Raw genomic sequence first — 144,179 nt, forward strand, 5'->3', positions numbered from 1 at the left:
ACTAACAGAACTGGCCTCTTTGGAATGTCATGGTATAAGCATCTGGTAAGTTTTTTCTTTTCTTTATTGGTACAGAGCATTTGGTGATATCAATTATCTAGCAGAAACTTTTTGTTTAACTAGCTAAAACATACAATTTTGTTCTAGTCTTCCTTTTTAATTTAAACATCTTTGTTTTAATGTTTCCCCACTTTTTGTTTACCTCTTTTATGTTGAACACTTCACGTCCATTTCTTAATTAAGTGCCCATTAGTGACGAGTGTGTTCTCTCCAAGAGGCTATTGCAACTTCATTCTGTCAGAAATAGTTATAAATAAATTGGTTTCGAATATAATTTAGCTCTATGATTACACATAATCTTTTACAGATACCGGAGAGCTGACCTTTAATATGTTTTGACAACTTAAGTGTGGGGAGCTTCTTTGTAGCTTGCCATGCCTACATCAGATTTATCAGGTATATATACTTTTAAACTAAATTCTTGATTTTCTTAAGCTTTTGGGCTGTTCTAATACTTTTGTCATATATCCAATTTTGAACTATTAAAATCTAAATGTTTGTCAATGTTGAACATTTTTTCTGTCCATTTTTCACATGGCAGACTATACTGGCTTGTTGCAATTGAAGCTGGAATGACTCCAAATATTTTCTATTGTCTCAAGATTTTGAAGCCTCCGCATATCCACTTTTCCTAGCTTAGGATTTGGACATAAAGAAGGGCATATACTTATCCATTTGTTTTTGCAATTTTAACCTATGTTCAGAATTTTATCCTATTTTCTATGTTATTTTATAGAGTAACCCCCCCCCCCCTACTTGTTGGTATGACTTGTTATAGAATGATATGTGATTTAAGTAAGCTAAATAATTATTTGGCCTTCTTCCTGAACATTTTAAGTTCTTCAGAATGTCCTTTATTTGAGTTCATGATTTACTTTTGATTGTTGGTTGATACCTTTGTATCTGTTTCCTTTCATTCAATGTTTTGGGTCGCCAATAATACTTTAAGAAAGTGATTCGATCTAGATGGTAGGTACTATGCAATGAAGTTAATTGATAGAGAATTCGTATCATATTAGCACACCTATCTATCATTGTATTTAGCTTAAAAATTTGAATGTTAGATTGCAAGCTCAAGGGGAAAAAATAGCATAAAAGGTTCTAAAAAGCAACTGTGGTATAAAATTTTCTTAAAAACCACTGATAACCGCGGTTAAGAAACCGTAGCATAAAAGGCATATATAAACCGTGGCATAAAAGGGCACAAAGAAACCGTGGCATAAACATCTTAGTAAACCGTGGTTAAAATTTCGAAAGCCACGGTTTCCCACGTGTGGTATTATAGAAACCGTGGCATTAAATTTTTGAGAGAACCGTGGCTTTAACTTGTCAAAACCGTGGCACTTGGACTTGGCCACGGCTACATAACCCGCGACACGGAAACCGTGGCAAAACCGTGGCGTAAGCTTTCAACCACGGTTTTTTAACATGCTCCCGCGGTTTTCCGTCCGCGGCGTAAGGCTAAAAATGTTGTAGTGGTACTTCAATTTCAATTCACTTTGTAATTGGGCGGCCGATTTGCTTTTAAATTAATTGATTTTTAATTTTTTTGATGTTATTTGGTTGAGGATTCTTTCAAGTTTAGTAATTTTTTTTAGGATGTACTTATTTTTTCACTTAGTGTACTATTTTTTCATTATAAAAATTAAAATTAGAACTTCATTAAAGTAAATGTAATTGAAATATTGAAATGCTGGAATAAAGAGTTAAGTGTAGGAGAAAATTCACAGAATAATATAATGTATACTCGTTCATCCATACTAACCAAAAGTTATATTTGGCAAGTCTCCTTTTCTGATTTAGAGATTTTTCACTGTGTAGTTGATCGTACGAACCGCACACCAAATCCTCAAGAGCATCTCCAAGAAACACACTACTTCCTTGTTACATAGCATTCACAAACCCTATGGTAGAATCTGAATCACCTAACTAATTGATCCAAATGACGTTTTTCACAATCACCAAACTTTACGAAACACTATGGTGGAAACAATAATCACTTTCAAGAAGAAGACATTTTATATACAATGGTTGAGGATTTCAATTTCCAATCTAGACACACTAGAATCCTTTTCGAGAATACCTTTTAGAACGGCAACACTCATAACTTTTCTGGTTTTTCAAAAACTTGACAGCATTATTAAACACTTTGAAAATTGTATAATCACTCAAAAGTGGTGTAATTTCATGATTTGAAAGTTATGATTCGTACCCAGGCCTTAGACAAGTATATAGTATATATATGGACTTAGGAGGGTTACCATGGTCCATTACAAGGCTTAAAGTCTTAAACAACGTAAAATATGCTTAGGTTAATTGGTGAAAAAAACGTGACCAGTTGCGTATGTAATTAATCACATATATGTCATACTGATAGAGGTGCATGCATATATCATTCTGCAAAGTGATGGATCAGGATAAAACAAAAAGTATCATAAAAAAAAGTAGCCGATAAAAATAAAATATAATCAACACAACTAATTTTGTACTTTTGTGCATGTAGTCTTTCGTAATATTTGATATGAGAGGTGTACACGCGTATTTGTCATGCAAAAACGTAGTACTTAAAGCTGCCAAGTGTAAAACCTGAAAAAGAAAACATATAAGGCTAAAGTTTTCACTTTAAATAGTGTTATTACTTTGTCAGAATGGAAGCTATAAAAGCTACGTTGAGGATCATTATTTCACAAGATCGAGTTGCAAGCAATAATGGAAGCAAGTGGAGGCGGTGATATGCCGGTGAGTGTCGGTGCAGGGGAGCGGAGGATGAAGATGAAGGTGATGGTGGCGGTTGATGAAAGTGATTGCAGCTTCCATGCTCTTAAGTGGGCCCTTGACAACGTCTTAAACAACATGACCACTACTGCAACACCAGATGAAAATATTGAAGATGGCGGCGGCATGGTGTTCTTGGTTCATGTTGAGCCCGCTTTCCACCCTGCTGTGTATCCGATTGGAACCTCGGGTAAGGGTTTGTATATATATATTCTTCTTTAATTTGTTCTTGTGATATGGTGCAAACTAATGATATCTATTTCAGCTTTATCATCTTAATATATTGCATATTTCAAAAAAAGAAAAAAAATCTTAATATATTGCAAGCTTTCCTTCAAAAAAAAAAAAACTAATGATATCTATATGCATGTAGACTAAAATAATGACACATTTCAGTGACGAATTTTATTTTATTAATAGATTTTTAACCATGAAAATTTTCCACCAAAATTCATAATTAATACATGCAAAATTGAACAAGTATTTGAAATATCAACGGATTTTAGAGACGAAAATATAATCATTCACTAAAACAGACAAAAAGAAATTAATTAAAATTTTTGTGATGGAATCTGTTGATAATTTATCTCTATTACTTAATTTTATGACGGGTTTTAATATTACGTTTCAAAAAAAAAAATTGAAAGTTATTACGTTTCAAAAATTGAAAGAGGTAAAGTGGAGTGTGCATTTTGGATAGGAATGTGGTAAAATTTCATTTTAATAAATCTTGAGTGAAGTGTATTTTACTTTTTTTTCATAAATATTTTCTTTTCTTTTTCGATTATTATATTTTACTTTTTTTAAATACTTTCTTTTCTTTTTCAATAACTATATCATTACCAATAAAGTGTCCGAATATCCGAGTGGAAACGGCTCACATATTTTAAACATATTTTAAAATCCACTATTATTAGAACTGAGTCCCCACTTCATGGGGAGCTCATGTCTAATAAAAAAACAATGTTATGAGTCTCACTTTGGTGGGGATTACTGTCTCTCACACATATTTAGTGGGAGGTCTATGAGAAATAAGAAAATCACTGTATTTTTAAGTGAAACTAAATAACTATATCTTAGTATAATCACAAAAGTTGGAATCTTAACCATACTTAAGAGATATTGAACTTTAACACTAACAACATATATTTACTAGATAATAATAATTAATAAATATAAAAAAATTAAAAAGCATTATTAGCATTTTCGTTATGTTCTCCCTTTTGAGCTGGAGAAGAACCAAAACCACAATAATTCCTTTTGTAAGTTCGAATTAATTAATTACATGTGAAGCTAACTCATGTAATTGACCTATGTAGTTATTTAATTTACTTAACTATATTATTATTTCCCAACATTTTAGCGCTCTTTTTTGAAACATAAGAATGATTAGGGGACAACTCTACAGTATAATCCATGACAGCTATATATACCACAAGAAAACATCTTTAATCAAGCTTTGTTTGCCAATAATTTACACTGTAGCGTGATTTGTGCATCATTATTACAAAACTAATGTGACCTCTATATGCCCCATTATTCAACAGCTTTGTATCCTGCGTCTGCATCGTTGGAGGATTTGATGAGGAAGGCCCAAAGAGAAAAATCAACATCCACTCTTTCACGGGCACTGCAAATGTGCAGGGATAACCAGGTAATGTCTTATGCATAGTTTTAAAACTCGGCTCGGACCGACCGGTTGGATCGGGACTCGATTACCTGATCGGTTCGAGCCTCACATCAGAACACCCGACCGGTTGGATCGGGACTCGATTACCTGATCGGTTCGAGCCTCACATCAGAACAAGCTTGCAAGCGGCTTGGTGAGAACCAATTTGACTTGTCTAATTCAATGATTAGATCGGTGACTTAGTGTGTTTTTAGTTAAAACCGACAAGTCACCCGCTTCATTTTTTATTTTATTTTTTATTGACAATGGGTCAGCCTAGTTTTTTTTTTTTTTACAATCTAAGCGAAATTTGACAAGAGTTTCAGGCTTTGAGCTATTATTTAATCTATTGGGCCTGTTTTTTTATTTACTTTATTGGGCCTGCTTATCAGGCTTAGGTGAAGCTAAAACCAAAATCATGTAGTAATTATTTTTAAAAAAGTGGTGCTTGATAGATGCTTTTACCGCTGAAGAACCAAATAGTTTAGTTACTAGTGGCGTTTTTATTACTTTTACCTTAACTTCATATTGCATTTGATTTTTATTATAATTTTTTAATATATACCGAGTCAAGCATTCGAATTAATGACTCACTTGTTCGATGAGTGACTCATTTACTCAGTACCCCCACAAAGTCGATGATCGAGCCGGGTTTTAAGACACTGGTCTTATTAACTTCTTCTACCATATTATTCAATTATCCATGTTGTCCCAAAAAAAAAAAAGAGTAATGATCATAAATATTAACAATCATAAATATGCACCATATCCACCAAATTCATGCAATGGAATCATGTAAAAATGCAGATAAAAGCAGAAAGTATCATTCTTACTGGAGATGCAAGGGAAATGATTTGTCAGGCTGCAGATCAGATGCACGTTGATCTTTTAATCATGGGTAGCCGTGGCCTTGGCATGCTCAAAAGGTTAAGATCATTCTAGCCCAATAATTCTACTCTTCATTTATATATTTAGTGTTTTGCAATTTTTACACTTTTATTGTGATCTTTCTAATGCAATAATGATATCATTTTGATTTCAATTTAACGGTGGATTATTCTAAATCTAATTATACATTTGGTGTGTGTGGCAGGACATTTCTTGGAAGTGTGAGTGACTATTGTGCACATCATGCAAAAACGCCGATACTCATTGTGAAACCACCAGAGGATAAGGAGCACAAAAAGAAGAAGTAACAAAATTAGCAACAAAATCAGCGTATAATATATATGTTTAAGCTAGCACGCCTTTGTAATGGATGAGTGTGGCCGGAAATAAATATTTTCATGTTGCTTTCTATAGGATGATGGTTTTATAATTTGTAACTAATAATGAATGCATTGAGTGAAAGAAACTTCTGTCTTTCTCTTTATTCTAATAAAAAATAAATTCTAACGACTGAGCCTTCCTCAGAGCTTCAAACTTAATAGAGTGTATGTCTCATTCCGTCCCATTTGCACCTATTATCAAACACTACCTAAAAACTACATGTAGCTAATTTTGTTAGAACATGCAATGTAATACATTTAAACTTTTTTCATAACATGGTTAGAAAGATGGTTGCCTTGCAGCTGGAAGTTTTAAGGGGGATTGGAGAATTGAACTTTTGGAATTGAAAGTCGAAAACCCATACATGCACATTTTGTAAGGTGGGGACAACTGAGCCTTCCTCAGAGAGGATGTAAAGTTTTTTATCACAATATTTATAATTTATTTTTAAAGATTTGGGCTGTCAATTTTTTAAAAATAAATTTACTATATTATCAGTGAATATTCATATAAAATACATACATATATAGTGATTTTCTATATTAAGTTTGTATGCATTAAAATTGCTAATGAATGAGATAAAGTGTGTTTTTAAACATCAGTCATAAACTGAATTTTATCTCAATCTATATAAAAGTTTCGCTCACTTATTATCACGTGGTCAGTAGTGTTAGTGTTTATATTTACACCGGTGCAAACATATACTCAATGAGTAAATTATTTTACAGTGTACCGTGAATGAAAAATCAAAAGCTAACTATGATCATATATTTGCACATGTATAATATATTATGATTAAACTCGACAAAATAGTTAATAGTTGTGATAATTTACTTTACCCTCTAAAATGACTTCCTCAATTTAGAGAAAATATTATAATGTAAAATAAATTTGGCCATTGTTCTTTTTTATTTTGATTGAAGAATTTGAGTGAAGCTGAATTAGAAATTATTTCGATATAAAACTATAAAGGGTCTCATATCAATGTCAGTTAAACACGATTTCATTCACAGACCTTTATATCAGGAAGGACTCGCTAATAAGGAAATTTAGATTAAATAATTATTCTTGCGTTTATTTATTTAAAGTCAACTGTCTGTATCTGGACCAAAAAAATCAACTGTATATATAATTGGATGGAGGATGGGATGATAAGCATTCCTGATTCCATCTTGCTGAGCAAGCACTACATTGCAAGCACGGGCGATATTGTCTTGTGAAAGAGTTAATTAAGAACACTGACAAATAGATCATGTTTTGTATATAAAGATGATCCTGTTAAAGAAAAATACATGGGTAGACTAGACCACACGGATAGATCCCATATTGGAATTTCCCTTAGCACTGGAGTCTGTCATATTGAACTTACATGGATCAGAGGAACAAGATTTTACCACGTCGAGTTCAACATAGATCCAAACACACTACAACTCTTTAAAATCTAAATAGGCCTCTTAATGGGAATTGGAACAAAAGTAAAAAATCATGCTCATGGTCCCCGAAGCTAATAGTCATACCACAAAAATGTTCGTATTTGATCAATAATTCAAGTTGAATAGCTTCAATGGTGGTATCCAAGATCGTCGAATCACCCTGCCACCAAATCTGCAACTGCAGCTTCAGACAACTAGGTGATAAACCAGCTTCCGTCTATATACCTAGTTATGCACATTCCATACATATAAGATGCCTAAAGATGGAATCTGGTGTGATAGCAGTTGTTGGGCGAAATAAATTCAACTCTTCACTGATATCAAATTACAACAAAGGCAACCAAACGAAAATACCTATTTTTCCCACCCTCCTAGTCTCGTTCCGGGGTCATAGTTTGTGAACAAACGAAATTCATTTCCAAGTTTGCTGGAATGATGAGGCCTAAAACCACACGGATGCAAACCCAAGATCTCAGCGGCCCTTTCTTTCTGCACTTCACCTGCAATTAATAGTAATACAACAATTAGGGAATTTAACCTTGGCAAATGGCTTTAAACTGATGACCTCATCATGAACATTCTATTAAGAGGAAATTATCATTTTCAGGGTAGTAATACAACACAAAACAGGATAAAATTCATCCTTACCGGTGAGTAGAAGCAAAAATGACTCTCCAGGTTGTGTGAGAAAACAAATAGTTTCAGCAACTTTCTCCAAGCACTCTTTGCTCTGTTTCCAAAGAAATTTGCTTAATTAGATCATCATTTTCTAAACTGAAAATAATCAATATTATCACTCATAGAAATGTCACCCACCCGGTGTATTATGTCTTCTCTTAAAATGGACAAAATTATCATTGCAAATTAAATTACAAAGGCTTGCCATCTACACTCACTAGTCACTACTAACTTATTGGAACTTTTCTTTTAACGTTAAATTTGTAATATATTAAAGTTCAAAACTACTTGACCGTCAAAAAAAAAAGTTCAAGACTAATTTTCCTTTTATTGAAGAGGGAAAGAAAAGGTTTGTCACGTCATGCCTTAAATAAAACTGGGTTTTTCTTTTGCACTCGCATCCTGAGCACCTTTTGTGGTAACAAATAACTGCAATATTCTTACAATGGCGTCACTAAGATAGAACTCAGTCTCACTACAAGAGCAAGCAGGTGCCTATGCTAGAAGCTGACACAAAAAAAAACTTTAAAATAGCACAAATTGACATAAAGGAAGCCTAAGGAGTAAGGGTCCATGGCAAATCCAGTTCAACTCCAAAAAAAAGAGATGTAAAGGAGGATATAAACTATAAAGCCTTTGCACCTTTGCTTTGTCTAACACGAGGTCATTATGTATGAAGCAAAACAAAAAATCAGCTTCACATTGATTAGTGATTACAATCATACCTAAAAGCCTTACAATATGAGCTTCATATCAAAGAATTGCCGTTACTTTTAATTAGAAAAAGTGAAAATTTACCCGAGGGAGGGAAGAATTAAACTTGAGAGAAGTTCAATTCAACACAATAGATTTGTCATGCACAAATCTTAGAAGACTTAGAATCTACAACACTCTTGAGATTAGAAGAGGAAAAGAGTGATCCTATCTGACACACCTAATAATAAAAATATTCCCTTTATACCTGTGCTGACTTGACAAATGATGGCATCTGAGTTTTAAATAGTGAATGGAGTTATAAGATTCAAACTACTACGACTTGCACACTAGGAGCGCAAAAACAATTATCAAAAGAAAACACGTGAAAATCAACTAATCCCCCATCGCTAAAATCATTCATAGTTCTCTGAAGTATATAAACAATTGACAGAAGTGGAAGTAAAAGACAAAGATGGTCATGGTACCAATTTAATGCAGCTAAAGTTATTCTCACCAAATAAGGAGGATCTGCAACTACAACTCTGAAAGAGTGCTTCAATTCTGATGGTAACTCCTCAGGATGATTGTAGTCATAAAATGTGTAATCACTTCCATATTGCTCAAAACGTTTGTCATACTCAAGAAGTTGCATAGAAACACTAGGATCCATTTTCTGAAAATTGAAGAATTGAAAAACAGAATGTAACTAAGAAAGCCAAAAAAAAATGGACACTCAAAGGAATCAAAATATTGAGCAGTAAGTGTCAATACACCACTTCATGATACAATTAGTTACAGCTACAAATGTGGCCTTATTAACTTTTTCAATTTTCAGTCATTAGGCTTTGACATTGTAAACATGTTCTAGATCAAGTAAATGTTCTAAACTCTAGTCTTATATTACAAATAAATTATAAAATATCAAACTGGAAGTTTAATCCAAGCTCTAAGGATCACCAAGCAAGTAGATCAACCGGTGTCTACTGTCTAGCTTGTCGTTCAAGTCTATGTGAGTGCAGCTGCGTTAAATATTTAATAAGGCGAGCTTTACAACCCATAGTGCTCCTACCCGGCTCAAGCAGGTTGTGGTTTAAACAAACAAACAAAATCCAAGCTCTAAATTCTAAAGACACTATCTCTCCTATTAAGCAGCTTAGATAAATGAAATGACTCTCTCCAATGGTGAATTTCAAATCACAATTTTGAATGGTACCAAACTCCAAACACATCAAAGCACTAACAATTTGAACCATTTTTTTGAACTCAACAATTTGAACCATTGATCAAACACATTAACTATGCACATTACTATTCAAAATCCTGACACCAATCATTCTCACTTGAACCATAAAGTGTGAATATAAACAAACTTCAATTCAACCAGAAACAGTTGCAGAATAGAAATCAGAAATCAGAAACTACCTTGAGATAGGCATAGAGTGTAGGGCAAGCGATGCAGGCGACGCGAGAATCGACACCGCCGCCGCAGAGCCCGAGCACCTCTTCAGCGACGGTCTTTGCGGTTTCAGCGTCGTACCAGAACTGGCTCAACCTCCAATCCTCGGACACCAGAGCAACTTCGGAGTCTCCGGCGTCAGAGTGGCTCGGCTGCTGCTCGGCGAGGAACTCTTTGAGGGCGGCGAGAGCATGGGAGCTCAGAACTGGAGCGTCCTCGTCAATGTCTTCTTCGTAGGACGGCGCGGAGGACTCAGTGAGTCCGGTGACCGAGTTAGGGTTCAGTTCGAGTTGCTCCTCCATGTTGTTGTGTGGAGACTGGAGAGTGTGAGATGCAACCAGCACAGAGTGATAGGAGGAAGGAACGTTGAGTGGACCGGGTGCTCCAACCGGATCTTAGATTCTAAGGCTGGGCCGTTCAACTCATTGAACATGAACCAAACCGATATAAGCCGGAAAAAATTCAATCAAAGAACTGAAAATTAAACAAAGTTATTAATGTCTTTCAATTAATTAATTTTGCTTGCTGTGCTATATTTTTTTTTGAAAACTGGTTATATATTAAAAGTGACAAAATGAAGTCAATAAATATAAGCACAATGATCAAAGCTCCTTACATAAGTTGAAATTCGTCTCCGAAGAATAGCTCAAGTGGTAAGAGCTAAGGACATAAGGGTTAGGTGGGATGAGGGTGAAGGGTCCATACTTCAAAACCTAAGAAGAGACTAATTTACTAACAATTAACATTTGCCTATAAAATAAAACAACATAAGTTGAAATTCAGGTGCTTGCATGATGAAGGATATCAGTGCAATCAAAAAAACTTTAAGTCAAGTATGTAATGTCGAGCTTAACTAATCTATTCTCATTCCATGACTAAGCCCAAACCTTCCAACTTGTTTCACATGAATTCCACATAACTTAATATATTTCTCAATTGTATATCAACGGGGCTCAGACCTGAATTATTGAATCAATGCTTTCCCAAAAGTTGTTTCACTCTTTTGACCTAAAAAGTTAGAGACAGAGGTCTTACCTGAGAAGGTATGAATGTATGATGATTCAAATATTAAAGACTATGTTTGGCATGACATTTCAGCTAGTTTATAGCTTATTTGACTAGCTTAAAACTTATTTGACTAGCTTAAAAGTTCTATAAAAGTGTTTGGTGAAAGAGCTTATTTCAATAGCTTACAGTTTTAAGCTATAAGCTATCTCAGGTAGCTTAAAGCTTATAGCTTATTAAATATATTCTCATTTTTATCCTTATTATTTTATTAAAATTCCACCTTTAGCCTTATATGTTTTTTCTACTAAACCTATTTACTTATCAGTTATCACACTTGTCTCATATGCACATCATTCCCGCACACAAATAATTACTACTTTAGAATAAAACAAATAATTTTATATTACAAATTACAAATTATTTGTTTTATTCTATTTAATTTAATAAAAATATAGAAAACTAAATAAGTATAAATTAATATTATATTTTTAAGATGATATATAATTTGAGTGAAATTAAATTTTTTATAATAATTTTAATATTAAAATCATATAGGTATTAATGTGAAAATAAAGTAATGTTAAACATAAAAAGAATCATACAAGTATGTCCTTTTATGTCATTTTACAATTTCAGTTTGTTCAACAGCTAGTTTTACTAAACACTTTTGTTCTAATTACATAGTTTTTCAGCTTTTAGCTAGCTTATCAGTTAGGCGTGCCAAACATAGCCAAAAGCTCCTGGATTGAACCTAAAAATATAACCCATGAAATGAAAATCGAAAAGGGAGACTTTGGTGAACTTATTAGCTAAATCATTGTCAAAAGGGACAAAGGCTGCTAATGGGTTATGGGGGAACACATATTTGGATATGGATCCTCTGCAGCAGTAAATCCCTCAATTTATCTCTTACAGCGTTTCTTGTCATACGATTCATCGAACAGTCCACATATTGCAAGGATTAAAAATGATTTAATCCAGTGAAAACAGCTGGCACGTGACCTTCTCCCTCCTCAATTCTCACATCCTCAACACCTCCCGTGTTCACTTTCCTCTTTCCAATTGACGCTTCCCCCAACTGTCAAAATCCTTCAAATTCATTACTTTCTTAACTGGGTTTTGTCTCCATCTAGTTTATTTTCACCAATTTAGGCGGAGTGCTTTGAATCTTGTGGATTTTTACGTAGGGTTAGAAAAGGAATTGAAGGGGCTCAGAAAGTAGTGGAGTTTCTTTCAGAGAAATTGGTTTCGCCAGAGACTGTGGTGACGAGCAGCGGCGGACCTTGACCTGCAGTACGACAGTAAAGAGGAGAAAAATAATGGTTACTGGGCTTCCTGCAATGCTTCACTTGTGTCACGTGCGTGTTTTAATTATTTTTTAATGCTTGCAAAATGTGGACCATTTGATGAATCACAAGGCTAGAAATTCTGCAGCAGAGAGATTGAGAGAGTTTACTGCTGCAGAGCATCCATACACCACATATTTATAGGCAACTGAATTCTATTTTAGGCAATTTCTATGCTTTGAAACAACAATTATAAAAACAAAACCAAAGAGCTTCAAAAGTATGGTAGTGTATCACCCAGAATTGGCAAGAGCTGATTGCAATATATCTTCAAGATACTTCTCAGCGGTAACATACTGCCTTTTCTTATCCTTAACTAGTGCAGTAGCCCGTGCAATGCACGGGCACAATTTTAACGGACAAAAATTTGATAGTTATTTGTTTTTAAGAATTAATTATTTAAAAAAAAACTTTATTTAATGTAAGGAAAGATTATGACAAAGAGACTTTATAATGATTAAAAATAATATAAAAAATTATGTTTAAATAATATTTTTTAATTATTAACGTATTTCTTTAAAAAACATTGATATTATTAAAAAATAGTTGAAGTGTTTGTTGAATTATGGAATGATTAAAAAAATAATGAAATTATTTTAAAAGGTCATTTTTCTTTTAGTAATTTAAATTTGAATGTTGATTTGTAGTTATGTAGAATCAACAACGTTATATTAGTAATTGACAATATCTAAATATTAATGAATTTGTTAGTCCACACTCCAACCAACATATTTTTACTACTTTTTAGTCCTGATGGTCCAAGAGACATACCATCCCCATTTTTCGACATTTTCATAACAATACTTTATAATATTTTTTTATGGTCCCCCTTCCAATTTTCATGTACTATTCGGTGTCTACCACTAACACCTCACCCCACTCATGACTCATCTCTCTTTTTAGCTTTTATTTTTTTCATTCCAATTAAAAGCCCACGCCCTCACACGATGGTCGACTGAGATTCACCATCCAAAATTGTTTCTGAAACTTGAAGGAGTCCTTCAAGATGAAGATGTCCACGGAAACCAGCCTCCGAGAGGCCAACGATGAAGACCGATCTAAGGACTCTTCCACTTGACACGTAGATTGGAGGATGTAATCGTGAACGTCGCTTTGGGGGATGGAGAAAAGAGACGGTGACAACGACCTATGACACGGTTTTGCTTTCACGATAATTTCCTTACGTGTATCCAAACATGTACATAGTCTTTTAGATTTTGGTCACCCATCTTGAAATCCTGCCTCAACCCCACCCCTAGTCATAACAAATTTTAGTTGAGAAAGCAAGGTGAATAACATTAGCATCTTCCATTATACAGACAACCATTGATAAATTAACTCATGATTTTTTCATTCCATCACCTTCAGGCAATAGAAAAAAAGAAATATATGAAGAGGGTAAGGAGTAGAAATCTCCATCAAAAACCAAAAAATCACGCAAAAAAATAAAAGAAGCGAGGGATTGCAGGAAGGATTATCTTCAACACTAAGTTACTAAGATTGACTTAAGCTGTAAATTAAAAAATGAGGACAATTGCAATTTACTCATGATTATCTAAAGACTCTTCCACTTGGCACATAGATTGGAGGATGTAATCACGAACATCGCTACCGGTGATGGAGAAAAGAGACGGTGGCAACGACTTATGACGCAGTTTTGCCTTCACTACAATTTCCTAGCGTGTATCCAAACACGTATATAGTCTTTTAGATTTTGGTCACCCTTCTTAAAATTCTGCCTCCACCCCGCCCCTAGTTATAACAATTTTTATTTGAGAAAGCAAGGTGAATAACATTAGCATTCTTCCATTTTGCAGACAACATAGATAAAATAAGTCATGATTTTCTTCATTCCATCACCTTCAGGAAGTAGAAAAAAAAAGAAATATAAGAAGAGGGTAAGGAGTAAAAATCTCCATAAAAAACAAAGTATATCACGCCAAAAAAAAGAGGGATCAGAGGAAGGATTATCATCAACATTAAGTTACTAAGAGCGACTTTACCCGTAAAGCAATGGGGAACGTTTCAATTTAAGTCATTAAAATGTATTTACATAGCAATATCAAGTTTCAACATAAACAAAGTGAGAGGAATAACCTGATAACTGGAGTAAAAACAATTGTATCCCCAACCTTCAAGATGATACACATGATAAAAATTAAACAACCTCTTCAAACCTGGTATCAATAAAGCACATTTTTTGGGAAAACCAAACAATTAAGAGAAGCATAATGCACCAACTCCATTAGAGAATATGATGAGGATGATTAGTCAAAGACACATAAGCATTTTAGGAAAGGGGTCAAATTTTTTAGAATCAATTTTCATGAAAATTTAAAACTGGAGGTGAAATTGAGAGATTTTAGAGAACATGAAGAAGTTTTAGAGAACATGAAGAAGTTTGGGGTCAAATTCAATTTTTTCAGTTTTGTAGATTTTTTTCTAAACATTATTTTCTTCAAAAGCACACACAAACATATAAACATTTTTTGGTAGATACAAACATATAAACAATGTATTTTTTTTAATATGTAATATTTTTTTATTAGTTGTTAAAATTAAAGTAAAATACTAATTTCTTGAACAATATATGCAGATCAATATATATTAGAAAAGAAGAACTTCTATCAGACTGATTTAGTGACGTGTCATTCTCACGTTAATTCTTAGTGACGTGTCATTCTCACGTTAATTCTCATAAAAAAAATTCACGTGTCATTCTCATATTAATTCTCATAAAAAAATACATTTTTAAATTTTAGATTTTATTAGGATTTAGGTTGTTTATTTCATGATTTTATCTTAATTTATCTTATTATTTATTTTTAGAGTATTAATTAATTTTTACGGTATTTTTGTTGAATTTTTGGATTTTTAATTAATTCAGGATTTTATGAGTTTTTATTGTGATTTGCTAGATTTTTGTAGTTTTTATCTATCTTTATTTATTATCTTTTTAAATTTTAGATTTGATTAGGATTTAGGTTGTTTGTTTCTTGATTTTATCTTAATTTATCTAAAAATCCTTAATTTAATAAAAATCCGAAAATTCAATAAAAATAACATAAAATTTAATTAATACTCTAAAAATAAACTTTTTCTTCACGTAAAAATTTATTTCCATAACAAATCTTGAAACCGAGTTTTTAAAGGTAATTTTAAATCTGATAAACTTTTTAATAAAATTTTAAAATATTTGCCTTAATTATTTAAGATTTATCCAGATTACTCATTACTAATACTGCATCTGTCATCTCCTCCCCTATATGCCTCTACTGTGAACCGGTTGACATGGAGGAAAAATTAATGTGATAATTGTGTAAGTGTTTGACATAAATGTTGTTGAGTAATTAGATTATTTTCCTCATCCTCTTTTGATATATTTGTTTCAATGTCCCTTATATGAATTTTGCAGTTGAAACTAATTCATCTTCTGCCCTTGGTTTTTTTTTTTCGAAAAGAAGGAGCTTGCGGTGTCTTCTTGTATGAGTCAAATCCCCATCTCGCGTTTCAAGGTATTCAGTTCTCTACTCTTTCTCTTCTTGCTTTGGATTATCAATATTTATTTGGGTTCTTATTTTCTGTTTTCATTTTATTTCTTTGTTCTTTTCTGAGTAGGAGGAAGAGAATCCTAACGAGAAGAAACTATAGGAACCCAATAATTGACAAGAGAAGAAAGAAGAATCTAAGTTCGCGTGAGTGGTGAGTTTTTTATTCAGGTTCGATGTGAGAACTTTTTATAAGCTTTTCCCCCTCTAGATTGTGATTACTTCATTGGTGAGATTCATGCTAGATTGTGGAGACCCCAAGTTACAAGTACTCAGAGCTGCTTGTTGATTTTCCCTATGACTTCAACTCAGATATTTGGTATCAAATATCTCTTTTATGTTTAATCATTCATAATATTTCTTTTCAAGTTGGTTATGATGCATGAAGGCTAATTAATTGATGTTCCTTCTCTTTTGAGTTAATTTGCTAGCCGAGATAAGATGAGAACGTTTTCTTTAGATTTCAGCTTCATTGATAGGTTGAACTTAGCTGTCATTGTTTATGCTTATTTTCTTATAAGTTTTTCTTTTCATTTGTGTATCAAGTTTTTCTTCACTGTTATGAGAAAATTATGCTACATTCTATGAGCATGTCTCCTCAATTGCGGTTGCTTTGCATTAAGGAAGTTGAGTCTGGTCAAGTATTGTGATAATTTTTAAATGCTATCATCATCATTGTCCTTGGGTTGGATCTTTGGTCTGCAAACTTTATTTTCGTGGTGAAAGAAAGTTTTGGGAGAATGGGAGATTGATCCCATCTCAAAGTCCAAAGAAAAGTTGTTATGGTATTTGTAGTGATTAGTTTCTTTTAGTTATAGAATATAGAAGGTTTTGTATCATATTTTATATTGAATCCAGACTTTTTGATTAAAAGACAAATTTTCAATGAACTGTGTTTTAGTGTCAGAATAACTTTGCTCTTTTCTTCCAAGTTTATTAGTCGGTGTTGCATCATAATATTAGGACAATCTAACTATTAAATGGTAGCTTAATGGTGTATATTATTTGACTTGAAAGTAGGGGCAGATGCATGAATTTCAGAAAGGGGGGACTAAGATATAAAGGAACATAATTTGTAAGAAAATTTCAATTTTTATCAACTAAAGAATGTGCAAAAAAAAAATATAAACAAAACAAGAATGAAGTAGCAGCCCAACCTAAGAAAAAACTCATTTGTTGAAGGCCAAAACTTAAAGGGGACATTTTACAAATAGTTGGTGTGCATAATTTTTATAACTTTTTTTTACAAGCAAAACACAAGAACCAATAATTTAATCTCATATAATCATACCGATTAACAAGGTTATTAAAACTGGACCGTTGATCAAATCGGTGAGGGAATTGGTTCACCGTTCATTAGATCAATTGTTCCATGCTAGAACATAGAGAGGGAAGGTAGTACCCAAAGTGTGAGGAAAGTGATGTGAATGCTTAGAGAGAGAAACTCTAACCGCTTAGAGAGAGAAAATATAACTGAATTTCAATGCTATTATTTCTCAAATGAGCTAAGAGTCCCTTACAATTGGTATTCCCCTCCTATTTATAGAGGTGGAGTTGGGCTTTGGCGCCTCTATCCTATCCACATGGGCCAGTTAGGCCTCGGAAAGGGAGGCCCAGGGTCATGGCGCGTTCCCCGCCCAAGGTCAGGTCTCCTGGGCGAAGGCCCCTGGGGTCTCGCCCAGTCCACAAGTCCACAAGACACCGAGCTCGAAGCATGAGAGCTAAGTGTGTCTTTAAGTAAGAAATAAGGCGAGATCCCTAAGGATATTGACTGAAACTTAAAAACTTAAAATCTAGAAGTGAAAAAAACAATGGCCAACATGGCCTAATAAATAAAGTCTTTTGCAATCAACACTTTGGACCTCTAACCGCGTCCTCTTCTTCCGGGCGACCCCAGTCCACAAGCAGGCTTGCGGTGGCGGCTGTTAGTCCGCCCGCCTCAGCATAGTTATGCACGTGCCTTGAATCGTGACACTCTGTCGCGTGTTGTGTCCATCCCATGCGCCGAGCCTTGAAGTGACGCTAAGGTAAGTGAATCCACAGAATCTCAACCGCTACCTTTGACATGTCCCTTCCAGTCACGTCACAACTTTGACAATTTGAATTTTAACCAATCAGCAGCAACCGTTGCAGCTTTCCCTCAATGCGGCACCCCCGTTTTTTCAAAATCTATGCCACGTCTCCTGAGGCAATCATTCCACCTTTGTCATGATGGGGCACGATTTCCCAACCGTTTCTTATCCTAACTTTTAAATTCAACATCTTTCTCTTACTTGCCACCTTTGAAACCCTTCACAGCCTTGCAAAGTTACCCAAGTTATTACCCCAGCATCTTCTCCTCTTCCGTCTCAGTTCCTTTCTGCAAAAGATGACTCCTCAACGCCGCACCAAAGGATCCTCTTGACTCCAAAGCCCCGCACAAACATCCCGCGCCCCGGCCACTCCTCCCCCGGCCGGGGGACTTCCCCTTAAAGAAAATGAGAAAAATGCCTTCTGGCACCAAGTCCTTTCCACCCTCCCTCCATCTGCCACCCGGGAACCCACTCTAAAAGCTATCTGCCAACCCTCTGAGTTGTCCACCGACAAATCCATCGCCGAGTTGGCCCACCGGGTCGGAGGGTTATGCCACGAAAAGTCCCTCGAAGATGTCCTTATCACCAGCCGGGGCTTGAGCATCTGTCGCCCTTGGAAGTGCCGCACACTCGAGCAAGGCGCGGAAGAGCCTCACTTCTTTTATGTTTATGAGTACTTCTTTCTTGATCTGGGGATCAAACTACCCTTCTCCCCTTTTCTTTGCCAGGTTTTGAGGGAGATCAACGTAGGCCCAAGCCAACTTCATCTGAACGCCTGGGCTTTCATTCGATGCTATGAGATTCTGTGTAACGCCGTCAACCTCGAAGCCAAAACCTCCCATTTCTTCTATTTCTACGGCGTGGAGCCAAGATCCTTGAAGGCCGAGACTCCCGGTTGGGTCTCTCTGAAGTCCCGAACGGGTCGGCAGCGTCTTCAACCTTATAAGAGCAATATCAAGATGGGGCCCGGGCGCCGATATTTTCTCATAATCGTGCACCCCTCCTACCCTTAAGCTTTCACACGCCGGGATGGGACTGCTTCATTCCCTTTTTATTGGACCGAGGATCCCCACGATGTTCCTCTGCCATCCGACGCATCACTGAATAATGAAGATAAAGCCATCCTCGGCTTCCTCGCCAGGTTCCCCATCCTTGAATGCTCCCAGTTGCTCGAAGCCGCTCGTGAAAACACACTCCACACCCTCCTAGAAGGGATTGACTTTACTGTGGCCGCACAGCGCGCCTTTACTGCCGATTCGCTCGAGTTTCCTCCTGTTTTCAATACCCAGGTGAGCAAGAGGAAACACGTCATCGTCGAGTCTGTCGCCGAGGTTGTCGTTCTCCCGCCGAAGAAGGTCAAAAGATCTTCTTCAATTAACCCTGCTCCAGGTGCCATTGGGTCTGATGAGGCTACACCGGGTTTCGCCCCATTGCCCACAACTGGCGATCTGGTTCCTGGATCCAATGATGATGTTGTTCCGCCTTCCCCCTCGAAGAGGTCCCAGAAATCCAAAAAAGTTATCCCCAATCCAGAGGGAAAATATGGGGTCGAGACTTCCTCACCTCAGAAGTTGAAAAAGAAGAAAAAGAAAGGTAAGAAACCTCCAGCTGGCGAAGCGTCTGCCCCACATCTGGCGGGCGAAGAGATTTCGAAGCCCTTGGGCGGGGCTGGGTCCTCGCCTTGCCCAGAGGGAGTTTCCGCTGGTCAACAACCTCTTGAAGATTCTCCTCAAATAGTTCCTTCCTCTGGTCAAGTCGGGGCGGACCCAGCTGGGATATCTCTCGCCCGACCGGTGAGCCCTCAGGACGGAGGTGCAAACCCCCAAGCGTCACCAGTCCTTTGCCCCCCAGTCCTGAAATCAACCATGCTACTACTGGCGATCAAACGGGATCTTCACAAAGCCAACAACCTTCCACCATCGACTTCATGTTGTCCAACGTCTTTCTCGGCAATATGAGAGCAACTGAGATTCCTGACCTTGACATCGCAGCGCAGGAAGCCCTCAACCATCTCTTGCGGGCGGGGTGTCTCTTCGCCCAACTATCCCAGGACTCAACTTCTTCCGCAGAAGTGGAGAAACTTCAACAAGAGGCTGAAGGTTACCGCGCGGCCACGCAGGAGGCTCATGATGAATAGGACAAGTTACTGACCCAGGTGGTAGCTCAAACGAGGAAACTGACTGACGTAGGCGTTGATATGAACTACCACGAGGAGGACCTGGCTGCTTGCAAAGAAAGGACAGATGATTTGGAGTTGGATTGGTATGAACTTCAGCAAGAGGTGAAGGCAAAAACAGAGACAATCAACGCTGGCAGGGCCGCTTGCATCGTCCAAGGCAAGGAGATCGTGTTCCTTCAAAGCGAGTTGGGTGCGACGAACGAGGCCCTGGCTGATGTGAGGTCACAACTTGAGTTAGAAAACCAGACCCTCGTGGATATGGACTCCAAAATCAAAACCTCTCAAGCCCAGTTGGTGGCTGATGTTGCTGCTGAGGTCGTGGAAGAACGTGGCCGCGGCTTCTTTCTCGCTAAGGCTCAGGTTCAACATATCTACCCAGGAATTAACCTTGATGGAATGGGAGCTTTCAAGAAGATTACCTAGCACGGGCTCATTGGCCTTGACGATCCTCCGGGCTTCACCGCCGAGCGTTTCGCCGCTGCTGAAATTGAGAGAGAGAAAATGTAAAAATAGCTATGTTAATTTTTTTTTTGACTCTCTTTATCATCTTTTGTAATTGATTAATGTTCTTATATTTTTCCTTAGTTTGAATTCATCTCGCGCTCGCTCGTTGCCATTTAGGCAACTTTTTAGGAATTTTCGCCTTACGCTCGCCCGTCGCCATTTAGGCACCTTTTTAGGAATTTTCGCCTTGCGTTTGTGTAGCGATTTTGAAGGTGTGCCGAAGAAACTAGTACTTTTGCTCATTTTGAGGCTTTTATTCACACCAATATTTCTCGTAAGAGCAGGTGTGGCCTTGGCGGTTTCATCCCGCCAAGGGCTTACACTGCTGGGGGCCCAATGGTCATATGGGTTTACCCAGACTTATGCCTAGTTTATTTTCTCGCCCATATTTCGGGGAGGCCTCGTATTCCCAAATTTCGGGGAGACTAAGGGGATAAGGGACCCACCCCATTTTGGGGATAAGTCGCTTTCCCGCACACATCGCCAACGAGAGGTCAACGCTTCGCGCCAGACTTTCCCGGAGCAATCCCCAGACATCAAGGTCGTGTTGGGATTACCACCTTCGGGGAATTTTTCCCACCGAGCGAACGTGACATGTTAGTTGAGCTGCTATTTGGATAGCACCGGTTCGCGCCGAACTTTCCCGTAGCAATCCCCAGACATCAAGGTCGTGTTGGGATTGCCACCTTCAGGGAATTTTTCCCACCATGCGACCGCATCTTTTGAATTAAGAGTATTGCTGGTGAATATCCTTTTTGCATTTCATCTGTAAAAGATTTTTGTACATTGAGGGATGCCTCATTAAAAAACTCCCGAGATGGAGAAAAAGAGTGCATCTTTATTTTTGTCCTATTCCTCCCAACGTTGTTCCTTAGCTGTATCCTCGCCCCGGTTGCCAGGCTGCGTTCTCGCCTCGGTTGCCAAACTCCCAAATCAAAGTATTATGCCCAACACCTCGCCTTTAGTGCCTGACGTACTCGCCACCCACTCCCTGTTGTCACGGAATTGCCTTTCCTGCCAGCTTGCCTCTAATTCACTTTCTCGTTCATTCCACTTGGCTTTTTTGTTCCCGAAGGTCATTGTTCTGTCCGATTTCCCTTGCTTTGCCTTAGCCTTTCCCTTGTTCTTTTTTGCGGTACATCAAGCATCTCTTCCCCGCCTTTTTCTTTTTCTGGGTCCGCCCGAGCACTTCCTTTCCCATTTGCTCGTAACCTTGGCGCTGAAAAACCTCTGAGTCCATTTCCTGGCTTATCGTCGCTTTCCCTTCCTGCTCGTTCGGTCCCTTGCTCGAAAGAGCTTGTGTCCTGAACCTCGGAAGTTCCCATAGTGTCGCATCTTTCGGACTCTAGCTGAAGAGGTCAAAATTATCCTCTACCAACTTCTCCAATCGCCGCTCCTGACCTGGCGTGAGCCTAGGCTTGATTGCCAGCACCCCCTGCTAAACTTATACCTTTCCAAGTCATCAATAATCCCAGCCCAGCGTTCCTCTGCCTGGATATCTATGAATTGCTCATTTCGCCCTGCCTTACCTTCTTGCTTAACCCGGCACTGACAGTCCCGTTGCCTCTTTACCTTCCTGTCGAGAATCTGTTTTGCCTCCTGCTTCCGCCTGCTCAACCTGTCTTGTTTGCCTTCCAGAATCTCAATCTCGTGGCACCGGTGTCCCTCGCCAGCTCCTTTTTTGCCGTACATGCTGAGGCAGTTGTTGTAACATTCTTTGGCTCGCCTTTGGTCTACTGCAATCTTTCCCACTCGTTCGCACATCACCGGATACTTGACCGCCAGATGGGCCGTGGAAATTATCGCACAAAGACGGTTAAGTGTATTCCTTCCTATAATGACATTGTATGAAGCTACGACCTGTATTACGAGGTATCTCACACGAAGGAGCTTGACATTCTCATCGATCCCAAAGATTGTATCCAAATCTATATATCCCCGCACCCAAACTTGCTCGTCTGAAAACCCCACCAGAGTTCCTGTATAAGGCATTAAATCTTTATTCGTTAATCCAAGCTGATCGAATGCATCTCCATAGATGATATCAGCAAAGCTGCCTTGGTCCAAAAGGACTCGGCGGACATTGAAACTGTTGATCCTGATCATGACGACTATAGGATCATCCTTGTGCGTTTTAACCCCCTCAAAGTCTGCCGTTGAAATTACTATGTCGGGATGCTGGAATCCAAAAGGAGTCTCGTATTGTTGCACCGATGTCACCGCCCTAGCGTGTCTTCTCCTTGCTGAGGCTGTTACACCACCCTCGCCGAAACCTCTTGCAATTGTATTTATCGTGCCAACCGGTGGCTCAAGATCCTTATTAAAGGTTTCCTCTGCTCCTTTCTTTCGTGTGGCCAGCGTCTCCTTTTTGTCAGTATTCGGCGTGTGGCGACGATCCTCCCGCCGACGGTCGTCTTGCTGGTGAGACCCCCTGTACCTGCTCCCCTGTTGTCGCTCTCCGTTCCAGCGATCACCGCGTTCATTCAGCTGCGACCGCCCTGCTCGGATGAGTCTCTCGATCTCATTCTTCAGAGTAAAGCAATCCCTCGTGTCATGTCATGCTGAGCGGTGATATTCACACCACTTGGTCTTGTCTGTCGTTGTCCGCGGCGGGTCAGCCCCTCTTTCGCCCTCTTCAACTGCGTGCGCTGCCTTAACTTCACGCAGCAGCTCTGTCAGGTGGGCGTTCAAGATTTTCCCCGCCTCCTCTCAGCGACGGGGGTCAAAGATTTTCCTTTTTGGGATACAAAGATTCCTTCGGCGCCCTTTCCCCTGTTCGAACCTTCCTATCCCGCCTTCTGCTTCCCTCTACCTTCTCCTTGCTCGGCTTATCTTCTGGTGACACATCCCTCTGGTTGCCATCCTTCTCTACCTTTGCGCGTCTCCGCTTAAAAGCGTCATCCTCCTCGTCAAGTATGTACGTGTTCGCCCGGGCTCGCACCTCCGCCATTGACTTGGCTGGCTTCTGACTCAATTTACTATTTAGCTTCCCTGGCTGCAATCCGTTTTTAAAGGCGCGGGCACAGGCATTTGGCTCGGATTCCTCTATCTTTACTGATGCAGTGCTGAACCGCTTCACGTACTGTTTCAAAGTCTCGCCCTCAAATTGACGCACGTTGTACAAATCTTCAATCGTCATCTGCTTAGTTTTACTCGCGAGAATTGGACAAGGAATTTGGATGAGAAGTCTCGAAAGTTCGTGATGGATCCTCGTGGTAGAGTCGTGAACCACGCCATTGTTGTGCCTTTGAACGTGGCTGGAAACATCCTACACTTGATCGCATCAGAAGCGGCGCTAATCACCATCTTTGTGTTAAAATACAGCAGGTGTTCCTTGGGATCAGCTTTTCCACTGTAGGTTTCCAGCACTATATTCTTCATATTGTCTGGAATGGCAACTTCTCTCACCGCCGCTGAAAACGGTTCGAACTCAGCCACAACCTCTGCCTCGCGCTCTCCCTCGTCTTGCTGCTCAAAACGATAATACTCTAGCTGCTCTTGGAGATACTCATTCCGTTGTCGTATATCGTCAATACTACTAATCAGACGTCTCCAATCTTGGCTGGAGATCGGTGCCTGAGTCTCTCCTCCTGACACTGTGCGTGACCTCTGCCAATCGGGCGAGGACGGCGGTGAAGGCAACGGAGGCGTCAGAGAAGGAGGAGGTGGAGGCGGAGCAGGAGGAGTCACCTGATCCGTCTCGTCACGTTTCACCTACGCACATCGCGGCCTGCCTCTGACGCGGCGCGTCGGAAAAACATGCCGATGTCCAGGATCTTCATCGCGTCGTCTGCGACGTGTTTCCATCGGAATTGGAGAATTTCTTAGGAAAAACTCGGAAACGGAAGAAACTGTACAGAAAATCAAGGAATCCTCTTCTGGATCACAATCTACGAAAAAATCGAGAGCAATTTCTTAGAAGAAAAAGCTTCACTCCACTGAATCGTGATCCACGTAGTCCGGGAAAAGAAATCTACCGTTCCCCACAGACGGCGCCAAATGTTCCGTGCTAGAACATAGAGAGGGAAGGTAGTACCCAAAGTGTGAGTAAAGTGATGTGAATGCTTAGAGAGAGAAACTCTAACCGCTTAGAGAGAGAAAATATAACTGAATTTCAATGCTATTATTTCTCAAATGAGCTAAGAGTCCCTTACAATTGGTATTCCCCTCCTATTTATAGAGGTGGAGTTGGGCTTTGGCGCCTCTATCCTATCTAAATGGGCCAGTTGGGCCTCGGGAAGGGAGGCCCAGGGTCATGGCGCGTTCCCCGCCAAGGTCAGGTCTCCTGGGCGAGGGCCCCTAGGGTCTCGCCCAGTCCATCAATCATAGTTGAATTGTGGTCTGACCGGTATAGCCGTTATAAATTAAATATATCATTTAAAAAAATTATATAGTAGATTACAAAAATTGATATTAAAGTATTACAAAATTTTAACTGAGAAGTTAAATTTATATTTACCTTAAATATCACAGATTCAAAATGATTTCAGATAGTTTTAGAGGATTGTTTAAAAATTAACACAAAAAAATGCTATCAAATGCTTCGTATAAGTTAAAACTATTCTTTTATATTTTTTATTACTATGTTGGAAAGAGGTGCAACTCTAATGTCAAAAAAAGTGCAACCCAGTAGCTTTCACGTCTAATAAAAAAGGCTCATATGTAACAAAACCCTAATATCTATTTCTAATTTCAATTGTTAGTGGATATCACAGAGGTTCAAAAGAATGTCTACTTAATCGGAAAGAGAAACACAAACAACATAGAGATCACTCCTTCCTCTATGCTCAACCTTCCCCTCCCTCCTCTCCTTCTCAAGTCTTACACCACTTCAAATTTTTTTCTTGAGACATTCCTATAATTCACGGGTGACTAAGCATGGACAAGTCACCCATGTGCCTCCGCCACTGCTTGAAAGTGAATTATGTCATGGAAAATCTATTTTCGCTTCCATGTAGGTAATTTATGACTTGTGCTGCATAAACTAATCTCAGTGTAACATTTAAAATTATGTATCGTACGACGACTAGAGAACTATTAATATATTCGCACACAAATAATTTCATGTGAAAACTAACATAAAAATTAATTTTAATATCATTTCAGTACTTTTTTTAGTTTTTAAAACCAACTTTAAATGTAAATATAATTAACTGTTTGATAATTTGATGATAAAAATATTTGTGCCGAGATTAGAAAATATTAGTACAGATATAATTTATATTTATTTATGTTTAAAGAATTAAAAGTTCATACAACGGGAACAAGCATGAAAAATTTAATAGAGAAATAAGTTTTGATATAATTTCTATACTATACAACACAATATCATGTTTTTATTTTTGGGCAACTTTCAATTTGATGATAAATTTTTTTGTGCGAAGATTAGAAAACATTAGTCCATATATAATTTATATTTATTTATGTTTAAAGAATTAAAAGTTCATACGAGGGGAACGAGCATAGAGAAATAAGTTTTGATATAATTTCTATGCAACATCTGAAAGCCAAAATAAGTCTTAATGATAATTTATCTTTTTTGCCACTTTATATTAGTTAATTCAGTATATGCTTACAAAGCACTAGAATTGAGTGTCTGAATTTATGCTCTTTAAATATCTACATCTTTATTATGATTGTTCTTACATTCTTAGTATCTTAAATTGTTTATAATTTAAAATATTGATTGATGTTTCAAATACAATAGACACATTTCCCGTGCAACGTGCGGGTAATAAACACTAGTTATATATATAATTATTTGGTATTGATTGTTTTTTATATTCCTTGATTAACTAATTTGAATTCAAATTTGATACTTATATAAATTATTTAATATTTATAAAGTAATTAAAATAAATTATAGAATATTTATATGTTGATATTTTCGTATTTCTAATTTTTTGTTATAATATTTGATATATTTAAAAAAGAGTTTCAAGTAATTAAATATTACATAAAAAATATATGCTTATAAAAAAACATTAAAAATATGAAATTTTATAATAATTAATTGAGGATATTAAACAGGGTGAGAGATTATCATATGCTTTTTTTTTTAATTTGCCGAGATGATCATATGTTGAAATAAAAAACGTGGGAGTGCTAAAATTAAAACTTTAATTAAAGGCTTAATCGTTGTTCCGTGCTAAAACATAGACAGGGAAGGTAGTACTCAAAGTGTGAGGAAAGTGATGTGAATGCTTAGAGAGAGAAACTCTAATCGCTTAGCGAGAGAAAATATAACTAAATTTCAATGCTATTATTTCTCAAATGAGCTAAGAGTCCTTTACAATTGGTATTCCCCTCCTATTTATAGAGGTGGAGTTGGGCTTTAGCGCCTCTAACCTATTCAAATGGGCCAGTTGGGCCTCGGGAAGGGAGGCCCAAGGTCATGGTGCATCCCCCGCCCAATGTCAGGTCTCCTGGGCGAGGGACCCTGGGGTCTCGCCCAATCCACAAATCCACAAGTCACCGAGCTCGAAGCATGAGAGCTAAGTGTGTCTTTAAGCAAGAAACAAGGCGAAAGCCCCAAGGATGACGACTAAAACTTAAAAACTTAAAATCTAGAAGTGAAAAACGATGGCCAACATGACCTGGTAAATAAAGCCCTTCGCAATTGACACTTTGGACCTTCAGCTGCGCCCTCTTCTTCCTGGTGAACACAGTCCACAGGCAAGCTTTTGGCGACGGCTACTAGTCCGCCCGACTCGGCATAGTTATGCACGCGCCCTAAATCGCGACGTTTTGTCATGTGTTGCATCCTTTCCACACGTCGCGCCTTGAAGCGACGCCAAGGTCAGTGAATCCATAGAATCTCAATTGCTACCTTTGACATGTCCCTTCCAATCACGTCACAACTTTGACAATTTGAATTTTAACCAATCGGCAGCACTGGCTGCAGCTTTTCATTTAATGCGTCTTTCTCACTCCCCAGAATTTTGCAACTGCAATCATGTCATTTCCTAACGTCATGAGGCACAACCTCTCTTTTTTCTCCACATCTCTCGGTAACCGTCCACAACTTCTTCCTACACGTTCCCTTCTGCACGTCACTCCCCGCTTATAACAACATTATCTCTCTAACCCCTTTCGTTCTTTTACGATTACGAACCTTTGCTTCTTCACCCTTACGCGAATTTGTCCAGTGTCAAAACTACCTTTATTCCTTGCAATCCCTCTGCAATGACTCCAAAGCGCCAGACCAAAAGTTCCAAACGTAATGTCGTCGCTGCAACCCTTCTCCGGTGCGTTTCTCCTGTTCTCCCGCCCCCTCCAGGAGGCGTTCCTCTTGAAGGAAAATACGTCATTGCCTTCCGAACGAGGACTTGGAAATCTTTAAGTGCTCCCGCAGCGAGGGCTTTGCCCGCCGGGACAATGCCTAACCAACGGTCAAGTTTGGAAAAAGAATCGTCCATTTGGGAGATTTCCACAGAATCCGGCGTATTTTGTCATGAGAAACCTCTTGACAAGCTTCTGTATGTCAGTGCTTGCTCACCCCTTGAACGCCCTTGGCTTCGTCCCAAAGACGACTTCGTGGGTGCTCCTCACTTCTTTCATGTGTATAGGTATATGTTCACAAATTTGAAGATTAAATTTCATTTTTCCCCTTTTATCTGCTCCGTTCTTCACAATATCAATGTGGCTCCTAGTCAACTTCATCCCAACAGTTGGGCATTCCTCCGGTGTTTCGAAATTCTCTGCGACGCGATTCACCAGGAACCTGAACCTTCGACCTTCTTTTATTTCTATCGCGTATCTGTCCAGCCCTCCCCGCAGCGCAGCTGGGTTTCCCTGGAAGCTAGGCCTGGTCGTCAACGCTTCAACCCTATCTGGCCTAGCATCACCGTCGATTTGGCCCGGAAATTCTTCAGGGTTGTGGTGTCCCACGAGTATCCTGAGGTTTTCACACACAGGGATGGCACCGCTCGATTTCCTTTCTACAGGACTCAGGGCGCGCGCCAAATAATCGACTCGTCTGAGGACTCCCTCACTTCTGAACACAAGGCTGTCATCGACTTTCTGGCCCGTCTCGCCGTTTCAGACTGCTCTCGCGTGATTGGTATATCTTCCTCTTCCACCCCTCTCTTTCTTTCTATTTTCTACCAGCTTACCCTTCCCTCTTTTTTTTTTAGGACAAACTCACCGCGCAGATGAGGAGCTTCTGGCGGCCTTTGAGAAGAAAAATAACGTCTCCTTTCCCCCTCGAATAAATTTGAAAGGCGACAAGGCGTCTCTGTTGAGAATCCAGGCCCCTTGGCGAGGAGGATCCTCGCCCTTCCCCGAAAAGGTTAAATTCCAGCGAGCCTTCAGGGACGATTCCAGCCCAACACGATCTTGTCAACGACTCATTTTCCTGTCCAACAGTTATCTCGTCGCCGCTTGGTCCAAACCTGACGTCTTCCGCCAACGCCCCTGCTCCACCTGCTCATACTTCCACCCTCTCCTCAGGGTCCGTGAGTCGGGGACTCCCGTATTCTTTAACTCTGATATCAGCTCAAATGGCGCGAATGGATGAAGTTGTTAAGCAGCGTTGTTTGGATAATGTCTCTGAAGGGGCTAAGGCGGGAGTGCTCCATGCGTTCCACTACTATAGGCGCTCCGCCTAGGATGCTGACGAGTTACGATCCGAAGTGGCGCGCCTCCGCGCACTCAATTCTTAACTTGCTGAGGATCGCGAAGTGTTCGCCGCTCAACTAATCGCCAAGGAAAACTCCTTTTCCAAAGAGCTAGCCGAGCAGTCTGCTCGTGCTGAAGTTAGCTTGGAGTTTCGAGATAGGACGATTTCTGAATTGGAGAAAACCCTTGCAGAGCTGCGGCAGGAGGCGCAGCTAGAATCGAGCGCGAAAGCATACCAAATAGCTTTGACAGAGGCCGACCTTGAAAACCTTCGATCTAACCTGGCGAAGAAATATGATCTTCTATCCTCAGCGAAGACTCAAGCCCATCTTGACGTAAGGCCTTAGAAGAAAGATTGAGGTCAGAGGCTGCTATCGCTGCCGTTTCTGAACGCGGCCGAGGCTTCTTCCTCGCCAAAGCCCAAGTCGAACATCTCCATCCTGTGATTGATCTCAGCTAGATGGGGGCATTTAAGAGGGTTACACCCACAGGATTAGTTGGGCCTGACGATCCTCCAGGCTTCGTCGCCGAGCGTTTCTTGACGGAAGAACACGTAGAGCCAACTCAAAATGTTAGGAGTCCTTAGATTATCCTTGTTATCTTTGTACCAAGGGCCTCCCTTTTTTTTTCTTTCTACTGAGAACCCCAAGTTTTTACTGCTTTTGCTAGGAGTCTTAATTGTACGCCTCCCGCCGGGAGATAAACTTTGCGGGACGTTCCTCTTAGGGAATTTCAAACGTCTGCCCAAGTGCTTCTTTTCCACGTTCCAACGGTTTACTGTTGACCACTGGCCACGAACGCTCAAGCCTTTATTGCAAGTCGCTCCTTTTCTAAGAAAAACTCCTCGAGAAACTGCTCCAGCAATAACTTCAGGAGACTGAACCGGGCTTATAAATAAGAACCGAAACGCAACAATCTTCACATCTCATCTGCTTTCTAAAACTTCAAGGAAGTGGCATCCTACATTGCCTGTTTGGAAGAGCTCAGAAAGAAAGCTTTTGATGAAGATCTTTTCATCAACGTTAGGCATCCGGAGGATCCCAACGTTTACGACCTGACCAACAAGCTGCTGGGAATGGATTTGAGTCCAGAGATGGACGCTATCCTCATAAATTTCCTCTGCTTCATGGAAAAGATTCAAGAGCTCTACCGGCGGGAGCTGGATCTGCTGGAGGAGATATGAGCAGTGAAAACAGCTCTGGAGACGGCGGAAGAAGGTCCTGAGAAGCTGGAGCTGAGCCGAAGACTGTGCAACCTAAAGTACAGGCAATGTCGTTTGGAGCATGAGAGGACAGAGCAACGCAAAGAATGTAGGAAAATGAGAAGAGATCCTCCCTTTTGAATGTATAAAGTCAAATATTTGAATAAAAGTTTTGTTTCCTGAATTGTTTTGACGTGCATCATTATGAATCATACGAGCAAACAAATTACCGAGTTTGTAAATCGTCACGACACAAGCAGATAAATGAAGGAATAAATGAGCGAAGGATAGTTAAGCGGACGAAGCGGGCGGCCCATTACTTATCTTCGCCTTTCGTTGATCGCCGCTTAGCACGTGTTTTCAGTGCTAGTCTCCCAGTTTTGCGTGAATAATTTTCAAGAGTGTGCTATGTATAACTAAGACTTTCGCTCGGTATTTTACCAATATTTCCCGTAAGAGCAGGTGCGGCCCCTCCAGCCTTATTAGGTGGGGACTTACAGTTGCTCGAGGCCCAATGGCCATATGAGTTTACTCGAGACTTTTGGCCTAGTTAAAAAATGCTTCCCGCGTTTCAGGAAGACTCGACTCGCCCAAATTTCGGGGAGGTTCTTTGGATAAGGAGCTTTATTCGCGCACGCCGCCAACGAGTGGCGACGGGAAGCTCATCCACACACGCCGCCTGCATGGGCTACGGTCAGCGCCGGACTTTCCGGAGCGATCCCCAGACATCAAGGTCGTGTTGGGATCGCTACCTTCAGGGAATTTTTCCCACCAGGCTGCCGTCTCAGTTCGATAGTTAGGAGTATTGCTAAGAATATCCTTTTGTGTTTGATTTGTTTAAATTTTTACATCGAGGGATGCCTCGTTAAAATCTCTCGTGTCGGAGAAAAAGAGTGCATCTTTATTTTGGTCCTTGCTTTTTGGTCTCCTTTTCAATCAGAGTATTACTCCCAGCATCCTGTCTTCCTCGCCTTCTTTGCCTTCTCTATCGTGGCGAGGGATCTATCCCTGCCCTTCCTCGCGATTGGCGGGCCGAGCTGACTTCGTTGGTCTTCTGTCCCCATCCCTCTGTTGCTCGGCCTCCCTCTTGTTACCCCTTCCTTGTGCTATTTTCTTTCCTTCCTTCCCGGTCTGACGATGAGTTTCTCCCTTTCCTACCTTCCGAGGGGGCCAAGCAAATGCAGGCGGCTCCCCACAAACAGTTCCTCTTTTCCCCCAATTGAAGAGGTCATCGTTATCTTCTACTAGTTCACTCAAGCGTTGTTCTTGGTCCTTGGTGAGTCTGGGCTCGATTACAAGTATTTCTCCTGGTAGCGTTCATGTCCCAGTCCTCGTCATACCACTCATTATCCTTTTGAGCGTAGAGCTTGCCTTCTCTTATCCTACGAGATTCTTCGTCCTGATTCCTCCCCTTCCTTTCGTCGCCGTCGCTCTGGCTCTTGTTCGCCTTCACCGCCTTCAGACGTCCCAATCTCGTGGCACTTGTGCCCGTCGCCAGCTTCTTTTCTGCCATACAGGTTGAGGCAATGGCTACGACACTTCCTCGCCCCCTTTTGGTCTACTGCCAGTTTCCCTATCCTTCCGCAAAGTAGGGAATACTTTACCGCAAGGTGGGCCGTAGATATCACTGCATGGAGGCGAATTAAGGTACCTCGCCCTATGATGACGTTATAAGTTGCCGCGACTTGCAGGACCAGATATTTTATCCTCAAGAGCTCGACGTCCTCGCCCACTCCGAAAACTGTATCCAGCTCTACGTAGCCACGTACCTGAACTTGCTTCCCGGAGAAACCTACCAAACTTCCCGCGTATGGCTTTAAATCCTTGTCCGTCAGCCCCATCTGTCTGAATGCGTCCTCAAAGATTATATCCGCCGAGCTGCCCTGGTCTAAAAGGACCCTCTGTACATTGAAACCTTTTATTCTTACCATTACTACTACCGGATCGTCCGTATGGGCCTTGATTCCCTCGAAATCCGCGGTCGATATCACTATGTCTGGATGTGGGCACCCAAATGGTCTTGGATACACCTGTACCGATGCTTTCGCCCCCACTGTCTCCCGACCCGCCGCCGATACGTCGTTGCAAACTTGGAAACCTCCAGCGATTGTGTTCGTTGCTTCAACTGTTCCTCCGCCCTCGCCGCTATCAACATCTTCAAATTCCTTCCCCTTCGCCTCTTGCGGCCGTTTCACCCTGATCAGCTGCCTAATCCGACCCTTCAGAAGGAAACAGTCTATGGTGTTATGGCCCTCTCGGTTGTGGTACTAACACCACCTCGACGGATTCCTCGCCTCGGTTCTAGGGTCCTTTCTGCACTCGCCGAATTTGTTCATGTTCTCAATTTCTGCCTCGAGAAGTAACTTTGCTAACTCCTTGTTTGAGCATCCCTGCGACCTCATTCGCTGGCTTACCTTCGCTTCTCGGCGAGGGCACCAGTGCTTTCTATACCTCGTTTTCGGGCGGAGTAGCTATCCTTTATTCTTCTTTATGAACCGGCCAGCTTCCCCAAACCTCTGCTCGCGACTTGCTTCCTTGTCTTGTATCCTTTTCCTTGCCAGCGACACCTTTGCCGCTCGCTCGCCCTTCCTCTTGTACGCTTCAATTTCCTCTTTTAAGATGTAGTCCTGTGCTCGGGCGCAGACTTCCACCATTGAGCATGCGAGCTCCCTACTCAGCTCGCAATAAAACTCTCCCCGGGACATACCGCCTTTGAAAGCGCACACACACACGCGTAGCTGCAATTCCTCGAACCTCGCGGATATGGCACTGTATCGTTTCACATATTATTCCAAGGTTTCACGTTCCTCCTGCCGAATATCAAACAGATCCTCGATCGTCCTCGCAGAGAAATGTTCAAGGAATTTTGATGAGAAATCACGGAACTTAGCTATGGATCCTGGAGGCAGATTCGTGAACCATTCCTTTGTCGCGCCTCGAAACGTTGATGGAAGCATCCTACATTTCACAGCTTCAGAAACCGCGTACTTCGCCATCTTCGCATCAAAACGAGACATATGATCCTTTGGACTGGTTTGTCCGTCGTACGCCTCCAACACGAGGTTCGTCATGTCGTCCGGTACAGTCACCTCTCGTACTGCTGCCGAGAAAGGCTTGGTTCCGGCCGTAGCTGCAGCTTCCTCCTCCTCTTGATTCCACTGCCGGAGGTGATAGTACCTCAACTGCTCCTGTAAACATTCATTTTGCATCTTCAAGTCGCCACTTAGCGCTCGACGTGCTTCTGCACAGCGATTTCTATCGCGCCTTGCGGTGCGGGGGGAAGAGACGTCGTTGCCACGTCGTTGGCGAGGCGTCTCCATCAAACTTCTCTAATGAAAACGAAAATTCCGCCAAAAACCTTCGAATTACGGAGAATCTCTTGGAGGATCGAACTTTTCGGAATCAAATCGCAATAACTCGAGAACCAACTCCGGATGAGGAGAATCGTACAGAAAATCAAGCTTCATTCCACTGAATCACAATCCACATAGTCTGGGAATAGAAATCTACTGATTCCCACAGACGGCGCCAAATGTTCCGTGCTAGAACATAGAGAGGGAAGGTAGTACCCAAAGTGTGAGGAAAGTGATGTGAATGCTTAGAGAGAGAAACTCTAACAGCTTAGAGAGAGAAAATATGACTGAATTTCAATGCTATTATTTCTAAAATGAGCTAAGAGTCCTTTACAATTGGTATTCTCCTCCTATTTATAGAGGTGGAGTTGAGCTTTGGCGCCTCTAACCTATCCAAATGGGCTAGTTGGGCCTCGGGAAGGGAGGCCCAAGGTTATGGCGCGTCTCCCGCCCAAGGTCAGGTCTCCTGGGCGAGGGACCCTGGGGTCTCGCCCAGTCCAATCGCACTTTTGGTCCCCCAAGAATGCTATATGTGCAATCGGGGTCCCTAAACTTCAAAAATCCCATAATGCATCCCCAACGTTAATCTTCGTTACAACTTTGGTCCCTCTTAACTTTTCCATCCAAAAACTAACGATTTCTGGAAAATCCAGAAACATTCATTCACTTCTTCATCTTCTTCATTTATCATTCCATTATCATCATCATGTTCTTCAATTTTTTTCCAGAAAGAAAGGGAAGAAAAAATAACCAAATTCAAAAATCCCTAACTCACCCAAAATCCCAAGCAACATTATCAACCAAAACCCTCAAACATTAGATAAAATTACCAAATCCAAAAACCTTAATTTAGATCCCTCCCCAAACGGTGGGTTCGGAAGACAATAGAATCACCCAATCCATCATCACACTCACATTAAAATTCACCCATATTTTACTCATTAATTTCTAAAAAGCAAATCTTTAACATAACGAAACCCATTTCAAAAGAAAATAGAAAGGTAACCAGAAAAACCCCATTCAGATCATTTATTGTTCTTCTTCCAACCTCGTTCAGCAAAAAGCAGAAATGTATAATCCTCTCTATTTGTTTTTTACTTCTCCGTTTCTGTTTTTTCTTCTCTGTAGCTTCTCGTGTTTTTCTGTTTTTCAATGTTTCCTTGTTCCTTTGTTTGTACTGAATTGATAGTAACGGGTCTTTCCCTTTACTACATTGATTATACATTATCTTTTGATTTTCAAAAAAAAATCTGGGTTTAAATTGCTTTATCAAGATTTAATTGGGTTTATGATTTGGGGATTTTTCGATGGTGGTTGTTTGTACTTTTTATGATGATGAGAAGATGATAGAAGAATGATGAAGATTTTGAAGATTGAGCAAGAAGATGAATAAATCTGGAGAAAATTTGAGGTTTGACTTTTTTGGATTTGAATCACTTTGATTTTCTGGATTTTTTTATAAAGAGATGAAAATGATGGAAGGATGTATGAAGAAGTGAATGCATATTTCTGGATTTTCCAGAAATCGTTAGTTTTTGGATGGAAAAGTTAAGAGGACCAAAGTTGTTAAAGAAGATTTAACGTTGGGGATGTATTATGGGATTTTTGAAGTTTAGGGACCCCAATTGCACATATAGCATTCGTGGAGGACCAAAAGTGTGATTAAGCTTTAATTAAATAAGACAATAATAAATAGGGTGAGTTATGATTGTATGTTGTGACAAAAAAGTAGAATGATTTTTCTTTTCTTGGAGGAAAAATGGATGAATTTGGGGTGCCATGTTGAAAACCATTATGATCAATCAATATATATTAGAAAAGAAGAACTTCTATCTGGCTGATTTAGTGACGTGTCATTCTCACGTTAATTCTCATATAAAAAATTCCACGTGTCATTTTCACGTTAATTCTCATAAAAAAATATATTTTTAAATTTTAGATTTGATTAGGAGTATTAATTAATTTTTATGGTATTTTTATTGAATTTTAGGATTTTTAATTAATTCAAGATTTTATGAGTTTTTATTGTCATTTGCTAGATTTTGATAGTTTTTATCTATATTTATTTAGTACATTTTTAAATTTTAGATTTGATTAGGATTTAGGTTGTTTATTTCATGATTTTTTTTTTTTGGTACATATCATGAAAAGAAAAGAAAACTAAGGCCTCACTGAGGCAACTCCCATGGCATCAGCCAACAATAGAAAACTCATCCCCTCAAGAGGTTGATCAATAGTCACCAAGTTGGTATTCTGACTTGCTCCAAATTTAGCCAAGAAATCCGCGCACGCATTACCCTCCCTTAGGGTGTGGTAGAGCTCCACTCGCCAATCTCGCCCCAATAAATCCTTGATATCCCACACAAGAGACGCATACACATGAGTTGAACCCGGATCTGATGCAACAAGAGTAACAGCATCCAACGAATCAGACTGGCACTCCACCCTTCGAGCACCCCTATCCCAAGCCAAACGCAACCCATGGTAGATAGCCAGAAGCTCAAGGTGTAGGATGTTAGTATCATCCAAGTAGCCATAGAAGCCACCCTGCCACTGTCCCAAGCTGCTGCGGAAACAACCCCCAAACCCACCACGTCTTGGATCATCTCTCACACTTCCATCAACATTAATCATGAAGCTAGTTGCATCACGCGGAAGCCAACGGACAAGCCTTGGAACCGTCGGAGACCCACTGACCTCGCCATAACACCGCCCCAAATCATTAGCCATGGCAGAAATATTTGCAGCAATGCAGTGTAGGTTTGGCTGGGTAGTCTCGAAGCAAAACGCATCCTAGATTTGATTAGGATTTAGGTTGTTTATTTCATGATTTTATCTTAATTTATCTTATTATTTATTTTTTAAGTATTAATTAATTTTTATGGTGTTTTTATTGAATTTTCGGATTTTTAATTAATTCAGGATTTTATGAGTTTTTATTGTGATTTGCTAGATTTTTGTAGTTTTTATCTATCATATTTATTACCTTTTTAAAATTTTAGATTTGATTAGGATTTAGGTTGTTTATTTCTTGATTTTTTCTTAATTTATCTTATTATTTATTTAATGTTAATTTCAAGAAATATTTTATTTTATTTTAGAGTTATTTTTAGAGTATAAATTAATTAAGATTTAGGTTGTTTATTTTTATCTTAAAATTAATTAATTCTCTAAAAAAATCTCACGTGTCATTCTCAGGTTAATTCTCATAAAAAAAAAAAAAATTCACGTGTCATTCCATTTGATAGATTCTCTTATGTTGTGTCTTGAAACCGAATTTTAAAAGATTTGCCCTAATTATCTAAGATTTACCTAGATTAGTCATTACTAAATTTATTTCCAAAACAAATCTTGAAACCATTTTTATTATCTCTTTAAATTAGGAAAAGTCTCAAGCCTAATTTACTACATATTTACAGGAATATCTTGATTTCTCCTTTTATTCTTTCTCATGATTCACAATGAAAAAAAATGTAATGCTGAGATTATAATCCATTAAAATTTAAAAGATTTTTCCTAATTATCTAAGATACTGCATCAGTCATCTCCTCCTCTATATATTAATATATATTAGAAAAGAATTAGATAACTTATCTTTTGTCCAAATTATCTAAGATTTAAACAGACACGCATAATCACATTCATGATTAATTAATATATAAAAAACAATAGCATAATTCATTGATAGCGTATCTGCAAGTGTACAGATTGCTCGAAGTAATAAAAAGATCGAACCACAAGGATTGCGTAGTTTATACTCTAAATTAACTAAACTTAGAATGATAGGACGTAAAAATAAAAATACAAATAAAGAGATGATTGATTTTTCGTAAGTAACTTAACTGCAATAAAATTAAAGAAAGCAAATAACACTGTTGAAATGAATTCAATTTAAAAGCGCGCTAGGGATCCTGATTTCATTAACCTTTTCCCAATGTATCTCCCCAATCAGTTATAATTATGTATCAAATTAAGTTTCAAGGTGCTAAGCCTAATTGTCCACTTATCAATTCCTTGCATAAGTGTCCCTTCCAATTAGTTAGTGATAGCTAATTCCTTAGTACCTAATTCTAATTAATCAGAGATAAAAGTTCAATTTAGATCAGGAAAACACAAGCAATTTGTTACCCTTATCCCTAAGGTGTAAAGACCCTTGCTCAATTCCTCCCCAAATCCTTAAATTCTACCAATTTTCCAGTTGCATAGAAAATAGTGTGACAAACTATTGCAATAGAAAGTATCAATTAAAATAGATGAAAAATTCATAAACTAAAATAGAAATCATAATCATAACTGGAACTTGGTTCAAAACATAGTTTAAAGGAAAACTAGATCAATCACCCTAACACAAAGGGAGTTTAGCCTGACATAGTCATGGAAACAAATCAAAATTCAAGCCAAACCTCAAAATCTTGACAAAGAACCAAGTAAGCTCTAAGCAAAAACCAAAAAACGCAGCTCTCCAAGTTCTAACGTGAAAAAGTCTCTAAATTAGGTTTAAAACGCACTTAAATAGAGTTTGACAGATATTTCGCGCAAATGCGCGAACTTCGTGAAGGAACTCGCGCAAAACTGGCGCAAAATTTTCCAGCAGCTACTTCCTTGGCGCGTCTGCGCGAAATGCAACAGGAAATTGGTGCAGAACTGGCGCAAAGAAATCCAGATTGCTCCAGGCTTCGAGATTCTTGGCTCTCTCCCTTGATTTGCTCATTGATTCCACATCTTCTCCTAAAATAACAATAATAATAAAGGAAAACAATTAAAAACCAATAATAGAGATTAAGTAGAAGATATAGTAAGATACCGAATTCAAATAACTTGATTAAATCCTAATGAAATCTATAAAAATAACATAAAAAATATAGAAAAATACTAAAACTAAATGAAAACATTAAAATGCATGAACTAAGCCTAAAGTGTCCTAAAATGACCGAAATATCCTAAAAACTATATTAAACTACATGCAAATAAACCAGGAAAATAGCCTTAAATCCCGGGTCATCACACCCCTATACTCAACGACAGCTTGTCCTCAAGGTCAATAAAACATTTCAAAGTAAGATGCTATTATACATATTTTCACAAAAGATGCATGAGATGAGTTCCTCAAAATAGTTCATGCAGAGAATCAAGCTTAAAAAAACTAAGTAACCTTCAGTAAGTGCAAACAAGAATTATAGAAAATACCAAGATGTGGGGTTTCACATTTTATTCCTATTTCCCCAACCCCATATTGAGAATGCACTAATGATGACCAACAGTTTTATTTTATTCTGAGCACACACAAGTTTCCTTTCTTTTTCAATTTAGCTTTTTCCCAACCCTTCACAGTTATTACCAACTCAGGGCGAAACTTTTCTTTTATTTAACAAGGTCAGAATATGATTGGGGGTATGCTCAGTGGTGCAAATACTTCCCATTCCCTTACTCACATTCTTTCCCTATTTTTTTTCATTTTTAGAACTTTAGCTTTACTTTCACATGTGTGCCTCTTTTGTAACCTCAGAGCCAAAAAGAGTGTAGACTCAATATAAAGATTAAAAGGAAAACTACATATTTTATGCATTATCCCCACTAACCTGGAATCTTAATAACCTTACTGCACTTTTCCAAAACTCACTCAAGTCTTTATCACCCAACTCTCCACATGTTCCACAAGTTTCACTCACACTCATGCAACAAACACTTTTTATTATATGAACTAGCATCAAACTCAGAATAAATATTAAAAACAACAAGCATTATTCAAGCACAAAAGTGTGAATACCATGAATCTAAGGCATGTGCAAACTAGTGTGTGCAATCTAAATAACTAAATGCTAAATGCATGATCATGAAATTAAATGAAAGATGAGTGGTTCAGTAAAACCCCCTGTACTCAGATTGGGTGCAATCAGTGATAGCACAAGGACTCTGTCAGCTGGACCCTCCAGCTCAATTCTGATCATGTAAATCACTTAGTCCTTGTAAAAATGAACACACAATTAAACTACCACAATTATAACTCAAATAACTCATGAGAATACTAAGACTCAACAGAAAATAAAGACTCAAACTAAAAAGCATATATTTTTTTTGTTTTTTTTTTAAAAAAAACTTTTGGCGTAATTGCGCCATATTTCACACAGTAGCCCAGGCAAAACTCGCGCAAAATTTTCCAGAACCACGTATGGCCGCGCATTTGCGCGACAAGGGAGGAGATTCTCGCGCAAAAAATTCCAGAATGGTTTCCAGTTGCGCATTTGCGCGAACTTATAACTGGGAACCGCGCAGAATCCGCGCAGGAAATTCCAGAAACGTTTTCTATCATTTTTTTTTCAAAACTAACACTACGAAACCGGAAATAAAAAAAAGAAAAATTATTAAAATTAAGAAAGCAAAACGATAATGAAATTAAAACTAAAACTACCGCTTGGGTTGTCTCCCAAGAAGCACAATTTATAGTCTTTTTTAGACTTCACCGGACTAAGAATTCTATCCGGGGTTTACCCCATAGTGCATTGCACTTCCAGGTTCTTTAAACTCAGCACACATTTTCACCATGTTCTTGCAAGCAATCTCAAAAGCGTGAACACAGTTATTCAATTTGGAGTTAAAAGGGATAGGAGGTTTCTCATCTTTCTTATGTTTTGGCTTCCATATGAAGGACTCTCCTTTCGCTTTCTCCTCTTTCAGCTCCATGTTGGCCACAACGCTTTCAAGATGAACTGGTTCAGCTTGATTTCCCAGGTTCTCCTCTTTCTGCTCTGAGTTGACAACCATGCTCATGGAGTAGAGTTTCTCAGTTTGGTCGCTCTGCGTGTTTTTCTTTTTCTTCTTATTTGATGCTCCAGCTTTTTCTTTAAGGAAGAACTGCTTCAACTTCTCATCACTCCACTCGTCCATCATCTCTACCAAGAATGCATCATTCTTCTCAATTTGCTTTGGCTTCAGGTCAAATATGGTGAAAGTGATTTTCTCATCAGCTACCCTTAAAGATATTGTTCCTTTTCCCACATTTATTTTCGCTTGTGAAGTGGCTAGGATCGGTCTTCCCAGAATCAATGGTATTTTAGAGTCCTCGTCCATATCAATTATCACAAAATCCACCGGGAACTCAAACTCTCCTACTCTCACTAGCACATCTTCAACAACTCCCCAAGGAGTCACCATGGAGCGGTCTGCTAGTTGAAGCATCATCATTGTTGGCTTCAGCTCTCCAACATTAAGTCGCTCGAACATTGATAGGGGCATCAAGTTGACGCTTGCCCCCAAATCACATAAAGCTCTCACTTCCTTTGAAGCCCCAAAATTAACAGGTAGAGTGAAACTGCCTGGGTCCCTTCGTTTAGGTGGAAGCTTCTTTTGCAGAATAGCGCTACACTCCTCAGTAAGCTCAACGATGTCATTCTCTTCACTCAACTTCCTTTTCTTAGAAAGTATCTCCTTCATGAACTTGGCATATTGAGGCATCTTTTCTAAAACTTCAGAGAATGGGAGGTCTACACGCAACTTTTTAAACATAGAAACGAACTTGGAGAATTGCTTCTCCAACCTCCTCTTTGCTATCTTAGTGGGGAAAGGGGGAAAAGGAACTTTTGTAAACTTATTACTTTCTAAATCTACTTTTCTCTCTTTCACTATCCTATCTTCACTCTGTTCTTTTTCCTTACTTATCACTTCAGATTCACTTTTATTCCCAGTCTCACTCTTATTCTTTTCATTATTTTTTTTCTTTTCAATTTCATGCATAACTTTTCCACTTCTTAGAGTAACAACAGAAATATTCTCCCTAGGATTAGGCACAGTGTTACTAGGAAACATACCTGGAGGTCCCTCAGATAATTGTTTGGAAATTTGACCGACCTGATTCTCCAAATTTTTGATCGAAGCCTCCTGATTCTTAAAGTTATTTCTGGATTCATTGATGAAGCTATCTGTCGACACTTGAAGCTTGCTAGTAGCTTGTGCCAGTTCTCCCACAATCTCTTCCAGGCTCTTCTTTCCACTTCCTTGCTCTTGAGAGGACGGAGGTTTTTGATCTTGACTATAACCCCTTTCATTAGAGTACTGCCTCGAATTTCCAGACTTGTCTTGATCTCTCCATGAGAAGTTAGGGTGATTCCTCCAACCCGGATTGTAGGTATTTGAGTAAGGGTTGTTTTGAGGATTACCCATTGCCTTCACTTCCTCGTCAACATCAGAATCTTCAACACTTGGTTTCCGACCGTCCAAACGTTGTACTATGACATCCATCTTTTGTGACAACTTCCTGTTGGAGGCGAGAACATCATCATTTGTTCCAACTTCATGCACACTTTCCCGGTTCTCTCTATCATAGTTTGACTGTGAAGATCTAGTGGCCAAATTGTCGATGATCTCAAGAGCTCTGTGTGCAGGCAATGAATCAAATGCACTATTAGCTGCTGCGTCCAACATACCTCTCGCGTACTCACGCAGTGATGAGTAGAATTTGTCAACTTGTTCACCAGCAGAAATATTATGACCTGGACACTTTCTCAGAAGTTCTTGGAAACGCTCCCAAGCCTCATACAAATTTTCAGATTTACTTTGTCTAAATGCATAAATTTCCTGCTTCGCCTTTCTGATGCGTGTGGATGGAAAGAATTTGGCGATAAATTTTTCCGCCAAGTCCTCCCATGTTTGAATGCTATTAGGGGGTTGTGACCTCAACCAATCTTCTGCAGCATCCTTCAAAGTATAGTGAAAAAGAATCATCCGCACTGTATTCAAGCTGACTTCACGCCTTTTCAGGGACTCACAATGTCTGGTGAATCTGTCCATGTGAGCATGCGGATCCTCAGTAGCTTTACCTCCAAACTGATGCTGGCTCACCAACTGAATGTAATGATGTGGAATCTGAAAGTTGTCTGGTATGTCTGCTGGAAGGACAACGCTGCCCTCATATGTGTAGTTCATACGAGGGGCAGTGATTTCCCTCAATGTTCTCTGAGCCTCACGTTCAGCTTCTTCTTCTTTCTGGTGAAGGATCCGAGCTTCAACTTTAGCTTCCACTCTCGCTTCATACTCAGCTCGATTTCTTGCTTCATCTTGTGCTTCTGCCATTGCAGCGGTTGCTTTGGCTTAGCTCTTCTTCTTCCTCTGTTGTGCACGATTAGATCGACAAGTTCTTTCGATTTCTGGATCTAACAACAAAGATTCAGGACTGACTGTACCTCGCATGCACTAACAAACAGAAGTTAGTAATACCCGCACAAGAGAATTAAAGTAAAAATCCTAACAAATAGATTCAGAAAAATTAGAGGATAAACTAAACACAATCCCAGGCAACGGCGCCAAAAACTTGATAGCGAATCTGCAAGTGTACAGATTGCTGGAAGTAATAAAAAGATCGAACCACAAGGATTGCGTAGTTTATACTCTAAATTAACTAAACTTAGAATGATAGGACGTAAAAATAAAAATACAAATAAAGAGATGATTGATTTTTCGTAAGTAACTTAACTGCAATAAAATTAAAGAAAGCAAATAACACTGTTGAAATGAATTCAATTTAAAAGCGCGCTAGGGATCCTGATTTCATTAACCTTTTCCCAATGTATCTCCCCAATCAGTTATAATTATGTATCAAATTAAGTTTCAAGGTGCTAAGCCTAATTGTCCACTTATCAATTCCTTGCATAAGTGTTCCTTCCAATTAATTAGTGATAGCTAATTCCTTAGTACCTAATCCTAATTAATCAGAGATAAAAGTTCAATTTAGATCAGGCAAACACAAGCAATTTGTTACCCTTATCCCTAAGGTGTAAAGACCCTTGCTCAATTCCTCCCCAAATCCCTAAATTCTACCAATTTTCCAATTGCATAGAAAATAGTGTGACAAACTATTGCAATAGAAAGTATCAATTAAAATAGATGAGAAATTCATAAACTAAAATAGAAATCATAATCATAACTGAAACTTGGTTCAAAACATAGTTTAAAGGAAAACTAGATCAATCACCCTAACACAAAGGGAGTTTAGCCTGACATAGTCATGGAAACAAATCAAAATTCAAGCCAAACCTCAAAATCTTGACAAAGAACCAAGTAAGCTCTAAGCAAAAACCAAAAAACGCAGCTCTCCAAGTTCTAACGTGAAAAAGTCTCTAAATTAGGTTTAAAACGCACTTAAATAGAGTTTGACAGATATTTCGCGCAAATGCGCGAACTTCGTGAAGGAACTCGCGCAAAACTGGCGCAAAATTTTCCAGCAGCTACTTCCTTGGCGCGTCTGCGCGAAATGCAACAGGAAATTGGTGCAGAACTGGCGCAAAGAAATCCAGATTGCTCCAGGCTTCGAGATTCTTGGCTCTCTCCCTTGATTTGCTCATTGATTCCACATCTTCTCCTAAAATAACAATAATAATAAAGGAAAACAATTAAAAACCAATAATAGAGATTAAGTAGAAGATAGAGTAAGATACCGAATTCAAATAACTTGATTAAATCCTAATGAAATCTATAAAAATAACATAAAAAAATATAGAAAAATACTAAAACTAAATGAAAACATTAAAATGCATGAACTAAGCCTAAAGTGTCCTAAAATGACCGAAATATCCTTAAAACTATATTAAACTACATGCAAATAAACCAGGAAAATAGCCTTAAATCCCGGGTCATCATTGATATATCAGAAAAACACTAGATAAAATCCGCGTGTAAATGTGTTAGATAGCAAATTCCACGTGTCAATTTGTTAAATAACTTTCAATTTGTTAGATAGGTTTTTATGTTTAAATCTAAGAAACCTTTTCATAAAATATTAAAATTTTAAAAGATTTGCCCAAATTATCTAAGATTTACATAGATTAAATAAAAAAATCAGAAAATTTAATAAAATTACCATAAAAAACTATCAAAATCTACCAAATAACAATAAAAACTCATAAAATTCTGAATTAAATAAAAATAAAAAAAATCAATAAAAATACCATAAAATTTAATTAATAATCTAAAAATAAACATTTTATTCACCTAAAATTTATTTCCATAACGAATCTTGAAACTGATTTTTTAAAGGTAATTTTAAATCTGATGAACTTTTTCATAAAATATTAAAATTTTAAAAGGTTTTACCAAATTATCTAAGATTTACCTAGATTAAATAAAAAACTAAAAATTCAATAAAAATTAATTGATAAAAATTACCAAATCACAATAAAAACTCATAAAATTCTGAATTAAATAAAAATCCAAAAATTCAATAAAAATAACATAAAATTTAATTAATACTCTAAAAATAAAATTTTTTTTATCTAAAATTTATTTACATAACAAATCTTGAAATCGATTTTTTAAAGGTAAATCTGAGAAACTTTTTCATAAAATATTAAAATTTTAAAATATTTATCTTAAAGGTAACCGATTTCTATAAAATTTTTACAATCTATTTAATATTTGATTGGTTTTAAAAGGTGTATGATGAGCAAATAAATATTGATTTTTTTTAGTTAACAACATCATTATTTGTTTTATTTTAAATTTGAATTTTTTTATTTTCTAAATCAAATAGATATTGATTTTTTAAAAAATTCACAACATCAATATTTTTTATTTTGATTTTCTCAAAAAAATATTTGTTATATCGCTCTTGGCCATGGCTTAAAGCGAAGAGAGGTGGTTCGATGAACCCGTTGGCGTGCTTATCGCCGGTGCGTGGCGGAGCGGTGGGATAAAATTTGGCTTGGCTGTTTGAGAATGGATGGAGCAGGTTGCTTATTTATCTATGGCTTATTAATTTTGTTATTTTGTTTCTTTTGTTTCTTATCTTTTCTACAAGGTGGTTATGCTCAATTATAATTGATAATTGGTTGCGACTACATTGTAACAAACTTTATTCATGGGTTGGAGCAACTTGCCTTGAATTTGCTTTTCAGTTTAAATTTCTCTTTTGATTGGGATGTATCTTTGTTTTGTTACATGATGCACGCAAGTGATTTTTTACTTGGAAAAGAGAAGGAGGTGGATTGTTAGAGATTAATTGTTAAATATTTGAGTAATGGTTGTGATAATAAGTTGATGATCTAATAGGAAAAGTCTTTATCTGCACTACCGAACGATAAACAAGGTATTTTCAAGCCGTTGTTGTGCCATTAAGTTCTGTCACATGGACACTTGACACAAGCAATCCAAGTAAGCCTAACCACCTGCAAAATTAAACTAACTAAATAAATTCCAAGTTAGCTTTTTTAGTAATACAAGAATGTAACAAGTTGTTAATTTTATTTGTGCAGATTCTATATAAGAAAGGGCTAGAAATTTAGGTTTTTCGTCTCCTTTGGGATGCTTGGCAGCACTTAGAGCACTAAACCAGGAAGCTGGCAATGGTTGTTGTTTTGAAGCAGCTTCTGGACTTGCTCTAGCACACAATAATGCTTTGAGCAGTATTCTCACAAGCCTTGACCACATACTTAAAGGGTTTAAGTACTGTCATTCTAATTTCTATGATTGGCTTCAAGATAGAATAAACAACCCTGCAAATTATGGGATGTATTGCAATTTGCTGACCACTCATTTCCCAACCATACCTAGACAACCAAATAGTTTAGACACGCAACTGACATCTCATTTTTCACTCGGGGTGTCTAGTATGTGTAAGACCCTAAATTAAATAACCATTTTAATAATTTATTTTCGATGTATTTATTATTTCTGTGCGTATTATTCTATTTTAAATTTAGGAAATTATATTCCCAAGTTAGCTTTTTCCCTTATTAAGAGATGACATGCGCTAACAGGTCACCTTTCTTATTTACTTGTGATAGCCTATCACAAAATAATATCTTTTATTCCTTTTTCCCCACAACCACTCATTCAAAATTCAAATTTCACATCACTTCCTCTCATCCTCACCACACATTCAAATTTTCTAATCACTTTCTCTCTCATGTGGGCTGTAAGGCCCAAGTTTTAACGCTTTGGATAAGTGAATAAAATAAAAGAGTTATTTGATTAAGATAAATTTGGGAAGGAAAGAGGTTCAGGAAAAGTCCAAGAATGTATCGAAAAACCGAAAGAGTTATAGCACAACTAACATACGCTTAATCCTAGGTCGAAGGTATTAGTGAATAGTTAATTTACGCTTTAGGACACGATGGAAACTAATTCCAAAAATCCTCAGAGAAATGTTAGAACTTCTCTTTTCCGTCCTTAAACAACCATTTCGATGCGAAATCCTGGAAAGTACGAACGTCAAATTCCAATTCTCGGAAGTTTGCCGAAACGGAATCCCTGATAGTTCGAAAAAACCTAAGATCGACAGACGATGAAGACTTTTTCTATCCGGAAACTCAAATGAAGATTCCACCCGCGCTCTCCTACTTCTCTCATCATTCCTAATCTTTCTTCAGAAGGAAGTTTTCTCATCCGACGATCACTGCAAAAAGTAGTTTTTCGGGATAAACCGACTTACACCGACCTATGCCGATTTTGGATCTTTTGGTTTAATTCCAAGAATTCTATTTTGAGTTCTGGAATTCTGTCGCCAGAACCTATCTTAGAATGCGCAGAGGAACGCGCAGGAAAAATCGGAATCGCAAAAAAATCATTTTTCCGTTTTTTCCAAAACCTATAAATAGTTGAAAAATTAGATTTTTTTCACAAAACCCATTTTCCCCACCCCTCCAAGCCGCGAGTTTCTAGAGAGAGAGAGAGATCCGGATCTTCGTCGTTTCTTGCCCGTTTGCTTCACCGTTCGTCACTAATCGAAGACCTCGAGGTAGGTAATCTATACTCTCCTTCGAATCGTCGTTTCTGTCCATTTCTCCTGCGACTTTCTGAGTTCAAAATTTTGAGGTTTTTGAAAAACTGTTCAAATCAGTTGATTTCAGCGTCTAAACTTCTTCCCTGCATGCTCCTGAGCGTGTTCTGCGGATTAGATTTTGTCAAATGTCGACGAAATGCCGCCGGGATCAATTTCTACCCTAAATACCCATTTTTCGCCAAAGTCGCAACCTTTACGCTCTAATCTATCGACTTGGCTTAGTGCTAGTAGGATTTGTCGTCATAAACGTCGTTGTGGACGTCCCCATCCAATTTGTTTTTCAAAAATCCAATTTTGAAATTCTGAGCTAAAAATAATGACCAAACTACCCCTATATCAGTTTTCGATCCGAAAATTTTTCCGAGCCTAGAACCGTCATAGTTACGGCTTATGTTAACCTAGGAACCAAGTTTGATCGAAGAAAAATCGACCCTCCCAATTAAGGAAAGTGGCCGAGAGCTATATCAAGGGGGGAGGAGAATCCGATTTTTCGAAAACTTGTCTTAACGCGTTAGATTGTCGTACCACGGAGGTAGTAGTGTACTGTGTAACCCTAGGACTCTTTGATTGCTGAGTTTCTGACTCTTGGTGTTGATTTCTGTGATTTTTGCTTAAGGTTCGTTTGAGGAGATTCCAAGAAACCAAGGAGAAGAGCTTGAAGAACATTTGGAGGAGGAAGCTGGAAGACCCACCGGTGAGGGCTACTCTCTGAATTACTAGATAATGCTTTAGGTGTCGATGAAATTCGACTTGATTTATGTGTTATGCACCTAATTGCTAAATGTCTGAAATGATTTCTGAGGCTTCGGCCGAACTTGTTGAGTACTTGATGCCATGATATTGTGTGCTAAATGATTCACATGCTATGTGCTACATGGTTAACTTAGGATGTGTTGGAATATGCTGTTTATGTCTTTTGGTTGAGCTGTTTCAATGATGCTATTACACTTGTACCTGAGATTCTGAAAAGTGAGGATTGCGGGCAGGTCATGCCGAATTTTTATGAGATTTTGAGAGAGTTTTAAAAAGGACGAACGGAGTTCGGACCTTGTCATGCTCCAATGGATCGAGACCTTCTCAGGGAATTACTTGGGTTTATGGGAACTTTGAACTCATAGGGAATACGATAAGACAAAAAAGAGCTATTTTTATAAAGAAATTCATAAGATATTAAACAACCTCTAAACCTTTAAATAAAGATAACAATCTCGGATGCAAGATTTGGATTGAAGTTTAGTTTTGGAAAATGAGAAGTGTCGTCGGATCCAAGTGTTGGGAAGATTTCGAGTTTTGGGTATGTTGATACTCATTCGCTCTGGGAGCAGTTTGTTTAGCCATCCAAGGGATGAGCCGAGAAGCTTCACGGAGGTGTGAGACCTTGTGAATGCGTGATACTCCACTGAGGCGTGAGACCTTGTGGAAAGCATGGATCTTCACTGAGGCGTGAGACCTCGTGAACAGCATGAAACTTCATTGAAGCGTGAGACTTCGTGCAAGTGTGTAAATTCACTGAGGCGTGAGACCTTGTGAAAGCATAAAACTTCACTGAAGCGTGAGACTTTGTGAATGTGTGAGACTCCACAGAAGCGTGAGACTTCGTGAGAGCATTGATGACTCGAAGAGTTGTCGTGAGTGGCTGCACTCTTTTGTTTATGATTAATTGTATTTTGTCGCAGAATCGACATTTACCTTAGGGTATTCTTTTAGAGACTTTAAGTTAATCTAGAACACGTGGCGACGTGTCGGGTGAGGTCGGAGACGTTGTTTGGCTAATCACTTGCATTCATGCACTCATTTTGAGGTTAATACACGGCGTGATACCGGACCTCGGTGGATTCCAAAATGGTCATAAGACCCGGATTTCCATATTTAGGACACTACGGTGGTCCTCAGTAGCAGACGGAATGGCAGACCTACGGGTTCACTGCTGATCTGACTACTTTTGTGTGGTGTAAGAGACACGCGAGCAGGAAGGTACCCACCGTGGCTGGTGTTAGGGCCGTCTCGTTGATGTCCATCCTTCTTCCGGAATGCATTTTGTTACCCAGCATTGCATTTCATGCAACATACATGCTAACTTAGTTGCTGAGTGTGATTGGTAACTGTTTATCCTATTTTTGAGGCATGCTACTTGTTTTTATGGCTCTTTATATTTATTGTGATACATGCAACCCTAGGAAGCTATCCCAAAACTTATAAGCCTGAGAGGCGAGTATTTATTATCCTATAATTATATCTGGTTTTATTAATTATATAATTCTTTGGAGTTGACCCTCGCGTCTGCTGTGTGTGTTTGGGCGGACTACGCCATTTGTCAGATGAGTATGGGGGATTGGTTTACCATGGTCAGCCCGTCAGGGGGGACCAGGTACGAGATGCTTGACCAAGACGACCCAGGTGCATGGGTGGTCGATCCCGAGGGCCACCGTGCGACCTACACCGGTCGGATCATGGAGGACCGTGTCGATCGATTCGGACGCTTGACGGAGGGAGTGATGAGGAGGCACATAGTGAGCTTCAACCTGCCTCCAGGAGTACACTGTGGACCCGGCTTGGGAGTACCTCCACCGCCACCATCTCCTTCAGATGATGAGGACCCTTCTGAGGAGTTGCCAGTAGGTGGGGCTTCGACGGAGTCTAGTCCGTCTACTGCTGCTGCTGTCGTTGCGGATCTCGTTCCGGGCCCCGAGCCCGAGAGTCCAGTGCAGGAGCGCATTAGGGTGGACAGAGAGGGCAGTGTTGAGTACGTCGACCTAGTCGTCCTGGATGCAGATTCGGATGACGACCGCGCTAGCGTGTAGGATCGAGTGCTAGTGTGGGCTCCTCGGGTAGGGATAGTGTAGGAGTAGTGTCGATGCTCTGACCGTCATGCTTCCGTTTTTGGGGACAGGGTAGTTTTCCTACCGGTAGCTTTTGTGTGGTTTCCTATGGAGATCACAGAGAGCTGGTTGGATTTAGGGGGTCTTTTCTTTGGCCGCTGGGCCAACTTGCTCTCAGATTTTGTAGGTTAGTGTTGCGGACACAGTATCTTTATCCTGGACTGTACATATTGCCTTCGGGCGTTACTCTTTTCTGTCACCCGTCACTGGAGGTTACTCGTGACGTGGTAGTATTTAGCGAGGCATGTATATATAGTTGTATAGTAGTTCCTTTTATCTTTTGTTGGGGAGTTTTATTGCTTTCTGTCTTTAGTTATATTGTCGAAAAAAAATAATTCACGTTTTTCCGCTTAAAGTATTTTCTTTTGGTTACTAAAGTGACGCCACCGAAATCGGGGTGTTACATGGGCCCCACTTCCCCAATCAGATTTCACTTTTCCCTCACCCTTTTCTCTCTCTCCCTCATGCGTTCACTCACTCACTCACGCTCTCCCTCAACCTCTCGACTCTTTCTCTCTTCCTCTCCAAAAATATCCATCTTCTCCATTCCTCTGGTATAGCAACAAATGCAATAACCACAAACATGTCTCCTCCTCCCCCTCACACTAGCCACCACCACGTGCCAGCCGCCACCACCGCGCCTCCTCACGCGAGCCGCAGCCGGTCACACCACCATCACCACGCCCTCTTCTTCTCTCCTTGGCTGCTACCACTGCAAACTCTGGCGAGCCACCATCAGAACTCGTTTCCCCTCCATTCCTTGATTGATGGACGAATTGGTCTGTTGGGCAAGGAATCAGAAGAAAAAGGCTGAGAAAACAAAACCCTAAAACGGCCACCTTTCTTTCCCAATCTCCGGCGAACCATTACGTTTTTGGAAAAACCAACCTCGCCATTGGACTCCCCTCGCCGTGCGCTGCAAAACCCCTAAAGAAATTTCCAATTCCGACAACCTCCGCCGGAGAATCTGCAGAACCTGGGTTGGATAGCTCTTTCTCTCCTCTATTCGAATTGATGATCAATTCATGGTAAGGAACCAACCTTTCTTCCAATTTCTGATTTCCCCCTTTCAAACCCTAATTTTAGTCTTGTTCATCTCCTAAGTTTCATTTTAAAATGAAAACCTTTTATTTTAAAATGATATTACAATGCTTTGAAGTAGGAAAAGATTCATTTGGACCTTACTTACGTGTGTTGTTTATTCGCTTATAAAAATGGAGAACATTTGAGTTTTACGCACGGTTATTCGTTAAAAAGCAATTGCGAAAGGTTTTGAAAGTCGAATAAGTTTTTGGAGTGTTAGGGAATAAGAGTTTGGATATTATCTCTTTTGTTAGTGAATGTTTTAGGGATAACATATTGGGTTAGAGATAGAGCAGTGAGGTTTGGATTCCCGAGTGACGAATTAGACTTAGAAAGCAGGTAGCTCAATTAGTAATTACGTTATGCGTACTTATGAAGGGTACGAATAACAGGAGCGCTTGACGACGAAACCAAAGAACAAAAAGGAAGCGAGCCGACACGGGAAAGAAAGGATGTGATTGGATTGAAGTTGCAGTTTAGGAAGGAAATTGGCTAAGGTAAGGGTAACTCAGTTTTAGAGCGTCTTTGAGTCTTGCATGACTTATTCGCACTGCATGCGTTTGAGATGAAGGTGTTTAATTTGATTGACTATTGATTGAAATATTGACATGTTTTGCAATGTTGTATGCTTGCTTATGTTGAATGTTTTCTGAGGCTTGTGCCAAATGTTTTCTTGAGGCTTCAGCCGAATGAACTTATTGAGACGTGTGTCTCCATTTTCTGAGAGGCTTCGGCCGTTTACTGGTGTTCTAGGAATGAACATTTGGTAGGTCGCCCCAGCATTCTTTAATCCAAACGGCATGGTGCGATAGCAATAGTTGACTCTGGCGGTCATGAAAGCCGTTTTGTCCTCGTCTGCCGGGTGCATGCGGATTTGATGATAACCAGAGTAAGCATCCATCAAGCTAAGCAGTTCGTTGCCCGAGGCACCATCAACGAGACCATCAATGCTGGGAAGGGGATAAGAATCCTTTGGGCATGCCTTGTTTAAGTCTGTGTAATCCACGCACATTCGCCATTTCCCCTTCGCCTTCTTCACCATCACGACGTTCGCCAACCACGTCGGATATTTCACCTCCCTGATGAATTCTGCCGCCAGCAACTTGTCTACTTCCTGTTGAACCGCTTTTCCCTTGTCTCCGCCCAAGCGCCGCCTGAGTTGTGAAACTTGCTTGACACTTGGATTCAATGCTAATCGATGGCAGATGAAGTTTGGATCAATTCCGGGCATGTCCTTGCAGCTCCAAGCAAACAAATCTAAGTTCTCGCCTAGCAACTTTGTCAGGCGCGTCTCCTGCTCGTCCGTCAATGTGGTCCCAATCTTCAAAGTGCGATCGCCAAACTTTAGCGCCTTTGTTTCCTCAATTGGCGTGGGCCTGTTCACTCGCCCCTCGCCACGAGGGTCAAGATTTTCATCCGAAGTTTCAATTTCATAACATCTGTGTCCAACCAACGCACTCTTCTTGCCATACAGGTTGAGGCAATTATTATAACATTCCCTCGCCAATTTCTGGTCAACCCTCAACTTACCAACCTTGCCATTGCTTAGTGGATACTTGACCGCCAAGTGGGCTGTTGAAATTACAGCACAGAGGCGATTCAATGTATTTCGCCCAATGATGACATTATAAGATGCCACCACCTGGAGGACCAGATACCTTACCTTCAAAACCTTTGCACACTCATCTTCCCCAAATATTGTGTCCAGATCAATGAATCCTCGCACCATTACTTGCTCTCCTACAAAACCCACCAAGGTTCCCGCATATGGAGTCAGATCATTGTCAGTCAGTCCCAACTTGTCAAATGCGTCGCCATAGATAATATCAGCTGAACTTCCCTGATCCAGCAGTACCCTTCTAACGTTGAAACTATTCAACCTTAATTGCACCACTATTGGGTCATCCTTGTGAGGTTTTATCCCCTCAAAGTCTACCATCGAGATTGTTATGTCAGGGTGCACGAATCCGAAAGCAACTTCATGAACTGAATTAACTGCACGAATATGACGTTTCCGCGCTGCGTGGGTGTCGCCTCCACCGCCAAATCCTCCAGCGATGGTGTTTATGGTCCCTACGGGCGGTCCTGAGTGTTGGGCGAACGTGTCATCAGCCCCTTTTGTGGCGATAGCCGCTGATTCTTGCTTCTTCTCGTCCTTATCGTATGTTCGCTCCTCCACTCGCTTGTCCGTTTTGTTGCGATCGCCATTGTTGCGCCACTGGCTTTGGCGATTTCCTCGATATTGCCCAGTACCGGAACGATTGTCCTGACGTCCATCGCCTTGACGCTCGTCTCCTCGCCCATCGCGCCTGAAGTGTCCCGTCCGAATCAACTTATCAATCTCTCGCTGCAAAGTCCAGCAGTCGTCCGTGTCATGCCCGATGGACCGATGGTATTCACACCACTTCTTGGGATTAGCGTCCCGTGGTTGATACTTTGGGGCCTCTGGCTCATCCACTAGATGGAGCATATCCGTTAAATCTGTGTTCATCACCATGTCAGCCTCCTCCCGCTGGCGATGAGACTTAGATTGCCAAGGCCGGTGTTGTTCATAATCATCGCGCCGTGGATACAACTGTTCCTTGGTCGGTTTCAATACCGCCTTTCCTTTATCTTGTCTTTGCCACTTGCCATCCCCCTTATCTTCACCACACTTATCTTTTTTCACACGCTTGGGTGACGTGTCGCCTTTTTCCAGTTTCGCGCGCTTTCTTTTGAAAGCATCGTCTTCCTCGTCAGGAATATAAGTGCTAGCGCGAGCACGCATCTCTTCCATCGAACGCGCGGGCTTGCGTGTCAACTTGCTGTTCAACCTTCCCGGTAACAAACCATTCTTGAATGCTAGAGCACAGGCTCGAGGCTCCTCATCCTCTACCTTGACCGATGCAGCGCTGTACCTTGCCATGTACTCCTTCAGTGACTCTCCTTCTTGTTGGCGAATGTTGTATAGATCATTGATCGTCACCGGCTGATTCTTATTCGCCGAGAATTGCACTAGAAACTTGGATGAGAAGTCCCTGAAATTCGAAATCGATCCGCGCGGCAAAGTTGTGAACCATGCCATCGCCGTCGATTTGAAAGTCGATGGAAACATCCTGCATTTCACCGCATCTGATGCCGCGATTATCACCATCTTCGTGTTGAAATACAGAAGATGATCCTTCGGATCAGAATCCCCGCTGTAAGAATCCAGAACCAACGTTTTCATATTATCTGGAATCGCCACATTCTCAACGTTTTCCGAGAACGGACGGAACTCAGCTACGGAATCTGCTTCTCTGCCTCCATCGTCTTGTTGCTCGCGACGGTAGAAATCCAACTGAGCTTGTAAATGCTCATTCCGCTGCTGGATGTCGCCAATGCTGCGCATCATATGGCGCCATTCCTCCTGCGTCACTGCCGGTTGTCGCTCCGGAGTGGGTGAATTCTCCGGTGAGCGCTCCGGAGATCCGATCTGCGAAGGCGATGGAGGAGGTGGTGGTGATGGAGGAGGAGAAGGCGGCAAAGAAGTGCGTGTAGCCTGTACTCCCGCTGTTCGCACCGGAGAATCCAAGACAACTCGCTGAGGCCGCCGAGGTGGCGAGATTCGCTGTCGCACTGGCGAATGATGCTGCTTCCTGCGTCGAGTCTCCATCTAAACCAGAAATGACACAAACTCGATCGGAAAACAAGCACCGATCACAGAATCAAGCCAAGAAAAACTTTAGAATCACCGAATCGTAACCAGAGATCGCCTCTTGCACAATCAGTCCACGTGAATGGGAATAGAAAGTTTATCGTCCCCACAGACGACGCCAAATGTTCTAGGAATGAACATTCAAGGAAGGGATAGTACCTAGAGAGTGGAAGAATGTGCTAGAGAGAGAAAGAGAATGAGAGAGAGTGCTGAATTTCATGTACTATTTTATCAAATGAGCCAAAAGTCCCTTACAATTGGTAACTACCTCCTATTTATAGAGCTTGGGCACTACCTATTGGGCCAATTGGGCCTCTGGAGTTGAGGCCCAACTTGAGGCCAGGCTCATGCCCCTTGCGGGCCGAGCCCTGGGCGCCGCCCCTCTAGGGGCTCGCCCAGTTCAACTGGTTTCCGTCATTACTGCTTTCTAGTGGATAGAACATGGTTATGTTTTGCAGCACTGAATTATTGTTTCATCGCTCAATAGAGCTTGATGTGTTTATGCTTGTTAAAATTATGAATAACATGTGGTTACTCTAAGTTGATTATTGGTTTGGGGATGTTTTTACTTGCTTGAAGTGGCAGTGGAGTGGATATTTTCACATGACTGTCCCGTCTTTCGAGGTGTTATCAAGTGGTAGTGGAGTGATATTTTCACATGACTATCCCGTCTTTCGAGGCGTTACCTAGTGGCAGTGGAGTGAATATTTTCACATGACTGTCCCGTCTTTCGAGGCGTTATCAAGTGGTAGTGGAGTGGATATTTTCACATGACTATCTCGTCTTTCGAGGCGTTACTTAATGACAGTGGAGATGATATTTTCACAGGACTGTCCCGTCCTTCGAGGCGTTATCAAGTGGCAGTGGAGTGGATGTTTTCACATGACTGTCCCGTCTTGCGAGACGTTATTGTTTGATTGATATTGTGGGGCCTTCGTGGCATATTAAGTGGCAGGTTGTGTACACCAAATTTTGGTAAAACAAATAGAGAATCCAATGATCAATCTGGGGACTGGATTCGAGTCCTCTTGGTTTCTTTGGTGAAAACGTTTGAGTGTCAATTCCAGATTTTTTCATAAAGAACAGGTTGAAGTAAAGAAATTGAGACAAATGAAGGAAAAATAAAAGAGAAAAAATAAGAAAAGATGAAACAATATGAATTGAAATGCAAAGTAAATGAGATTACACCACAATCATGCTCAAGATCTCCTAATTGCCATTTGTCTGTGTGATTGACTTGTTGGCTTTCAGAGTCGAAGAGCCTAAATGGGTGAAATCTGATTATTTTACAAATAGAAGTTCTATTTATAGAACTTGGAATAAAACTACTATTTTAATCCTACGGATAATACTAAAACAGAAAAGAACTTCCTATATTAAAGCCATACACTTGGCATATCTACTGTTGTAGTAACTTGCACCACCTTCCAATAACTGCTTCTCTTGTAACCACTTCTTTGCTAGCTGTGAATCTTCATCTCTTGCTGCTCGGCTTCTTTTCTTTCATTTTGGGTCGAAGAAATAGTTTCAATTGATGTTGAAAATATAGTCGAAATATTAGTAATAAAATGCTTAGTACTTGGCAAGTTTGGAAATGTCTTCGACCATAATCCTGCCATCAACACGATGCCAAGTTCTACTATTTCTTAATATAAAATGAATCTTGCATGATGCATGGAAATGCCTTTATGCACATTGCATATTAAACTTGGATCTATGTGGTGCTTCTCATATATTGAATGGACAATACATATTAGATCAAAGTCATGCTTTTCCCTTTGGCTTACTATATATCTCGACCCACAGTCCATGTTTCTCGACCTCTTACACTAACCAAGCCAAATTCTAGAATATACTTTTCCTTTGATTTATATACTATTAAAACTTGGGTCGACTAAATAATCTTTTTACCGGGTCGAAATACTACTCTAGCAACACCATATATAACTTCAATCTTAGCAATGTAAATATATGTCAAACAATATTTCAACCCATGCCACCACCATATTTCGACCAATATATGTAAATAATAATAATTTGGCAGCAAAGTATAAACTACACTGACAACATTTACATATTTCATATCTCAGTGATTAATTTAACCATTTGGAAATTTTGGTGTTAACACAGGTCAATGGTTTTCGTTCTAGGTGACTGTCTCGTCTTGCGAGACGCTTTTGATTGGACCTGTCTTGACAGTAACACATAGTTGTACTACAGGACACTCATTGAGGTTGTTGATATCTGATTTGATGTTATGTTGTTGAGGATTGTTGATATCTGATTTAATGTATATTGTTGAAGTTGTTGATATCTGATTTGATGTTATGTTGTTGAGGATTGTTGATATCTGATTTGATGTATATTGTTGAAGTTGTTGATATCTGATTTGATGTTATGTTGTTGAGGATTGTTGATATCTGATTTGATGTTATATTGCTGAAGTTGTTGATATCTGATTTGATGTTTATTTTTTAAGGTTATTGATATCTGATTTGAGGTTATTGTCATATGATTTGATTCTATATTGTTGAGATTGTTTATATCTGGTTTAATTCTATGTTGCTGCTTCTATTGATATCTGTCTTGGATTATATTGTTAGCTTATCTATTTGTGGTTATATGTTGTGAAGTCGTTGATATATGTTTTAAATCCCTATTGCCGATTTCGTTGATATGTAATTTGATTTCATATTGTTGGATGAGTTGTCATCTAACTTGAATTAAGTTGCTAGTTTATTTATCATGTTATGCAATTAAATTTGAATAGCATGCTTTTCTCTTTTATACATGGTAGTTGTATGAAGTTAACCCTTTCTGTTTGCTACTTGTTGTTTTGGCGCTTAACGCTATTAGGCGATGGAGAATCTTCGATGGAGCATGACCTTCATACGAGTCGGAGAGGAGAACTTGAAGAACTGTGGATGACTCGAAGAATAGAGTCGGGTGTAGGGCTAGAGCCTTGGGTTAGAGAGCTTACCGTTATTGGTTTAAGCTTGCATAATGATTTTAGAAATTTATATTTGGGGTTTCGGGTACTCGCCTTGCTCAAGGTTTAACTGTAAATTTATTTACATTTAGGAGTATGCATGACATGTTTTGGAAATACTTCGAAAAGAAAATAATATACGCATGTTTATAAATCTTTTTGGAAAATATTGCATATTTACTTCATCAGGTTGTTACCGTAACCCCTGAAATTCGGGGCGTTACAGTATGTGTCTCAGTGTGCGGATGTCCATGAATCATTACTCTTAATTTCCCTACTGCCACTGTATTTCAATCACAATGTATGTGACCAATTCAATTTTGATTTTCGTTGAAGGTTTTAAGGAAGGAATTAATGCTTGTTGTGGGATTGGCCCATATGAGAGCATTTTTACTTGTGGGGGCACTAAGAAAGTTAAAGATTGTGATTTATGTGACAATAGTGGCGAGTATGTATGGTGGGATTCTTTCCACCCAACAGAGAAGACCCATGAGCAAAGGAGAAAAATTACATGTGTCAAATTTTTTTTAAAGCATAAGTTTTATTAAATAGAATGGTTGATTGTACAAACATAACTCAACAACGTGAGCATAAACCCCTCCAATGTTCCCCAAGAACACCTAAGAATCACATTAAACAGGTCCAAACCCGGATCAAGCACTAATCGACCAATGAAAAAGAGCAAATGTCGGGGACCTAGATGTGGTAAACAAAAACCACATAACCTAACAAAAACAGAGCTCACTGTTGGAGGGGATGCGAAACAACACACGACATCAACCGGAAAGAAAAGGCAAAAAAACCTAAAGAGAACAACACCCGACAACGACCCTAAACAGCACAAGCCGGCTCGAAATTTCACCACCTTTACTATTGACCTTGAGCAGCACTCTGGCAGCCCAGAACCATAGCGCCCCAAAACGATCTATGACAAAGAACATCTCCACACCAGTTGCGTCGTGCCTTCGGCCATAACTCCACCTTGCAACACCTCACGAACAGAGCTGGAAGAATCATCAGATTTGTCGTTAACACCAAAGTTGCAAAAAGGCGGAGGGAAAAAACAACATTTAGCACTCCGAAGTATCAATCTGAACAAACACACGACGCAAGAAGCATCAAACTAGCTTCATAAAGGACCCTCTGTTGACAAATGCGGAACACAGACCAGCCATAAAATTAGGAACTTGAATCCCACGTGTCAATTTGTTAGATAGCTATATAAATTTTTTACAATCTATTTAATATTTGATTGGTTTTAAAAGGTGTATGATGAGCAAATAAATATTGATTTTTTTTAGTTAACAACATCATTATTAATTTTTTTTTTCTAAGTCATATAGATATTGATTTTTAAAAAAATTTACAGCATCAATATTTTTTTATTTTGATTTTCCCGAAAAAAAATTATTTTGTATATATTTGAAGTAATTCACATTTTAATTCGAAAACAATTAAAATTTTCAAATTAATATTCTATATAATTTTTATAACAATATAAAAAGCACAAAATTATATAAATTTCGAAATATATACAAAATAAAAACGAAATAGGAAATAAAAACACAATAATTATTTTTTTTAAGGAAAAAAATTTTAATTATCTGTCTAGCCAATTAAGGATAAATAGAATCAATAATATGTCCAGTTCATAAAATAATCAATAATATGTCAAGATAATATCAAGCTTATTTTAGAAGATGATATCAAACTTGAATAAAATGAGCTACTGATTATATCTAATATGCAGACAGAAAATTGCTTTTAGCGTCAATATTGACACAAACTTGGATAACTTGGAATAAATACAATAATGTCATACTTTATGATTTATCTTTCACAATCCTGATATGTGCTACTATCACATTCATTTTTTTTAAGATTAATATGTTGGTAATTCCTTATATTTGTGATTTGTGCTATTGTCGTCATATTCACGAAGAATGTGAAACGAGTTCCTGTTGATCTCAATCAGGCTTAGAAGATAAGTCTTTATGTTCACTTTGCTTAGTATTTTTGACTCTTCTATTTCATCCTTTGTTTAATTTTTAATAATCAAGGTATTAATTGACGAAGCAAATACAATAGACATATCCTCCGTGCAACGCGTGGGTAAAAAAACACTAGTTAATAACCACTGTATCAAAATACGTGTTTCAAATCTTTCAAAAAAAAATATGTGTTTCAAAATAAAATAAAAAATCAATATATATCTCTTTCAATATGGTTTTTTTTTTGCAAACAAAAGAAGATATATTAATTGGATATCTTGCAACCTTGAGAACATCTCTCTCAAGTAAGAAGAGGAAACATTACAAACTGCCAAAACCATAGTTTAACCGAACAAAACACACCTAAGTTCAAGTTCTACACATGATCTCCAAACAACCAATATTGCACCAAAAACGGTACCAGGTAAAAATAACAGCAATTGGGAAAACAAAAAGGTTATGCAGCAGATTCATATTCCTACCAACACCTATAATGAGAGACATCCTTTAATTTTTGGTTTTTGCTGGGAACATAGCTTCCAAATCATATGGACCCTTCTCCCCAATTGACTCATCATAAATGTACCAAATTGGGGAGACCCTATTGCACCCTTCTTTCGCTAAGAAATCAGCCATCTCATTGTTTTCCCGAAAAGTATGCCGAATTTCCACGCAGTTGACCTCTTGGATCAAAAAATCAATTTGATTTAGTTCATTTGTGAGTCTCCAAGGTCTGTTTACCTTTGAGTTAGCCCAGCCCACCGCCACAGTCGAGTCACTTTCAATTATTATATTCTTGAGAAGAAATTCTTGGCTGAAGACTAGAGCATTCAAAATAGCCCTCACCTCGGCTTCATAAGCCCATCCTTGTCCCACATTTAATGAGAAATAACCCCTCACTATACTGTTAACATCTCTAACTGCCCCTCCCACACCACTTGGCCCAGGGTTCCCACTTGATGCCCCATCCACATTCCATTTAACGAAACCAGTAGAAGGAGGGGACCAAGACCACACCCGAGGTTGTTTTAGCTTGGGACCAAGCTTGATGTCACTCAAATTCTGCATAATATGATTCAGATCATAGGGACAACCTTCCCAAAGAGTTTTTGTCCACCAAGATACTTTTAACATATGGGACTCCCAAACTTCATTCATATCTATTGCCTTACCTCTGAAAACGTGAGCATTTCTAGCCATCCATATTGCCCAAACCAAAGAAAGAGGTATTAACTCCCAAATTTTCAGATCAATTTTTGCACTTAAAGAAGGCCATTCAAGTGATAAAGAAAGAAGAGAATTAGGCATGGCCCACAGACAGCCCTCCTTTTCCATGATACTGTACCATAGAACTCTAATCTTTTCACACAATAGAAAGAGATGATTAGTAGTTTCTTCCTGAATCCCACAGAAGGTGCATCCCACGTTTACGAACTCAATCACACCCCGCTTAATGAGATTGTGTTTAGACGCAATTTTATCATGGCATGCTTGCCAGTAGAATAGACTAACCTTAGGAGGGATCCCCTTCTTTGCTTGCGCAGATAAAATGAATTCGTTGTCATGGGTCAAGTGTTCTTCTGCCCAATAGCACAACAGTTTAACTGTATAAAACCCATTCTGATTCAACACCCAAATCAGCGAATCCTCTTCATTTTCTGCTGGATAAATCTCTTATTTTTGCCTGAAAAGCATTGTATATTTCCAGCTCCCAATCGAAAAATTGTCTTCTAAAACTCAGGTCCCAAACCCACTTTCCCCTCACGAACAACCCCATATCAGCAATTCTTGCAGTCTTGTTGGTACTCATCGCATAGATTCTCGGATATTTCACACTAAGTGACATTGTATCAACCCATGGATCTAGCCAAAATCTGATATTTCTGCCCTTCCCAACCTTACAGCACACGTGATCTTTCCAACCCTTTGCTAATATCGAATCCTCTTTCAGAACCCCAATAATATCCCTCATGATCATAGACCATTTATCCCCATCCACCATCGACACATGAAGCAATAAATCTGAGCTATTCAAATTGTATTTAGCTGATATAACTTTCCTCCATAAACTCTCTCTCTCCGCTCCAAACTTCCAAGCCCATTTGATCAGAAGTGCTTTGTTCTTCCACCCTATAAATCCCAAATCCAAACTGCCGAGATCCTTTGACTTGCAAATTAGTTCCCATGGGATCCAAGAAATTTTCCTCTCCCTACCTTCCCTCCCCCACAAGAAGGATCTGTAAATTTTCTCCACTTCTCCAATTATGCCCGCGGGTGCTTTAAAAAGTGTAAACCAGTAAATAGGGATAGAGTTCAAAGCAGCCTTCAAAAGAACCAATCTCCCACTTAATGATGTATACTTGGAGTTATAAGACCTTCCTTTATTCCTTAGTTTATCCAGCATAGGCGTCCAAAAAGAAAGTCTTCTTGGATTGCCCCCGAGGGGTGCCCCAAGGTATGTGATTGGTAAATTTCCCATCAACCAGCCATATTTTCTCGCTTCCTCCTCCACCTTGTGAACCTCCATATTACACCCAATAAGCAGAGATTTTCCCAGATTCAGCTTTAGCCCCGAAGCAAACATAAAAGCAAATAATGAGTGACAAAGTAGCTCAAGTTGGCGTTCCTTATTCTCACAGAATAGCAACGTATCATCCGCAAATTGTAAATGATTCAGTGTTACCCCCTCTCCAATTGTGACCCCGCTGAAGAGATTATCACCCAGTAATTGATTTAACATACTTGAAAAACCGCTGACACAAATGTTAAACAAAAGTGGTGAAAGTGGGTCGCCTTGGCGAAGCCCTTTCTCAATTGCAAAAAAGTCAGACGGAGAGCCATTGACTAGAACCGCCATTGAAGCTGTGGATATGCAACATTTGATCGAACTAATCCATCTCCCCCCAAAGTTCATTTCAGCGAGAACATCCAAGAGGAACTTCCACTCCACACTATCATAGGCCTTGGCGAAATCTAGCTTTAGGAGGAAACCGCCTCCCTCCTTTTTCTGTAAAAAATCCACCACCTCGGAGGCAAGGAATATGGAATCCGATATCTGTCGTCCGTGTGTGAAAGCAAATTGATGTGCTAAAAAAATATTATTCAGATATTATTTTAAAATCTCTATTACAGTAATATTATAATTATGTTGGCAATATTTTCAATTTCCAAATATGATTAAAAGTAATGGTTACATAAAAAACTGAAAATTAAATTTTGAATTAAATAAGACCATAATAAATAGGGTGGGTCATGATTGTATATTGTGATAAAAAAGTAGAATGACATTTTTTTTGAGGAAAAATGGATTGATTTTGGGGTGCCATGTGTCATAGATGAAGGAAATATTTTTCGTGCTTATTATTGATAATAGACACGGTATTTATACAAAATACAGTTGACTAAATAATAACAACTTAACCTAATTATCAACGTAATTACAGTAAATAGAATAAATAAATTATTCTTATTATTCTATTCTATCACTCCCCCATAGTCGAAGTGGGAGGTTCACCGACGCTGAGACTGGAACGAAAATCATCAAAGAGGACCCGAGGAAGGCCCTTGGTAAAAATGTCTGCAATCTGATGACGGGAAGGCATATGAAAGATGCGAGCCTAGCCACGTGCGACCTTTTCCCGAACAAAGTGGATATCCATCTCTATATGTTTGGTATGCTGATGGTGCAATGGATTTCCAGAGAGGTAGATGGCACTACCATTGTCACAGTGGACCAATGTTGCTTGAGAGAGAGAAAAGTGAAGCTCTAGAAGTAGATTGCGGATCCAACACGACTCAGAGACAACATTAGCAACACCCTGGTATTCAGCTTCAGCACTAGAGCGAGATAGGGTGGGTTTCCGCTTAGATGACCAAGAAATAAGATTGTCACCGAGGAAAACACAGTAGCTATAAGTAGAGCGTCTGGTGTCAGGACATCCCCCCCAGTCAGCATCCGTATAAGAAACAAGTTTCTCGCTTGGGGAGGGATACAAGTGAAGACCGTAGTGCCACGAACATAGCGTAAGACACGCTTGAGAGCAAGCATATGCTCGGTGTGGGGAGCATGCATGTGTAAGCACACCTGCTGAACAACATAGGAAATGTCAGGACAAGTGAAGGTGAGGTACTGTAAGGCACCAGCAAGACTCTGATACAAAGTGGCATCCTCACAAGGAGTCCCAGAAGAAGAACTGAGCTTCTGCTTGGTGTCAACCAGAGTAGCAGAAGGGATGCACGACGCCATGCCGGTGCGGACAATGATCTTACTTGCATAAGTGCTCTGACTGAGGAAAAGGCCACCGGCATGCCGAGTGACAGTGATGTCAAGGAAATAACTCAGAGGACCCAGATCCTTCATAGCAAATTCAAATGCAAGAAGTACCATAAAGGATTTGCGGAGATCATGAGATGAAGCAACGAGGATGATGTCATCAACATATAACATAATATAGGCAATGTCAGTACCCCTCCAGATGATAAAAAGGGAATGATCTGAACTGCTGTGTTGGGAGCCAATAGAGGAAACATAGTCAGCAAACCGCTGATACCAAGCACGAGGCGCCTGTTTCAGACCATAAAGAGACTTCTTCAGACGACAAACATAGTTCGGGTTCTGAGAGTCGCGGAAACCCAATGGCTGATGCATGTAGACAGTCTCATGGAGATCACCATGCAAAAAGGCATTCTGGACATCCAACTGATGAATGGGTCAGGATCTGGAGAGAGCAATGCTGAGAACTGTCCGTATGGTAGCTGGTTTCACCACGGGGCTGAAAGTCTCGTCACAATCCACACCTGCAATCAGAGACCTGCCATCACCTACAAGACGAGCCTTATAATGCTCAAACAAACCATTAGACTGCTTTTTATGGCGAAAAATCCACATACGGCGAATAATGTTAACATCACAAGGACGGGGAATCAACTCACACGTATTATTTCTAATAAGAGCATTAAATTCAGACTGCATAGCGGACTTCCAATTGGGATCGGATAAGGCTTGTTTTGGGTTACGAGGAAATGGTGAGATAGACGGGTCATCAATAGAGACCGAAAGGCTAAAAGGCTTTTTAGGTTTGGAAATGTCATGCATGCTACGGGTAGTCATGGTCCGTACGGGTGGTGTAGGTGGGACCGGAGGCAAGGGCAAAGGCGAGGAAGAACCAGGAGGGGAGACGGGAGCCGATAAGGAAGGCGAAGAGTCAGTGGGACTCGACGGCGGGACCGGAGGGTCAGGTGGTCGGGAGGACACAGTTTGCCAATGGTGGATCAAATAAGGAGGGAGGTCCTCGGTGAAACACTCATAAGAAGGGGCAGGATTCAAGGACAGGTCGACAAAGGGGAATCAGGTTTCATAAGAAATGACATGTCGCGATATTATAATTTTTCTGTTTGACAAATCATAACATTTATAACCTTTGTGATTCATCGGATACCCTAGAAAAACACACGTAGTCGATCTTGGTTGTAATTTGTTAATTGTAGCGGAAGGAAAGAGAGGAAAACATAGATAATCAAAGACACGTAAGTGTGAGTATGAAGGGTCAAGATGATACAACAACTGGGTAGAAGAATCATTCTGAAGAGTCTTGCAGGGCAGAATGTTCAGAAGGTACGTTGCCATTTGAAGGGCATGATGCCAAAAAGAAGAAGGAACAGACAAATGCGCTAGGAGAGTGCGGATCATATTGTTAATGGTGCGGATTTTGCGTTCTGCTTTACCATTTTGAGAAGAAATGTGAGGGAAAGAGAAGCGAAAAATAAGACCATTAGCATTACAATACCGGTGGAAAGAGGCATTGTCATATTCCCGTCCGTTATCACATTGGAGACATTTGATATTTGCTGAAAATTGAGTTTTAATAAGTGTTGCAAAAGTAGTAAAAATTTCATAAACTTGAGATTTCTTACCAATTGGAAACGTCCATAAAAAATCAGTGTGATCATCCAAAAACAAAACGTAATAACGATGACCAGCAGTGCTTAAAAGAGGAGACGTCCATAAGTCACTATGCAAAATATCAAATGGCCTCAAGTAATAGTTTCAGAGGAAATAAAAGGCAATCGAACATGTTTGCCTAAAACACAAGAATCACAAACAGAACTAGAACTCGAAGGTCCACAAAAAATAAGTTTATTATTCCTAAGGTGATTTAAAAAAATTATGTCAGAAAAGTGGATCTGAACCTGCTCAATGATACCATGAAGGAAATATTTTCCCTGCTTATTATTGATAATAGACAGGGTATTTATACAAAATACAGTTGACTAAATAATAATGACTAAACCTAATTACCAACGTAATTACAGTAAATAGAATAAATAAATTATTTCTATTATTCTATTCTATCAATAGACCTTCTAGAATAAAACCTTACCTTCATATATATATATAGATAGATTGCTAAGACCGCTAAAGCTTTATCCGGAGGCAAATCTTGGTAGCTCCTTAGAGTCTCAAGGATGGGCATAGTTTTCTTCTCCATATCCTTTCTATGCTCAGCCATTTCGACAAAAACCCTATGGCTAACCTCTGGGGTATAACCTCCGTGATTGAGCACCACAAACACATTCGGTGCAGTAGAAACAACAAGTTTAACTGAACCATCTATGTCCCCAAGCATGCTCAATGCCCAAATTTGTGATGATTTTCATCTTGAGTGGTTATGTGCTGTACAAATTTCATTTTCTTCTGCATAGTGCGACAATATCATAATCACACCTGTGGGAACCATACCTAACACAACAATGGTTATTGGCTGCAATATGAACGGAATAACACACACAACACTATTTATAAGCTTGATGAAAACCCTAATTTCAGATAAGCAAAATAATTGACGAGTGGAAGAAAGGAAAGTTGCGTTTTCTTCTTTCTAATTTATCGCGTCTGAACCATGATTCTTCCACTTCCAAGTTGGAGAAGATAAGTTCCGATTTGGATTTGAATCCCTGGCTTGGCTTTACTATTCAATGAAGAAGGTGAAAGGAAAACGAAAGCCAGAACCGTTGGAACCCTTGCGACGTCCACAACAAAACCCATGTTTCGGGTCGTCGTTTTGTCGCCGCCGCTGCCGCCTTTAGGAGCTTTTTCCGGTCAACTCCGACGACCAATGGAAAAATGGAGGATACTACGAAGATCCTTGCCGTGAGGAGAGAAAAATCATGTTTTCAATTTCATATTTGGGTCATTTCCTTCGATGACCCCAACAACCACCATCGACCTTCGGCTGAACTTTCAGAGCAAACCGTTGATCATTTGGGGAGACGGACAATGCCGTTGAATTCCTGGCCGCAAAAGGATGAAGGAACACCCTCCCTTTGTGTCTCCAGCCATAGTTTCTCCATCAACCCCCGCGGGCCACGACTTTCTTCGGCGACTATTCGCCGACAAGTTTCCAAAACTTGATTCTTGTAAGCCTTCAACCTATATATATGTTTTAGCTTCAGACAAGCAAGTTTTAAATAAAAATAAACTCTTCGTTGTTATTGTGAAAATCGAAGTTTAAAAGTTGATTAGTGAAGAGTTTTGATTGTTACAAAATGATTTTCATTTCAAAAGAGATATGTACTCTTTTAATTGCTGTAGCTGCTGACAAAGAAAACAATGTTTAATGGCGTTGGTTAACTGCTTTATGTAACTTGGATAAGCTTATGTACTAATGTATTTTTGACGGTTGAAGAATCAATTCCAAAACCTTGTTTCTTTTATATGTGATTGAACGTTTGATCAAGTTGGAACACTGAGGATGCTTTGGTTTGAGATAAGGGAAGTAAATTATGGATTGTCGAGTAAGGATTCGAATTTATAAAGGTTTATTTCGGATTGACTAAGTTATGTCGAAAATCTAATTCTGGAGAGTGTCTTAGGATTGAATCTTGAGTTTTAAGAAGTTTATGTGTTTGTTATAAGTAATTGATTTTAGCAGATTAAGGTTTGAATCTTTGGAAGTTCGATGACTTTGATGTTATTAAGTGATTAATTGATGACTAGAACTTATGTCATGAATGTTGAATATGGAAATTGAATATTAATCTCTTTCGTCTGAGGTGGGCCTTTAGTGTTGAATCCTTGTTGAATGACTTAAGAGAATCTGAGAGTTTTCTTTTAGTGTTCCAAGTGTCTTCTTTGATCGTCAATGATAATAATGCATAAGAATGGAAGTGAGGATTATGGGATGGTACGTACAGTTATGATACCAAACTAGATGAAATACCACCTAGTTAAACTGTAAAGGAATAAGTGATGATCGAGCAATGATTTTAGATAGATCTCATTTGATGACGGTTAGTGAATTCGATCTATGAGATGTAAGCTCGTGGAATTATAATGGTGCAGTTGTATTGCATGAATGAAGAATACACGAGACTCGAGATGTTCCATGTAAGTTTCCTTTGGATGATTGTGGAAAGGAAAATGAAAGATGTTACTTGGAGATAATGTGTTAATCGCTTTAATGAAAAGATTTGTGTGCGTATTATTGTGAAAGCCTCAATGAGTATCCTAATAGAGATTGAGAACTCTAAAGAAAACGAGAGGAGTAAGTGTTCTTTATTTACACCTTCTGTTCCTGTCTAAGGTATGACAATGGTAATAAAGTACCCTTGAAAAACCCTAGCAGAGCTAAAAGAAGTATGTAATACGTAAATAAGGAAATAATCTCATAAATGATGATAAAGGTCCTTAGTACAAGGTGAGGACATCCTTTTTATAGTAGGAATGATCCTTATCTAGAATGTTCATGGATTTGGGCCTTACATGCAGGGCCCAAATCCCTATGTTGAATAAGATAAATACATGTGTACAATATAACAAGACAAAACAACTCGGGCCCACATCCTCAAGCTGGGGTCCATGTCCTAATCACCTTCCTGTTGGCCTTACCGGGTGGGTCAGTGGACTTATAACGACCCGCCCGGCCCATAAGCCCACAATGTAAGATCAAGTTTTGATCTAGTAGTACAACTCTATGTTTTGATGATTACAAGTTAACCTTTTGATATGAACAATTGTGGTACTCTAACGTGTTTTTCTGAGTGTGCTATTTACAGGCTCTGACCTCAACTCAATCTCACACAAATCAGAAGCACTGTGTATAAAGAGTGACCCAAGCAACGCTTTCGCATTCACCATGTTCAGTATGAACAGTGGAAAAGCTTCAGAAGTTCTGAAGTTATACAAACTCTGATGAGGACTCAGTCACTAGAAGCTCTGAAGATCCAGAAGTTCTGATAACCAAGAAACACTGAAGGTTCAGATGTTCTGATGGTGTAGAAGACTCTGAAGATCCAGAAGCTGAATAGTGGAAACTCTGAAGTCCAGAAGCAAGAAACTCTGAAGGCCATGTTCTTCCCTCTGAGTTCAGAATCAGAAGAAACAATGGTCAGAGGATCTGTGCTTTCCCTCTGACTCTGATCAACCGGCTTCACAAGTTCCAATACGAAGCATTCCTCTGATCAGAAGTCTCCTAGGTTAAAAGGTCAAGTCGCTATCCAAGTACAAAAGCAAGTGTACCTTCCTGACGACCTACCTAACGTTCTCAGCCACAGCAGAAGCTGGATTTTCCAGAACTGCCCTCCAACGGTAGCATTTCCCATGCATTGCTCAACCCTAATCCTTGGAGTATATATAGAGGCTGAAGATTGAAAGAAGCGGCAAGAAGCAATACATACGCGCAAGACATATTCAAATTATTCTAAGCTTTCTTTCATCTGAAATTCATTGAGTTTACTATTAGCTTTTTAGAAGCAAATCTCTTGTAAACAATTCTTTGATAAACAGTTTGTTTAGTTCCTTTAGGAGATCAAGGTTGATCGGATCCTAGAGAAGACTAAGAGAGTGAATCTTAGTGTGAGCTAAGTCAGTGTAATTGTTAGTCACTTGTAGGTTTCAAGTGCAGTTGTAACTCTTACCTGATTAATGGATTGCCTTCATTCTAAGAAGGAAGAAATCACCTTAACGGGTGGACTGGAGTAGCTTGAGTGATTTATCAAGTGAACCAGGATAAAATCCTTGTGTGCTTTTCTATCTCTTATCTTTTGCACTTAAGTTCTCGAAAGATTTGTCAAAATCTTTAAGGTGAAAGTTTTGTACTGAAAACGTTATTCAAACCCCCCCCCCTTTCTACCGTTTTTCATACCTTCAATTGGTATCAGAGCGCAAGTTCTGATTACCACACCTAACAGTGTTCAGTGATCCGGGCCGGTGTGAAAAACAATGGCTGCCACCACCAGTGAAACTCAAAGAGATGGTTACAATGCAAAGCCTCCTATGTTCGACGGTCAAAGGTTCGAATATTGGAAAGATAGACTGGAAAGTTTTTTTCTGGGTTTCGATGCAGATCTCTGGGATATTATTGTGGATGACTACGAGCGTCCAGTGAATGCAGAATGAGCAAGATAAACTATTCACATCAGGATAAGTATTATTCTATATCTCTAAACTCTGAGTGAATTCAGTTTAATGTTTAAGAATTGTTCATCAAAAATCTTAGTTTTGTCATCATCAAAAAGGGGGAGATTGTAAGATCAAGTTTTGATCTAGTAGTACAACTCTATGTTTTGATGATTACAAGTTAACCTTTTGATATGAACAATTGTGGTACTCTAACGTGTTTTTCTGAGTGTGCTATTTACAGGCTCTGACCTCAACTCAATCTCACACAAATCAGAAGCACTGTGTATAAAGAGTGCCTTCCTAAATGGTTATATCTCAGAGGAAGTCTATGTTCATCAACCCCCAGGTTTTGAAGATGAGAAGAAACCAGACCATGTGTTCAAATTGAAGAAATCACTCTACGGTCTGAAGCAAGCTCCCAGAGCATGGTATGAGAGACTTAGCTCATTCCTTCTGGAGAATGAGTTTGTAAGGGGTAAAGTAGATACAACTCTGTTTTGCAAGACTTATAAAGATGATATCTTAATTGTGCAAATTTATGTTGATGATATTATATTTGGTTCTGCTAATCAATCTCTATGCAAAGAATTTTCTGAGATGATGCAGGCTGAATTTGAGATGAGTATGATGGGAGAATTAAAGTACTTTCTGGGAATACAAGTTGATCAAACACCAGAAGGAACATATATCCATCAGAGCAAGTACACTAAAGAACTTCTGAAGAAGTTCAATATGCTGGAATCCACAGTGGCCAAGACTCCAATGCATCCTACATGCATTCTGGAGAAAGAAGATAAAAGTGGTAAAGTATGTCAGAAGCTCTATCGTGGCATGATAGGTTCACTTCTATACTTAACTGCATCTAGGCCAGACATATTATTTAGTGTTCACTTATGTGCTCGTTTCCAATCAGATCCAAGGGAAACCCACTTAACTGCTGTTAAGAGGATCCTAAGGTATCTGAAAGGCACCACTAACCTTGGCTTGATGTATAAGAAAACATCAGAGTATAAGCTTTCAGGTTATTGTGATGCTGATTATGCTGGAGATAGAACAGAGAGAAAAAGTACTTCAGGAAATTGTCAATTTCTGGGAAGCAATCTAGTCTCATGGGCAAGCAAGAGGCAATCAACCATTGCACTATCAACTGCAGAGGCAGAATATATCTCAGCAGCAATATGCAGCACTCAGATGCTCTGGATGAAACATCAGCTGGAGGATTATCAGATCCTTGAGAGCAATATCCCAATCTATTGTGATAACACTGCTGCAATCTCATTGAGTAAGAATCCTATCTTGCATTCAAGGGCAAAGCACATTGAGGTAAAGTATCACTTTATTAGAGATTATGTACAGAAGGGCGTACTTCTTCTGAAGTTTGTTGATACTGACCATCAATGGGCAGATATCTTTACAAAGCCCTTAGCTGAAGATAGATTTAATTTTATTCTGAAAAATCTAAACATGGACTTTTGTCCAGAGTGAAGATGGATCAGAACCTCTGACTATGATACTTCTTGATCAGAAGATGTCTAGTCCAGAAGGTAACTCAATCAGAGTGTGTGTACCCACTGGTACTGACTCTGAAGCTGAGACAACAACACGTGTGTCAGAATTTCTGATGCATAGTTCCTTGTGCCCGTGTGACAGTCTGTTATGATTGCGTGTAGATGTGCTTCTCTCCTGTGTGTGATTGTGTATTTTACTGTTACTATCTATCTTTAATTTTCAACCGTTGATCTTAAAAGTGCTTTTTGAATCAACAACGGTTATTTGATAAAACCCACTATACACACACGTTCTCTTTCACTTCCGGTTTTTACTCTCGATCTCTCTGTTTTTCAAAACCGCTCTTCTCGATTTCTCTCTCGATCTTTCTTCATCTTCCAACCTTCATCTTCTACCTCAAACCTTCAACCACTTCAAAATGGTGAGACAAACCAGAAGATCTACTGCAGATGCACCTCAGTTCCCTCACATGGTAGTTGGTCTAGCAACGGGTCAAAGGGGCTCTGAGAACCCGGCACAAGAACAAGTTCAAGCTCAAGAGCAGATTGTTCCAATTGCAAAACGGGGCTGTGCCGTTCACTGCGTATTTGCTCCTGAGGAACTTCAAGTCCTGGCAGAATGGAGATTCGACCTCGACAACCTGGCTACAAATGGGTTTGATCTTCGTCCTGAAGTCCAAGCTCAAGGTTGGGGAAATTACTTCAACCGACTTCGAGGACCAGTGTATGAGAAACTGGTAAAGGAATTCTGGAAGCACGCCGACTGCGATGATACTCAGGTGGTCTCTCACATTCTTGGAAGAAAGATCATCATCACTGAGAAGTCATTCGTGAATCTGCTAGGTGCAGACACTGCTTATGGGTTTCGTTTCCAACTCACGGAATCGAAGCTGAAACCCAGCACCAAGGACACAATCAACCAGGCCCTGTACACCACTTTCAAACCGGGCAAGACGAGTTACAAGGTGATGGATCTTCACCCCAAACTCAGGATCTGGCACAAGATCCTGCTTCACTGCATAAACCAGAGACCGAAGGGCAGTTCTCCAGACTACATCAACTTCAACCAGAAGGTGATGTTGTTCTTCATCCAAGATCAGAAGAAGATCTGCCTTCCCTACTTCCTGTTCTCCTACTTGAAGGAATGCATCCGGAAGTCTCGCACCACCGCCTCCATCAAGTCTGCAATCAAATATATCCCTTTTGGGAGGCTGCTCTCAGACTTTCTCATTGAAAGCAACCTGGTGCAAGATCTGGTTAATGCTGGATGTGTAGAGGATCTGAGCACAATTGTCAGTGATGTCTTCACTGCAAACTCTCTGAAGAAGATGGGTTTGGTCCAGAAGAAGATTGCTCCTGCTCATGAAGACACATCTTCTGAGATCAGAGGAAGAAGGATGCCTCTGAATGACTACCCTCTGTGGACTCAGGCAGACAATCCTGACGCCATCAGATGCTATGTTGAAGACCTCAGGGCTCAAGGATTCGAAATTGACCTTGATGATTTCGTCAGCAGACTGCCGCCAGCTCCAGAGTTTCCTTCTTCTCCCAAGAAGAAAGCTCAGAGGAAGATGGTTCTGGAAGAATCCTCTGAGGAATCTTGTTGTTCCTTTGTTGTCATCAATTTTGTAAAAAAAACAACCTGATGTCCTAGCCGATGTTGTGACATCTGCCTTGATGAAGGCCAGGACATCCGCCCCTGCTGGCATGCAAGTGGGTCCCTTGTGGTTATGCTTTATGGTATGATCTGTGCTTACTTGAAGGTCAAGTAACTGTGTGTTGGGAGCCAGTTGCGGGTTGTAATTGTTGAAGCAAATCTGTGATTAAAAAGATTTGTTTCTATTTTTACTTGTTGATCACTCATATCAGATCTTGAAAGATTCTCTGCTGATATGAGTTGGATCAAAGTGTTCTTCAGCCCAAATAAACCCTAGCCGCCTCTGCTGAAGTATATATATTGACAAAGACCTGAAGCTTGATGTTGATCGAGAGAATTACCTTGAAGATCAAGTGTTCTTAAGAGTGTAAGTTGTTCTTTGTCTTTGTTAGTTGTGAACTCGTCTTGCTCACTGATTCTATAAAGTGAGACTGAGTTCTGTGTTGTGTTTGAGTGTCAAACAAACTCTGTGTTATTGTTGTTCACCAATCACTGTGGCAGTGATTGAGGAAAAGTGAGAGGGGCTCTCATACTTAGGCTGTGGTTCTAAGTAGAATACCACTGGGTAGAATAGGTTAAGAACAATGAACTTGATGTGTTCATGTGGGTCTGTAATACCTAGTTCTTGAGATAGTGGAATTCCTTTTCATTGGGCGAAAGCTAACCAGACGTAGGTGTAGTTTCACCGAACTGGGTTAACAACTTCCTGTGTCTTGTTTCCTTTTAGTTGTTTGTTGTTTCGTGTTCAGGTCTTTCAGTTGTATGATGTTCTAATCGATTGTCCCAGCATCGTGCAGGACATTTGTTCTAAGGGATCTAGAATTTCAATTGGCATCAGAGCAGGCACCCCTGTTCTGTGTGGGTGAGCTCCAGGGAGATAGTTTCTTGATCTCATGGACAATAAGGGATCGATCAACAAGCCACCAATCCTGGATGGCTCCAATTATGATTACTGGAAGGTTCGAATGATAGCTTTTCTCAAGTCTATTGATATCAAAACTTGGAAGGCTGTTGTCAAAGGCTGGAAGCATCCTGTCAAAGCTCAAGCAGAAGGAAGTACATCTACTCCTGAAGAAAAACCTGAGGATGAATGGACAAGTGCTGAAGAAGAAGCTTCTCTGGCAAACTCAAAAGCAATGAATGCTATCTTCAATGCTGTGGACAAAAACATGTTTAGATTGATTAATACTTGCACTGTTGCCAAAGATGCTTGGGAGATTTTGAAAACAGCACATGAAGGTACAACCAGGGTGAGGATGTCTAGACTCCAGATGCTTACTACTCGTTTTGAGAACTTGACAATGACAGAAGATGAGACTATTTCTGAATATCACATGCGTGTGCGTGATCTGTCAAATGCTTCATTTGCTCTAGGAGAACCTATGTCAGATGAAAAGCTTGTGAGGAAAATCTTGAGGTCTGTAACCAGCAAGTTTGCAATGAAGGTCACTGCTATTGAAGAAGCTCAAGATATCAGCAGTTTGAAAGTGGATGAGCTGATTGGTTCTCTGCAGACTTATGAGTTAAAGTTGGGTGAAAAACCTGAAAAGAAGACCAAAAGCATTGCTTTTGTATCCAACACCACTGAAGGAGATGATGCTGATAGTGAAAGTGAGAATCTATCTGAAGCTCTGGCCCTTCTTGCTAGAAAATTCAACAGAGCTCTAAGGAAGATAGACAGAAGGACTAGGCCAAATGTCCAGGACATTAAGTCAGACAACTATAAAACCTACAATTCCCAGCGAAAGGTCAAAGAAGAGGACAAATCAGGCCAAGACAAGGGTGTTCAGTGTCATGAATGTGAGGGTTATGGTCACATTTGATCTGAGTGTGCAACCTACTTGAAGAAACAGAAGAAAGGCATGGTAGTGACATGGTCAGATGAAGATACTGAGGATGAGGAAGAATTATCTGTCAACAAGGTTAATGCTTTCTCAGGGGCTGTCAATGACTCAGATTCCAGTGGTGATGAAATGACATTTGAGGATTTGGAAGAGACTTACAAACTCCTACATGTTAAATGGAAGGAAACTTGCAAACATCTGAAGGAGCAAGAAGATGAGATGAAACAAGTTAAGACTGAAAATGAAAACCTAAGGGAGACCATTGATAAACTGCAAGATGATTTGGATAAATGGAACTCAAAATTAAAGGATGTTGAAACTGTTGAAAAAGCCAAGCTTCTGTTAACCATAGCTGATCTTCAAGAGAAAGTAGCTACATTGACAGCCAAACTGGAAAATACCTACAAGTCAGTGCGTATGCTGAATAATGGATCTAATATGCTTGAAGAGATTCTGGAAGAAACAAGCAAGCAAGGAAAGAGTGTTAAAGGCATTGGTTTCAGTTATCAGTCTGGGAGTAGAGGAAATCAGAAAGCATCAAGGAAGTTTGTAAGAGCTAAAGAAAACTCTGAGTTTAAAAACCCAGAGAACTATCAGATGTCAAGCCCGATGTCACAACATATGCCTCCACATCCTACTACTCAGAAGGCTACTGCTCAAATTCCATGGAGATGTCATTATTGTGGTAGGTTTGGTCACATTAAGCCCTACTGCTTCAAGCTATACGGATATCCTCAGATCCAGAAGGTTCTCAAGACATCTAAGAGAGCTTGGGTACCCAAAGGAGAAGTTTCATGTCTTATAGCACACACATCTTTTAGAGTCTCATCAAGTGAAGACTGGTATTTTGATAGTGGCTGCTCAAAACACATGACTGGGAATAAGGAGTATCTAGAAAATCTCAAGGAATACTCCAGTAAATCAGTCACCTTTGGAGATGGGGCTAAAGGAAAAATCAAAGGCATTGGGAAGTTGGTAAACACTGGATCTCCTAGTCTGAACAACGTTCTTCTTGTCAAGGGGTTGACAGCAAATCTAATCAGTATAAGTCAGTTGTGTGATCAAGATCTGGATGTGAAGTTTAGCAAGACTGAATGCATGGTTACCACTAGTGATCAAGAGATTGTGATGAGAGGTGTCAGGTCCAAAGACAATTGCTACATGTGGATTCCACAAAAGAAAGCCCAAGTGTCTAGATGTTTGATATCAAAAGTGGATGAGTTGAATCTATGGCACCAACGTTTAGGTCACATCAATCTCAAGAGTATGCAGAAAGTTATCTCTAAAGATGCTGTACGAGGGCTACCAAAATTGAAAATAGATGAAGAAAAGATATGTGGAGAATGCAAGATTGGAAAGCTGACCAAAACATCTCATGCAAAGCTTCAGCATCCAACTACAACAAAAGTCCTTGAACTTCTTCACATGGACTTGATGGGACCCATGCAGGTAGAAAGTCTAGGAGGTAAGAAATATGTATATGTCTGTGTTGATGATTATTCCAGGTTCACATGGATTGACTTCATGAAGGAAAAATCAGAAACCTTTGACATATTCAGAAGGCTATGTCTGAAACTTCAAACTGAGAAGAATTGCTCTATAGTAAGAATCAGAAGTGATCATGGACGAGAGTTTGAGAACTCCAAATTCTCTGACTTCTGTGATTCAGAAGGAATAAGCCATGAATTCTCAGCTCCAATTACACCTCAGCAGAATGGAATTGTTGAAAGGAAAAACAGGACTCTTCAAGAATCCACCAGGGTTATGCTTCATGCAAGGAAGATTTCCAACAAGTTCTGGGCAGAAGCCATGAACACAGCCTGTTACATTCACAATAGAGTAACCATTAGAGCTGGAACCACAGTCACTCTATATGAACTCTGGAAAGGAAGGAAGCCAACTGTGAAACACTTTCATATCTTTGGGAGTAAATGTTATATTCTGGCTGATCGTGAACAAAGAAGAAAGCTAGATCCTAAGAGTGATGAAGGAATTTTCATGGGATACTCTACAAACAGCAAAGCTTACAGAGTGTACAATTCCCGAACAAAGGTAATGATGGAATCTGTAAATGTCTCTATTGATGATCAACCAAATGAAAGAGAAGACACTGGTGCAACTAAAGATGATGATGGTCCACATGTCACAGCCGATGTCCCAACTATTGACCTCGACATTGAATCAGAAACTAGTTCTGATGAGCAAGATCACCAGATGACCCCTGCAAATAAAGCTCCATCGATCAGAATTCAAAAGAATCATCCTCAAGAGAATATTATTGGTGACCTCAAAGAAGGAGTTACTACCAGGGCTAGAAGCTACATTGCTCATGAATGTTTTATATCCAAGGTAGAACCCAAAAATGTCAAGGAGGCTCTGACAGATGAATACTGGATAAGTGCTATGCAAGAAGAACTTGATCAATTCAGAAGAAATGAAGTATGGGATCTCATTCCTAGGCCTGAGGGAGTAAACATCATAGGAACCAAGTGGATTTTCAAGAACAAGTCAGATGAGAATGGTGTAGTAACTAGAAACAAAGCAAGACTGGTGGCTCAAGGATATACTCAGATTGAAGGAGTAGACTTTGATGAAACCTTTGCTCCAGTGGCTAGGTTGGAATCCATAAGACTTTTGCTTGGTGTTGCTTGTCTTTTGAAGTTCAGATTATTCCAAATGGATGTTAAAAGTGCCTTTCTAAATGGTTATCTGAATGAGGAAGTTTATGTTGAACAACCAAAGGGATTCACAGATCCACATCATCCTGAACATGTCTACAAACTCAAGAAAGCCCTGTATGGATTAAAACAGGCCCCTAGAGCTTGGTATGAACGCCTTACAGAGTTTCTGGTGAGCAATGGTTATTGCAAGGGAGGAATAGACAAGACATTATTTGTGAAAAATGAAAGAGGAAAACTCATGATTGCACAGATATATGTTGATGATATTGTGTTTGGTGGGATGTCGAACTCGATGGTGGAACATTTTGTCCAACAAATGAAGTCAGAGTTTGAGATGAGCTTAGTTGGTGAATTGAACTACTTTCTGGGACTTCAGATCAAACAAATGGAAGACTCAATGTTTATTTCCCAGAGTAAGTATGCTAGGGGCATCGTCAAGAAATTTGGACTTGAAAAATCTGGACATAAAAGGACTCCTGCTGCTACACATATCAAGCTGTCTAAAGACAATCAGGGAGAGGATGTTGATCAAAGCTTATATAGAAGCATGATTGGAAGCTTGTTGTACCTCACTGCTAGCAGACCTGACATTACCTTTGCTGTTGGTGCTTGTGCAAGATATCAAGCTGCTCCAAAGACCAGTCATCTCTTACAAGTGAAAAGAATCATTAAGTACATAAATGGTACTTGTGACTATGGGATTCTTTATACAAATGATACTAATTCTTCCCTTGTAGGGTATTGTGATGCAGATTGGGCAGGGAGTGCTGATGATAGAAAGAGTACATCTGGAGGGTGTTTCTTCTTTGGAAACAACTTAATTTCTTGGTTTAGCAAGAAGCAAAACTGCGTGTCTTTATCCACAGCTGAAGCTGAATATATAGCTGCTGGAAGCAGTTGTACTCAGCTTATTTGGATGAAGCAGATGCTCAAGGAATACGAAGTTGAGCAAGATGTCATGACATTGTACTGTGACAATTTGAGTGCTATCAATATTGCCAAGAACCCTATACAACATAGCAGAACCAAACACATAGATATCAGACATCACTTCATCAGGGAATTAGTGGAGGATAAAATTGTTACTTTGGAACATGTCCCCACAGAGAGACAATTGGCTGACATCTTTACCAAACCCTTAGATGCTGCTACATTTGACAAATTAAGAGGAAATCTTGGGATTTGCCTCTTCGAAGAAGCATAGCAATTAAAGCCCCTTTTCTGTCTAACGGCTAGTTTCCTCGTAACTACCATTAACTGCCGTTGGGACATCATTGCTTCCTTCTCACTCAACTGCTATATAATCATCACCAATGACTTCATCACATTCTCACCACAAGTTGCCAATCTTGCTCTAACAATTTCTGATTCTCATCACTTACGTTTCTCTCAATTTCTTGTTTTTGTTCGTTTGCTTTACCAGTTCATCATGTCTTCAAGCAAGAAAGAGTCTGTGAAAGGAAAGATAGAGAGAACTGCTGGTGGTGCTAGGGTTATGGGTTTGCACACAAGTTCTTCCTCTCAATCTAAGAAGAACTCAAGAACTCCTTCCAAGAAGCACTACAAGTCTCGTGCAACCCCAATGCAAAACCCAGAAGCCCCTGTGCCTGAGGAAGTCTCCAATACTTCTGTCTCTGCAAATGTTGAAGACGATGTCGCGACATTGTCTGATAAGCCTGCCAAGGAAGTTTCACTCTCAAAGGATTCTTCCTCTTCATCCAAGAGTTCTGATTCCAAGGCTGCACACTCAATGGATGTCTTGTCAGAGGAATCGATGAAGACCCCTCCCACTGTTCATGATGTCTCTGATGATGAAGATTCAGAGGATGTGCCTCTGGCAAGTGTTGCTGCCAGAATGCTTAAGCGAAGAAGAGCATCTGTTGAAGAAATCCCTGTTGTCAAGAAGAAGAAAACCAAGATCCCTACTGGATCTTCAAAATCAAGGGCAACCGATGCGTCACGGAAAGGCAAGCAGAAAGCTGTGGAATCATCAGGGAAGAAAGCCAAGAAGACTACTGGGAAAAAGCATAAAGGTTCCAGAATCGATTTGGAGACTGAATCAGATGTTGAAGGCGATGTCCTGGACATCACCGCCTCGGAGAAGAAAATGTTCTCTGGTAAGCGTATTCCCTCAGATATTCCTAATGTTCCTCTAGATAATGTGTCTATTCATGCTCCAGAAAATGCCTTCAAATGGAAATATGTCTATCAAAGACGTGTTGCTAAAGAAAGGGAGATTGATTCTGATGTGTTAGCCTGCAAAGAGATCATTGCCTTGATAGCAAAAGCAGGGTTGAGGCAGACTGTGATGAACATAGGAAAATGTTATGACAAGCTTGTAAAGGAATTTATTGTCAATCTCTCTGATGATGTTAATAATTCTGCCAGTCCTGAATTCAGGAAAGTGTTTGTCAGGGGTAAGTGTGTGAATTTCTCTCCTGCTATCATCAACCAAACCCTTGGAAGAAGTGTGGTTGAATTTGTTGAAGAAGAACTTTCTCTGGATACGGTTGCTGAGGAATTGACTGCTGGACGAGTAAAGAAGTGGCCTGCTAAGAAGCTTCTGTCAACTGGGGTTCTGAGTGTGAAGTATGCTATTTTGAATAGGATTGGAGTGGTGAATTGGGTTCCCTCTAACCATACTTCTGCTGTTTCTGCTATGCTTGCCAAGCTTCTCTATCGCATTGGGACTGAAATTGCTTATGACTTTGGCAACTTTGTGTTTTCCCAAACTTTGAAGCATGCAGATACCTGTGCAGTGAAACTCCCCATCTCTTTTCCTTCTTTACTGACTGCTATCATTCTGAAACAACATCCTAATATCCTCACTGTTGATGATGTTCCTGTGCCTAAAGGCCCTCCCATCACCTTGGACCAACGGTTGTTCCTGGACCCTCATGTCCTGGACATTGATCTGCCATCCAGTAGGACATCTGTTCCTGCCTCTATGTCTGCCTCAGGCACTCACAGTGTCATTGCTGAACTTGAGGCCATTTCCAAGGAACTTCAAGAGACGATCAGGATTGCTGCTGCTAGGAAGATTAAGGTGGATGCTCTCATTCAAACTCTCAAGGAGGAAGCTGGTCAAGAGGGTGAGCATGCAGCTGATGCTGAGAGGGAAGGATCTGCAGAAAATGATGAGGAACACTCCTCTTCTTCTGGTGTTTAGTGCATCTCCTTGTTGATTTTTAGTTGGCCTTGGTTCAATTCTTTCCATCTTTGCCAAATTTGTGCTAAAAAGGGGGAGTAGTAGTAGAGTAGTAGTTTGTTGTGGTTGTTTTTTTTGAAGACTTGGTATTCTGGTTATGTTATGTAATAAGTATGCAGCTTTGTCAAGACAAGACCAGTTCAGGAGATATTTTATGTTCAAGTGTTCAAGTGCTACAAGCTAGCTTCTGTTCAAGTAGTACCAAGTGTGCTTGCTTAGTTTGTACTGTGTTGCATATGGGTTCTATATACTTTATGCAGTGTTTATTTGGATGCATCTTTTGAGGGGGAGTTCCTCCATGTTTTGGCTGTTGTGGATGCATTGGTTTGAGGGGGAGTATTCCTGCTGCTGACTCTGATGATTTTGATATTTTTTCCCTCTCTGGTAGTGAAGTTGTTTTTAGTCAAAATTTGACAAAGGGGGAGATTGTTGTTCCTTTGTTGTCATCAATTTTGTAAAAAAAACAACCTGATGTCCTAGCCGATGTTGTGACATCTGCCTTGATGAAGGCCAGGACATCCGCCCCTGCTGGCATGCAAGTGGGTCCCTTGTGGTTATGCTTTATGGTATGATCTGTGCTTACTTGAAGGTCAAGTAACTGTGTGTTGGGAGCCAGTTGCGGGTTGTAATTGTTGAAGCAAATCTGTGATTAAAAAGATTTGTTTCTATTTTTACTTGTTGATCACTCATATCAGATCTTGAAAGATTCTCTGCTGATATGAGTTGGATCAAAGTGTTCTTCAGCCCAAATAAACCCTAGCCGCCTCTGCTGAAGTATATATATTGACAAAGACCTGAAGCTTGATGTTGATCGAGAGAATTACCTTGAAGATCAAGTGTTCTTAAGAGTGTAAGTTGTTCTTTGTCTTTGTTAGTTGTGAACTCGTCTTGCTCACTGATTCTATAAAGTGAGACTGAGTTCTGTGTTGTGTTTGAGTGTCAAACAAACTCTGTGTTATTGTTGTTCACCAATCACTGTGGCAGTGATTGAGGAAAAGTGAGAGGGGCTCTCATACTTAGGCTGTGGTTCTAAGTAGAATACCACTGGGTAGAATAGGTTAAGAACAATGAACTTGATGTGTTCATGTGGGTCTGTAATACCTAGTTCTTGAGATAGTGGAATTCCTTTTCATTGGGCGAAAGCTAACCAGACGTAGGTGTAGTTTCACCGAACTGGGTTAACAACTTCCTGTGTCTTGTTTCCTTTTAGTTGTTTGTTGTTTCGTGTTCAGGTCTTTCAGTTGTATGATGTTCTAATCGATTGTCCCAGCATCGTGCAGGACATTTGTTCTAAGGGATCTAGAATTTCAAATCTGATGTCCCTCTGGTCAAGAAGACGAAGAGAAAGCCTGATGATGGTGATAATAGTGATAGTGAGGATGGTCCTCCTAAGAAGAAGCAGAAGAAGGTCAGAATCGTGGTGAAGCCTACTCGGGTGGAACCAGCTGCTGAAATGGTCAGAAGGACTGAACCTCCTGCCAGAGTGACTCGATCATCAGCACATTCAAGTAAGCCTGCACTTGCTTCTGATGATGATTTGAATTTATTTGATGCACTCCCTATCTCTGCTATGCTCAAACACTCCTCAAATCCCCTCACTCCTATTCCTGAATCCCAGCCAGCCGCACACACCACCACTCCACCACATTCCCCAAGATCTTCCTTCTTTCAACCTTCCCCTACTGAAGCACCTCTCTGGAATTTGCTTCAGAATCAACCCTCTAGGTCAGAAGAACCAACCTCTCTCCTCACCATTCCGTATGACCCATTACTTTCTGAACCAATCATCCATGAACAACCAGAGCCAAACCAAACAGAACCACAACCCAGAACGTCTGATCACTCTGTTCCCAGAGCATCAGAACGTCCTGCTGCCAGAACCACGGATACAGACTCTTCAACAGCCTTTACACCTGTATCCTTCCCAACCAATGTTGCTGATTCTTCTCCCTCCAATAACTCTGAATCCATTAGAAAATTCATGGAGGTTAGAAAAGAAAAGGTGTCTACCTTAGAGGAATATTACCTTACCTGTCCAAGCCCTAGGAGATATCCTGGCCCTAGACCTGAACGTCTAGTAGACCCAGATGAACCTATCTTGGCTAATCCTTTACAAGAGGCAGACCCTTTGGCTCAACCAGCTCACCCTGTCCCTGACCAACAAGAGCCTATTCAACCAGAACCTGAAACCGAACATTCAGTGTCTAACCAATCCTCAGTTAGATCACCTCATCCTCTGGTTGAAATTTCAGACCCTCACCTTGGAACCTCTGACCCCAATGATCAAATGATTAACATTGGTTCTCCACAAGGTGCCTCTGAAGCTCATAGCAGCAATCACCCAGCCTCTCCTGAAACCACCCTCTCCATAATTCCCTATACTCATCTCCAACCCACATCTCTCTCTGAGTGCATCAATATTTTCTATCATGAAGCCTCTTTGAGGCTCCGCAATGTGCACGGTCAGACTGACCTCAGTGAGAATGCTGAAAGTGTGGCTGATGAGTGGAACAATCTGAGCACTTGGCTAGTGGCTCAAGTTCCAATTATGATGCAGCTCTTGCATGCAGAGGGAAGTCAGAGCATTGGGGCTGCAAAGCAAAGGTTTGCTCGAAGGGTGGCTCTTCATGAACTAGAACAGAGAAATAAGCTTCTTGAAGCCATTGAAGAAGCCAAGAGAAAGAAGGCTCAAGCAGAAGAAGCTGCACGTCTAGCAGCAGCTCAAGCTGAACAAGCCAGACTTGAGGCAGAGCGACTTGAAGCTGAGGCTGAAGCTCTTAGATGCCAAGCACTTGCACCAGTTGTGTTTACTCCTGCTGCTTCTGCTTCCATTCCAGATCCTCAAGCTGCTCAGAATGTTCCTTCCAGCTCTACTCAGACAAGCTCATCCAGACTCGACATCATGGAACAGCGTCTTGACATTCATGAATCCATGCTGATTGAGATGAAGCAAATGATGATGAAACTTCTGCGACGATCTGACAAACCTTAGTTTTAGGATCTCTTCTTTTTCTTTCTTTTTATTTAACGTTGTTTTATTTAAACTCTGTTTCTTTTTATTTACTTATTCTATTTTATTCGTTTGTGATTCTATATGCATATCTATATATATATTTGTATCACATATGTTTGCAAAAATCTTTTTTATTCATCATATTTCTATGTTTACATCATATTTCTTTACATCATAATATCTAGAATGGAGGATCCCTCCTCATTCTTCTGCACTCCTGGCGCTGCTCTGACCTATCTTTCTCCAGACGCTCCAGTCCATGCTGGATGTTGTTAAGGCTGACCTTTAGCTCATCCCTCTCCAGACTCTCTTCTGAAGTCTTGAGCTTCTCTTCCAAGATCTCTTTTTCTTCCAGCAGCTTGAGTTCAAGCCGGCTGAGTTCTTGCACCTCCTCCACGAAGGCAAGAAATTCCTTCAGGTCTCTCTCCAACTCTGGACGCAGGTCCTCTTCCAGCAGTGTCCGTGTTAGCTCCGAGATGGTCGTTGTACCCTCTGGATGTCTGATGTTCAGGAACAAGTCCTCTTCAAAGGCCTTCTTCCTCAGCTCTTCTAGTGCTACGTTGTATGATGCCATTTGTTTTAACTGAAAATTGTTCGAGGTGTGAAGCTTACCTTTCTCTCCAACGCTTATATAGGCTTCACTTTCTCTCTGAAAGTTAATGCTCCTACGGTTTCTCGAGGTTAAGTTCTTGGTAACTGACCCTTCTCTTTACTCACTTGACCGGTGGTAAACGTTCTTCTCTTGCATTAACTCTTCTATTTATTTCGCCTAACTCTGATTCTTGCATCGTTTTCATTTTCTTTAAACTTAGACCTTCTCTAAGGGGGAGTACCTTGTACTTCAAGCTAAGTTTTTCACACCCCAAGCTTTTTGCTTATGACAAAAAGGGGGAGTAAACCCAGTTTTTGATGTGTAAGATGTGTTAGTGTGATTTATTTTTCTTTTGGAGAATTTAAGAGTTCCACCTTCATGACCATAGATATGTCACTGGGCAAATACAAGGAATACATTTCACTTCTTCTGAAGTGATTATAAGTTTACTCTGATACCCAAGACTCTGATACCTTGTCCATGACTCTGATTACTTATGCGCTCTGTTTACTCGATTTTCATCTATGTCATAAGTTTTTCACTCTGAACTCTTATATTATTTAGCTCAGAATCTAGACTTTACTAACGTTTTCATCAAGTATTAGATTCAGGGGGAGCTAAGCTCAGAATCAAGCAGTGACTTGAATGCAGAATGAGCAAGATAAACTATTCACATCAGGATAAGTATTATTCTATATCTCTAAACTCTGAGTGAATTCAGTTTAATGTTTAAGAATTGTTCATCAAAAATCTTAGTTTTGTCATCATCAAAAAGGGGGAGATTGTAAGATCAAGTTTTGATCTAGTAGTACAACTCTATGTTTTGATGATTACAAGTTAACCTTTTGATATGAACAATTGTGGTACTCTAACGTGTTTTTCTGAGTGTGCTATTTACAGGCTCTGACCTCAACTCAATCTCACACAAATCAGAAGCACTGTGTATAAAGAGTGACTCAAGCAACGCTTTCGCATTCACCATGTTCAGTATGAACAGTGGAAAAGCTTCAGAAGTTCTGAAGTTATACAAACTCTGATGAGGACTCAGTCACTAGAAGCTCTGAAGATCCAGAAGTTCTGATAACCAAGAAACACTGAAGGTTCAGATGTTCTGATGGTGTAGAAGACTCTGAAAATCCAGAAGCTGAATAGTGGAAACTCTGAAGTCCAGAAGCAAGAAACTCTGAAGGCCATGTTCTTCCCTCTGAGTTCAGAATCAGAAGAAACAATGGTCAGAGGATCTGTGCTTTCCCTCTGACTCTGATCAACCGGCTTCACAAGTTCCAATACGAAGCATTCCTCTGATCAGAAGTCTCCTAGGTTAAAAGGTCAAGTCGCTATCCAAGTACAAAAGCAAGTGTACCTTCGTGACGACCTACCTAACGTTCTCAGCCACAGCAGAAGCTGGATTTTCCAGAACTGCCCTCCAACGGTAGCATTTCCCATGCATTGCTCAACCCTAATCCTTGGAGTATATATAGAGGCTGAAGATTGAAAGAAGCGGCAAGAAGCAATACATACGCGCAAGACATATTCAAATTATTCTAAGCTTTCTTTCATCTGAAATTCATTGAGTTTACTATTAGCTTTTTAGAAGCAAATCTCTTGTAAACAATTCTTTGATAAACAGTTTGTTTAGTTCCTTTAGGAGATCAAGGTTGATCGGATCCTAGAGAAGACTAAGAGAGTGAATCTTAGTGTGAGCTAAGTCAGTGTAATTGTTAGTCACTTGTAGGTTTCAAGTGCAGTTGTAACTCTTACCTGATTAGTGGATTGCCTTCATTCTAAGAAGGAAGAAATCACCTTAACGGGTGGACTGGAGTAGCTTGAGTGATTTATCAAGTGAACCAGGATAAAATCCTTGTGTGCTTTTCTATCTCTTATCTTTTGCACTTAAGTTCTCGAAAGATTTGTCAAAATCTTTAAGGTGAAAGTTTTGTACTGAAAACGTTATTCAAACCCCCCCCCTTTCTACCGTTTTTCATACCTTCACACAAGACATGAAGCTCCATGTTTTCTGGAACTGAAATGTCTTAATCAAGATAGAAATGCTTCCGCCACCTTTCCCGTGGTAAGCTCGCCTAGTCTGACCTAGCCCACAAGACAAGAAACTGCCCCTTTTGGAGTCTACTTGTCTTATGAAGTTCACGCCTAGTCGCCCAAACTGCTTGGCTCGTGCCGATTCTTCTAGCGTTGCACCGTTACCGAAAAATTTCCATCATTAGCTTTCAACTGCCGCAGTCTTTTCACGCGGAATTCGAGGGATTGCCTCGATTTGTGAAAACGTTTTAAAGTGGTTTTAAAATGGTCATGTCTTTTCAACTTTCCTTCTCTCTCCTTACTTAGCTTCCCTATATAAAACCCCAAATCTTCATTTTTTCATTCTTTTACTTCTCCTTACTTTCAACCGTGGCCTTTGTTAAAGTTTTCTGCTCTTGACGGCTGCTTGCTACTCCGGTGACTTTTCAGTATTCCGGCAACCATTGCTCGCTGCATTCCCATTACTTCTCCTATCTTCGGTCAGTTCCTCTCTTTTCTCTTTACTTTTTCCTCTTTGTTTTTTTTTTTATTCATCTCCCTTTCCTGAAGCTTCTCCAAAATGTCTGCCAAAAACCCCTCTTGTTCTTCTTTTTCTCTTGACCCTGTTTCTGATGATGACAAAATTTCTAATAACCAATATGTTGTTACGATTGACTCTGATTCTGAGTCCCATACCTCGCCCTCTTCCTCGGAACCCGCCCAAGAAAGAGCGGTATCTATAACCTCTCACCTTTCCACCGATAATCCCTCAATTTCTGAAAGTTGGCATACTAGTGATAAGTGTATTGATGACAATTGCCTCCTGCGTTCCGTTTGGAACAGTGTTCAAGCACTAAACAATAACCGCCTTAACGCCCGAGGCTTCACCAGGTTGAACCCCGAAACCGGTCATAATGACGACCTGGCCCTGAACGTCGCCCCTTGTGATGAAAATGAAGTCGTCACCCTTAAACCAAATGGAGCCACAAAGAGCCCGCCTGGTTCTATCCTCATGGGTATATTTTTACCGAGCTTTTCATGAAGCTTCCTTTTTCCGGTTTTGTTTGTGATGTGCTCACTTTTTTAAATGTCGCCCCCTGCCAGCTTCTACTGAATGTCTGGGGCTTCATCCGTTGTTTTGAGTTGTTGTGTGAGCAACTAAATGTTATCCCCACTTATCCATTATTTTTCTTTTTCTATAAGACTAGCATCGCCAAACCTTCTTGTGTGTCCTTCGTTCCTCTGTCGGCCCGCCCTAACATGGCCATTTTCAAACCCTTGAAGAGTAACTTCAAACATTGGCAAAAGAAGTTTTTTAAGATCGTTCACTCGCCCGATATTCCAAACCTTATTCTTGACCAAAAAGACCGCCCCCTGTTTCCTCTACACTCGGCGGGACATCACTGTCGTGCTTGAGGCACTGACTGAGGAGGAGAAACAGGTCACCTTTTACATCCTTACCCTCCCTCAAATTTCCTGTACCGACCTTCTTCAGGCCGCCAAAGACGAGAAACTTCCGCAATTTTTTTGTAAGTCTAGATTCATTATGCATGCCTTGTAATGAGCTTTCTTCGTTCGCCCCTTACTAACCCCCTCTTTGTTTTTTTTTTTTTGCAGCTGAAATGGGCAAGACCAAAGGCGGCGTTAATGCTGATAACATGCGAGCCTTGATCGCCAGTCAGGTCGACGCTACTAAGGGGAAAAGGAAGAATGAGAAGAAGGATTCTAAGGATGACGGGAAGAATAAGTCACCCCTGGTTGATGAACGTGATCCTAAATGGCAAAAACCTGGCGGTTCTTCCAAGAGTGATCCCAAGCAAACAACATTGAATGATGCCTTATCTAAGGCTTCAAAAGACAGGAGGTCCTCTAGCAATATTCCCCCGCCCCCGACTCACACTCCTGGCGCTCTTGCCAATCTGATAGCTGCCGCCAGTCCTGCCCCTCAATCATCTCGGGACACGGTACCTGGAAGCGATACCGGCGCTCTTCATAGCGTCTTTGACCCCAAATTCAACGGCCTGAACTTTATAGAAAGGAATTTCAACACCCAAATTCCGCATGATGTGGCCTCCAAGGGCGTTCAAGCTGTTGTGACCCTTGCCGTGAACCAAGCACTCGCCGCTGCCAGCTGTGCCGCCGGTCTTCTTCCTCATCTGAAAAATGTTGAATCTGATAAGACCCGCGCCCAGCAAAAGTTTGAAGATGCTAGGGTGGCCAATGCTCAATTGAAAACTGAGTCACAAACCGCCGCCAAGCGCGCAGATACTGCCAAGAAGCAAACTGAAGATGCTTTGGCCGGCGTCCGCCGTCAGCTTCAGGGGGCGACTGGGGATCTTGCAAAGGAGAGGGCTGCCAAAGGGATTCTTGAAACCAAACTTCACACTGCTGAAGAAGAAATTAGCAAGTTGAAGGCTGAGTTGCAAAAAACTAACGAGACACTTTTAGTGAAGAGTTCTCGCCAATATGTTTTAGGTCATCTCAGCGCCAAAGAGCAACTTCGGATTCTTTATCCGAAACTTGATTTGTCTACGTTTGGTTTCATGAAGAAAATCGTGGATGGCAAAATTGTTGGCGATCCTGATCCTGAATTGAGCAGCCTTCCTTTTATGCAAGAGTCCGACGATGAAGGTGAGGGCAAGGATGCGGAGGAGGTTGCTGCCAGTGAAACAACTCAGGGCGAGGGCGTGAAAAAGACTGATCCTACTGCTAGTGCAAATAACCAAGCATAGGATTTTAAGAATATTTTCCATGTTTGTAAAACTTTTGCTGCTTTTGTTTGAACTTCGGGCTCCGCCCTTTATTTCGTAAGGACGCATGACATTTGGGCGTTCGTTCCCTTTTTATTTCAGTCATATTTTGCTCAATCATTTTAATTTCGTTATAGCGTGTTTGCTGAGACTTTACTCGCCTTTTGGCGAGGTGTTTGGCTTGGTATGAGAACCAAGGCTTAGGCACATTTTACTGGCCTTAGTCGTTTTACGGACGAGGCTTGGTTTCTAGTGGCCACTAGAATTGCCAAGGCTATGTTTGCTCAGTGATGACACTTTCTGATTGCGAAAGCTTTTTGTCATTTTGGGTCATCGCCATAAGAAATTTGTTTAGCAAAGTTTATGAGTTAGATCTCGCCAATTGTGACAAATATCGAACTTTAAAACATTTTTCATTTCTGTTAACAAAAACTAGGGTTCATAGACCCGTACATGAGAGTTTTCCTCCCTTCTTTTTACTGGTCGCCTCATTAAAAACCTTTTTCAAGGAAAAAAGAGTGCGACCTTCTTTTCTTAACTATAGTATTGCCTCAAACTAGAGGCGTTCCATGTGCGGCGCACTGCCACACCATCCAATTGCTCTAACTTGTACGCCCCTGCGCCTACTTCAGCTTTAATCCTAAAAGGACCTTCCCAGTTGGGTGTCAAGTTGTTCTTTCCTGAAGTTAGCGTCCTTTCGCGCAATACCAGGTCTCCCGCCTTCATTTTTCGAGGGACGACCTTAGTTGCATACTTGCGGGCGACCCTAATCTTTCCAGCTTCATTACGCAAGTGCGCCTCTCTTTGCAATTCTGGGAGCATGATCAAGTTTGCAATTAAGTTATCATTGTTTTCTTCCTCATTTCTGTTTGTAACACTCCAACTTTGGTTTTCTACCTCAACGGGTAACATGGCATCTGACCCATAGGTTAGCCTAAACGGCGTTTCTCCAGTGCTGGTTTGTACCGTGGTATTGTACGCCCATAAAACACCGGGCAACTCCTCCGCCCACAAGCCTTTCGCCTCATCAAGCTTCTTCTTCAACCCATTTAATATGACCTTGTTTTCCGCCTCAGCTTGACCATTCGTTTGAGGGTGTTCCACTGAAGTGAATCGCATGTCAATCCCAAGGTCAGCACAGAAGTCCCTTGTTAATGTGCTGGTAAATTGAGTGCCATTATCCATAACCAGTGCCATTGGAACTCCAAAACGGCACACAACACGCCTCCACAAGAAATTTCGTACCTTGGCTGCAGTAATTGTGGCGAGTGCCTCAGCTTCTATCCACTTGGTGAAATAATCCACTGCCACCACAATAAACTTTAGTTGAGCCTTTGCTTTTGGAAAGGGTCCCAAAATATCCGTTCCCCACATGGCGAAGGGCCATGGGGCGGTCATTGTTGTGAGTTGCTCTGGTGGTACCCTGTGTATATCAGCAAAAACTTGACACTTCGAACACTTTTTCACATACTCCATGCAATCTTTCTTGACGGTTGGCCAATAGAATCCCGCCCTAAGGACTTTAACTGCCAAAGACCGCCCCCCAATGTGGCTTGAGCATACTCCTTCATGCACCTCGGCCATTATTTCTTGAGATTTAGCGGTATCCACACATTTAAGCATTGGAGACATAATTCCCCGCCTATACAGCTGTCCGCCTACCAAAGTATAAAAGCTAGCCTCCCGCCTTCTCTCCTTTGTGTTTTTGCTTTCATCTTGCGGTTTCTGACTTAAAAACTCAATGATTGGATCCATCCACGATGGTTCTCCATTTCCTATAGCCTTCGCCACTTTGAACTCCACCATGTCTGTACTTGGGTGAGGAAACACTTCTTGTATTACAGTTTGATAGTTTCCGAGGCGCCCTGTACTGGCTAATTTAGCCAATGCATCCGCACGCTCGTTTTGACTTCTTGGTATGTGCTCGATCCTTACATGTCCAATCTCCTGCATAAGCCTTTGAACAATTTCTAGGTATTTGGACAATTGCGGATCCTTCACTTGATATTCCCCGCGTACTTGCTTCACTACCAGCTGAGAGTCACCCTTTATATACAGTTTTTGCACTCCCAATTCAATGGCGAGTCTCAAACCTGCTATTAATGCTTCATACTCAGACTGATTATTGCTCGCCCTGAATCCAAACTTAAGTGATTGCTCAATCAACATTTTGTCCGGACTTTCAATCGACACGCCTGCACCACTTCCTAATTCATTGGACGAGCCATCCACCGAAAGTACCCACTCTGCATTTTCTCTGTCACCCTCTGTGGGCGTTAACTCCGCCACAAAGTCGATCAGACTTTGGATCGTGACTTGTCCTCTCGGTTCATAGCTAATGTCATATTCCGACAGCTCGACCGACCAACTCACTAGTCGTCCTGAAAAATCAGGCGTTTGCAAAACTTGCCTCAAGGGAATATCTGTTTTGACTTTTATCTGAAAACTCTGAAAGTATGGCCGAAGTCGCCTGGCCGTCTTTAGTATTGCCAGAGTCGCCTTTTCTATTTTTTGGTAACGCGCTTCCACCCCTTGCAGCTTGTGACTAACAAAGTATATGATTTTAAACTGCCTGTTTTCTTCTTGAAGCAATACCGTGCTAACCGCCACCTCGGTGACCGCCAAGTAGAGAATTAAAGGAATCCCGGGCGTTGGCTTAGCTAGCATAGGAGGTGAAGCTAATAACTCCTTAAGCTGCTGGAAAGCCTCCTCACACGCCCCAGTCCACTGAAAAGTTGTATTCTTTTTCAAACACGCAAAGAATGGCGCTGCCCTGTCACCTGCTTTTGGCAAAAAGCGAGATAAGGCCGCCAACCGTCCTGTTAATCTCTGAACTTCACGAATATTGGATGGGCTCTTCATGTTTACTATAGCTTTGCATTTGTCGGGATTAACCTCGATCCCCTTTGATGTGACCATGATTCCGAGAAACTTGCCACCTAAAATTCCAAAGGAGCATTTTTCTGGATTCAACCGCATATTGTACTTCCGGATCTGTGCAAATGCCTCCGCCAAGTCTTCATGATGGGCGCCCCCTTTGACAGTCTTAACAATCATGTCATCCACATATACCTCCATGTTTCTTCCTACTTGATTTACAAAAACCTTGTCCATCAACCGCTGATAGGTCGCCCCCGCATTCTTCAAACCAAAGGGCATCGTCCTGTAGCAATAGTTCGCCTGACTTGTCATGAACGCCGCTTTCTCCTCATCAGGGCGATGCATCATTATTTGGTTGTATCCGAAATATGCATCCATTAAACTGAGCAGTTCATTACTGGACGCCCCATCTACCAACATGTCCACATTTGGGAGCGGATAAGACTCCTTTGGACAAACTTTGTTTAGACTTGTGTAATCTGTACACATTCTCCATTTACCATTAGCCTTGCGCACCATAACAACATTTGCCAACCATGTTGGATATTGGACTTCTCTAATGAACTTTCCGTCGAGCAACTTTTGAGTTTCTATTTGTACTGTCTTGTCCTTTTCCTCGCCCCTACGAGCTTGGACAACAGGTTTTGCTCCTGGCTGAATTGACAAATGATGAGATATAACGTTGGGATCAATGCCTGGAACATCCTTAATTGTCCATGCGAATAAATCCAAATTATTTTTGAGTAACTCAACCAATCGGTCCTCTTGTTCCCTTGACAAGGTACTTCCAATTTTTTAAGCACGCCCAGATAAGTGAACAGATTTGGTTTCTTCCGCCGCCTGAGGTCTCTACTCTTCCGAATCATCCCGAGGGTCCAAATTGAAATTCTCATGTGGAAAAATCTCCGTGACGCGATGTGCTTCCTTGGCTGCCTTCTTGCCATAAAGTTCCAGACTTTGTGCATAACATGCTCGGGCGGCTTCTTGATCCACCCTTAAGATTCCTACCTTTCCATTGCAAGCCGGATACTTTACCGTCAAATTGGCGGTTGAAATTATTGCACATATTTTGTTCAAAGTATCACGCCCTAGAAGCACATTATACGTCGCCTTACACGAGAGAACCAAATACTTTACTTGAAATTTCTTCACGTATTCACCCTCACCAAAAGCAGTGTCCAACTCCACGTAACCTCATACCTTGGCCCGATCGCCTGTGAATCCAACCAGACACCCCATATATGGTTTTAAATCCGACTCCTTTAAGCCCAATCTTTCAAATGCATCACCATATATGATGTCAGCAGAACTGCCTTGGTCGAGAAAAACTTTCTTGGTAACATAGTTGTTCACGCGCAAAGTCACCACTATGGGATCGTTATCATGCGGTATCACATGATCAAAATCTTTTGGTGAAAAAGTAATTGAAGTATGGTTCAGCCAACATTCCCCCTCATAGGCGTGGTGAACCGAGTTTACTGCCTCCATAAATCTTTTCCTTCCCTTGCTAGATATGCGCCCGCCGCCAAATCCCCCTGCGATTGACAAACAAGACCCGGCGGGTACCCCTAACTCCTCAACAACCTCCTTTCCCTTTGCGGAATCACCGCCCTTGTTCTTCACTGCATCAAGCTGTGTATTGTCTCCTGAGACAAAATTGGACAAATGCCCCGCCTTGATCAGTCGTTCAATTTCCTTGCGCAAAGTCCAACAATTATATGTATTGTGTCCCATGGCTTTATGGAATTCACACCACTTTGTTGTGTCTACGTTTGCAGGGGGTCGCCTAGGTGGCCTTGGGTACTGAACCACATTAGTTTGCCCTACCGCTCGCAGTATTGTGCTTAGAGGAGCGTTTAATTTGGTTTGATGACCATGGGCGGGAGCATGTCCCCCTTGGGCTGAGGCGGGTTGACTGTTCCGATGCCAAGTGTTACTTTGTGGCCCTTGTCGCCCTGCTAGATAGGGTGCTGGCCTTGGCTGGCGCGGTGTCTGAGCGGGTCGCTGATCTTTAGGAGCGCGGCCTTTTTCAGATGAGACATCTGGTTGAGCTCGCCAGTCGTCCCTATCTTTTTTAGTTTGCTCATCCTGTTCAACCAAGATAAACTCTTGTACCCGTGCCCGCAAATCCATCATATCCTTGGCAGGCCGCCTAGTTAAATCTTTGTTCAATGAGCCGCATCTGAGTCCATTTTTGAAGGCCGCCACACACATATCCGGACTGGCGTCCTCTAATTGCACTGATACTCTACTAAATCGGGACATGTAAGTTTTGATACGCTCGCCCAAATGCTGTCGAATATTGAACAGATCAGCTGGGGTCGCCTTTTGTGCTTGATTGGCCGAGAATTGTGTTAGAAACTTAGTTGACAAATCAGTGAAGTTGGAGATGGAATACGGAGGTTGCTTAATAAACCAAGTCATGGCCACGCCCTTAAATGTTGAAGGCAACAATCTGCACTTCACAGCATCGGTCGCCCCTCCAATGACCATTTTAGTATTAAAATACCGTAAATTATCAATTGGGTCGGTATCCCCCCCATAAATGTCCAAAGTCAGAGTTTGCAGATGCTCTGGAATCTCAACTGCGGCGACTATGGGCGCAAAGGGCTGAAAATCCACCACATCCTCAGCGTCCACACGTTGCCAACGCCTTAAGTCACGCATTTGATTAAGGTACTCCACCTGAGCCTGTAAATGCTCATTTTGACGTTGAACCGCCTGGATAGTGTACAACACCTGCCTCAGCTCCGCAGATGAGGCTCCTACCACATTGTCCGGTGCTTGCACAGGTGTGTCAGCCTGCTGATCTCCCAAAGCATCCGCTTTCGGGGTGGGAAGCTTAGCTTTAAGATCCAGTCCCGATCCAACAGCTGCATCTGGCCGTGCCTGGACATCTGGAACCGTGGTAGCATGAGATCGTACCGCCACCGAGGCTTCATCTGAAGAAGCTTCTCCTTCCAACTCAGGTTGTCCTACAGGAGCCTGGCTCCTGACTCCCGTAAGACGACCTCCACCACGACGGCGGGGAACTCGCCCACCACAAGAACGTGTCTCCATAACCAAAAATATGTCTCTCACGTCAGCAGAAGAATAATCACTGAGTTAGAGCCACAGACGGCGCCAATGTTCCTGTCTAAGGTATGACAATGGTAATAAAGTACCCTTGAAAAACCCTAGCAGAGCTAAAAGAAGTAAGTAATACGTAAATAAGGAAATAATCTCATAAATGATGATAAAGGTCCTTAGTACAAGGTGAGGACATCCTTTTTATAGTAGGAATGATCCTTATCTAGAATGTTCATGGATTTGGGCCTTACATGCAGGGCCCAAATCCCTATGTTGAATAAGATAAATACATGTGTACAATATAACAAGACAAAACAACTCGGGCCCACATCTTCAAGCTGGGGTCCATGTCCTAATCACCTTCCTGTTGGCCTTACCGGGCGGGTCAGTGCACTTATAACGACCCGCCCAGCCCACCTTCTATTTTGACAAGGATGTAGAGATTTGGTTTTAAAGTCGATTTACTAAGTCAAAAGCTTTTGAAGCATTGAGTACTGTTATTGTTTTTTTGTCATTATAACAACTTGTCTTAATTTTTGAGATTGATCCTAATGGTTTATAACCATTACAAATATTAAGTTTAACTTGAGTAGTGAGTAGCTCAATTAGTGATTTCGTTAAGTATGCTTGTGAAAAGTACGATGAACGGAAGCACCTTGCATCGAAGCTACACAATGAAAGGAATCTAGCTTACGCAGGAAAACAAAGATGTGATCGGATCATAGTTGCAGCTTAGTAAGGAAAGCGCCTAAGGTGAGCGCATAATGCTTTAGATGTCAAGAATTCGACATATATTGATTATTGATGATTGTGATTGATTATTGTGTTTGTCTGGGGCATATGCCATTTTTGATTGCTGAGGCGTATGCCAACATTGACTGTGAGGCCTCGGCCTTTTACTGTGGTTTCTCTCCTACTGCTTTCTAGATTTAGGACAATGTTATGTTTTCCAGCAAATATAAATTGTTTTACTGCTTTCTAGCCTTAGGACAGGGTTATTTTTTACAGCACTGTATTATGTTTCATCGCTCAATCGAGCTTGATGTATTTGTCCATATATTTATTTTGTTGGACTGTGCTGACTGAACATATGCATGTTTATGCACTTTCGGAGTGTGGCGAAAAACACTAAGTTATGTCTCATGTCAATGACAGAGTCCTTTGAGAGAATGTTTGGCAGGCATGACCTGAGGTCTGAGCCATTGCCTTGTTTAGGGATCGAGACCTACTCGGGGAATCACTTGGGAGTTATTGGGATCTTTTAACTTATAGAGCTTTCGAACCAAAAGGAAATAAGACTTGATTTTGTAACCGAAATTCATAATGCACTAATCCAATATAGAACACTTTAAAATAACGATGATAATCTCTTTGAAGAAGACTTAGGATTTGAACATACATTTGGAAAATGGGAAGGGTCGACGATCTAAGTGTAAGGAAAATAATTCGAGTGCGATAGCACCTCTTTTTCTCTATGAACAGTTTATCTAGTAATCCAAGGATGAGCTTGGGCAACTTAAAAAGTCCCTAAGTGCGATTAGCACTTTTCTTCCATTGAAGCTTTGTCAATAAATTGGCGTTTACCTTCGGGTGTTTTTAGAGACAATGAACTCTAATTAGACACGTCTGAGTCCATAGGTTCAACCAGACAAGGTTGAATCGACTCGACGATGTATTGTAGAGATAATAAACTCTAGTTAGACATGTGTGAGTACGTAGGTTCAACCAGGCAAGGTTGAATCGACTCGACGATGTATTGGAGAGATAATGGAATCTAACTAGGCACGTATCTGGGTGAGGATAAATCGTTGTCTGACTAACAATATTGCATCATGCATTCATACTTTTGGCCCGTGCAAATCCGAGTGTTCAACCCGATGGGTTGGACAGATTCGGCAATAGTTGTTTAGACACGCGCGAATCTGTGTTCAACCCGATGGGTTGGATCGATTCGGCGATAATCACTTAGACACGCGCGAATCCGTGTGTTCAACCTAATGGGTTGAATCGATTCGGAAATAGTCATTGGAAGCGCGCAAGTCTGTGTGTTCGACTCTAGTGAGTTAAATCGACTTGGCGTTTCCTATACCGCGTGGGCAAGTCCGTGTGTCCAATCGCAATAGGTTGGATCGACTTGACATGCCCATTCATCAGGATCATCTTCTCAGCATGACTTTGCATTGGTACGCCATGCATTTAACAATATTTGATGGTGTGATGATGATACATTTATTAGTTGCGATGTGATAGCATGCTATGTATATACACTAGGATAGGACATGAAGAACTCATATATGTATATACCTCCTTATCTTTACATGTTGTTTGTATTATCTACACTATTCTGTTAGTTGACCTTCGCACCTTGCCTTGTTTGTTTGTTTGTGTTTGGGCGGTCGATAAACTGCCAGATGACGATAAGTGATGATGTGAGTAGATGCTACCCTACGTGGAAGAACACTAGCAGACTCGAAGATTAGAGTCGGGTGTAAGGCTAGAGCCTTTGGGTAGAAAAGTTTACCATATTGATTTAAGCTTGCAGGATCATTTTATGATTTGTATTTGTGGTTTTGGGTAAGTTCCGGTGCATTGCTTTCATGTGGTTATCCAATGTGTAAATCATATGGAGTATATCATATCTAATTTTAATTGTTATGTCTTGTATGTTGTGCCTTGGTCAAGGCTGAATGTATCTTTAGTTACAATCGGGAGTATGCATGACATGTTTTAGAAATGTTTTGAAAAGGAAAAAAAAAATACCCGCATATATAAGTCCCTTCTAGAAAATATTACATATTTACTTTAACAGGTTACTATTGTGACCCCCGAAAGTCGGGATGTTACACTTCTTCCCATCCTCTGAGTGATAGTGCGGGAGCGAGTTCGGTGGCATCTGAGGTGGAAGTGTTGACGGAACGACGACGAAGAGGTCGACCTAGAAAAACCTCTTCTTCAGGGAGGCATCTACTATTGGGTCCATGGGTGGCATTTTATGATTTGTATTTGTGGTTTTGGGTAAGTTCCGGTGCATTGCTTTCATGTGGTTATCCAATGTGTAAATCATATGGAGTATATCAGATCTAATTTTAATTGTTATGTCTTGTATGTTGTGCCTTGGTCAAGGCTGAATGTAATTTTAGTTACAATCGGGAGTATGCATGACATGTTTTAGAAATGTTTTGAAAAGGAAAAAAAAAATACCCGCATATATAAGTCCCTTTTAGAAAATATTACATATTTACTTTAACAGGTTACTATTGTGACCCCCGAAAGTCGGGATGTTACACTTCTTCCCATCCTCTGAGTGATAGTGCGGGAGCGAGTTCGGTGGCATCTGAGGTGGAAGTGTTGACGGAACGACGACGAAGAGGTCGACCTAGAAAAACCTCTACTTCAGGGAGGCATCTACTATTGGGTCCATGTGGGCCTACATCCTGCCTATTGTGTGATCAGTGTTCGAAACGAGGCAATGGCTGATACGCTATAAGGATATAGCGTTGCGCTCTCACTAACACCAATTGGTTTTGGCGTAGTGGTAAGCACGTGATCCAAAAAGTGGTATCAGAGCAAGTTCCGGGTTCGAATCCCGCATAAGGCATGATATGCAGTTGGGTTGGCTGGCAGGTGCTGGGGTGGGGGGATTGTTGGGTCCATGTGGGCCAACATCCTGCCTAGTGTGTGATCAATGTTCGAAACGGGGCGCTGGCTGCTACGCTATAAGGAAATAACGTTGCGCCTTCACTAACACCAATTGGTTTTGGCGTAGTGGTAAGCGCGTGATCCAAAAGCTACAAACAAGAGTTCCGAGCGATGAGGTCGCTGAGATTCCGAGGGCTGAGGCTTCGCTTGTCCAAGGCTCTTCTTTGATTCTCCCTGAAGCCTGAGGTTACGAGGATGCTCTGATAAGAGCTCGCAGAGATTACTTTATTGTTAAGTAACTTGGAGTTGACCTTATTGGTTCTGATGAGGAAGCTATGCTTAGTCTTGTTGATCACCTCGTCGCTAATCATCCGCGACTTTACAAAGGTTCCTAGTGAGACCTTTTCGGTCATGCCTCTTGATGGTTTCGTTTCGGTGTTTCTGGTTGTTTCTGCTCTGGCCTTGTAGGCTTTTTTAGTGTTTTCTTGGCAGTTTGGGTTTTCTTTGGCGGGGTTTTGGTCGGGTTCTTGGGTTTTGCGGTTTTCTTTTATCGCTTTAGCGGTATTTTTCGCTTGGGAGTGCTATTCTCATTCTTTTATATATATATAAATAAAGTGTGTATAATGTTTTCATAATGAGTAGTGTAATTCTTCCATTAAACTCTTTTTATATAAATTTTTTTTAAAAAAATATTAGGTTTGACTTTTTAAATGCACCTTAAATAAGGTCTTTTAAATCAATTTTTGAAATAGTTTGTTATTTATTTAATTTTAAATTTAATCTAATATATTGATCAAAATTTTACACTAGTGTGGAAATAATTTTAATTTTACTATATCATTGAAAAGAAAGAATACAAAAGTTCTAAGAATATTCCAATTATAAAAACCCCTTGTTTTTTTTATAAGCAAAAAAAAATATGGAGACGTACCATCCCAACTCATTACAAGAAGTTGAAGTACCCTTGATTTTTATGATTTTTGAAATATGATTATCCAATTGTAATTCATGATATGATATTTTGCCTTTCAAATTAAACATTATATATTTTTTTCAAACAGTCCCATAGCATCTTATAAAACATTAATTGGAGATTAATTTCAAACAGTCCCTTTCCTCCATCATCCGTGGTAATTGAAGGCCAATTTCTATTTACTTAATTATTAGCTGAGATATAAGGCTTTACACACAGCATGACAGCATGCACATATATATACTACAGAAGAACGTTATCATCATAAAGCAATGATTTGACTTGCTCCTCTAGCTTGGGAAGGGAATGCTTATTGTCATAACTATACATCAATGGTACCATTCTTGCAAGATTGAGAGAGGCTTTAGTGAAAGCTTTAGGGAATGTTCTCTCAAACAGGCATTCTTGGTTGAGTCTCTTCCATGCATTGGAGACCATGCACATAACCTGCTCTCTAGCTCTCGTGAACGTCAAGTCTTGGTGCTCCATCAACAAACAGTTTATGTATGATCCATCATTGCCTTCTTGATTCTCATCCTTCAGTCATAACATAATAACATAATGTTAGAGATAAATAGGCATAATATCCTACGTGAGATTACATTATTTATTTATTGACTTATTTTGTAATATACCCCAGAATATTCTTAGCATATTCTGTACTTTTATTATTATAAATAATATTGTCTACCTCATACACAATTTGTGGTGAGAGAATCAAATCTTACATGGTATCAAGTTTTAGGTCCTAAACCCTAGCTCCCAACCTGTGCCGTCACCTTCTCTCTTTTTTTTTCCATTCTAGCTGCTGCCGCCACCTTGCTTTCCGTGGACCTACCTTTCTGTTTTTTTTACAGCCGCAAATTTCTATGCAGCAGCCGTGTGGTTTTCCGCACCGCTGACGTCAGCTTTTCACGTGATTAGCCGCCAGACGTTGCAGTTTTTCACGTGTTGCAGCCTTTTCGTGGGATTCTGTGCGCTGTCCTTTGTCCACCGACAGCCGCCAGACAACCTCACTTTCCGCGCCGCCACTGCCTGACAGCTTTTCTCCTCTGCCAGTCCTCGTGCTCTGTGCGGTCCCTTTATGTTCCCACACCAGCGCCAGCCGCCAGACAACCTAGTGATCCGCGCCCCTTGACACCTTGTGTCCCGCGCCAACAGCTACCTTGGTGATCCGTGCCGCACGCCACCTTGTGTCCCGCGCCAGCCAGCCTTGGTAATTCTGTCCGGCCACCAACGGCTATTATTTTTCTTTGTCCTTTTTTGTGACTCATCAACAACTTTGATTATTTGATTTATTTTTCAGTATTTCTCACATGGCTTCCGATGCTACTCCTCCGACTTTTTCCATGAACACTTTGGTGCATATGCTGACGGTGAAACTTTCGGATAATTTTCTTCTCTGGCGTAAACAGGTTACTGCTCTTCTTCAGAATCAGAACTTGTATGATATTGTTGACCCTACTGTCGATCCTCCGCCAGAATTTATTCAACAGACATTTGCACAAACTTTTACTCAACCACTACGTAATGGTGCTCCTTCTCCAAACCCTCTTTATGCGGAGTGGCAGGCTCGCGATCGTAATGTCAACGGTCTTCTTCTTTCCTCCCTCACTGAGGAGGCCTTATCTGAGACTCTAAGCGCAACCACTGCTCGTGATGTTTGGGTTGCTTTACACTCTGCTTATGCCTCACGCAGCAAGGCACGTGAACTTCGTCTCCGTGATGAACTTCAACTCATGCGTCGTGGTTCTCTATCAGTTTCTGAGTACAGGCGGAAATTTCGCACTATCTGTTCCATCCATGAACATTGAGATGAGGTATAGTACCTAGAGTGTAAGGAACGTGATGCGAGATTCCTAGAGAGAATGAGAGCGTAACCGCTTTAGAGAGAGAAAGTAACTGAATTTCAATCTCGTTATTTCTCAAATGAGCTAAGAGTCCTTTACAATTGGTATTCATCCCCTATTTATAGATGTGGAGTTGGGCTTGGCGCATCTATCCCTTCCTAATGGGCCGGTTGGGCCTCTGAGAGGAGGCCCAAGTCCCTGGTCTGCTCGTCGCCCTAAGCTGGCGCTCCTGGACAAGGGACCCTGGGGTCTCGCCCAGTCCACAAGTCCACAAGACACCGAGCTCGAAGCATGAGAGCTAAGTGTGTCTTTAAGTAGAAAAACTAAGGCGACGGCCATGAGAAGCTAATTAATGCTAAAACTTAAGGTCTAACAACAGAGAACAACTGCCAACATGGCTTGGTAATTAAAGCTTTTAAAAATTAACATTTTGAACTTCTTGTTATGTTCCCCTAGCGGCTTCAGTCCACAAGTGGGCTTGTGGCGATAGTGCTTGGTTCCCTCGCCTTGATTTTAGCTGTGGCCGCCGGAGTCCACGGTGTCTTGACGCGTGTACACCACATGTAATGTGCTAAAACAGCGCAAAGGTCAATGAATCTACAGAACCTCAACTGCTATTCCCGAAATGCCCCTTCAAATCACAATTGAACCTGTCGATTTGTATTTGAACCAATGAGCTTCAGCCGTTGTAACCTTTCGCTTAACGCGTGGTCCCACTTTCCGAAATCCGCGTCACATTCCCTCGAGTAATCATTTTATCTTGCCACGTCAAGGCTCGATTTCCCAACCGCTATTCTCCCTAGTCTTTAAAATCTTCCTCTTTCCATCATTCATCACTTACTGTCAACTGTTCTCATATTCGTCCCTGGCCCTCATACTGGTTCCTTTCGCCGATCTTGCGAACTCAAAGCTCCGACCCTTCTTGCTCCTTTTCTCACCCTTATCTTGAAAAACTGAGAGAAGTTCCCAGCCAAAACCCGCAGGTTGTTGCCTAAGAAGCTGTGTTGAATCTTCTCCGCGTCGGTTGTCTGTTCGCCCAAGTGGCTTGGCGCCTCGTTCCCTCACCGGAATTGCAGGGCTTCGCTACGAGGTGGAAAAACTGCATTCTATCAACCTTCAGGCCAACAAGACCTTCTCCAATTTGTCCAACCAGTTGGCATCTGAGGTGGATAAGACAAAGAAGATGCAGAAGAAACTCGCGGAAGCGAAGCTTGCACAGATAGCGGCGGACGAGAAAGAGAGGAAGCTTGAAGTCCAGGTCGAGGAGCTCTGTAAGGACCTTGGCACCAAGGAGGCCATCATTGCTTCCCAGGAGGAAACCCTTGCTGCTAAGGACAAGGAGATTGTTGATTTGCGCGAAAGACTGGCAGATAAAGGTAAGATACTTGCTGAGGCCTGGTCGGATTTGGAATCGAAATGCAAACTCTTGGCTGAGAAGGATGCCCATGCCATCACCTTGGAGAAGCAGATAAGGAAGGAGGCTGCTCACGCGGCGGCTAATGAGCGTATCCGCGGCTTCCTAATTGCCAAGGCTCAAGTCAAGCACCTCCATCCTACTATTAACCTTGACCTCCTGGGGTCTTTCAAGAAGGTTACCCCCACCGGACTGGTGGGTCCAGAAGATCCGCTGGAAGTTGCTTGCGTTGACCTTGGAGACGTTGTGGAATAAGAGAAAAAGATATAATGTTAACCTATTTCGAGTTATTGTAACGCTTAGTACCTCTTTACTTCGTTTAAACTTTTTGTTTGTATTTTACTTTCAAGTTAATCGATTCAGCTTTACTTCTTTATGTTTTATGCTTGTTTTAGCGCTTTTAGAGTTTTTCTCTCTCGCACCCCCCATAGTTCCCTTGTTTCTGAGTTACGTCTGACGATATTGATGGTGTGCCTTGTTTAACTAGGACTTTTGCTCAGTTTTTTAACCGAGGCTTTGTCCACACCATATTTCCCTTAAGAGCAGGTGCGGCCTCGCCAGTTTTGTCCTGTCGATGACTTATTGCTGCTAGGGACCCAATGACCATATAAGTTTACCCAGACTTATGCCTAGTTAGGTTCGCTCGCCCATATTTTGGGGAGGTTTTTTAGGATAAGAAGCTTATCCGTACACATCGCCAACGAGTGACGGCGAGCTGCGTCGGCTTTTCCGGAGCGATCCCCAGACATCAAGGTCGTGTTGGGATCGCCACCTTCAGGGAATTTTTCCACCTAGCTATCGCCGCAATTCAGTGTGATTGAAATTGCTGGATACAATTTTTTTATTTTGAATCAGACGTGATAGTCAACAAACTCCCGAGATGGAGAACAAGAACGTGTCTTTGTTTTTACTATTTTAGGCGCTTTGGCCAACAAACTCCCGAAATGGAGAACAAGAATATGCTTCTTTGTTTTTAACCCTTCAATCTTCGCTTTGCTATTTCACTATTTCATCTGTTGTTTAATATGTTGGTAATTCCTTATATCTATGATTTGTTCTATTGTCATCATGTTCATGACGAATGTCAAACCAGTTCCTGTTGATCTGGATCAGGCTTAGAAGAGAAGTATTTTTCTTCACTTTGCTTCGCATTTCAGACTCTTATATTACATCGGTTGTTTAATATATTTTAAAAAATAAGTACTGATTAACGAATCAAATACGACAGACATATTCCCCGTGCAACGCGCGGGTAAAAAAACACTAGTATATATGAAATAACACTAACTTTGTCGATTTCTTTGACATGTAGTGCTTGATTGATTTTGATGAAAAATTATTTAGAACCTTAGATAGACCCACCTACAAAATGTGGTGTGAAATATGTTCTTAAAGTGTATTTTCTTTCTCACATTTTCTTCTCTTCTTTGTTTCTCTCTTTTCTCTTTTTCTCTTAAACCAAATAAAGCATTAGAAAACAATTCATTAGGACATAAAGGAAATTAGAAATATGATAAGTGATGTAAAATAAGAATAAGAGAATGGTAGAGAAAGTTTGGAGAAAATAAAATGTAGAAATCAAAATCATAGCTAGTTAGTTGCTAATGGTTTACCTCTGCATTTCCCAAGTCATCCCAAAGCCTAAGAATTGTTGCTGATGAAGAAATGACGCCTGGGATTCCGTCTATGATCTGAATATTCTCTTTGGTTAATCCTTCACCCAAAAGAAAGAATAAGTGGACAAGCACAATGTGCACTCCTGAGCTCACTATCCCATTCTTCAAGTACTCTTCTGCTTTGGGAATGTTCCCAGATGCAAACCATTCTGCTTCAACTAGAAAGGCTTTGCACAAAGTTTCCCACTGCACAAAAGTGGACAATCGCTTTCACATTCTGTAACATTAATCACGAATCTATGTGCGCTCATAAATGAAGCTAGTTCTTATCCTTTGCAGTCATATTTTCTGGAGCTCTCTATTGCAAATCCATTCTTGGCTCTTGATTCTTATATTAAATGGTTTAGATTGATTCGCACAAATTAGTCAAAACTTTTATAGATTTCTCATTTTGACAGCAGAGGTTCTGAATTCCTAATTAACTTTACCGTCTTTTGAAGAGAGTTCATTGGGTCCCACCCATGCTTCTGATAGACCTTGTAGCTGATTTCATTGGTGAGTTCAAAAAGAGCCTTGAAACATTTCTTCATGTAATCTGGTAGCTTCTTAGCAGCTGCTATATCCCATCTTCATTCAACAAACAAAGATCAATTAATCATTCTTTTTTTCCCATTTAATAGTAATATCTCTTGATGATATAATGGCATGTAAGAACAAAATGACATGCAGTAGTACCTGGAAACAACTTCTGTGAAAAGAGTTAATTCATCAAGAGTCCCATATACATCGAAAATATCATCTATTAAATAGATGAAAGAGATTGGTTTTGTAAACTCAACCCTTTCTTCGGATAAAGTAGGATCCGTGAGGCATGCCAAAGACCAAATGTACCATTTAAGTGGTTGATTTCTTGCATACTTTAACTCATTAGCTAAACCAAGTTCTGTCCACCATCTGCCCATTAAGAAAAAACAAATGGATGATTAAAGACTAAAAAAACAGGCAAATCTGATGATATAAATTAAGCTCTCGTGCTATGTGCTAGGTCTAAGAAATGATCGATTTCACGACTCAAATCTATGACTGCAAATTCATATAACAGTTACCTTATTGTTGTGTCCAGGCTCACCCTTAGACGATTAAAGACTAAACAAAATAATTTTCTGTATAAATCAAGTTAGCAGACTTACTTGGAAATTTGAGTAAGTTCTTGTTGGTGTAAGCTTTGCAGCAATCTAAAATCCAATTTTGCCACTTCTTTTAAGGATCCATTCATGCCTTGGAAATCTCCAAAGAAATCTCTGGCTGTGAACATGGCATGGCTTTTGTGAAAAGGGTATTCTAAGGTTCTCCTTACAAGCTTAGCTTCATGATTGTTAAGGCAAGACAAAGCTAAACTCTTGTTCAAGACATGTCCACAAAATTTTTTAGCTTCTTCAAGTATGTTTTCTCCTGTTAGGCTCAAATGTGAGGCTTCATATAAATCTATCATTCCCTTCAGATTCCCACCTAATTTTTGGTTGAACTTTCCATCCTTGTCTGTGAACCTCTGAAACACCTCTGGATTTTTTCAATGAATAAACCAACCTTTCAGTTTCTCAGAATTACTCAATTTTAAATTGTGGTTGAAATTTTCAAAATATATATATATATATAGAAAAAAGAAAACAAACCCACCTTCTGGTACATACTGACCTTGTTGTCTGAATAGACGAAAGCAAAGTGCAGTATGATGGAGATCATTGTCATCACCGTCCCAACTAGTGCTGGATATCACAAATTGCCTCCTTAAGAATGCATCAATTTCCTCTTGGAAGTGGTAATCAATATTAAGGCGTTGCATTGCATCAATCATGTAAATTCCATGAGGTGAACTTTCACTAACATTCCTAAGCACATGCTTCAGGGAGTTCAATTTCTTTGAGTGATTAATGATGACATCATCCTGCAAGGAACAGAGTTAGTATGAAGGGTATACGTTTTTTTTTTTTTGAACTCAAATAGCATGATATAAATTAAGCACGCAAAGATGTCAAACAATCAGAGTCAACAAAACGGATAGCGCCAGGCAGAACCTCCTCCATCCAGACAGATTCGCCATAGGTGGTGGTTGCGTTTTGGGCGGTGGTGGTTGCTATTAGTTAAGTTATATTTATTAAATAAAGTGAAAAAAAAAATTCTGATACATTTTTATAATTTTGTTTTTGTTTTTAAGTTCTGAAGTCTTCTATCGCCTAATAGCAACCACCACCGCCCAAAACGCAACCACCACCACTGCTCATATACCATCAGATCGGCACCACCTTTACCAGATTCGAAACCCAAATCCAACTAAAGTTCCTTCCTTTTTACAGAAACCAATCATCATCTCCCAAACTTCTTGTATGTTGGCATTCAGATCTGAAAGGGAAATAAACTGAGGTTAGGAATTTGGTGTGTTGTTAAAGATGAAGATGTTGATGATGATGGATGAGGTAGATGTTGATGGTGGGGGAAGATGCTGATGGTGATGGGTGATGAAGATGTTGATGGTGGTTATGAAGATTAGGAAGATGTTAAGCGTTGAAATGAAGATTTTATTTTAAGATGTTGAAGGGTTTTATGTTATAATTATTTTGTTATTTTTATTTAATATTTTTCATAATTTAATAATTAGTTAATTTAATGTGGAATTAAAAAAATAAAAAATCCAATTAGACCTTATTAACTGATGTGGATGTGCCACGTAGGATGGCCGATACATGTGGAGACGGTGGTCAGCACCACCACTCCGGTGGGGATGAAAACCAGCTATTTTCCTTATGTTCAAAGGTTAAAGTCGGCTTTTACTCCGGCGAGGGACGGAAACCAGCACTCGCTAAAAGTCCAGACGGAAAACATATTTTACCCTTAGAAATATGATATACGATAGAAGTACCAACAGTGTTGACAAACCATATCATGTGTAAATAATAATGTGAACAAAATTGTTAGGGACTCATTTTGCACAAATAAAATTGTTGAGGACCAAAGGTGCTTTAAAGTCTTAACTATTTATCTGTCAATTAAAAGGAAATCATCTAGATTTTTTTTTATCAGCAACGAATATATATTAAATGGAAGTACAAGGGGTACTTCAACCCAATACAAATGAGTAAGGAAAATAGAAAAAGAAAGTGATACAAATATAAATTACAAATTACAGCCAAAAAGGAAATCATCTAGATCTTAAGAAATTACTACACCGCCCCAATTTGGAGTGATTATTCAAATTATATTAAAAACAGAAGCAAGAAGCAATAGCATAAAAGGAGTTAAATACAACAAAAAGCTTTATAGCTGAAAAAACAAAATCTAATCGAAATTTTACTATGTTAAGAGTAGATCAGCGAACTTGAGTTCAAAAAAAAGAGTAGATCAGCGAACAGATTCGATGGCCCAATTGACAATAGCTTTTTGGCTGGAACCATCCTATAATTCAATTGACAAACACCGTAATAGTTCAAATTACGCTAATCATCCTTAGTTAAGGGGCTAAAGCTATGACAAGGCAGTGGGAATGACTAATGATGTGGCCGTTCAGTGTTAAGGCCCTGACTGTTGCAAGAAAAAACCTACTTTATACTGTTAGAGATAAGTTTGCATGTGTTAGTGATATGTTAGACCCCACTGGTACAACAAGAGTGCTTCATCTAGGAAATGTCTCCCTTGTGCAGCCATGTGGGCATGTTTTTGGAAACTATGATAGACTTTTGCTAGGGCCTCTTCTAGATTTTATTAGCTTGCTCCTCGATCTTGGTTGTACTACCCAGCTGGTATTCAGAAGTATTTATGGAAAGATGTTTCCATTTACCAAATAAAAAAATCTAACTTGAAACGAAACACACAACATTGTGGGCCAAAGATGCCTACGCCATTGCAATTATCATAGTAAAATTTATGAAGCAGGCTAGAACTGAACTCACAATCTTGGAATACAAATTTACGTCCAAGCAACAAAAAACTGTTCATAACATGTGAACCAGAGAAACGAACAGCTAAAAAGTAACTAAAGATCGAAGTACCATTAAATAAAGTACAAAGACCAAAACAAAATCTTTCTGATCACCCATATTGCTTGCAGGAGCTGATCAACGATTGGCCTTGGCAACTCTTTCAATTTCATCCTTTTTCTTGATAGCATAACTGAAATGGAGCAACAATTTCAGCCAAATCCAAACACCGTTTAAAAAAATTGAAAAAAGATGATGTTTACAGCATGTTCGATTTCCCAGTGACAAGGACCCAAAATATTTTGGACAAAAGCTAAGTGGGTTTCATTCTAGAGAGAAAACAAGACATGCTACAAATACATGAGAAAATGCATCTCCACTAACAGAGTTGTAAAATCATACCTGTTGGATGAACCCTTTGCTGCATTAATAAGTTCATCAGCCAAGCATTCAGCAATTGTTTTAATATTTCTGAAAGCAGCTTCACGTGCACCAGTTGTCAAAAGATAGATGGCCTGATTAACACGTCGAAGTGGTGAGATATCAACTGCTTGACGCCTTACAACTCCAGCAGAACCAATTCGAGTGGCATCTTCACGAGGACCACTGAATATAATAAACAAAATAAAGTGAGTCAGATAAACAAATGGAACACAAATAGTTTAATTGTTTATTCAACAGCACATATTAAGAATTGCAAACAGGGTACACATTGCCACATTACCGAGGTAGCATACCAATACTCATTCACAATTTCTGTAACATTCAAATTTAGTGAACCCTTTTTTAATTACATGTTTTGTTTAATATGTCAACCATACACAGATTACTCAAGAAAAATATGAATCTTCTGTTTGAAACTACCAAAGAAAAGCTAATATCGTAAATTAAAATGTAAGCAAACAGGCAATAGAGACTATATCAAGGGATATTAACAATTTTTTCAAAATGGTGTGTTGTTCAAATGAAATTAAACCAAAAATAACACTTGTTTAGGAGAATGATCAGATAGAGCTAATACAGAACTGCCATCATCCAGGCAATCAAACCAATAAGGAAACAATTAATCATCATGTCATTCTCCAACTGACATTGGTCTAAACCTTAAAACTAGCCCAAATTTAGAATAACCATTTAAAACAAGCATAAAACATGACACTAATGAGTACAAGTACCAAAGAAAATAATGTTTCAACTTCCAGAAACTAAAGTTCACAAAGTAAAGAAATGCAAAACCAGACCTAGTTCATAACAATAACCAGAGCTCTGTTGTTCAGGAGAATGATCAGATAGAGCTAATACAAGTACCAAAGAAAATAATGTTTCAACTTCCAGAAACTAAAGTTCACAAAGTAAAGAAATGCAAAACCAGACCTAGTTCATAACAATAACCAGAGCTCTGTTGTTCAGGAGAATGATCAGATAGAGCTAATACAGAAGTGCCATCATCCAGGCAATCAAACCAATAGGGAAATAACTAATCATCATGTCATTCTCTAACTCCAACAGCCGTTAGTCGAAACCTTAAACTAAAGTAGTTTTAAAATCAAACTTCAGGTTTCCTTTTTCCCAGTTCAATCAATAACCATTCATACCAAGCATAAAAACATGAAACTAATGAGCATGATAACCAAAGCAAAAGTCATCTAAATGCATTTAACATGACATTGCCTTCAACTAAAGGAATGTCAAAAAATGCAGAGGGAGATAAGGAGAATGGTCAGATAGAGCTAATACAAATTGCCATCATTCAGGCACTCAAACCAATAGGAAAACAAACGGTCATCATCCCATCCTCCAAATAGAGCCAGACATGAAGTTTCACAAGCAAATCGTAAATCAAATCTACTAAATAAAAATTTATCACAATATCAAACACAAAATGAACTAGCAACTTAGGCATAACTGTAGATCTATACACAAACCAAAACACAAAAAATAGTTCTTGGGGCGGCAGTCATACCTGTTGATGACAGCATCAACAATGACCTGAATTGGGTTCAAGTCAGTCAGCAAGTGAATGATTTCCATAGCATGCTTGATAATCCTAACAGCCATAAGCTTCTTTCCATTGTTTCTTCCGTGCATCATGAGGGAGTTGGTGAGCCTCTCAATAATGGGGCACTGAGCTTTCCTGAACCTCTTCACAGAGTACCTACCAGCAGTGTGGGGAACATATGTGGCATGCTTGGATGCCACCACTCCAATATAATCAGCCAAAGAAATGTCATTAACCTAACAACAACACAAACCAAAAAAAAAAAAACCCAAATATGTAAAATAACAAAATTAAAATCAACATTTGAGTGATAACTGATAAGAATACAATGAGCCCTATATAAATAAAATATTTTCAGGACACTATCATACACAGCATGTTATCAAAATAATAAATTAAGAATTTAAATTTATACAGTCCAAATCTGAGTAACTAAGATGCTGCATAGTTCAAATCTGATATAATGTAGCATATAATAGTGCATTTTGTGCTATAAATGATGAAAACTCGCTAGAGAGATGATGTACCTGAACATCATCATAGCTCCATCGGTTGAAGAGCTTGACATCGATTTGGGAGGGATCTGCAACAATCGCAGGCTCGGCGATAACGTCAGACATGGCTGCAAAGGCGATTGAACAAAGAGAGTGAATAAAATTAAAAGCGAAATCGAAAGAGGAAGAGAGGAGATGAGAGATGAAGAACAAAGAGGGAACGAACTTGGTAACGTGAGTGGGCGGCAAGAAGAAACTGCTACTCGAATAAACCCTAGCTGCAGGTTGGAGATAGTTTGGGTATTTATAAAATTGTTGTCAAAACTTAAACTAAATCATGGGTCTGGGCCGGCCCAATATTTATCAAGTATTAATAAAAAAGAGAAATTCAAAATACATTTATCAAACAAGAATAAAAGAGAAATTAAAAATACATATTACATATAAAACTTTCAAAAGGTAATCTTAATCTTAATAAGGCTCATCCACCAAAGTGGGTCAAATTGCTCCCTAAATGTCACATGTTTTTCTCCTATTGGTTGTTACACTGAATTTCTAAATGTTTGAATTTCATTGGTCCATATTGATGCATTTTCATTTTCTCCTATATAGTGACCTTTTGTCCTTTACTGTTGACTTTTGATCTTTAGATGCGCTTCTGTGAACTTGTGAAGCTTCTAATTAGAGTTACGAGGATGCTTGGATATTCAGAACTTTAAGTCTTCAGCTTCTGGACGGGTTCACTTCAGAACTTTTGGTCTTCAGAGCCAGCTTTCTTTGGTCTTCAGAATCTTCAAGTCTTTAGTCTTCAGAGTTGAAAGTAATACTAAATTTTGAAATTAATTTGATTATTGTATAATATTAAAGAACCAAAACCTTTTCAAAATTATATATAATATGATAATATATGCAAATAAAAATTTAATAATTTATTTTTTGAAAAATAAAAATTAATAAGTTAATTTTTGTAGTATAACTTAATAACTGAACAAATTAAATATAATCAATCAGTTTAAATATTATTTTAAACTCAAATCCAAACATAACTGTCTCCAAATGATAGCTCAAGTGGTAAGAGTTGAGTGATATATGAGATTATGAGTTGAGGAGGAAAAGATTTTAAACTTGATGACTGAACAAATTAAATATAATAAGTTTAAATATTATTTTAAACTCAAATCCAAACTTAACTGTCTCCGAAGGATAGCTCAAGTGGTAAGAGCTGAGTGATATATGAGATTATGAGTTGAGGAGGAAAAGATTTTAAACTTGATGACTGAACAAATTAAATATAATAAGTTTAAATATTATTTTAAACTCAAATTCAAACTTAACTGTCTTTGAATGATAGCTCAAGTGGTAAGAGCTGAGTGATATATGAGATTATGAGTTGAGGAGGAAAAGATTTTAAACTTGATGACTGAACAAATTAAATATAATCAGTTTAAATATTATTTTAAACTCAAATCCAAACTTAATTGTTTCCGAATGATAGCTCAAGTGGTCAGAGCTGGGTGATATATGAGATTATGAGTTGAGGAGGAAAATATTCAGAGATCGATTCTAAAGAATGTAATTTATCTTTTCAATAAAAAAAAAATCCAAATTTAACTAAGAGCATGTTGGGTTGTAAGTTACTAAGTTCCCTTAAAAGCTGGTAGAGCCCCATCTTCCATGCTACACATTTTCCACCTTAGAAAATCTATTCCCATTTTTCAAAATAAATGAAGTGTCTTTATTTGATCCTCAAACACACACGTACTTGTGAATACAAATAATGTTTAGTAGTGTGAAGGGGTGATTTGGCTTTGACATTTTAATTTTAACTTAGTCTACCTATAACCTATAATCTGATGCTGCTATCTCACTTGATAATTGGGATGTAATAAGTATTATTGCAATTTGTTTCAATCTGTGAGTGTCGAACATATCTATAGTCAAAATATTTAGTTTGATAAAGTTTCTCAAATGGGGATGTAGCTGAAATGGTAGAGCGCCCGCTTTGCATGTGGGAGGTACTAATGTCCATAGTTTGAACTCCATGTTTCAATATAATGCAGTGACTGGAATGGAAGCAAGCTTGGATATGTTTACAAGTTCCTTAGGTCTTAGAGGTTTGATTCATCCTATGATATTGTTAATAAATACACTGACAGTTATGCAGATGCTCACAAGGTAAACTATCCCACATTCTCACTAGTAGATAAAATTGTACGTATGCTTTGCTTTCAAATTATTAAAAGCACATGGTTAATAGAATTTTATTTTCCATGGATTTTTATTTTCCTAAACTGCAGTGGGTTAGTCATCGAAATCCTAGAGGGAATATATGAGGTGTTGACTTCTTTGTATTTTCATTCCTAACCAAGCACTCAAACCCTTGAAGATAAGTTGGGCTGAAGCTATTTTAACTATAATAAAGGTGAGTGTTTTTTGTTGTCTTATGTGATATACAATCATAGCCTCTAGAAATAGGTAATATTAAAGCTGTTGTAAAACTGTTTGAAGTAAATTTATTTCATCCAAAGCAAGCAAATTTAAGGTATTTTGTTTCCTTTTTATTTATACTGTTATGGATCCGGATGCTGTTGGAAGCAAACTTTTTCTAGTTAAAGATTATAATAGGTATGAGTTTGGTTTGCTTTTATATGTAGGTACTGCAGGGGTGACCATGCAGCTTGGCATTTGGAGCATACCTGTTAGGTTTCTAGCTATATTTTGTAGAGTAATTTAGTTCTATCACATACTTTCTACAAGAGTTATTGTCATAAGATAGTCTTTGAATAATAGGAAAGATTGGATTGAGTTTGATCCTTGAAATGTAATATACTATTATGTGTACATGCTTAGATAATTATGTGCTTAGATAAGTTGTTGGACCTTAAATGACAATGTGTATAAGATTTGATATCATCAATGCTACTGAATCCTAGCCAGCTAATACTGGACTGCATGTTGGAAACAAAAAAAATTATATCTATTATGACGGTTCTAAGTCCAACCGTGGCAATAGAAGATGAAAACAAAATTCGGTCACTAAATCGGTTAGTAATTCAGTCACAAACGTCATTTAGTCGCTAATTCGGTCACTAAATCAGTTGCAAAATGGGTCGTTAAATTTTGTCACTATTTCGGTCACTAGCCGTAACGACCAACGTTTTAACCACTGATATAATCCGGTTGCTAAATCAGTCATTAAATGTTTTAGTGACCGATTTTACTCATTTAGTGACCGATTTGACAGTCACTACATGACTGTTTTCTTGTAGTGTGAGTCGTTGTTGTGGGTGTTTGTCGAGGAGGATTGTGACTTAGGTGTGTTGGAACTTATGTGAAAGAACAAGTCATCAAGTCACTAGGGTCATTTAATTAAGCTTGAATTTATACACGCTATATGAATGAGAGAGAGAGGTTAAAGTCACAAGGGTAATGTGTCTTACTAGTATTTATTCAACTTAATTGTGGAATTTTGAACCAGTTAGTCATTATGGTCATTTGCTCTCTTCTTCTTCTTCTTTTTGAGATGAGAACTCTCTCTGCCAGTTTCTTCTTCTCTCTCAAACCTATGCCCTCTTCTTCTTCCTTCCCCATGTCCTAACCAACAACACCTTCTCACCCCGTCCTCTTACGATCCCTGGAACTGGTAGAACCAAAGCTCCATATGTTTCCAAAGGCCATGATGCCATCTCTGCCGCTAGATCAGGAATCACAAATGATTTTTGTTTGGTTACATAGGAAAATAGTATCACCAATGATTTCGGCACAACTCTTTGACCCACCCTTTTTCATTTTCCTCTTCAAGTGTATTTGTAGTTTTTTTATTTGACAAATGAGTTTTTTAAGTGTATTTGTAGTTTTTTATTTATCGAAAAATGTATTCTTTTAAGGCAGTAATAGTTGAAGTTTACTTTTTATTTTTATTTATCTTTAATTTATTCAAAATGGAGAATGTGTAAATAAAGTTTAAGTTGTAGTTGAGGTATTTTTTTGAGGCAGTTTTTTTTAAGCTATTTGTTTAAGACAGTAATAGTTAAAGTTTTATTCATTTCAAAAAATATAGTTAAAGTTTTATTTAGTAGGCTTATACTATATATTAAAATTTTCAAATATTGTTAAGGTTCAGTGTTGAAAATCAACTTCACAGTTCAGTTTATTCGAGACTTGGTTTTTCCTCTCTGCCCTCTTTGCAACGTGTTCTTCATTCACATTGATTCACAGTGTCAAGGTTTCCTCTTCCAATTCTCGCAACTTGCATAGTTTCATGGCTTCCTCTTCCAATCCAATTCAGGTAACCTCTTTCCCCTCTTCTCTGCGCACTTTTCTTCTTTTGGATTCCTCTTTGAAGATTCATATTCGAATTGATTTCCCTTTTTCATGCCATGTCTTAATTTGTACTTCCATATCCAATTGATCCAAAATATGTGAATATTGAATTGGGTTTAGGGTTTAGGTCCATTCTATTGTCTTAATCTGAAATTCAATAGCAAATTATAAGATTCTTTTGTATAAATGTGCAAGTTTTGTTGAGTTTCAGAGGAAATTGAACCCTCTAATGCACTGTTTTCCCTTTTTCTATGTATTTTTCTATTGTATTAGTTTCAAGATTCAATTTTTTCTATCAATGTGCCTGATGTAAAATTTCAGAGTGAATTGATCCACTCTATTTCCCCTTTCTCTCAAGATCCCTTTCTTTATTAGTGTACAATTCTGCTGTTTTTATCTATGATTTCATAGGGAATTGCACCACTCTAATGAATTATTATGCCCTTTTCATTTTCTAATGTTAATTTCTTCAGTTGCAAAATTTTGATTGTCTTCTTCTTTTATATAGGCAGAACGAACTTAGTGTTGGTGAGTGGGCGCAGCTAGAAGATAAACTGCTACTAATCTGTGAGCGGAAAAACCCTAGCTGCAGGTTGGACATAGTCAGATAGCATTTGAGTATTTATAAAATTGTTATCAAAACCCTAAACTAAATTGTGGGTCTGGGCTGACCCAATATGCATCATGTATTTTTGTTTAATTATATCATTGTCCAAAAAATAAAGAAGAGAAATTCAAAATACATTTTCCAAACAAGAATAAAAGAGAAATTTAAAATACATATAAAATTTCTAGAAGGTAATTTTATTTGTGTAGAGGTCAAGCAGTGATTGAGAATGAGAGAAGAACAAAGAGATGTGAAGACCTCACATTTAGGGAAGAGGACCAAAATTTATTAAAATAATGAGTAAATTACACTCCACTACCTTGAGGTTTTCTTATATGACACTAAACTCCAAACTTACTCATATATTACACTCCACCTCATTTTTCTCAAGTAGATAACAATTTTTTAACAATATTTCCTAATAAAAATGGGGTGCAGTATAATATTAGTGTAAGTTTGGAGTTTAGTGTCATATAGGGAAATCTCAAGTTAGTGGAGTGTAATTTACTCTAAAATAATTAAAATTAGATATCAAAAAACTTGAGAAATTTTAAGTTTATAAATTTCTTTGAATTACAAATAACAGGTTGGAAATGTAAGAAATTATTTGGTTCTATGGCTTTGTGAGAACTTTTATTTAGCTACGGGAATATTTACTCAATTTTAATTCTTCATAGGGTAGTCGTGAAGTGGTTTTTAGGGTGAAAGTGCACCCTATTATAGTTTTTGGAAGCAGAACATAACGAAATGGAACAAAATAGAACACCACAGAACAATACAAAATTGTCCTGAGCCCTGTGTTTGGTAAATACACCATGGACATAACAAGATCATAATATTGATTACATATATACCGATATCGTGCTTAATGCTTTTTTTTTGTGAATGGAAAAAAATACCATGCTTAATGTTTAGTTAAACATAGAAAATGAATTGAATAAAATAAAAATTTTCACATATATATTATTTATACAAAATAAATTAATGGATAAAAGTTAAAAGATGATATTAATTAATCATAATAAAATTTAAACATTTAACCTCAAAAAACGTTCCCAAAATCTGAAGTTTTGCGGACCCAAACAAATAAGTAAAGCATAAAATCACAAAATCCCACTACTAATACTATTCATCCGATGAAACGTCTACATGTGTTGTAGAGTTACTTGGGGCTTCCATCAATACAATTACAACCTGGAAGGATTGTTACGAATATTGGGTTTGAAAATTCATTTAAATTTAGAATTAAAAAATTAAAAGTTGTGTATATGTATGAAATTGGTGTGAAAAAATTGGTAGATTTGGTGTTGGAGAATACAATTGATCCATGTATGTGTATATAGAGGTAAGTGCTTTGATTGTGAAATCCAGGAGTGTCGTAGATGATGAAAGTCGAGATGGAGAAGACGACTCGACAAACACACATAAGGAGAGATGAGAAAATAAAACAAGGGTAATTTTGTCATAGTAAATATTTTAAGGGGTCTTGTTTTGTTCTATTCCGTTCTACACATTTCGAGAGAACCAAAGTGTCATGTTCTAGGAACTTTTTGTCCTGTCCCGTTTCATCTCAAAAACATGATGAACACGAAATGAAGCCCGTATGTCATGTTCTATTTTCTTCCTACCTATCTACCAAACGCTACCTAGGTCTTGTCCCATGCAAGTGAAAAAATACTTGATATAATATGTGACTGGTTTTATAAAAAATAAAATATTAAATGAATTAGCTAGTACCTATTTTACTTTTATTACATGGGTTGACCCAATTGGACATCTCCATTATCGTTACTGTTCCAAAATCTCATACCATTTATTCCTACTTTTCCATTTCCACCGAGAACCCACTTGAAATCCCAATATCTTTCCCCATCGAAATGAAATGAGCCACATTTAATGTTCCCTTCCTTTTGGCTTTACAAATCAGATATATTCCTCATGTCTACCATCATCAGTGATTTGTTACAAATGAGGGTCATTTCATAGTGGTTCTCTTGGTTATACTTAGCTTATAAGTGGGTCATTTCAGAGTGGCCTGGTTCTCATGGATTTACTCCTAACTCATCTACTTCCCGAGAATCTGCTTCTCTTGGATTTGCTCACCAAGTTCTAATTCCCTTGGATTTTGACATGAGCGAACGTCAACATCTATCTCAAGTCAGATCCCAATATTTCGTAGTAGAAATTTTTTTTGGATGCCAAAAAGTAATATTTTGAATTTGATTTGTATTAACTTGCATTTAAGATAAACTACAATTTACATTTTAATTGTAGGAAGTTAGGATTTACCGGAGTCAATAGATTGTATTCTGAACCAAAAAAATATCATCTACAGTAGCAGTATAATATGGTTGAGATGAATGAGTCAAATACTGATCAAAGCACCTTGGTTTAGGTATGAATATTGAGAGTTTAGAGTTTATAATTATGGTAATGTTGATAATTTCGAGCTTATTGAATTACTGATGAAAGCACGTTGTGTGGCTGTGTGTGGAAGTTGCTTTCATATTCGATTCAATAATGTCATTGGTGAGGGGATATTTGGCGAAATAAATTTATTGTATGTTTTCTAAGATGCTAAAACCATATTAGATTTTGATCTTAACATACATTCATATATAAAGGAATTGCAAGAGTTGCCTTTTTTTTTTGCTGAAGATGAATGTTTAGTGGAAGATGGCGAGTTGAAATATTTCGGTGAAGATGTTGAACACAATGACGAAAACGATGCTGGTTATATTGTTGATGACCAATGGTGTGATAGCAAGATGAATTTACTGAGGGTAATGATGCCACTGATAGTATTCCAATAGATTGCGTCAGAGATATTTATAACATTGATTTGAATTCATTTTTTCCATAGCAAATATATATGTATGATTTTGTGAATCTAGATGTTGCATACTTGTTTTACGTCCATGCAGGGCCAATGGGTTTTGTGTCAAAAAATACAATATTATAAAAAGTTGGAAAACCAAGGACATATTGTAGCAAGAATTTGTCTCGAACAAGAATGGGTAGGCGTGAAGGTAGAGGAAATAAAAGCCTAAGTGAGAAACTAGATGTGGTTGTAAGACTAACTTCAGGGTTCATGTTGACATCATATGCAGTCATTGATATTGTACTTGCTTCACAGATATTCACAATCATGAGCTATTTATTGATGTCCATTGTGGAATACATGAACCTCATAGAAAATGAATTTAAGTGATATAACTCAGATGAATAACTACAAAGATGATGAGAATGAGGTTCCTCATATTTTTCGTGCAATTTCAAATTAGTGTGGAGGAGTTGACAAAATGTTGTACAGTAAAAGGAACATGTACAACTAGATTAGTCAGCAAAAGGTGGATACTTAAAAATGATTGTGTGACGGCAATGTAATTCTTGGCTGAGTTGGATTCGAAGGATGACAAGTTTTATTGTGAGCACATTACAAATCAAGATAATAGACTGTAACATCTATTTTGGAGTGATGGCCTTGGTCGATTGAACTATCAAGTATATGGTGATGTGCTGGCTTCTGATTCCACATATGGGAAAAATAAGTACTTGTTGCCAATAGTTGCGTTTTCAAGGCTTAAACAATCATAATCGATCAATCATTTTTGCTATTGCGGTGGTTACAAATGAAACTAAGGAAACTTATGTGTGAATGTTGGAAATAATTTTGGCAAAAATAAATAGTAAAGAACATGTTGCTGTTATTACAGATGGTCACCCGTCTATGAGGAATGAAATTAGGAGGGTGTTTTTGAATGTCTACCATCAGCTTTGTGTGTGGCATCTACTTCAAAATGTGAACATAAATATTGGAAACCCTTTATTCACCAAAGGATTTAAGAATTGCATGTTGTAAAATTAATTTATAAATCCAGGTTTTCTTGTCTGTCATTATTTCAAACCACGTGGGAAACCAATTGCTCTGCAGATTAAATGCTATTGGTTTGTCCCATCAAACCCACCAATTTGTTTTCTTCCCCATGCTTCCTACTCTATCTTTGTCCCATCAAACCAGGCTCATTGAATCTAGGTTTTCTTCCCCATGTCAACTAAATGCATGCTCCCTCTCCCTCTCTCGCTCTCTCTTCGACGCTCCCTCTCTCTCTCTCTCCAGTACCCCTACTCTCTCTTTGAAGCTCTCTCTCTCTCTCTCTCTCTCTCTCTGTTCCATCAAACATACAAAAATTGTCCATCTTCTTAAATGGGGAGAATAAATTGCAACAATTGTCCATCTTCTTGTGCTTCCTCCTCAAGAAACATACAGGTATTCCACAGGTATTCCATCTGCATTGTTTTTCATTTCCATCTTCTACTCTATCTTTGAAGCTCTATCTCTTTGTCCTAACTTCTTGTGCTCTGAAATCCCACTCTCTTCGAAGGTTGTAGAACATCTGAAGATTCTGACAAAGAAGCAGAAGTTTGAAGAGTTAGAAGGTTGTAGAATGAATTCTCAAGCGGTAGACTTTCGTGCAACTATGGATCAAGGACAACCTGGATTGACTGATGATTCTTACATAATACTTTTAACAACTTTTAAAAACCTGAATCGAGCAGAAACCACTTTCGAAGACTGGTGGAATCGAGAAACTTTGGAAGTGAACAACTCCATAGCACGTCTAGCACTTCTCAATGGGATTGATCTGATTGATCCAAAACCACTTCGTGCTATGGGTGAAAGGCTCTCACACTTTAGACACAAATATAAACAAGTAAGTTACTTTTCTGCTCCTTTGTTTTCCTAGGAAACCACCAAACCAAGCTCCTTGAATCTAGGTATAATTGGCTTGAAGTTTTGGGGGTATGACAATAATACAATAATATTGGTAGATGGTTAACTTTTTATGAATCAGTTAATGCTTAGTTAGTCCTATCTCAGTTGTTTGCTTATTGAAGTAGTATTGAAGTAGTCCTATCTCAATTGTGGATATAGTTATATGTTTGTAATATTGATCTAAGTCTTAATTTGACTTATTTTAATTTTTATCATTATCCTTTCTCAGGTTTATGGCCTTTTTCCTCATCTGTTTAGGGAAATGTGTCTGTTTTTTTTATCAGTTTATGTAGCTAGGAGTTATATAGATTAAAACGTGCAAACTACATATGTCTGATGTATTAATGTGTCTTTATGCAGGACACTTTCATCCTTCCCTCATTAATTTAAACACTTGACTTGAGAACTTGATTCACTGCTTTTACATGCTATCAACATGATTCAGTCATGCTACTGTTTTCTTTCCTTTTCAATCAACAAAAATTCATCCACTGTTTTGTGCTTCATTTCTAGTTTATGTTTTATGTTTTTATGTTTGGATCCCACTTCTAGTTTATGTTTTATGTTTGGCACATATAGATATTGAATATAACAATGATTGTTTGTCCTAGGTTCTGAAAATAAGTTTTAAAGTACTTTGCCAATGTTAAGATGGTGAGAGACATGAAAGATCAATGAACTTTACATCTTCCGAAAGGAACATGATTTATAAACTCTAGCATTGTGTCAACATTCAATCAACATATACAAGTTTTAGTGCTTAAAAATTACTAGTAATGTGTGAATTTATAAAAATAGTTATAGGAACTTTTGGTAACTTCGTATAATATTTTTTCTATTCTATCAGGCACCTGAAGCATGGTCGGTGAAATGGGTTCATTCTCATAATCTAGAAGGCGCTCGGCAGAGGAGTAGGCGTCCGAAAAGAACTACAACATCCTCGGGCAATGCAACAGTGTCTGATTCTGTAGCTGTTTTTGGTACATCTAGTTGGACTTTGGACTCCTCGTTCCATAAAGCATGTTAGGGTATTTTGCATAATATGAACATTGATACATAATCAAAAATTGCGATCATGAATGCCATGGAACCTAAAGAGCTGAAAATTTTCGCCATGTGTCCTCCAACCACAAAGGAGACATTCATGGATGTGATAAAGGGTATTTTCTCTTAGAATTCTAATTCTGATTTGAAGCGTACTTTTTCTAATTTGTTTTGTTTTCTGTTTTATAGTCTGGTGCAAAAAGAAACCCGAGATGGATGAAGGTGGTGCTGCTTCAGGTTTGAGATTTAGGAAGTGACTGAAATATTTTGCTTAGCCTACCACTCAGATGGGGGGGGGGGGGGGGGGGGCGAGGGAGCAGTGGGGTGAAGGCATAGTTCAATTTTTTTGTTTTACATTCCAGGATGGCAGTATCATGTTTTGTTGGACTCTTCTGCTACTTTATTTACTGGACTATGTTGTTGATGGATGACTGTAATGATGTTACTTTGCTGCTAATGTTGTGGATGCTATTTGTCTCTTTTGTTATAATGTTAAATTTTATAAGTATTCCTAAACACTTACATAATGTTTGGTTGGTTTGAAGGGAATGGAGGGGAGGGGAGGAATTATTTTTAAGTTGATATGCTTGGTTCATTTATTAGGAGGGGAAAGGAGGGGATTAAAATCCCTCCCAAGTCAATTTTATCTCACCCCCAAAAGCCTTTATTCACCCAAGGATTTTAGAATTGCATGTTGTGGGCAAATTTCAAAGAAAGTGGATGAATTCATTTTGAAGCATGGTTAGGAAGACAACTCTTGGTTTCAAGAAACATATGAGAAGAGAAAAATGTGGGCAACAACTCATTTGTGGGGAAATTTTTGGTGGATTTAGGACCAAATCTAGATGTGAGGGTTACCACTTTGAGCCACACAAATATCTGAAGGTATGAAAAACACTAGAAAAGGGGGTTTGGATAGTGTTTTGAAGTGAAAATGGTTTCTTTTCAAGTTCACGTAAATCTCTCGGAATGAAAGGCAGGAGAGCAAAGAGTAAAAAGAGAGAAACACACAAGGATTTTATCCTGGTTCACTTGAACAAATCCTCAAGCTAATCCAGTCCACCTGTTAAGTTGATTTCTTCCTTCGTCGAATGAAGGTAATCCACTAATCAAACGATGTTACAACTGCACTATCACACCTTGCTCAGTGACTAACGCTCCTAAGAACTAGCAAACACTAAGACACACAAGTCTTAGTCTTCTCAAGGCTACTGACCTAACCGGTCCTTTAAGGAAATAAAATCAAGAGTTTGGAAGATTGGATTTACAAAGAGTTGTTTCTAAACAAGCAGAGTGTAAACAAATTATGAACATTGAAGAAAAATATTGCTAAGGTTTATCGCTTGAATGAGAGTTGTATTGCAATGCAGTGACTTAGTCTTTTTCTTCCTTTCTTCAGCCTTTAAATACTCAAAGCAGAATGTGACATTTCCGTTGTGAAATTCCATAAGTTGGAGGGTACTTCTAGAAATTCCAGAACGTACAATGACTGATCCTCGTAGGTAGACTGGTCAGGATAGTACACTGCGATTGTACTATTTGATAGTGACCATTTGTCCTTTACTGTTGACTTCTGATCTTCAGAGGCGCGCTTCAAATGTGAACTTGTGAAGCTTCTAGTCAGAGTCACGAGAATGCTTGGATCTTCAGAACTTTAAGTCTTCACCTTTTGGACCGGTTCACTTCAGAACTTCTGGTCTTCAGAATAGAAGCACTTGGTCTTCAGAGTCAACTTTCTGTGGGTCTTCAGAATCTTCAAGTCTTCAGAGTCTTTGACCGTTCACTTCAGAACTTCTGATCTTTACAGTCTTCAGCACGTGATTCTTCAGAGCCCACATCAGAGCTTTAATCTTCAGAACACTGAAGCAATAAACTAGTATTGAGTGCAAAAACGGTTTATTGGTCAATACTTTGGTCTTTAACTTCTGATGAAAACCCCTTTCAATCAGAATCTGTTTGTCAAATACACAAAAGACAAACGTTAGAGTACCAAAGTTATTCCTACTCATAATATATATTTGTTATCATCAAAACCTAGAGATGTACACAGAACTAAATCTTGGTCTTACAATATCTTCATTCCCGGCACAACTTGAAAGACTTCTTACAACAGTTACTTAATTGTGTGAAGTATGCCATTTAGAGAGCTGGATGATGATTGTCATTTTATACATGGGGAACTTGTACTCTAAACTAAATTAAAATCATTGGAAATGTAAGCTTCAAAGCAATTTACAAATAATGTATTTTTGCTATTTCGTCATGTTTTGCAACATGCTTTGTTGTTGAAAATTGTAGACTGTAAGGATGCTTTGAAGAACTCAATTTATATTGTGGTCTAGCCAAGTTTTGGGACCAAGGAGTTGCATGTTTATTTTTATCCGAATATCAAAGACCTTAAATGTTCTTGTATGAAGATGGAGTCACGGGGCTTAGCATGTGAGCACATAGTTGTTGTGTTAGAACATTTAGGAGTGAAAGAGTTACTTAAATGCACCATTCTAAAAAGATAGATCAAGGGTGCAAGAGATGGGTTCTATAGTGGTAAGGTTTTTCTAAATGATGGTTGAGATTCTCTAAAGAGCAATAGATGTGGAGCATTGATGGATCTATATATGGTCCTTGTTGATTTGATTTCTGATAAAATGGATGATTTCAATGATGCAAAAGGAAAGGCCAATGAGTTAATTCAGCAAAATAATGTGAAGAAATAATGGCAATGGGGAGCTGGTGTTTCATTGAGCTAAAGTGATATTTTAAAATGAAAGGATCCTTTGCGTTTAAGTAGGAAAAGTCTTGGTGAAAAAACAAATCATGTTCGAGGTTGAGAGCAAAAAGTACCATCAATTTTTCAATGTGCAAGGAAGCCAACCATAACAAGCGAAACTTAACCTGTAGTAATCGTCCTCACAATGTGAAGAAAAACATAACTGGTTCACTTCAGTCATTGATGTTAAAATGGTAAATTTAAATAATGTTTTGGTCTAACTTACATCCTATGTTAAATAGTATAACTTTAAAGTTAGGATAATTGTTCATGTAGTGAATTTACAACCAGCAATGAAGTTGGAATCAATAACCAGCAATGAAGTTGGAACATTAGTTGTGCATTGTACTTGAAATGATTAAGTACTTTTTGTTGTTGTATTGGTAATGTTTAGCTAGTCCAAGACAAAAAAAATGATTACATTATGTGTTGCACTATCTTTGTGGTATGTGAAGATAGTTGTGTGTGTATTTGTGCACCAGATATGTATGATTTAAGAAAATTGGTTATTCTCCGTCAATGACATCGTTATTCAAGTTCTAGTCTGCTAGTGTTTATGATTTTGAATAACAATTTTGCTGTGACTATTGAAAACAGGTGGCATAACATTGATAATTTTATTTCTGGCAATGTTCAGAAAACCGGACCGATGATCAAACCGGTCGAGAGAATGGTTCAAGGTTTTAAAGGTCGAACTATATTTATTTATATATATAATATATTTTTATATACATATAGAAAAAAGCCACTGCCATTGATTGTGAACTTGTAAGTAGATCTCTCTGTCTCTCTCATGTCCTCTCTTGGTTTTGGATACATAAGTGAATATTCATCCTTAATCCATGTCCTCTTGTCTTTTTGTCTTTTGTAGGAGCATACACATAGACCAGTGAAATGGAAGGCGACACTAAGGGAAACACTAATGTCACTTATTCTCATATGACTCCATCTAAACCCCTTTTGGTGCCCGGTTCACCATGTCTATTTGGTGATCAGAATGAAAAATACATGGTAAAGAATGGTACAGTTTCTAGTGTTACCATTGACGACAACTCCACTTCAATAATTTACCAATCCCAAGGAGCAAAACCCATTTTGAGTCTTAATAATGACCAAGACATGGATCCTATGAAGCTCAAGCGATAAATTTTGTTTTCTAGTTGAAGGTTTACCTTTCACAATCATACGATTTTTTTTTTGTTCCAACTGTGAATTTTACCATGTTACTTAAAAATACATTGTATTATTTTCTAGAGATCATTTCAAATCGACTAGCAGGACAGAGATCAAGAGATAAGAAAGCACAATATTTGGCCAATTTGGAATTCCAAGTCAAGGCCTATAAGGTGATTCAGGTTGTAACAATATATGAAAATAGCACCAAAATAAAGAACTCCATCGACTGTCTTTGAGGTGGTGGTGGTGGCGATATCAGCAACGACGGTGGTGGTAGTAGTGGTGGTGGTAGTTGTGGCAAGTAGTTTATACAACAGAATCTTATTCATTTTGATATATAAGCGCAGATTGATGTATTGTACCAAACTAACTCTTATTATCATGATTTTAAATTTTAATATCCTATGTACAATTTTCATCCAAAAGATATTTTTTAATTAACTTTAGCATCTTAGTTTTTTTTTTGAAAGATCAAATTTATTGAAACTGAATAAGCATGATAGAATCAGATTGCTATAGCATCACTAGTAAGCTATTAGCAAAACCCAACCTGGCAATACCAAAAAGCCTTGTGCCTTAGCAAAACCAGCAAGCTGCCAATTTACAAGCGCAGTGCACCAAGGTGCCTTAAGGTAGTGAAACGAAAGAAGCGTAAGAAGCAGGAGAGTTAATTTGGTCTTCTATCTTCCAGCAAAACCCAAAGGGGATCGAAACCTTCACAACCTGTGTTTGCCAAGAAATCAGCAACCGAGTTTCCTTCTCTATATGTGTGCCTAATTACAAGGACATTGATTTCCTTCATCAGAATATCAATCTGGTTCATTTCATTGAGCAGTTTCCAGGGTCGTTTTTCTCTTGATACCACCCATCCTATAGCCGCTGTGGAGTCGCTTTCAAGAATTACATTGTTGAAGAGAAATTGTTGACAAAACTGCAGCCCAAATAGTATTGCTTTTACCTCAGCTTCATGAGCCCAACCGAACCCTATGCCAATTGCAAAGTATCCCAGAAATTTCTTGCTTGAATCCCTAATAACTCCTCCAACCCCACTGATCCCCGGGTTGCCCTTTGAGGCTCCATCAACATTGAATTTCAGCAACCCGATGTTAGAAGGTAGCCACGAAACATGTCTAGGATTGGGATGGGGCATAGGGAATTGAATGTTTTCCAAGTTCCTTGATATTTGATCAATGTCAAAGGGACATGTTATCCAAGCACTCTTAATCCACCATGCTAGTCTGATCAAATACATGTCTGCAACCTCTTGAAAATATGCCTCTTTGCCTTTGAAAATGATGTTATTTCGTTCCAACCACAGAGACCAAATAAGAGAGTAGGGAATTAATTCCCAGATAGTGTTGTCCATACCTGACTGTATATTATCCCATTCTTCCTGAAGTGCCACTAAGGTGTTAGGACCTGCCCAAGAAACGCCTCCTTTTCTGATGATATTGGTCCATAATATATTAACCCTCGGGCAAGAGACAAAGAGGTGATCATTTGTCTCCTCTGCTCCATTACAGAAGGAACATGACCTCTGATCAGCATCAATTACTCCTCTCCTCCATAGATTCATTTTCGTTGCCAATTTATTATGGCAAGCTTGCCAAAACAGTAAGCATACCTTGGGGGGAATCAATTTTCTAATCTTGTCTGGGACAGAAAATTCTACATTTTCAATCAAGTTGTCATCAACCCACTTACATAAGTTTCTTACTGAAAAGAAGCCATTTGCACTACCGCACCATATTATAAAGTCACTTGAATCTGCTGCTGGAATTTGAGTATTAATGAGATTAAGGAACTCATTGTATGCTTCCAACTCCCAGCCAAAGAAGTTCCTTCTAAAAGGGATATCCCACACCCATTTATTTCTTACAAACAATCCTATCTCCGCTATGAAAGCTGTTTTGCAAGTTGCATTGGCAAAAAGTCTTGGGAATTGAAGGCTTAGTGCTTTATCTCCACTCCAATGATCCATCCAAAATCTGATGTTCTTTCCATCGCCTATTCCACACATCAGTTGCTCTTTAAATCCTACTGATATCATAGAGTCCTCCTTCAGCACAGATGATATGTCATTTAAGATTGCTGACAAAGACCTACTGTCTTCCAACACTGTATGAAGAAAAAGAATTCTATTCTCCCACTTATATTTCCCAGCAATCAATCTTCTCCATAAGCTGCTCACTTCTGTGCCATACCGCCATGCCCACTTCAGCAGAAGGGCCTTGTTTTTCCACTCTAAATGACCTAGCCCGAGTCCACCCTTTTCCTTGGATTTGCATACCATCTCCCATGGGATCCACACCATTTTGTTTCCCCTGTATTCCCTCCCCCACAGGAAAGCTCTGAATATTCTTTCCACTTCCAATATAACACCCTTTGGCGCTTTGAACAAACTCATCCAGTAGACCGGTATAGAATTTAATGCTGCCTTTAGTATAACCACTCGTCCACTCAAGGAGATGAATTTTGAGTTGTACGATCTCCTTTTCTTTCTCAAATTATCCAACATTGGTGCCCAGAAGGAAATTCTTCTTGGGTTGTGTTGGTCAATTCGCAAGTGCACGAATACCTCCGGGTTTTAAATTATCGAACCACAGGGATTGTGAGTGAGAATTATTGATTTAAGCCTAGAGTTTGCAAGTTCTTAAAACAGTAAAATTCAGAAGTTGGTTTTGGGTGATTGTGACAAAAGTTTTGCAAGAGAGCAATGTTGATAATGATGTAAATAACAAATGATGGGAAATTGCCTTGGGTGTTTGATCATCTAATCCATTTTAGTCCACCTATCCTATGCATGTGAATCCTTGATTCCACTCTTGTTGTTATAGCCTATGTACTTACTAGTTGATTCCTCATAAAAGTAATTCTCTCAAACTGAAAGTTAAGCCCAATTCCTTGCGTACTTAATCATTCATAAGAGGTATGATAGCATAATTATTCAGGCCAACAAAACCCTACCCTCGCTCTATTCCTAGAAGCAAGTATAGAAGGATCTATTCCAATTCATGTCCCTAAATCATAACAAATTTCCATTCTATTATAATCTAGCCTATAGCAAAGGTGCACCAAAGCTAAACATCCAATAAGGAATTGAAATACAAGATTGAATCAAGACTCATGCATAGAGATAGGATTTAACAAACTAAAATTTCATAGAATCTCTTAACCCAAAGCAAAAAGAGAACTAGCCACTCATGGCTAGTGAATTCATAAAGGAAATGTAAAGAAAACCTGAGAAGAAATACAAGTTGGAAACCTCCCTTGGTCCCAAAGTTCTCCTCAGCTCTCAAAACTTGATAAAAAATGAGTGAAATGACAAAATGTATCAAAGAAATTGGCCTAAGCCTTATTTATAGGCAAAATGAACGAAACTGGGCGCTCAGGCGCCAATTCAGAGCGCCTGAGCGCCAATTGCATGTTGAAAAACATGCTCTCTGACCCTATTGGCGCCTAGGCGCCCATTCCCAGCGCCTAGGCGCTCTAGCTCGCCTGAAAATGACTTTTTGGCTTCTGAAACTCCTCTTTTCAATTCTCTTTATGTTCTTCATCAATTCCATGCTTCTTGGCCTTCCTTCTCCTTCAGTTTCTGCACTCCAAACCTAACCAACAAGACAAGGAAGATTCTAGAAGCTCCAAGAGCTCATTAGCACAAGAAGTCCCTCATAAAACACAACAAAACCATGCAAGTCCTAAACTTTACTTAAAATGCAAGAAAACTACCTATAAAACCACCAAATTACCAAAAAGAAATAAAAACTAAAGAAAAGAATAAAAATGCATGAGAATGCATGAAACACTACATGAGACTCAACAAAAAGACTCAAAACAACCAAAGAAATGACCCTAAACACTACTAAAATAGGGTCATCACACCACTATACTCAACGGCAGCTCGCCCTCGAGCGTAAATAACACTCGCTTGCCCTCAAGCGCAAGAAATGCTCCCACATAAGTGCTCTCAACAAGGAATACTTCACAAAAACAGGGGGACAAAGTAATCACAGCTAGTTTCAAGAGAAAGACTCGACAACCTACTTCATGCATCTTTTGAAAAGAGAAAAGTGTAGAGTCCATTCATGAGAAGCATTTAGATCTACAAATCCTAGGATGAGATGTTCATTTAGTGCACTGAGCACACAAGCAAGTTCATAGGTCCTGAATGTCATTCACTCAATAGCAACAAAGATCAAGCATGCAAGTATTCAAAGAGACTTCCATAAGGGTTGAAACATTGGCTAGGTAAAACATGATGGTGGTTGGTCCCTAAAGGAAAACTAGGCTTTCAAGCACATTGAGTGTGGTCCTCTTCTAATAACCCCGGAGCTTACAACACTCTTCCTTTACAAGTCTCTTGCACCCACCTTTTTACACTTTTTTTTCTTTCTTTCCAACTCCAACTTTTGGTTAGGAGTTCTTTTTCTTTCTTCTTTTTCACTGTTTTTTTTTTCTTTTGGGGCAAGAGGCTATTTCTCATTTTTCAGCTCCATACAACACAACAAGGACCATCACTCCCCCAATATTCCAACCAAACTTCCATCCCAACTTTTGGCTACAAAAAGATTCTCCTATTAAGCTCAAATGGGACAACTAAGGGCAATGTTTAACCGCAAACTCAGAATCTCAAGAAATCCTTCAAGTCTCAAGAATAAAGCATGAATCACTAAGCATACTATGAGTGAAATCAACGCAGAACCAAGAATTGCAAATGAGTCAGGATCCTCCAGAGAATTTTTATGGTGAAGGGTCAAAGATAGACCCTTAATGGACTCACCTCGACTCCTTTCTCAAGACACACTCGGAAGACCAAAGTCTCCTCCTCTCTTCCCCAACATGCAATCACTCATCCCCGAAACAACAACAAGTATTCACCAAAACATTTTCAAAAACAGCACTAGTAGGGAAGCAAAACCATAGCTAAAAGCATGTGAGTATAGGGAAGTAAAAGACCTAAAAACAAAAACAAAACCAGCTAAAACAATGCATGATCAAAAAGAAAACAAAATCTACAAATTGAAAATATGCTAAAAATGCATGACCTAAACTAAGAGTATAGTTACCTCAGCAAAATCACTCCATGGGGTCATGGTCACCCCTTCCATCGCCATAATCCGGATGAACTCCGGCATCATGCATCAAGCTCAAGTCTATCATCCCCTGCTCCAAGGTATTAAAATCCAAGGGCCCATTGTACCTGGGGTCTGATGTGCTACCTCCCCTCCAATGGAGGTCAAGATCCCTGTGTAGGCGATCTTGCCTCAAAAACATCCGCCCGAAAGCGGCCTCCATCCAAGCAGGAGAAGGGTCAGCACGTGGTGGAGTAACCACCTCATTCACCACCTCAGCATTTTCTTCTTCCTCCTCTTCTTCTTCCGCTTCCGCTGGCTCCTCAGGATCCTCTTCCTCTTCCTCCTCTTGAGGCATCCTTGCCGTCCATTCTTTATAAAGTTGAGCGATCCTCTCCTTACTGAGCAGAGGTGCCACAGGCAACCTCTTCTCAATAACATGGACTGGCCTCCTAGCTCTGTCCCTCACCGCATGAATCAAAGAGCAAATCAAGTGAGGAAAGATGGGTCGATGCTTGTCTTTACTCCTGTTGTAAAGGGAATAAATCCGACCAGCAATGATGGTGGCCACATCCATAGGATGACCTCTCAAGATGCAGTAGATGGCAACCAAAGTAACCTCTCTAACTTCAGATTTGTTAGAGCTAGGAATGAGGGAATCCTGCAAAAATTCAGCCCAAACTCTAGCCAGCGGTGTCATGTCCTTTCTCCTCACAAAAATAATCTCATCATCAACTGCTTCCCAGTCCCGCCCAGGCCTAACAATCACTGCCTTCATGTCTTCCAAGATCTCCGGTGACTTCTCCTTTAAGAGCTCATGATAAGTGGCCTTCTCGGGGAAAAGCTCCCTCTCTTGGTCCTCCGTGAGGAGACCAAGATGCCTGCGAATGACTGCTGGATTGTAGTCAATCACATCTCCCCTGAACCAAGATGAATTCACCGGTGGCCTAGACCTGTCCTCTTGATTGTCACAGTAGGTGTTCGCATAGAACTCCCTAACCATGACTTCACAAGCAAACGGAATGGGGTTGACCCAATTCTTCCACCTCCTAATCTCCATGGCTTCTTGCATGCCCAAGAGGTCTCTCCTTCCCTCCCGATACAAAACTCCCCGCTCCTTCACACACTCCTTGTGTGCTAGGTGAGCTCGGTAAAACTCCTCCTTAATTGCTGATAGGAAGCGGGAGCGATCAAAACTCCGGGAGGTGGAGGAAGAAGCTGCAGCTCTTGTGTTGGTTCTTGCTCTTTTCACAGGCATCTGCAAAGTTGTTAGCCCAAACACAAGCCACAAACGTTAGAAACGTTAGTTCAAAAAAAAAAAATAAAAAAAAAAGAAATGAGAGGAGAAACTTTGTACAAAAATAAAAATAAAGAACAACCTAAGAGCACCCAACAAGTTTCTTAGTGATTTTGGCAAAGAGAGAAAAACTACCACAAGCACTTGCCAAAAAACGACTAAGAGAACCCATTGAGGCATTCTATCAAACACCTTATAAGCAAAAGCTAAACTAAACTAATCCACAAAATCCTAACTACCCATTCCTCACAAATCTACAACCCCTTTCTAATTAAGCACAACATCAACCACCAGTGAGTATATACAACCCAAACCCAACTTGCATTGACACAAATCACTCACCCAAACCCCCTTGTAATCATGCATTGCAAATCCCATGAACAAAAATGAAGGAAAGTGAAAGTTGGAACTTACCTTGACTTGAGAGTGAGTGGGTGCAAGTGAAAGGAACTTGAAACAATGCAGAACTTGGAAGCAAATGGGAGAGCCAAAGTGTGTGCAAGTGAGAAATGAGAAGTGGAAATGGGGTTTGGAGAGAGTGAGGTGCGTTTTTTTATGAAGGAAAGGGAGTTAAGAGTGGAAGAAATGAAAGGTTGGGGTTTTAAAACCCAAAATGTAAGCAAAAGAACGAATAGGAGCGCTCGAGGGGAACGCTCAGGCGCTCACACCAGTGCCAGAGGCAGTGCCTCTGCCACTATTTGGCGCCTAGGAGCCCATGAATTGGCGCCTAGGCGCTCAACCCAGTTTTTTCCCAAAAATTTTTACTTTTTTTCTTTTTTTTTTTTGAAATTAAACACCTAAAATACTACAAAATTAAAAGATAGTAATTAACAAAATGAAAAGAATGGGTTGTCTCCCATTTAGCCCTAGGTTATAGTCCTAGGTGGACTCTCCTTCCGATGGTGTTAGGAAGGAAATTCCTTTCCATTGATTAACTTACCACAAGTGCAAGGAAGAAACCTTGCACAAAACCTCTGGAGTAAATCCTCCCATGAGGCAATGTCCTCTTGCTCATCAAACCAAGCTCTAGCCTCCCTTGTCAAAGAATGAGGGAAGAGTTTAATCTTCACTTCATCACTTGAAATGCCCTCAATCTTAGCAAGGGTGCTAGCTTGGGTAAACTTCACCATATGAGCATGTAAGTTCTCGTACTTGGACCCCCCATACTTGTTACCATTAACAAGCTTGATGAGAGCCGGATGGAACTCATCAATTTGGGCATTAACCTTGGGGATCTCTTCTGAAACCTTTGACCTGCTTCTAATCACATCACAGACAAAGTCATTGTCATGGTTAGTCTCAATCATAGGATTAAAAACAGAAAACCGTACCTTTTCCTTACCAACACGGAGAATGAGGTGACCCTTGTCAACATCAATCTTAGCTCTACCAGTAGCTAAGAAAGGTCGACCAAGAATGAGAGGAATCTTCTCATCCTCCTCCATATCAAGCACAACAAAGTCCACGGGGAACACATACTTGTCCACCCGCACCATTACATCCTCCACAATCCCATATGGAGTCTTGAGGGATCGATCCGCCATTTGCAAGGAAAGCATGGTTGGAGTAACCTCTCCTAGGTTAAGCCTCTCAAACATGGTGAGCGGCATCAAATTGATGCTCGCTCCAAGATCACACAAGGCTTCCACATCCGCCATGCCTTCAATTTCCACCGGAATAGTGAAACTTCCGGGGTCCCTTCTTTTCTTAGGCATCTTCCGCTGCAAAATGGCACTACATTCTTCCGTCATCAACACCGTCTCATCTACTCCCTTCAATCTTCTTCTCTTATGCAAAATATCCTTCATAAACTTAGCATATATAGGCATTTGTTCCAAAGCATCGGCAAACGGAATACTAATGTGGAGCTTTTTGAAAACATCAACAAATTTTGAAAACTTTTTATCTAAGCTCTTCTTAGCCAATGCTTTAGGGAACGGAACCTTGCTAGTTTCAGGAGTAAGATCAACTTCCTCTCTCACCTTAATAGGTACAACTACTTCTCCTCCCACTATCTCCTCTCTCTTTTCTCCCTCTGTTTTTTTCTTCAATTCATTCATCACTCTCCCACTTCTAGTGGCTACAACAGAGGCATTTTCTTGCTTAGGATTGGGGATAGTGTCAGAAGGAAATTTACCTTGAGGTCTCTCAGCTATTTGCTTGGCCAGCTGGCCAAATTGATTCTCAAGATTCTTGATAGCCGCCTCTTGATTCTTGTAATTGTTCTCCGTCCGGTTGATGAAAGTTTCCACCAACTCTTCTAAGCTCTTCTTGGAACCACTACCTTCACCTTCTCCTCGCTCTTGAGGTTGTCTTGAGCTTTGGCCTTGAAATCCTTGGCTAGGAAATTGTCTTTGAAAACCACTTCCTTGCCCATTATTACCTTGCCTCCAAGAAAAATTAGGGTGATTCCTCCATCCTGGATTGTACGTATTTGAAAATGGGTCATTCCGAGCTTGACCCATGGCCTTCACTTCCTCCTCCGGTCTAGTCTCTGTGCATTCTTCGCTGTCATGTGGCCCTCCACAAGTCACACACTCCACCTTGGCAACTCGACTACCAATCTTGGTAGTCTTCATTTGATTTTGAATCTCATTCATTTGCTTGGAGAGTTGCTTGTTGGAGGCCATAAGTTGATCATAAGCTTCAACCTCAAGGACTCCTCTTCGGGCTTGGCGATCATTACTAGAGTTCATGGCTCTTATAGCCATCTTTTCAATCAACTCATACCCCACTTGTGGAAGTAAGGCATCGAACTCTCCACTTGAAGCCGCATCCAAACCAAACCTCGAAGAATATTGGAGACCATCATAGAACTTTGCTACTTGCTCAGCTTGAGTAAGGTTATGTTGAGGACACCTCCTCAAGAGCTTCTTGAACCTCTCCCAAGCCTCATAGAGATTCTCATCGGTGGATTGAGTAAAAGTCATGATGTCATTCTTGAGCTTCCTCAAGAGGGCTCTTGGAACAAACCTTGTGGTGAACTTCTCAGCCAAGTCTTCCCAAGATGTAATGCTACCTTGGGGCTGTGAATTCAACCACTCTTCAGCAGTATCCCTCAATGAAAAAGGGAACAAACTCAAACGGATTGTGTCCGCTGAAACATTCTGAACTCTGTAGGTGTTGCAATTGCGGATAAACCGCTCCATGTGTGCATGTGGATCTTCAAGAGCACCTCCACGATACTGATTTTGGCTCACCAAGTTGATGAATGCCGGCCTCAGCTCAAAGTTTCCCGTGCCATCGGGGGAAACTATGCTGCTCGGATAATCGTAGCTCATGGCAGCCGAGGTGAGGTCTCTGAGAGAACGATTGGCATTCTCCAATTCTTGCTCTTGAAGTCTTTGAGCAAGAGCCTCATTCACTCTTTCTTCAATGTGGGCTTGCATCTCCTCTTCCGTCATTTGAGCAGCCATGGCTTCAAGCCTTTGTTGGGCTCGACGACGGCGAAGAGTACGTTCAGGCTCCGGATCAAACAACAATGGATCCGTGCCAAGCCTACTGTGCATAAACTGAAATCGCAAAAACAGAGAAAAGGTTAGTAACACCTATTCAATGCAATGCTTAGTAAAACAAACAAACAAACTCTTTAACTTAAACCGAAAACCACAAACAATCCCCGGCAACGGCGCCAAAAACTTGTTGGTCAATTCGCAAGTGCACGAATACCTCCGGGTTTTAAATTATCGAACCACAGGGATTGTGAGTGAGAATTATTGATTTAAGCCTAGAGTTTGCAAGTTCTTAAAACAGTAAAATTCAGAAGTTGGTTTTGGGTGATTGTGACAAAAGTTTTGCAAGAGAGCAATGTTGATAATGATGTAAATAACAAATGATGGGAAATTGCCTTGGGTGTTTGATCATCTAATCCATTTTAGTCCACCTATCCTATGCATGTGAATCCTTGATTCCACTCTTATTGTTATAGCCTATGTACTTACTAGTTGATTCCTCATAAAAGTAATTCTCTCAAACTGAAAGTTAAGCCCAATTCCTTGCGTACTTAATCATTCATAAGAGGTATGATAGCATAATTATTCAGGCCAACAAAACCCTACCCTCACTCTATTCCTAGAAGCAAGTATAGAAGGATGTATTCCAATTCATGTCCCTAAATCATAACAAATTTCCATTCTATTATAATCTAGCCTATAGCAAAGGTGCACCAAAGCTAAACATGCAATAAGGAATTGAAATACAAGATTGAATCAAGACTCATGCATAGAGATAGGATTTAACAAACTAAAATTTCATAGAATCTCTTAACCCAAAGCAAAAAGAGAACTAGCCACTCATGGCTAGTGAATTCATAAAGGAAATGTAAAGAAAATCTGAGAAGAAATACAAGTTGGAAACCTCCCTTGGTCCCAAAGTTCTCCTCAGCTCTCAAAACTTGATAAAAAATGAGTGAAATGACAAAATGTATCAAAGAAATTGGCCTAAGCCTTATTTATAGGCAAAATGAACGAAACTGGGCGCTCAGGCGCCAATTCAGAGCGCCTGAGCGCCAATTGCATGTTGAAAAACATGTTCTCTGACCCTATTGGCGCCTAGGCGCCCATTCCCAGCGCCTAGGCGCTCTAGCTCGCCTGAAAATGACTTTTTGGCTTCTGAAACTCCTCTTTTCAAATCTCTTTATGTTCTTCATCAATTCCATGCTTCTTGGCCTTCCTTCTCCTTCAGTTTCTGCACTCCAAACCTAACCAACAAGACAAGGAAGATTCTAGAAGCTCCAAGAGCTCATTAGCACAAGAAGTCCCTCATAAAACACAACAAAACCATGCAAGTCCTAAACTTTACTTAAAATGCAAGAAAACTACCTATAAAACCACCAAATTACCAAAACGAAATAAAAACTAAAGAAAAGAATAAAAATGCATGAGAATGCATGAAACACTACATGAGACTCAACAAAAAGACTCAAAACAACCAAAGAAATGACCCTAAAAACACTACTAAAATAGGGTCATCAGGTTGCCACCTAATGGTGCACCCAAATAAGTAATCGGTAGAGATCCCACTGTCCACCCATAGTTTAGTGCAACCCTTGCAACTTCATTAGAATCCACATTGCAGCCGATGAGAACTGATTTTGCCATGTTGAGTCTCAAACCCGATGCAAAGAGGAAGGAGAACAAGGCATGACACAAAAGTTCTAACTGTCTTTCATCCTTTTCACAGAATAATAATGTATCATCTGCAAATTGGAGATGATTTAGAGCCTCTGCATCTCCCATTTTCACACCACTAAATAGATTGATCCCAGATTCTCCAAGTAGTTGATTCAACATGCAAGAGAGTCCATTTGCACAAATGTTAAAGAGCAGAGGGGAGAGAGGATCTCCATGCCTCAACCCCTTTTCAATGTCGAAGAACCGCGATGGTGAGCCATTGACCAAAATTGCTAGTGAGGTTGTTGTTATACAGCTTTTAATCCACAACCTCCACTTATCGCCAAAGTTCATTTTGATATGTAAATAAGTAACACAAGAAAGGGGGGTTTGAATTGTGTTCTTTAAAAATTACTTGTTAAAACTTTAGTTTATGAAAAGAAGATAAGTTCTTAAGAAAACTGTTCTGGTGACTTTTCAAAAACTGTTTTAGTGCAGCGGAAGTAAGTAAATAAAGCAGAACGATCAGCACACAGGAATTTATACTGGTTCACCCTAAACGATTGGGCTACGTCCAGTACTTGGCCACCACCAAGATTTTCACTAGCAAGTATCAAGGACTTCTCCAATACAAGTATTAGACAGGACTTCTCCAAGTATTATCACGGACTTCTCCAAGTATTGTACAGGACTCCTCCTAGTATTATCACGGACTTCTCCAAGTATTGTACAGGACTCCTCCTACAATCAACAAGATTGTTTGGCTCTACAAGAAGTCTCTTCTCAAAAGAGTTGGTGTAGACAATTTATGGCACTGGAACTCTCAAGTGTTTTGGGTTCTGAAAGGACGTTGGAACACACAAGAGTTCAGAATCTAAGAGAGAAGTAAGAGAAAAGATTTGACTCTTTTAAGGTTTGGTATTCTCTCTTGATTTAGCAGAGGTATGAGATCGGATTTGACTCTTAGGAAATCTGCTGTGAGCTTTTAATGCTTTGAAGAATGTTTGGAGTAATTGCTCTGAGTTCTTTCTTTTCTTGCAATAAATTTTTCTCTTCTTCTCACCTTCAATCTTCAGATATGTTCTTTATATATGATCTTGCTAGTTGTGTAGCCGTTGAGACACAAAATCTGGCCGTTGTTTGTAGCCGTTGTGAGTGTCATCTAACCGTTGATTCAAATCTCCGGTTGGTAGCTTCATTAAATGCATGCTGCTGTTCAAAGCTATCCTTTAGCCAAAAAGGTGTACTTTGTCAGCTAGTAGGTGGTGATAGCTTTGGGCTACTTTGCAGAAGAGAGACATTTTGGAAAAGTGATGTTGACGTGTTGTCCTTTTTCCTTTTCATTGGTCATCGAGACTTCTGTAATTCAGGTTCCCTCTGATACGATTGTCCTGCACGATGCTGGGACAAGAGGTGCGACAACCGCTTAACAGTAAAACAAAACTTATCAACAGAAACAATAACACACAGTAATTGTTAACCCAGTTCAGTGAAAACTTTCACCTACGTCTGGAGGGTTTGCACCCAAAGAAAGGAAATCCACTATCTCAAGATTCAGGAATTACAGACACTCATGAACAACTCAGTTCATAGTTCACTTCCTAATCTACCCAGTGTATTTCTACTTAGAATCTCAACCTAAGTATGAAAGCCCCTCTCACTTTCTCTCAATCACTGCCACAGTGATTGGTTAACACAATAAACAAGTAGAGTTTGAACGCAATCAAACACACAGAATCTCTCTTTGCTTTATAGAATCAGTGAGCAAAGACAGATTCACAACAAACAAAGGACAAAGCACAATGAACAAATCCTAAAACACTCGATCTCTCTCTATCAGCTTCGGCCACTTCATGTTTTAGGTCTTCATCCTTTTATAGACTTCAGCAGCGGTAGCATGGGCTTTAGGGTTGGCATGGGCTGAAGAAACAGATTGCAGTAACAGCAATTCAAAACGCAATCTTGATAAATTCGGTTTCTTATTGCACAAGTAAAGATAGAAACCAATCTTTTGACAAAGATTGTTTCAACAAATAACAACCCAACAAATAAACCCTTCTGGAATAGCTACTTGCTCCTCAAGTAACTCAAAAACATATCTTCAGCAAATCTTCAGAGGGCCCACAACAGAAACACAAGCTGAGGACTGATGCCCTAGCTTCACGAAATCAGATGCCACGACATCTGCTACGACAATCGGTTGTTTTGACAAAATGCATGGCAACATGTTCCAACAATCTCCCCCTTTGTCAAATTTTGTCTAAAACAACTCACAATCAGAGAGGATAAAAACTAGAGAGACAATTCTCCCCCTTAGTCAGATCTCCCCCTCAACTGATGCAACTACACAACCAACTACCATTCTTCAGAAGACATAGTTGGAACAAAAATACTCACAAACACAAAACCAGAAGTACAATCAGCCTTAGCACATGACGACACCAAAATAGATCAGCTTGAACATCATCGTATCAGAAATACTACCATCAGAAGCTGGCAACACATGATCAGAAGTACTACTATCAGAAGCTAACCGCACATGATCAGAAGTACTACTATCAGAAGTAACGTTTCAGAAATAACGTTTCAGAAGTAACGTTTCAGAAATAACGTTTCAGAAGTAACGTTTCAGAAATAACGTTTCAGAAGTAACGTTTCAGAACTACTGCCATCAGAACATGCCTCTTGAAACAAACATAGCCATGATCTTGAACTTGTCTTCAAATTAAACAAACCAAAGCTAACACTATCAGAGCTAACACGATCAGAAGCAACTTCACAGTAAAACTTCACAGTAGAAAACATTACAGCAGATCCAACTAACTACTCCCCCTTTTTAGCACAAATTTGCAAAGGGTGCATCCAAAAACAAAAGAAAATAGAACAAGATCAGAGCAAACTAGTCTTCAGAACTTGACTTCTCTCCAGACCCTTCTGCACTTTCTTCAGAACCTTCCACCTCTTCATTACCTGCTTTCTGAGCAACAGCACTGTGCTCACCACCTTGACATTCTTCTTCTTGAAGTTTGTGTAGCAACGCATCAACTTTGAGCTTCCTGGCAGTACTCACCCTGATTGTCTCCTGCAAATCCTTGGAGACTTCCAGTAATTCAGCAATTATGGCCTTAGTGCCAGATTCAGTCACAGGAGGAGCAGATGTTCTGCTGGTTGGTAAAGCAATGTCTAGCACATGTGGCTCCAGAAACAAACGTTGATCCAAAGTGATTGGAACACCACGAGACATAGCCACATCATCAGCCCTGAGAATCTGAGGATGTTGCTTCAGTATGATCTCAGTAAGAAGTGAAGGAAATGACACAGGCAGCTTCACAGCACAAGTATCAGCATGCTTCAATGTTTGCTCAAACACGAAAGTTCCAAAATCAAAAGCAATAGACTTGCCAATCCTGTAGATCAACTTGGCAAGCGTTGAAGAAACACCAGAGGTATGCTGAGTAGGAACCCAATTCACAGCACCAATCCTGTTAAGAATAGCATACTTCACACTGAGATTTCCAGTAGACATCAACTTCTTGCTGGGCCACTTCTTCACATGACTTGCAGTAAGCTCCTTGGCAACATCATCCATGGACACTTCTTCATCAACAAATTCAATAGCACTTCTGCCAAGTGCTTGATTGATAACAGCAGGTGAAAACATCACACATTCAGCCCTCACATAGACTTTCCTGAATTCTGCACTGTCAGGAAGTCCTACATCAACAGAGAGATTCACCAAGAACTCTCTCACAAGCTTCTCATAGCACCTTCCAACATTCTGAACAGTCTTCATCAGACCTGCTTTCTCAATTAGTGCAATTACATCTCTGCATTCAAGAACATCAGAACCAACTTCCCTTTCCTTGGCCATTCTCCTCTTGCAAACAAGCTTCCACTTCTGAACATTCTCTTCTAAGTGGAAAGACACTCTATCAATAGGAACAGCAGGAACATTCTGAGGAATACGCTTACCAGAAAACTTCTTTTTCTCAGAAGATCGAATGTCCTGGACACCGACTTCAACATATGACCCAGAGTCTTCAACTTCAACTGAAATCTTCCTCTTCTTCTTCTCAGTGGGAGTCTTTTCTTCCTTTTGCTTTCCCTTACTCTTCACACTGGCCTGTCTGGATTTCTTTGATGGAGTAGGAGTGATTTCAGGAGAAGAAATCCTTCTTTTCTTCTTCATCCTCGCAGCAACACTATCAGCAAAAGTCTCAGTCAGAGGAACATCATCAGAAGCATCATCAGAGATGTCCTGAACAGAGGTTGGAGCCTGGATTGGCTCTTCAGAATTGATACCCGCAGAGTTATCATTCTTTGAATCAGCATCCTTAGAAGAGGATGATACAGAGATATCAGGCTGGGTAGCACCACCTGAATCTTCATGAGAAGTGGAATCGTTTCCAGAATTTTCTTGAGCAAAACTTTCCTTAGACCCAGATGTCTCAACATCAGGCACAACATCAGGGGGCGATTTCACAGGAGAATCTTCATCATTGATTTCCTCTTCGTCAGGAACATCCTCAAGGATAGGAACATTCGGAGCTTTGCTATTCTTGACCTGTGATTTGTAGACCTTACACGTTGGGTTTCGTGATCTCATCTTCTTGGGAGCTTTCTTGGACACAGAAGATGGTTGAGAAGAATCACTCTTCAAACCCATACACTTGACTCCTTTAGCAGTTCTTTCAATCTTGGCCTTGACAGATTCCTTCTTTCCTGAACTTTGAGACATGATGAATCGAGAGCAATTACAAACAGAGTACAGAACAACGAAACAGAATTGCAAATGAGAGATGATAAATCTTGAAGAAGATAGATGCACAAGCGGTTGAGAGAACACAATTTGCCCGTTGGAGGTAGTTATAGAATAAGTGAACCATGAAGTAACTTTCTCTCTGCTGATGTCACAACGGCAGTTAATGATGACCAAGAATAAACTAGCCGTTAACACACTGGAGCATGCTAATTGCTATGCATCAGAAAGACAAATCCCTAGACTTCCTCTTAATTTTTCAAAAGTGATAGCATCAAGGGGTTTTGTGAAAATATCAGCCAATTGCTTGTCAGTTGAAACGTGATCCAAATTAACAATTTTATCCTCTACCAAGTCTCTAATAAAATGATGTATAATGTCAATATGCTTGGTCCTGCTATGCTGTATGGGATTTTTAGAAATATTAATTGCACTGAGATTGTCGCAGTACAATGTCATGACATCCTGTTCAACATCATACTCTTTCAGCATTTGCTTCATCCACATGAGTTGAGTACAACTACTTCCTGCTGCAATATATTCTGCTTCAGCTGTAGACAATGAGACACAATTCTGCTTCTTGCTAAACCATGAAATCAAATTATTCCCTAAGAAGAAACATCCACCAGATGTGCTCTTTCGATCATCTGCACTACCTGCCCAATCTGCATCACAGAAACCAACTAAGGAGGAATTTGTATCATGAGTATAGAGAATACCATAGTCACTTGTGCCATTAATGTACTTGATAATTCTCTTGACTTGAAGCAGATGACTTGCTTTAGGAGCTGCTTGATATCTTGCACATACACCGACAGCAAAGGTGATGTCAGGTCTGCTAGCAGTAAGGTACAACAAGCTTCCAATCATACTTCTATAGAGACTTTGATCAACATCTTCTCCTTGCTCATCCTTGGACATTTTGATGTGTGTAGCAGCAGGGGTTCTCTTGTGACCAGCCTTTTCAAGGCCAAATTTCTTAACTAAGCCTTTAGCATACTTACTCTGAGATATGAACATAGAATCCTCCATTTGCTTGACTTGTAGTCCTAGAAAATAATTCAATTCACCAACTAAGCTCATCTCAAATTCAGATTTCATTTGTTGAACGAAATGCTCCACCATTGAGTTCGACATTCCTCCAAATACAATGTCATCCACATAGATCTGTGCTATCATGAGCTTACCTTTGTCATTCTTCACAAACAGAGTTTTATCAAATCCACCCTTGCTGTAGCCATTGCTTACAAGAAATTCAGTTAACCTTTCATACCAAGCCCTAGGTGCTTGCTTCAAACCATACAAGGCCTTCCTCAACTTGTACACATGATCTGGATGATGCGGATCTGTAAATCCTTTAGGTTGTTCAACATAGACTTCTTCATTCAAATAGTCATTCAGAAAAGCACTCTTCACAT

At 39.6% G+C, this 144,179-nt stretch overlaps 6 protein-coding genes and 4 non-coding genes across 13 annotated transcripts; 2 read left to right on the plus strand and 8 right to left on the minus strand.

The window, feature by feature from the left end:
• Positions 1-2,754: 2,754 nt before the first annotated feature.
• LOC130718614 (universal stress protein A-like protein) lies at positions 2,755-5,801 on the plus strand. Its single transcript, XM_057569231.1, has 4 exons — positions 2,755-3,025; positions 4,383-4,489; positions 5,312-5,430; positions 5,598-5,801. Exons 1-4 carry the CDS (start codon positions 2,770-2,772, stop codon positions 5,698-5,700), a joined length of 585 nt encoding a protein of 194 aa, XP_057425214.1. The 5' UTR covers positions 2,755-2,769; the 3' UTR covers positions 5,701-5,801.
• Positions 5,802-7,002: 1,201 nt separating this feature from the next.
• LOC130720894 (uncharacterized) lies at positions 7,003-10,456 on the minus strand. 2 transcript variants are annotated; one of them, XM_057571600.1, is made up of 5 exons: positions 10,003-10,456; positions 9,095-9,253; positions 7,855-7,936; positions 7,561-7,706; positions 7,003-7,431 (listed from the first exon to the last, which is right to left on the minus strand). In XM_057571600.1, exons 1-4 carry the CDS (start codon positions 10,336-10,338, stop codon positions 7,561-7,563), a joined length of 723 nt encoding a protein of 240 aa, XP_057427583.1. In that variant the 5' UTR covers positions 10,339-10,456; the 3' UTR covers positions 7,003-7,431. The 2 variants fall into 2 exon arrangements, with proteins under 2 accessions (XP_057427583.1, XP_057427582.1); XM_057571599.1 differs by having other exon boundaries at positions 7,003-7,706.
• Positions 10,457-12,623: 2,167 nt separating this feature from the next.
• On the minus strand, positions 12,624-66,810 carry LOC130719314 (AUGMIN subunit 1). Its single transcript, XM_057569937.1, has 3 exons — positions 66,666-66,810; positions 40,302-40,311; positions 12,624-12,706 (listed from the first exon to the last, which is right to left on the minus strand). The coding sequence occupies exons 1-3, from the start codon at positions 66,759-66,761 to the stop codon at positions 12,624-12,626; spliced, it is 189 nt and encodes a 62-aa protein (XP_057425920.1). The 5' UTR covers positions 66,762-66,810.
• A 33,725-nt stretch (positions 66,811-100,535) lies between these two features.
• On the minus strand, positions 100,536-107,582 carry LOC130720808 ((3S,6E)-nerolidol synthase 1-like). 3 transcript variants are annotated; one of them, XM_057571512.1, is made up of 7 exons: positions 107,403-107,572; positions 107,060-107,309; positions 106,555-106,924; positions 106,100-106,318; positions 105,853-105,991; positions 105,362-105,610; positions 100,536-101,021 (listed from the first exon to the last, which is right to left on the minus strand). In XM_057571512.1, the coding sequence occupies exons 1-7, from the start codon at positions 107,463-107,465 to the stop codon at positions 100,728-100,730; spliced, it is 1,584 nt and encodes a 527-aa protein (XP_057427495.1). In that variant the 5' UTR covers positions 107,466-107,572; the 3' UTR covers positions 100,536-100,727. The 3 variants fall into 3 exon arrangements, with proteins under 3 accessions (XP_057427495.1, XP_057427494.1, XP_057427496.1); XM_057571511.1 differs by having other exon boundaries at positions 100,537-101,021; positions 107,042-107,309; positions 107,403-107,570; XM_057571513.1 differs by having other exon boundaries at positions 100,538-101,021; positions 107,042-107,309; positions 107,440-107,582.
• Positions 107,583-109,234: 1,652 nt separating this feature from the next.
• On the minus strand, positions 109,235-112,115 carry LOC130720374 (40S ribosomal protein S5-like). Its single transcript, XM_057571005.1, has 5 exons — positions 112,055-112,115; positions 111,862-111,956; positions 111,299-111,570; positions 109,738-109,941; positions 109,235-109,528 (listed from the first exon to the last, which is right to left on the minus strand). Exons 2-5 carry the CDS (start codon positions 111,952-111,954, stop codon positions 109,474-109,476), a joined length of 624 nt encoding a protein of 207 aa, XP_057426988.1. The 5' UTR covers positions 111,955-111,956; positions 112,055-112,115; the 3' UTR covers positions 109,235-109,473.
• On the minus strand, positions 110,334-110,416 carry LOC130721682 (small nucleolar RNA Z102/R77). Its single transcript, XR_009013601.1, has one exon. It is a non-coding gene; the product is annotated as a small nucleolar RNA Z102/R77 (small nucleolar RNA).
• LOC130721681 (small nucleolar RNA Z102/R77) lies at positions 110,748-110,830 on the minus strand. The gene has a single exon (XR_009013600.1). It is a non-coding gene; the product is annotated as a small nucleolar RNA Z102/R77 (small nucleolar RNA).
• On the minus strand, positions 111,050-111,131 carry LOC130721683 (small nucleolar RNA Z102/R77). The gene has a single exon (XR_009013602.1). It is a non-coding gene; the product is annotated as a small nucleolar RNA Z102/R77 (small nucleolar RNA).
• Positions 112,116-131,597: 19,482 nt separating the features above from the next.
• LOC130720525 (uncharacterized) lies at positions 131,598-133,439 on the minus strand. The gene is made up of 2 exons (XM_057571174.1): positions 133,306-133,439; positions 131,598-132,852 (listed from the first exon to the last, which is right to left on the minus strand). Exon 2 carries the CDS (start codon positions 132,850-132,852, stop codon positions 131,599-131,601), a length of 1,254 nt encoding a protein of 417 aa, XP_057427157.1. The 5' UTR covers positions 133,306-133,439; the 3' UTR covers position 131,598.
• Positions 133,440-135,732: 2,293 nt separating this feature from the next.
• LOC130721616 (small nucleolar RNA R71) lies at positions 135,733-135,839 on the plus strand. The gene has a single exon (XR_009013543.1). It is a non-coding gene; the product is annotated as a small nucleolar RNA R71 (small nucleolar RNA).
• The last annotated feature ends 8,340 nt before the right edge of the window (positions 135,840-144,179 follow it).

This window comes from Lotus japonicus, chromosome 5 (assembly GCF_012489685.1).
Source record: "Lotus japonicus ecotype B-129 chromosome 5, LjGifu_v1.2".
Lineage (NCBI taxonomy): Eukaryota > Viridiplantae > Streptophyta > Magnoliopsida > Fabales > Fabaceae > Lotus > Lotus japonicus.

Coding starts and splice junctions, on each gene's coding strand:
- LOC130718614 (XM_057569231.1), top strand. CDS start 2,770: ATGGAAGCAAGTGGAGGCGGTGATATGCCGGTGAGTGTCGGTGCAGGG. Junction 3,026..4,382: donor GTATCCGATTGGAACCTCGG/GTAAGGGTTTGT, acceptor ATTATTCAACAG/CTTTGTATCCTGCGTCTGCA. Junction 5,431..5,597: donor GGCCTTGGCATGCTCAAAAG/GTTAAGATCATT, acceptor TGTGTGTGGCAG/GACATTTCTTGGAAGTGTGA.
- LOC130720894 (XM_057571600.1), bottom strand. CDS start 10,338: ATGGAGGAGCAACTCGAACTGAACCCTAACTCGGTCACCGGACTCACT. Junction 7,937..9,094: donor TTGCAGATCCTCCTTATTTG/GTGAGAATAACT, acceptor CTTTGGAAACAG/AGCAAAGAGTGCTTGGAGAA. Junction 7,707..7,854: donor ATTTTTGCTTCTACTCACCG/GTAAGGATGAAT, acceptor TATTAATTGCAG/GTGAAGTGCAGAAAGAAAGG.
- LOC130719314 (XM_057569937.1), bottom strand. CDS start 66,761: ATGGCTGAGCATAGAAAGGATATGGAGAAGAAAACTATGCCCATCCTT.
- LOC130720808 (XM_057571511.1), bottom strand. CDS start 107,465: ATGGCGAATCTGTCTGGATGGAGGAGGTTCTGCCTGGCGCTATCCGTT. Junction 107,310..107,402: donor CCGTTTTGTTGACTCTGATT/GTTTGACATCTT, acceptor TGTTCCTTGCAG/GATGATGTCATCATTAATCA. Junction 106,925..107,041: donor AGGTCAGTATGTACCAGAAG/GTGGGTTTGTTT, acceptor GAAAAAATCCAG/AGGTGTTTCAGAGGTTCACA.
- LOC130720374 (XM_057571005.1), bottom strand. CDS start 111,954: ATGTCTGACGTTATCGCCGAGCCTGCGATTGTTGCAGATCCCTCCCAA. Junction 111,571..111,861: donor GGAGCTATGATGATGTTCAG/GTACATCATCTC, acceptor TGTTGTTGTTAG/GTTAATGACATTTCTTTGGC. Junction 109,529..109,737: donor GCAAAGGGTTCATCCAACAG/GTATGATTTTAC, acceptor GCTCCATTTCAG/TTATGCTATCAAGAAAAAGG.
- LOC130720525 (XM_057571174.1), bottom strand. CDS start 132,852: ATGCCTGTGAAAAGAGCAAGAACCAACACAAGAGCTGCAGCTTCTTCC.